Below are 115,000 nucleotides of genomic sequence, written 5' to 3' on the forward strand. Positions count from 1 at the left end.
TGGGAGCTTCTACAAAAGTTTCCAAATTCATCTGGACACTTACAGAGGACATTAGCCGATTATTGCACAAGCAAAACCATGTACATACAGCAGACAGTGTAGGACAAACACTTGCTGCAGTGCATCAGTTATTTCTTGTTTGTGATTATCATTAATAACATAAAAGAGGATACACCACAATCAAAAAGTAACACATGTCCAACAATATGAGTAATTATTTGTCCATAATGGTAATTTCTGCACTATATCTAATGTACTTACTGGATAGAAAGAGCAGCACTAAGCAGCCAGCAGCAGCAATGAACTACATAAACTACTGTCTTGATTTTCAGATGATTCATAAACATCCCTAAATTCTTAGCAGCTATCATAGCATCATTATCAAGCGTCATTATTTAGCTTTACTTGATTTTAACTGAGACAGTTCGTACAAATGAAATGTCTTCACACAAAACTGCCTTTTTAAGATATAAAAGAAGATTTACCTCTGTATTTGGATATATATTATATTTTATTATTATATTATATTTATTATTATTTATTATTCTTATTGTTATAAGTATACTCTATTTTAATTGTAATTATGAATTTTGGCCCGAAATACCAGAAGCCATCTTCATGTAGTGGATTATGTACTATGGACTATTGTTCATCTTATTGTAAAGGTGTCATATTATCCCACAGGAGACGGGCTACTATGGTGACATGGCACTAAAATAAAAGAAATCATTCATTCATATATTTATTTGGTTATTTATTTTAAGCTAGGGAAACATTCCAGGCAAAATATATATTTAGATATCATTATTACATATTAAAAGTATGTTAAAATTATTTTACTTTTTAAGCACTTTTTCTTTGTTTTTCTTTGCACAGATTTTCAGGTGATTTCCTCACGTTTTTTTTAACTCATTCATTGCTAATTTTTGGGCCATTGCCCCTTTTTTTGTTGCTCATAGCCTTTTTCCAGTGCTTTTGAAAGAATTCAAGCCAATTTGTTCAGGTTTTAAAGGGTTAAAGGTGTCAAACAATAATAAAAAATAAATAAATAAATGCCATCTCCTCAAAGCAAATAGAAATGCTCTTTATTGATACTCATGTTAATCATTTACATCACCATTCATCTGTTACTTCACCTGCATCCAGATATGAAAACAACAACAACAGTAGTTATATTGTCATTCAGTGGTTCGGTATGTACAGCTACAGGGCGCCTTCGGGCAGGCCGGTCACCGCCAACAACCTCTGACCTCAAACAAACGTCAGTTCAAATCCAGATTAAAACTGCCCGTGTTCTCATATAAATCTATTTGATTAAAGGTTAAATACAAATGTGACATCGTGCATGCAGCAGTGAAACTAGCCAACATTGTGGCGGTGACCTACGTCCACAAAGTCGCCGTGCATGTTAAAATAAGTCAAATAAAATAAAATTAAAAAACACTTTAAAATGTACAAAAAGAAAAAAACACATGGGACAATCTTTGTGTCATCATGGTGTTAGTCACAGCAACCCAACAACTTCCTGTTTCTAACTACGCACAACCAATCAGAGCAAAGCGTTAAATCCTGTCAGTCTCATCAAACAGCGTCAGAATCATTCCTCAGAAATAAAAAGAAATAAGAAAGGAAATCATCAACGTAAAGTGACCAATGCTCGCTAACTCCAAATCACTAATCTTCTTCTTTTTTTTCTTTTTTTTTTCCACAGATACAGGAAGCGTGAGGTGGCGAGGCAGACATGGCAGCGTGATGTGTGACGCAGGATGTGGCGGCGTGATTTTGGCGTGTGTGCAGTGAGAGCGAATTAATTCGGACTCTGCAGAATTTAAAACCTCAAACTGAATCTGATTAAAAAGGCACTGCAACTCATTTTACCTTCAATAAATCACATTAATACAAAGTGAAAAACTGTAAACACCTGAGAGCAGACTGAACTCTTTTCTGGCCATATTTGCTTTTTTCCACCTGATGATGACACTTTTTCTATATTTGGCATACGGAGAAAATACATGCTATTACAGCTAGGCGAAGGGGATAGTTCCTTTATTAGCAAAAATACAATTAAATAAATAAATAAACAAATAAATAAAATAAAATAAAATAAAATAAATAACATTTAAAAACAGAATTAATTTATTGTATGTATTTAATGTATTTTTTTGTCATCTAAAAACATAGGGGCATCATGACAAAACCCTTGCATTTAAATGATAAAAATTCTGAAAATCAATGAATATTTGATAGTTATGATAAGGACTGACTGAAAATAAACTCAATGAAAGTAAAAAAGTTAAAAAAAAATCAAACTAATGTACAATATTTTTTTAGCCTGATTTTGAAAATTGCATTTCGTGTACAGAGTGGTATGAGTGTGAGTATCTAACACTGCACAAAAAATAATAATGTATAAAAATCAATGTTGCTGCAAATCAATGACATATCCCAAAGTGTCATCAGCAAAAAAATAAAAATCTTCTTGTGCCATCTCCGGGTGATGGACAGTCTTATCTTGTGTTTACAGTCATCATTTAAAGATCAAATCCAACGCGCTGCACCTTTAAATCCAGATCAGAATTCAGTTTTGAACTTTTAATTGAAGGTATTAAAGATGTTAACTGATCCGTGTGCGTGTGTGTGTGTGTGTGTGTGTCTGTGTGTGTGTGTGTGTATTAATCACTCTAAATATATAACTGTGTGGATTTAAAGTGCGTTATGATGATGTTCAGTTCACACTGAAGGTGAAAAATGTTCTCCAGTTTTTTTCCCATCATGCCTCTGTCCTCCTTTGGTATAGAAACCTCAGAAAAATGTGTCCTTTGTGTCTCTGTCTGTCCATCTGTCCATCTGTCCGTCTGTCCGTCATCTCATCTCATCTCATCTCTTCTCATCTCACCATTTATGTTCTGGTTTTACATATTTATCGTAATAACAAACATGCCACTTCTCTATGAATTATTAAAAAAATAGCTGCACATCATTTGGTCACTAAGCAACACTAAATGTCCACAACTTGCTTGTTGGACAAGCCAGAGCCGTGCGAAGGCAGAGAAAAGCAACTCCGCTGACGGTCTCTGGTTTTAAAGTTATTATTGTTCTGAACACACACTGCAAAAAATTGGCGTTTTCTAAATCTGTGTGTTCTGAGAAAAAAAGAGGGCAGTGGCTTCTGCTGAAGACAAAACTAACAGGAGACAGTTTCATCGCAGCCAATCAGAGACAAGAAAGTTTGATCTGCTTCACACTGATATGAATGAAGTCCAATTTTATGTTGATTTGTGTGAGAAAATTTGTCTGGGACACTTTTTAAAATCTCTTATAGACTCTTAACCCTTTGAAACCTCAGCATTAGTTTGTATTTTAAAAACTTTAGGAGGAAACAATAAGAAACTTAATAGTACATGGCCGAAAAATTATTAAAGAAAAAAAAGTTACCAGAAAATACCTGAAAATATGAAAAAGCAAGAGTGAAAAACAAAAAGAAATAGGAAATAATAACCTAAAAAAGATAAAACAAAAAAAAAATTTAAATGACTTTTATTAGATTTTTTCTGTAACATAACTGTAAATATAAAATTATTACATTATAAATAGAGTTTTGGGAGGGTAATTTTGTTATTGTTCTCCTTCATTTTTCAAATTCTTTTTAGATAATTTTCTTGTCACTTTTACTAATTTCTAGCAACGTGTGGGACATTTCTTGTAAAGTTGGTCATTGAAAAGTTTGCCTGCGTTATCGAAAGAAATTATCAAATATTTTAAAAACATGGCTAAAAAGGCAATAAGCAACTTGGCAAGATACACCCTGCAAATTGCAAGAAATCAGTAAAAGGTGACATGAAAAATGACCTGAAACAGAAGTAAGGAGCTGTCACAGTAAGTGACAGAAAATAATTAGAAAATTGAAAAAGACAAAAAAATGTACTGGAAATATAAATATGATATTTATAGTTATGATAATGTGTTTAAAATTATTTTAGAGATTTTTAAAAAATCCATTTTAAGTCCTTTAGGGGTCAGTAAGTTCCTTATTTGATTGGGTTTTTTTTTGTTTGTTTGGGTCCCTTTTTTCAAATTTTCAGGTAATTTTGAGGTAATTTATTGCCAACATAATATGCGGTCATTTCTTTTAAAATTATTCATTGCCCTCCTCTTATGAATCAGGTCAGTTTTCTTGAGTTTCAAAGGGTTAATAACCAAAATATTATGGATGTCTAAAAACAAAATGTGGACACCAGGACATCTCACCAGATGCTAAACAATAAACCTGCCAAACATAAACGTCCAGATTTGAATTTCTTGTTGCAACGGGTTGTTAAAATCTTTAAAACTTAGAACTGGGTTTACAATCTGAAAATGAATATTAAATCAAACTTTTTGAGCTTTAACCCTCTAAAAACCTGAGCAAATTTATTGTATTTCTAAAAAAAAAAAAAAAAAAAAGTAAGCAACTTCACCACTTCTTGCAAAAAAAAAAAAAAGTATAGGAAAAGGTTGTGAGAAAATTACCTTAAAATAAGCACAAAAAAGTAAAAACCCAAACAAAAAAAAAGCTCAGAAAATTACAAATTATAAGTTAAAAACAAATTCTATAACATAATTTTACACATATAATTACTGGACATTTTCCAAAGTCAATTGAATTTTTTTTAAATAATTGTCAACTCTCTTTTTAAAACTAATTTTCATTTAATTTTTCAGGTAATTTTCTTCGTCACCTTTGAAAAAAAAAATTCACGTTTTTTTAAATTCCTTGCCAAGTTGGTCATTACATTTTTCCCAGTGTTTTTGAAGAAATCAAATCAATTTACTCCAGTTTCAAAGGGTTAAATGGCTTTTGAAAGACATCTAAAGGCACAACAAGAAAACCGATGTCCAACCAGGTTTTCAAAGATTTGATGTCTGAATTAAACTCATGTTTAACTGTCACACATCAGCCAAGTCACTGGAGGGAAATGTTGGTATTGTTTATTTCTGCAAACTGCAGATGCGTTAGATTATATGTGACAGCACGACGAGACGACTGATCCAGACCAGTTTTTACCAGCACATCACTGTTTCCTGCCACCTCACAGGTTGTTTTTGCTGTGACATCTTCCAGATTTTTAGAGATTTTTTTTCCAAATCAACTCTGAATTAAAGCAGAAGAAAAATTAAACAACTTTCCATCACAGGTCTGGACTCTGATGAGGAAAGTAATTCATAATAAGACAAATATTTTTAGGATAAATCCAAGGCCCAGCAGCTGTTTGATTGTTTTACACATTTTTAAAAAAATGTTGATCTTGAACATCGGACTGTGATCAAACTGTCTCAGAGTTTTTTCTTTTTTACGTGCTGCGAGAGAAACCCTGTCGTCGTGACATCATAGCTGGCTGAGCCAATAGGAACGATCCTTTCTAAAGATGGCCGACAGCTCGGTTCCTACAGTCAGATCTGCATCGAATTCGGACTCCAAGTCAGCAGGAATGTTTGTCTTTTAGAGCTCCGCAATTTCATATTTACTGCAGTCTGATGGAAATTAGGGATGATGACAATTAATCGATGGTTGATTAATCGGTCCTTAAGAATTTACTCGAATATGTGAAATTTAATCGATGAATCGACAGGCTACAGACTCCTGTCAAAACATATGCAATATGTTTCTGTGAGCTTTGACTGAGGACAAAACAAATTTGGTTTTGTTTGAAATAAGCAAAGTTTTTGTGTTTTTTTTTTCAAATGACGATTGATCGATTGTTACCTTTATCGATTTATCAGTTGAGAAAAGTCCTTAAAATTCGCAACCCTAAAGGAATACATCTCTCAAGAGGCATACTGCAGCTTCAGATACAAACTAAAGCTTCAGCATGCAGCTTTGGTTTGTAGCTTAAGACTGCAGCTTCAGATACAAACTGAAGCTTCGGGCTGCAGCTTCTGATAAAAAATTAAGTGTCAGACCGCAGCTTTCAGTACAAACTAAAGCTTAGGACTGTAGCTTCAGATACAAACTGAAGCTTCATTTTGTAGCTTCAGATACAAACTGAAGCTTCAGTTTGTAGCTTCAGACTGCAGCTTCAGTATGCAGCTCCAGACTGCAGCTTCACATTGTGGGCTGACTCTTTGTGCTTGCACTGCGGTTTGGTTTTAATACAGACGCTGAAACTGAAGCTCTGCAGCAGGAAACTCACTCAAAGTTCACCGGGGATTAAACCTGGGGGCTCGCTGTCGCTGTGATGGCGGTGGCGGTGGCGGTGGCGGTGGCGGTGGCGGTGGCGATAATAATGAGTCCGTGTGGTTTCAGGGTCCTGCGATGATCTGGGAAGAGCAGGAGGTTGTGGGAGATGCTGTCCCGGTGGCATCAGAAGAGACAGACTTTTTTCTTCAGGTCGTTCCTCTTCCAAAGAGAGAGGCTGTCGAACTCCTCGATGGACATCCCGAAAACACTGAAGAACTCCTCCTGAGAGAGGTGTCTCTGCAGGACGAAGGACAGACAGTGAGAGAGACAGACACAGAGACAGAGACACATAGAGTACCACATACCATCCAGTTAGCATCAACATTTCTAAGATTGAGGATGTTTCTATGATTGTGGGACAGTTCTAGGATTTTAGGACTTTATTACAATTTTTGGACATTTCCAGAATTTTAGGACATTTCCAGGATTTAAGAATGTTTCTAGAATTTTGGGAAAATGTTAAGATTTTAATACATTTATAGGATTTTAGGACATTTCTCAGATTTTAGGACATTTTTAAGATTTTAAGAAATTTCCAGGATATAAATCATATCAGATTATAGAGTTTCTAGAATTTTGGGACATTTTCCCAGATTTTAGGACATTTCTAGGATTAAAGAACATTTCCAGAATAATTTCAGGACATTTCTGCAATTGTAGAACATTTCCAGGATTTTGGGACATTTGGTTGGGGGGGCACCCAGTATGCTGTCAGGGGCCAGATTTGGCCTGCAGGCCATACATTGAGTATCACTGGATTTAGGTTTTACCTCCAGCCTGGTTCGGTCTACGCCGGGGGGCAGTTTGCTCCGTCCTCTGTGAGTCACCACCAACACATCATAGGGACAGATCTACAGAGATCAACCAATCAATCAAACAATGAATCAATAGATTATCATTACAAAAATAATCTGAAAAAAAAATAATAATTGAGAACTGAAGCTGCAGTGTGTAGGGTTTAGGGGGTTAATATAATCATCATTGAGAATTATGAGACATAATGTTCAATATCGTGCACATCTTTACAAACATTTCAAACGAACCACTGATCCGTTCTTCAGGTTTGCTCATCCATGTCTAATCCTTAAAGTCATATTTTATATTCATAATGTAATATTTCCAACTGTACTGCATCTGCAGCTCAACAGTCTCATGTTAAACCAAAAATAAATACATAAATAAATGAATTGAATATTTTAAAAAATACTAAAAGAATGTATTTTATTTTTATTTCTATTTTCATTATTTCCAACTGTGTATTGTGTCTGCAGCTCAACAGTCTCATGTAACATCAAATAAATAAATAAATAAAATTATTAAAAGATTAAAAAATAACAAGATTATGTATATTTTATTTCTATTCATAATTTCATTATTTCCAACTTTGTATTGTCTTTAGCTCAACAGTTCATCCATCTATCCATCAATCCATCCGTTTTCATCCGTTTATCCGAGGCCGGATCTCGTGGGCAACAAGCTAAGCTAAGCTAGGCGTCCCTCTCCCCACCAACGCTCTCTGGTTCCTTCTGAGGGGAATCTAAGGTGTTCCCAGGCCAGATCTGTAATCCCTCCAGGGTGTTCTGGGTCTGCTCCAGGGCCTCCTACCAGTAGGATGTGCCCAGACGCCTCCAGCAGGAGGAGCCCAGGAGGCTTCCTGATCAGATGCCCGAACCACCTCGACTGGCCCCTTTCGATGCGAAGGAGCAGCGGCTCTACTCCGAGCTCCTCCCCCCATCTCTGAGGCTGAGCCCAGCCGCCCTGCGGAGGAAACTCATCTCGGACGCTTGTATCCAGGATCTCATTCTTTCGGTCACTACCCGGAGCTCGTGACCGTAGGTGAGGGTCGGAACATAGATGGACTCATAAATCGAAGAGCTTCGCCCTCCAGCTCAGCTCCTTCTTCACCCTGACAGTCTGATGCAACTCCTGCATCACTGCAGACGCCGCACCAAACCGTCTCACACTCCGTTCTACCCTCACTCCTGAACAAGATCCCGAGATACCTGAACTCCTTCGCTTAGGGCAGCGACTCCCTCCAGAGGGGACAGTCCACCACTTTCCGGCAGAGAACCGCAGCCTCAGATTTGGAGGTGCTGACTCTCATCCTGACCGCTTCACACTCAGCTACAAACCGCCCCAGTGCATGCTGGGAGGTCACAGTGTGATGGAGCCAACAGATCCATGTCATCCACAAAAAGCAGAGACGCAATTCTGATGTCCATAAACCAGACCCCTTCCTCCTCCTGGCTGCACCTTGAGATCCTTGTCCATGAAAATCACGAGCAGGATCAGAGACAAGGGACAACCCTGGCAGAGACGAACACCACCTGGGAACGTGTGTGACTTTACGCCGAGTGTGCGGACACAGCTCTCTCTTTGGTTATACAGGGACCAGATGGCTCATTGCAGCGACCCCGGCAACCCGTACTTCCACAGGACTCCCCGAGGGACTCCAAGTCCACAAAGCACATGTAGACCAGGTGAGCAAACTCCCACAACAAATCCAGCAGCCTCGCTAAGGTAAAGAGCTGATCCACTGTTACACAGCCTAACCCCAAACCCCTAACCGTAACCCCTAAACCTTAACCCTAACCCTAACCCTAACCCAGCCCACATGGAACTGGAGTAGACTTTGTCTGAGAGGCTGAGTCTTGCGATACCCCGATAATTGGAGCATAGACTCCAGTCCCTTTTTTGAAAATGGGAACCACCACCCTGGTCTGCCACTCCACAGGCACCGTACTTGACCTCCACGCGACACTGAACAGGCGTGCCAGTTATGTTAGCCTGCCACCGAGCAGCTCTTTGACTACCTCAGCGACCTCTGCCAGGGATCTGGATGAAGGTTCCTCCGAGTCTTCAGACTCTGCCTCCTCCACGGAGAACATGAAGGAAGGGTTCAGGAGTTCCTCAAAGTGCTCCTTCCACCATTCGACAATAAACCCAGTCGTGGTCAGTAGTCTTGTGTTAAATCATTTTTCAAAATTAATAAATGATAGATAAAAAAATAAAAAAATATGTATTTTATTTTATTTATATTGTCATTATTTCACACTTTGCATTGTGTCTACAGCTCAGCGGCGTCATGTTAAACCAAACAGAGTTTTGTCACCTTATGTTCCAACATGCTGGGAAGAGAGTTTCCTCTGTCCATCCTCGAGTCTCCGTTCTGACACAGAGATCATCATAAACACTATCAGCATCACCAACACTTATTAATGACTGAAAAAAGACCAAAGACAATCAGACCGTACCTGAAGATCTGCAGAGAGAAGAAGAAGAGAATATTACTTACATCCTCACAGCAGACGAGCACCAGATAATAATAAATTATAATAATAAATTATAATAATAATATATAATCTAAATAATAATAAATAATAATATTGTGAGCTGACATGTCAACAAAAGAGGCTACAATAAGTGTATAAATATTACAGATGTGATGAATATTGATCATGTGACTCGACCTGCAGGAGTTTTCTCTGAGGAGCTGAACTCTGCCGACTGCAGCTGAAATAAACAAACACAAACACGTTCACCAGCATCCTCAGTAAACTCGGCTCTGATTGGACGATTCTGTGGAGCTGGACTCACCCTGGACAGGCCGCTCCGAGAGGACGCTGGGAAATAGACCAACTTGGAGGCGTTGGACCCTGAAGGAGAAAATACATCAGTTAAATAACGAAAAATTAATTTCAGTTCTATAAAAAAATGTTGACGTTTCACTGTTGAAGCTAATTAATAAACTATAAGTCCTACAGATCCACTATGAAGCTTTTATTTTTCTTAATGAAGAAACTGTTAAGTGAATCATACAAAACTTTAACCTGAAAAGAATAATAATTTTGTTCAGACACATTAAACAAAGTAAAAATGTCAATTTCAGTCACTTTGTGTAACCTGTTTTCTTACTGACCACCAGATGGCACTAAAGTGCCTTCAGTTCAAGTATCTGTGTCGAAATTAAATTAAAGTAAATTAAATTAAATGTAACTTAACAAAAATTATATTGCATTATATTGCATTGCATTTTATTATATTATATTTTGAATATTATATTTCAAAATTATTCAGAGTTATTAGTGTATTCATTATTATTATTTATTTTCAATATTTCTTTAATTTATTTGATAATATTTTATTTGCCATGAATAAAATAATCTGTTGTTGATGAAAGTTGCATATTGAGTATTGAATATTGAGTATTGAATATTGAGAATTGAATATTGAGTATTGAATATTGACTGTGTACCGGTGTGTTGGCTGCGGTCGGGCAGTGATCGAGTTTTCCTCCTCAGAGGAGCAGCAGATTTCTCCAGCTCCTCCTTCAGGATGATTTTTCCCAAATTAGATTGAATCTGCAGAGAGATGTTATAAATATGTCATAAATAAATGTGTATAAACGCTGTAATAATGTGCAGAGATGTTACAAATATATCATAAATAAACGTGTATAAATGCTGTAATAATGTGCAGAGAGATGTTATAAATATATCATAAATAAACGCTGTAATGATGTGCAGAGAGACAGGCAGACAGATGGTGGGACATGTTCTAATAATCAAACTGTGTGACCTTGTTGAGCTCTTGTCTCTGCAGCGCTCGGAGGCCCCACAGCTCGTCATCTAGCTCGCCGTCCTCCTCATCATCTTCATCCCTCTGATCCTTCCTCTTCCACTCCTTCTCTACAGGGACCAGAGGACGAGGAGACAAATACAGTGGGGACGAGGAGAGAGGAGACAAGGAGAAGAGGCAGGGAGAGGAGACAAGGACACATGAGACAAGGAGAAAGGGGAGAGGGGACAAGAGAGAGAGGGTACATGGAGAGGAGGCAAGGAGAGATGACACAAGGAGAGGGGGCAGACAAGGAGACAGGAGACAGGAAACAAGGAGAGAGTACATGTACATAAATATTTATATATATATACTTCATTTTATAATCAAAACATGACAGTCCTAGGCGGGGCGTCATACCAATGACAGCCAGTGAGGGGGGGCAGGGCCAGTAGTCGGTCTCGATCTTGGAGGGCAGGTTCGGGTCTGGAGGCTGAGCTGCTGGAAACTTTGAGGACTCGATGATCAGATCCTCGATGTGTTTCCCCTGAGGGAGCTGAGAGGACATGCACACGTCTGCGCTCGCACACACACACACACACACACACACACACACACACACACAAACAGACACACACACACACACACACAAACAAACACGCACACAGACACAGACACAGACACACACACACACACACACACACACACACACACACACACACACACACACACATATATGCATGTTAAAACCTTACACGTGTGTGGTTTACAGCTGACCGACATTCAGATCTGCTCTGTATGTGTGTGTGTGTGTGTGTGTGTGAGTGTGTGTGTGTGTGTGTGTGTGTGTGTGTGAATGCAGGACTTAAATTTGTAGAGGAATATTTTCAGTGTTTTTTTTTAGTTTATATATTACGACAATAAAGCTGTAATATCATGTGTAGGACACAGCCTCTGTACATGGGACACCCGCCCATCAGCTGAACCACGGGGCGCCCCAGAAAGGGGACTTTATTTTACAGAAAAGCACATATTGCCGGCAAACTATAAAACAGGTGAGCGCACAAGCAGCCTTCACACAGTGGTGATATTATGACTTTATTCTCATAAAATTCAAAGTCTCAAAACTACGACTTTTTTTCTCACAATATTACAACTTAATTCTTGTAATATTACTAGTTTATTGTCATAAAATTAAGACTTTTTTCTTGGAAAAATAAGACTTATTCTCATAATAATTCATATTTTTCTCTTAATATTACAATTTTTATCAAAGTGTCAAAAAAAACCCTAATGTGGCTCTAAAACTGTGCTGTAGTTCACTGATGGCTCTGAGACACAGAAAGACCGCTGAGACATCAGGTCGCTGCACCTTGTTTGTAGATGGGGGGCTTCTTATAGATGTTGGAGCCGTTTTCTGAAAAACAGAGAAGAAAGAGTTAAAGGGGAATTGTTATATTTTTCGACCTGAACAGTATTTTCTTTGTTTTTTGTGTCTTAATGACTGATGGAAACAGCAACAGTAAAAAGTGGTCCAGTTTGAGAGACACACTCGTTCACACCATGTTTTTACAAATTTGTAAATTCATGAGAATTCTTTTTTTTAATATAATCTCTCAGATTTAATTATATATAGATAGATATTAGATATTAGATTATAGATGTATGCACAAAAAATCTCAGGCATTAAGATGTAAACTCACATGAAAAAAAAACTTTGATAGTCACTATTTTTAAAATTGTAAATTTACGAGGAAATATCTCTAAGATTTAATTTGTAAATTTACGACAAAAAAAGAAATTCTCTGGCATTTAACAATAAAGTAGTAAATTCACAAGTCTAAAATTTTCACACTTTCTGAGATTGAATTTGTAAATTTCAGAGAAAAAAAAGGTATAATCTGAAATTAAAGACATTAATTATGAGAAGTCGCAAATTGACAAGAAAAAGTATTTTATTCTGTGGGATTAAATTAATAAATTCATGATTTAAAAAAAACCTATATTATCTGGGATTAAAGACCAAAATTTGCAATAAAAAAAAGGTATTCTCAAAAAAATCATTCAACATTATGGAAAGGATCCCTACAGAGAGAGACCTTGTTTTTGAAATGAATAAGTACAAATCAATGAAAATATAAATTCATAAAAAATGAAAAACGAGCAGAAGAAGCTGAAAGTGAAACTATGGTCCTCACCTGGCCGGTGGAAGTGCTGGACGGTGCTCTTGGTACTGGCTGTGTGTGTGTGTGGTGTGTGTGGTGTGTGTGGTGTGTGTGGTGTGTGTGGTGTGGGCGGTGTGTGTGTGCTGTGTGTTCTGCTAGTCTGGATGGTGGAGCCAGGGGAGGAACCTCCAGGAGAACGGTTCTCCAGCCACTCCCGGGTCTCCTTCTGCAAACACAAAAAACACAACAGTCAGCTGGACGGACGGATCAAAGGCGGAGACATCGCTTAATGTTTTGTTTTGTTTCTTGTTCTAATATAGAAATGTTAATTTTTTGATTTAACATTAACAAGACACTTTGCAGCTGTACTTGTACAACAACAAATACACCATCTGTGGAAACTGTAACAAGTGTAAATTCAAATATTCCTAAAATTATTTAACAGAAATAGTATCGTATAGTGTGTGTGTGTATATATATAACATACATATATAGATATACCTATATATCTACATATACAGATATATATATATATATATGTGATTTTTATTTTTTGTATCAGTAATTTTTCTTACATTGTTTTATCTGTGTTGTTATTATTATTATAACAATGATAATAATAATATGATAATTTCAAAGCATAAATATTCAATGAATTTTAAGTTTTAAAATCAGATGGAACAGATTTACTTCCATGAAGTCTTTGTGAACACGAACCTGTTCAGGGCAAAAAGTCTTACCTCAGGGGAGGGAGGAGGAGAGATGGATCGAGGAGACAAGGACCTCTGAGGAGGAAACAAAACAAAGATACATTAGAAACACCCAAAATTAAGGTGCAGAGAACTACTGAGGGGAAAATAATTTGCCAATATAACAGACTGTATGTTGAATTTATGGATACATAACCAAACACACACACACACACACACACACACACACACACACACACACACACACACACACACACACACACACACACACACACACACACACAGTCTCAGCTGTGGTAACGAGCTGTCTGGTCTCTAAGCAGTAGACTGATGATTTTGTGTCCCAGCCAGACGAAGAACTAACCAACCAACAAACTAACCGACTGTCAGAGCAGCAGAGAGTCAGAGCAGCAGAGAGTCATAGCAGCAGAGCAGCAGAGAGTCAGAGCAGCAGAGCAGCAGAGAGTCAGAGCAGCAGAGAGTCAGAGCAGCAGAGAGCCAGAGCAGTAGAGCAGCAGAGAGTCAGAGCAGCAGAGTCAGAGCAGCAGAGCAGCAGAGACTCAGAGCAGCAGAGTCAGAGCAGCAGAGAGTCAGAGCAGCAGAGCAGCAGAGAGTCAGAGCAGCAGAGAGTCAGAGCAGCAGAGCAGCAGAGAGTCAGAGCAGCAGAGAGTCAGAGCAGCAGAGAGTCAGAGCAGCAGAGAGTCAGAGCAGTAGAGCAGCAGAGAGTCATAGCAGCAGAGCAGCAGAGTCAGAGCAGCAGAGAGTCAGAGCAGCAGAGAGTCAGAGCAGCAGAGCAGCAGAGAGTCAGAGCAGCAGAGAGTCAGAGCAGCAGAGTCAGAGCAGCAGAGAGTCAGAGCAGCAGAGAGTCAGAGCAGCAGAGAGACAGAGCAGCAGAGCAGCAGAGAGTCAGAGCAGCAGAGAGACAGAGCAGCAGAGAGTCAGAGCAGCAGAGCAGCAGAGAGTCAGAGCAGCAGAGAGACAGAGCAGCAGAGAGTCAGAGCAGCAGAGTCAGAGCAGCAGAGCAGCAGAGAGTCAGAGCAGCAGAGAGTCAAAGCAGCAGAGAGACAGAGCAGCAGAGCAGCAGAGAGTCAGAGCAGCAGAGCAGCAGAGAGTCAGAGCTTCATGTTTTCTCCTCATCTCTAAATCTCACGTTCGCACCAACATGTGAGGACAGACTTCCTGTCTGCGTCTCCGAGCCAACTGCTTCTTGGTGAAGACGTAAATTCTTCTCTTTAGTAGTTTCATGTCTCACTCTGGATTTTATCAAACAAACAGCAGAAAAGTGTGACAGCCTTCGTACGAAACATTGTATTAACGAGTTACGAGCACACGAACGGCTCTCTAAAGTCATAATTACGAGTGGGAAATGTCATTGATGTTTTGAGTTGCTAAGTTGTGACGTTTCAGGGCCAAGAAATATCTGTAAGTCCCAGAAACATCCTATTGTCATAAAAATGTCCTACAATCCTAGAAACATCCTAAAATCTCAGAAATTTCAAAATATCGTAGAAATGTCCAAAAATCATAGCAATATCCTAAAGCACATGAAATTTCGTAAAATCCTGAAAATGTCCTAAAATCCTAAAAATGTGCTAAAATCCAAGAAACATCCTATCATCCAAATGTCCTAAAACACAGAAATGTCCTAAAATCCTAGATACACTGTAAAATCCTAGAAACGTCCTTAAGTCCAAGAAACACCTTAAAATCCGAGGAGCTTCCTAAATCCCACAAGCGTCCAAAAAGTCCTGAAAACGTCCTAAAAACCGAGAAACACCCTAAAACCTATAAATATCCTAAAATCCTTGAAATCTCCTAAAGTCTTACAAACCTCCTAAAATCTTGAAAATGTCCCCAAATCACAGAAATCTGCTAAAAACCTGGAAATGTCCCGAAATATGAGAGGAAACTTGTAAGGGCAGGTTTCATATCTTTGCTTCAGCAACAATTAATTGCTCTAAGTGAGAATTTTTGGGGGCCAAAGCTGTCGATGTTTGGCGTTAGAGGGACAGGTGGACCATCTTTTGTCCATCCCTTGGACCGTCGTCAGTTTGAGTCCTGATCATCAGCAGAGTGTGAAGTGTGTGGATCACCTCCAGCGGGCTGTAGCTGTAGTGCGGCTGGTAGATCATCAGATCTGGTCTCTCGATGTCCAGGATGGCTTTGTCTCTCGGCAACGCCGCCAAGTCTCTGTAGCCGATGACCCCGTCCTCCACTCTGGCCTGCAGAGGGACAGACAGAGACGCAGAGGGGGGGAGGGACACGCAGATTACAGATTACTGCTCAAAATTAATCTGAAGGATAATATCCCTTCATCTGTGAGCGTGTTTCTCACCACGATGGAGGCCGCAGGAGACCCGGGGATGCTGGAGCCTCGGAGGGACAACACGCTCCCCGGAGACGTCTGAGCCAGCTGCTGCACACACACACACACACACACACACACACACACACACACACACACACACACACACACACACACACACACACACACACACACACACACACACACACACACACACACACACACACACACACACACACGATCAAAAAATGATTTTCAGCCAAATGAAAGGCGACTTTGGCTACTGAGGGAACTGATAAGGATCGTTTTTGGTTTCTGCTCAGTGAAATTTCTCTTAAAGGGTTAACCCCAAAATTAAAATATTTAATTATAGTAGAGCTGGATCCATTCCCAGTTTTTTTTTGTTTGTTTGTTTTTTTATCATAGAAAAATTTGGGATTTTTTTTTAAAGTTTGGGGGATTTTTTTGTAACTCTTGCCCCTTTTTTCTCTGTTCACTTTTGCATTTTCTTTCTTTAACATTTTTCTTTTATTTATTTTTTCAACTTCTTTTTTCATACATTTTTATTAAATATGGTCAATTAAATCAGGAAAAATGTCCAGAAACTGTATTTCTACTTCTCTTGTTTAGATATCTGAAATTATGTTCCAGAAAAGAAAAACTTTGTTATTTTTAAGCACTTTGTTGAGGTCATTTTCTTGTTTGTTTTTTACTTTTCTTTCTTTTTGTGCTTATTTTCAGGATATTTTCTTGTAACTTTTTTAAATTTCTTGTTAATTTTTCGGCCATTTCTTGGTTAATTGCTCATCACTCTCCTATCATGATTTGAAAAGAAATCAAACCAATGTGTTCAGGTTTCAAAGGTTTAACTGTGTTTTTTAATTGTCTTTTATGATATTTTTTTAAACTTTGTCTTTTCTTCAGTTGTTTTATACGACACGTACTTTGAACTGCACTGTTGCTGAAATGTGCTTTATAAATAAACTCACCTTTATTAAAAGATATGACATATATGTGTGACCTCGTCATATCTGTATGACATCACCTTTAAAATGAGATGAGCACAGCGTAATAACAGCGTAATAACAGCGTAATAACAAAATCACAATGAACGTCCCAGGACGAATGCAAAAATCTGATCGAAGCTTCACTTTTAATATCTGCCCGGCTGCTCTCAGTCCGTCTGTTAGAGGCTGAAAATAGAGACCTGACAGATATTGAGACTCTTCTTTTTGCACAGTTGATTGTAAGAACAACTTTAAACAGTTCAGGCTGATCGTTTAAAACATCACGGAGACGAGAAAAGAGAGTTTACCTTCGGCATCATCCTGATTGTTGATCGGTCGATCCTGAGAGACACACAGACGCAACACAGAGTCATTTCACAGAAAAATGTCCCACAACAGAGATAATGTCCCACAAGATAACGCAAGCAAAATGGACAAACAGGTACCCGTGTGTGTGTGTGTGAGTGTGTGTGTGAGAGTGTCAGTGTGTGTGTGTGTGTGTGTGTGTGTGTGTGTGTGTGTGTGTGAGTGTCAGTGTGTGTGTGTGTGTGTGTGTGTGTGTGTGTGTGTGTGTGTGTGTGAGAGAGTGTCAGTGTGTGTGTGTGTGTGTGTGTTTTGATGTGTTTTGATGTGTTTTTTGTTTGTATGAATAGTGCTGTATGCAGAAAGTGTGACTGATTGATTCATCCACTGACTGACTGACTGACTGACTGACTGACTGGTCTCCATAAGATGCCAGAGAGCAAAAAACAGCATCAAAACAGAGCCCTGTGTTGTTTGTGTTTGTTGTGTTTATTGTGTTTATTCATGTTGTTTGTGTTTGTTGTGTTTATTGTTTATTTGTGTTGTTTGTGTTTGTTGTGTTTATTGTGTTTATTCATGTTGTTTGTGTTTGTTGTGTTTATTGTGTTTATTCGTGTTTGTTGTGTTTATTGTGTTTATTCGTGTTTGTTGTGTTTATTGTGTTTATTCGTGTTGTTTGTGTTTGGTGTGTTTATTGTGTTTATCGTGTTGTTTGTGTTTGTTGTGTTTAGTCGTGTTGTTTGTGTTTGCTGTGTTTATTCGTGTTGTTTGTGTTTGCTGTGTTAATTGTGTTTATTCGTGTTGTTTGTGTTTGTTGTGTGACTGTTGCTATAAATCTCCGAGCGTTGACTCGACTCTCGGTACAGACGGCTCTGCTGCAGCTGCTGGACTCACAGCTCTGCATTGTGTGAAGTGACGGACGAACACAAAGAGATGATTCCAGAGTCCACAGCTTTGTCCAACACACACACACACGGACACGCACACACACACACACACACACACACACACACACACGGACACGGACACGGACACGCACGCACACACGCGCACACACACACACACACACACATATATATATAAACATACAGGTGGGAGTCTGGGTAACATGTTAACACACTCACAATGAAATACAGAGTGTGTGTGTGACTCAATATGTGTCTGAGTGTGTGTATGTGTGTGTGTGTATGTGTCTGTGTGTGTGTGTGTGTGTGTGTGTGTGTGTGTGTGTGTGTATGTGTCTGTCTGTGTGTGTGAGTGTATCTGAGAGTGTGTGTGTGTGTGTGTGTGTGTGTGTGTGTGTGTGTGTGTCCGTGTATGTGTGTGTCCGTGTGTGTGTGTGTGTCCGTGTGTGTCCATGTGTGTGTGTCCGTGTGTGTCCGTGTGTGTACACCTCAGGGAGAATAAGGGATCATGTCTGTCTCTTTCCGTCCTCAGGGCTCTGCAGCCCGATCAGTACCTGAAACACACAGCAACACAGTTATTAATATTATTTTTGTTTCAATAATTTCATAGTGATGAATAAATAATACATAAATTGACAAAAAATACCCAAACTTAAACTAAGAGGTAAACAAGAGGATAACAGCAAAAGTAAAATAATAAATAAATGACTTAAAAATAAAAAATCATATGGGAAGTTACAAAACCCTGAAGCAGACTAAAATGTATAAATAAATAAATAATAATAATAATTTGAAGAAAAACATGTGGACTTAAAAGGGTCCTCAGGCACAAAAATGTCGTAACAAAACATAAAACCAATAAAAGGAAACATGAAAACCATCTGCTGTGTCGTCTGCACGGAATAAAAGAAAATTAAAATCAACAACAGTCAGACAAAATAACGTCCTGTGAAAACAGTCAAGTCAGTTTTATGTATAGTTTTCTTTATTATCACAGATCAGAGTTCGCCTCAGACGTCTTTACAGCAGATGACATCCGTCTACCCCGAGACCCTCACATCGACCCCCCGCCCCCCAAAAAACCTGACTGTACATATAAACACCAAAGTAAATTTCTGTAACATATAACGCCGTAGAAAATAAATAGAGAGCTTCAGATAATTGTATTTATTTGATGTTTTTGGTTTATTTATGCTGCTTTCTTTATGTTTGATGACGTTTGTGTTTGTTTATCGTCCTTATTGAGTTTAGATTCCTAATTATAAACCACAACAGAGGTTTTCTTAATCTCACCTGCATAACTTTGTTTCTTCCATTGTTGTATTTCTGTTGTTTTGTGCAAATTAACATTAACCCTTTATGGACTGTTTGTTATTAACCCTTTAGTGACAGTTTGTCTCATTTTAGTCTCTTTCCTTCTTCCTGTTGTGATAATTGTGTGTGTGTTGATGCATGTGTCCTAAATGTAGTCCAGATTGTGTATTTGAGTGTAATCAGTGAATTTGCAGCTCAGCTCCTACAATAAGTCTAAAATACACTGTGGAAACTAAATAGTTACATTCAGACTGTTCAGGTGAAAAAATACTCCACTGAAACCCATTCAAACTGACATTTTTGATCCCACAGCCATCAGAGCAGAAAAACAGGACTGTTCATTTATTTAAAGTGAACCAATCAATCACTTTTTGTCTTTTCTCAATAATCAATACCTGATAACATATTCAGAAATGCCAGAACTGTAAAGTATGGAAGCCCTAAGCGGACGTGTTTTTTTTTTTTTTACAAGCCGTTTTCTCGAGATAACGAGATAATATCTTGTTATAACGAGATAATATCTCGTTATATCGAGAAAACGGAGTTTGTTTTCCTGAGATATTATCTCGTTATCTCGAGAAAACTGAGTTTGTTTTCCTGAGATATTAAGTCGTTATCTCGAGAAAACGAACTTTGTTTTTTGGTTTGTTTTTTTAAACTTTATTGAATGAACGTCAGAAGAAGAAGTGGCGGGTGGATGATGTGACAGCAGGTGCCGTGCGATGTTCAGCGCGGACAAATGCGTGCAGGTTCTCGCCCCTGCACGTACCAAAAAGCACCGGAGCAACAGTATAATAATCTAGTTATGATTACTGATGAATTTGGGTGATGTGTTCCTGTAATAATCATCTTACCTTGCGCATTTGTCCGCGCTGAACACCGCACGGCACCTGCTGTCACATCATCCACCCGCCACTTCTTCTTCTGACGTTCATTCAATAAAGTAAAAAAAAAAACAAAGTTCGTTTTCTCGAGATAACGACTTAATATCTCGGGAAAACAAAGTTCGTTTTCCGTTTTCTCGAGATAACGAGATAATATCTTGTTATAATGAGATAATATCTCGTTATATCGAGAAAACGGCTTGTAAAAAAAAAAAAAAAAAAAACGTCCGCTTAGGGCTTCCTTAGTAAAGTGAACTGATGTCAGATTTTTTTTATATTTCTGACATTTCTGTGAACAGTTTCAGATTTGCTGCAGATCTGTCAGATTTCGGTCTCTTGACGATGATGTATTGATCTCTGCTGGTGTCTGATGTCACTGAATAATTAAAACATTGATTTGTGGTTTACTGGCTGACGGTCTCACTCTGACTGGGATCTGTGGTCACTTTGTCTACCAGTAAAAACAGAATGACACTGAGGTCTCCATAAATGCTGCATGTGCTTTTTCTTTTAATTCCTTCTTTGGACATTTCCCTGAATATATTATTTCTGGGGGGTTTCAAATCTAAAATTTTATTGGAATCAAAATTGGTGTATATTACACAGCCAACAGACTTTCATTATTTCCCAATGGCTTAAAAAAAACACAAGAGGGTAAAAAGGCAGCAAAAGAAGAAATGACCCAGAGTATAAGAAAATTACCTGTAAATTTGACAGAAAAATGAATTAATAAATAAAAAACAAGAAAGTTAAACAAAAACATACAAAGTGCAAAATGACCTGAAAAAAAGCTTATGATTCTAATAATTCTCTAAAATAATTTTAAATATATAATTATGAATATAGTTCAATGAACATTTTTCTTTGTTGTTGCAGCTCATTTTAATGACTTTATTTAGTGTTGGGTAGCTTAAGCAAGTAAATCCGTTAGATAAATGTAGTAAAAACAACAATTCTTCCCTCTGAGATGTAGAGAAAGAAAAGTATAAAGTAGCATAAAATGGACAAACTCAACTACTTTCTACTCAAATAAAAGTACTTAGTTACTTTCTCCCACTGACGGGTGTAAGTGTGGACAAACTGTCCTGCTCTGCTGTTGAGAGGATAAACCGATACCTGATTCCTCAGGTTTATTGATCAGATTATTGATCAGCAGAAGCCATTAGGTAGTAACTGATCTGTCTCCAGACACACTGAGGTCTGTTTGTCCTCTGGAATTTGTTGCTGCTGTCCAAAACATGCTGAGGGAGGCTGACATGCTTTAACAGTAACCAGGTCATAATGTTGGCATTTTTTACAAACCACAAACACATTTTCATACATATCATACCAACTGGGTACGCACCATATTGGAGTTTTTTTGCCAGTATCCGATATGCTGATATACAACAACTCATTTGGCCGATAACTGATAGCGATCCATTTTTTTTCCACCTATACTCGTGATCATCAGGTCTGTAGTGGCATCTAAGGGACAGTTCACCAAAAAAGTTTATTGTCGGAGGTTTATGGGGAAAAGACATCAAACTCTTCTCCCAAACAACTGAAGCAAACGGTGACCAGGATTCAAACGTTGAAAGAATATATAACAGTACAAAATGTCTTTATACTGCTTATCTGAAGTAATCCAAGTGTCCTGAAGCCCAAACGTGCCAAGTTGTTTTGAAAAACGTCACTGACATCATGTTTTTAGTCACATTGTAGTCTGTAACTCCGGTTGTGGGAGCCATGTTCACGTATCGAGACAAATTCAAGCTCACGGTTTCAAAGGGTCAACTCATATTTCTCCAGCAGCGTATGAAACTGTTGATGCAAAAAGTAACACAATAAATACACACAAAACTGAAACTTTTTATAAATTAACCCTTAGGGCCTGCTTTGATATCACACATACTCATATCACTCACAAAATGTGATTTTCAAAATCAAGCTAGAAAATATTATACATTAATATGATTTTCTACCTTTATTGAGTTTATTCTTTAACCAACATCTGTCCAAATCATAAATATCAAATATTCATTAATTTCCAGAAAGTTTTTGTCATGACGCCACCTTGTTTTTTGATTAAAAAACAAACACAAAGCTGAATTATTTTGAAAATACTACATACTAAGTAGATTGTAATTTTTTTGTTGTTGTTGTTGACAGCCTGGGATATGTCAATGATTAGCAGCAGCACTGATATTTATACATTATTATTTTTTGTGCAATGTCAAACATTCACACTTACACATACATTAAATGCTGACTTTTTGGGCTGTTCTTTAGAAATTCTACAACAAAAACTTCTTATAATATTTATCTCAATATATTACATGCTAAGTAATTTTTTTGGGATATGTCAGTGATCAGCAGCTACATTGACTGTGACAGGTCACCTAGTGGAAATAGCATGTATTTCCTCCATATGCCAAATATGGTCAAAATGACCTCATCAGGTGGAAAATAGTCAAAATGACAAATTCAGAGTCAAAAGCCCAGAATGACACCCAGAAATAATACAAGTCCTGTTTTTCTGCTCTGATGGCTGTGGGATCAAAAATGTCAGTTTGAATGGGTTTCAATGGAGCATTTTTGGACCTGAACAGTCTGAATGTAACTATTTAGTTTCCACAGTGTATTTTAGACTTATTGTAGGAGCTGAGCTGCAAATTCACTGATTACACTCAAATACACAATCTGGACTACATTTAGGACACATGCATCAACACACACACAATTATCACAACCGGAAGAAGAAAGGAGACTAAGATGAGACAAACAGTCACTAAAGGGTTAAAGAAACTAACTTTGGTCTTCAGGATAAAATTCAAATTGGGCTTTAAAGGTGATAAAGTTCGACTCACGTGTACACGGTTTCTCTCTGCAGCTCAGAATCTTCTGATCAGCTGCCTGCAGAAAGAAAAGAGTAAAGATGTGATCTGTGTTCATGACAGAGGACAGGAAGCAGCCTGGACCTTCAGAATAAAGCATCAGGTCTGTGCAGACAGACAGGTGAGCTCAAATAAAAAGTCTATTCAGATTTCTGCTGAAAGAGTCCTGTTGTTTGCTCTGTGTATATTTTCAGATTTATTTAAATTTTCATTTTTGGCAGGTCGATGCTGTTGCTAGGTGACGCTGGCGTCTGAACTGAAAATTAAATCTAACAAAAAAGCCCAACATGAATCTGAGTGATGTCACACTGACACGTTTGACCATCAGCCGACCAGATGGACCAATCCAATAAAAAACCATCTGTGACGGCTGTGCAGCTATCGTGCATTTTACATAAAGCTTTTAAATAAGCTGCCTTTACGCGCTCCTTGGAAATATCGTATTCACAAGTTACGAGCGCATGAACAGCCAAAGTTGTAACTACGAGCGGGAAATTATTTAACCTTTATTTAATAAGGTTGGTCCCATTAAGATTAAGGATCTCATTTTCAGGGGAGACCTGGCCAATCGGGAAATTTCAATGATACCCGAGTCGTGACTTTTCAGGGCAGCAGAACTGGTGGAAAACACGGAAACGGTGTCAACAACTAAGGATCCGCCACATCCCAGAAACGTCCTGAAATCAGAGAAATGTCCTGAAATCATAAAAAAATCTCTTAAAAATCGAGAAATGTAGTATACCAAAATCCTGGAAACACCCAAAATCCTACAAAGGTCCTACAATCAACAAAATGTCCTAAATTCCAAAAAATATCCTAAAAATCCTCAGTTGTCCTAAAAGCCCAGAAAAATCTCAAAATCCTAAAAATGTCCTAAAATTTGAGAAATGTCCTAAAATCAGAGAAATGTCAAAAAAAATCCGAGATATGTCCTAAAATCATAGAAACATCCTAAAAATCCTAAATCCTAAAGTGAGAATTTTTTGGGGGTTAAAGTCGCTGATGCTTGATGTTGAGGGGACAGGTGGAGCATTTTAGGGGTCTCTGATTGTCTCCCCGGTGTCCATGCCTGAGACCGGCCGTGTTAACTGATCTGCGGTGAGTTCTGCTCCCTGATTGGCTGTTAGGAGGAGGACTTCTCATTTCTTCTTCGTGTTATTTTATGTGTGATAATAAACTAATGAAGAGTCCTCCTCCTCCTCCATTACTCACAGATGTGATGGATACCTTTAAATCTGTTCAACACTCTGTGTGTGTGTGTGTGTGTGTGTGTGTGTGTGTGTGTGTGTGTGTGTGTGTGCGTGTGCGTGTGTGTGTGTGTGTGTGTGTGTCTGCAGGGACAGCAGATAACTCAGTGGAATGCTGGGAGAGGGTTGCTAGGCTACCAGACCCAGCCGTCCAATCAGCTGGCAGAAATGTGGGAGATGCTGCATTAAAATAGACATCCCACTGTCAGACAGACCACCCCGACGCCTCAACACACACGCACAAACACACACAAACACACACAAACACACACACACACGCACGCACGCACGCACGCACGCACAGGTAAGCTCCACAAAGCTGCCATGTCTGGGAGGATAAATCACAGTTAAGTCCGTCCTGCCTCCACAGACCTGATGACAGTTTCTGCATGAGTCCTACATTTCCCAGAGTTCCTTGCAGCAGCAGCAGCAGCAGCACAGAGTGACAGCTGGTTGTGCTGCTGCTGGTGTGTGTGTGTGTGTGTGTGTGTGTGTGTGTGTGTGTGTGTGTGTGTGCGCGTGTGTGTGTGCGCGGGCGCGCGCGCGTGCGTGCGTGCGAGGACAGAGTGATAGTGAAAGTGTGAGTCACTCACTGATAACACAAACTGTTCACTGTGGAGGGAAAAGAAATGGAGACAAAACTGAGAAAAAACAAACAAAAAAAGAAGAAAAACCAACAACAACAAACAAACAAAAACTGCAGGATGTGCAGAAACTTCCAAACTTATCTTATATTTTTATTAGTTTATCTGTTTAAAATGCGCTGATCTTATCAAAATTTGCAGATAGTGTAGAATTTCAGAAAAAAATACTACCAGAAAATATTCAAAAATTGTTCAGTGATGGAGGGGGGCTTATAATTTAAACCTAAAATTTAATATTAAAAAACTTGGAAAAAAACTTTGTATTTTCAGAACAACAGATGGAGGAGGAGGAAGTATTCAGATCCCTCTCTACAGTAAAAGAGCTAATACCACACCGCGGAAATATTTCAAGTAAAAGTTTGTTTTTTGAAAAAAATAAAAATACAAATTAGAAGGTACTTGAAGCAGCTTAAGTAAAACCGAAAGAAAAGCACTAACACTATGCATTGAAAATACCCTATTACAAGTAAAAGTCCTGCATTAAAAACCAAACAGGTATTATTGGCTAAAATTACATGAAGTAGTGAAGGTAAAACTGCAGCATAAGTACTAATAACACACTGTGAAATTACTCTACTACAAGTAAAAACATGGGTTTATAACCTGGAGTAAAAGTGTGTACGTATTGTCAGCAAACAGTATTTTAAAAAGTACTTGAATTAGTTAAAGTAAAACTGCAGTAAAAGTACTAACAAATGACACAAAAACATTAACATATGCTATGAAAATACTCCACTACACGTAAAAGTCCTGCATTCAAAACCTCACTGAAGTAAAAGTATTATAAGCCAAAAGTAAGTAAAACTGCAGTAAAAGTACTAATATCACACTCCACTAAAAGGAAAGTTTTTTATAACCTGATGTAAATGTGTGTGAGTATCGTCACAAAAAAATTTAATTCAAAAGTACTTGAAGCAGTTAAAGTAAAACTGAAACATGAGTACCAATGCCATGCTTTGAAAATACTACACTACAAGTGAAAGTCCTGCATTCAGAACTTCACTGAAGTAAAAGTATTATAAGCCAGTATTATAAGCAGTAAAGTAAAACTGCAGTAAAGTACTAACACTGCAAATGATACAAAAACATTAATACATGCTTGCAAACCTCACTGAAGTAAAAGTATTTTGGATTAAAATGTTTTGTCCTCTATGATTCATGTTTTTCTGTCATTTGCCATAAAAAGTACATTTACCTCAGAGCCGGAGGAGAAACAAGAAACACTGCAGTAAAGTTCCTGAATTTGTCCCTAAGGAGGCGACGTTACTGAGTACTTGTACTCAGAGTCCTCCAGCAGAGAGACGTTAACGAGACATCTGTCTCCGTCTGTCTTTGTGTCCCAGACATAAATTCTGTGTTAAATCACCGAGGACGTCGTTAGTACCGGTCACTGCGTCTCCACACAGAGGACACACACACACACACACGGAGACACACACACACACACACACACACACACACACACACACACACACACACACACACACACACACACACGCACACACACACACACACACACACTCACACGCACACACACACACACAGAGTTTTGTTCTCATCACAGCTTCTCAAATATCGACGTTTCATCGGTGGACGAACACGTCAAAATACGACGCTGCTGTGCCTCCTGCATCAGTTTTGGAAACTCGCTGTGACACACACACTCGCGGTGTCGTGTTATTTATGTTATATGTTATTTATTTATGTTGTGTCAAATTACTCAGATGACACGTGTTATCAGAATAAACATGAGTTTTCACAGATTCATTCATGCTGTCTTTTTAAAAACAAACTTTGGCCGCAGGCTTAAAAACCTGCTTTACAAAAGTCACAGCACAAATACAAAAGAAAAAGAAAATAGTATTTTATTTTACTTTATTTTATTTATTTGGTTTTAACTTAGGTGTGTTTTGACTTTTATTAATTTATCTATTAATTGATCTTTTTTTGTTTGTTTTTCTTTTGTGGTATCATCTTTTATTGGTCTATTTGCCTTATTTAATCTTGTTTTTTATTTAAACTCATATATATTATTATCTTTTAATTTTCTACCTTAGAATTATTATTTTATTTAACCTGACTCACGTGTCTAAGTATCTTTTAATGGTATACTTTTCATCTTGATTATTATTTTATGAGTTTTTATTTTTAATAGATTTGATTGCTTTTATGTTTTTTGTAACATGTACCTTATATATCACCATGTGACGTACATCACAGACACAGTACGCAGCACACGATGGCACATCGTTTATTTATTTTTATTCCTGCAGCTCCGGATGTGAAGCTCTGGTCTCCATCAGGAGGTTTGAATCTGCAGAAGCTGCTCTGATCGTCGTTGCAGCCGCTTTCAGGCTGTTTGTGTCATCTGAGAGTTTCTGCCGAGTCGTGGTGCAGCAAAATGTAAAACATGTTGACGCCTGAAGCTGAAAGTGGGTCAGAAAACTGCTGAGTCACAGCTCGACGGCCACGGCTCCCTCTGATTCCTGACTGTCGGTGGAAACGTTTTCTGCAGCACTTTCACACCGACACGAGTTTTACTTTCGCTGTTTCACACGTCAGCCGGAAGACGACAGCAGTTCGGTGAAGCCGGACGGTTTACGGAAGATAAAGCGACCGTTAATGCTGCTGTCAACAGCAGCATGCCGCCCAGGCAGCAACAATGACCCGGCCCAGCGTCGGTCTGGCATCGGCCCCGCGTCGGCCCAAACTCAGCACGCCAGAAAAACATGAGTTGGACTGCGTCTGGCGCCCCGTCTCAGCCGAGACTCAGGATGAAGTCTCAGCGACGACCCAGAATCAGGCAAAATAAACGAATACGGACTGCCGACTGCCATCGCCGGGCCGGTATCACAGTTACAGTAAAGTTTTTTTACACGATCGGGCCCACCGTCGATCTAAAAAAACTAATTCTAACAAAGAGCTGAGGAAACACTAAAATAAGAGAGCAAACACCCGAGGCGGGAAAAGGCCGAGAGAAAAAGATAAAAACGAAGAAAAACTGTAAACTGTGAAATAGACATGAATGACAAGGAAGGCGATGGAAGCAGCACAACAGCCTAACAGGAAGAACTAACTAACAAATAAATAAACAAAATTTTAAAAAAAGGCAACAGTCATAATTAAAAAGTGATAAAAATACTCAAACTGAAAATAACAGCTGAATGAACGGATCACGACACAAAGTAAAACCAGAAATAAATATGTTACAAATAATAATTTAACTACACAGAAACTAGTGAAACGGACTAAAATGTCAAAGAAAATAGTCAGTATAATTTCCTTCGTTCCCACCAAGAATCTGCCGAAAAAAAACCGTCCTGACTCCAGATGCCGAAGCTGCCGTCGCCGGGACGCTTTAAAAAAAACGACCCGGCACGAAGCTGCAAGAAATTACACCAAACTCAGACCAACTTCACGTACTTTTAATAACTCTTCAAAAATGACTTCATGGAAGTACCGAAACTCCGTGAAGTGACTCAGCTGAGGAAGTTAAAGGGAATCAATCAATGAGTCTGATCGGTGAAGTATTGATCGGTGAAGTATTGATCGGTGAAGTACTGATCTGTGAAGTATTGATCGGTGAAGAATTGATCACTGAAGTATTGATCATCAAAGAAATGATCAGTAAAGTATTGATCATCGAAGAATTGATCAGTAAAGTACTGATCGGTGAAGTATTGATCGGTGAAGTATTGATCAGTGAAGTATTGATCGGTGAAGTATTGATCAGAGCTCAAACGTGTGCCGTCTGTCACCTTCAGCTGCTGTTTGGTTTCCTTTTGACTAAAAAATCACAAGACACGACAGTTACAGCCGCCTGTGTGTGTGTGTGTGTGTGTGTGTGTGTGTGTGTGTGTGTGTGTGTGTGTTATCTCGCCTCACAGACGTGACCACACCCAGTCTGTCGTCGTTACGGTAATGGCTGCTGTCACTGGCAGATGACATCACAGCGTCGTTTAGGTGAAGTCCTGATTGACAGACGCTGACACCGCGTCTCCTCTCACACGCCCTCGTTTCTTTCCCTAACTCCTTCTTTCCTTCCCTAACTCCTTCTTTCGCTCCCTAGCTCTGTCTTTCCTTCCCTAACTCCCTGTTTCCTTCCTTGTCTACTTCTTTCCTTCCCTAACTCCTTCTCTCCCTCCCTAACTCCTTCTTTCCTTCCCTAACTCCATCTGTCCTTCCCTAACTCCTTCTTTCCTTCCATAACATCTTGTTTCCTTCCTTGTCTACTACTTTTCTTCCCTGACTCCTTCTTTCCTAGCCATACTCCCTCTTTCCTTCCTTGTTTCCTTATTTCCTTGACATACTTCCTCTTTTCTTTCCTAAATCCTTTGTTCCTTTCCGAACTTCTTCTCTTTCTCTTATAAACTCCGTCCAGCTGTGAGCTTTGACTACACCTGTGGTCCTGTGACCAGCTGTGATTGGTTCTGCAGGTCAGAAGGTCAAAGGTCAGACCTCTGACTCGGCAGCTCAGCGAGTCGTTAAAACGAGGACTTGTCAGAGCACCGTGTCTCCTGCTCTGATATCAGAGGTCGTGAACACGTAGTTCTGTCGTATCAGCAAACACTCAACTTAACATTCCTGCAGCAGAGAGTCACCTGACACACACACACACACACACACACACACACACACACACACACACACACACACACACACACACACACACACACACACACACACACACACACACACACACACACACACACACACACACAGGCCCCCTGCTGCTCTCACAGATAAGAGCTGAGGCCTCCGTCTGCTGCAGGAACACACTAAATCCCACTAACACCAGTTATCAACATGAGACCCAAACTGGTCTCAAAACAGCTGTTGTTTAACCCTTTTACGGCCGCTCTAACATCACACACACTCGTACCGCTCTGTGCACAACATGTGCTTTTTAAAATCTCTAAAAAATATTCTAGATTAGTATGATTTTCTACAATCGTTATGTTTATTTTCAACCAACATCAGCCCTCATCATAAATATCAAATATTCATTAATTTTCTGAATTTTAACCTTTAAATGCCAGGTTTTTGTCATGATGCCGCTGTGTATTTAGATGAGAAAAAAACTACGCAAAAAATAAAATATTTTTCTTTTTTTTAGCTGCTGACAGTCTGGGATATGTCAGTGATCAGCAGCTACATTGACTGTGACAGGTCACCTAGTGGAAATAGCATGTATTTCCTCCATATGCCAAATATGGTCAAAATGACCTCATCAGGTGGAAAATAGTCAAAATGACAAATTCAGAGTCAAAAGCCCAGAATGACACCCAGAAATAATACAAGTCATGTTTTTCTGTATTATATTACTTGTGCATGTTTAAAAATTATTCTTGCCACATTTGCCAAAACAACAGATTTTTTTTTTACAGTATTATGGGTTTTTAAAATCCTAATCTGTAAAATCACCACAGCAGACGAGAAAGACTTAAATGACGTGCAGTAAAAAATACAAGATTTACCTCAAAGTATAAGCATGACATTTAATTATTCGAGTTAAGTAAAAGTACCACAGAATTGCACTTGAGTAGCCTTCAGTTCTTGTGTAAATTTATTTAAGTAAGAAAGTCATCCCCTCTCCGTCCCCCTTCACAATATATCTGTCCTGTCAAATAACAGCAAAAAGCCACAAAAAAAATCATTTTTACTAAAAGCATCCTGAGCGAGCTCCTCTCCTGCTTTCTATTTGTGCTGCAGTAGAGTCTCAGAGGAGAAAGTTTCTATTGTGTAACACCAATGAGGATGACTCATGAGTCCAGAAATAGAGAGAGCGCCCACGCAGAGCTGAGGCGTTCAGGAAGCGCAGGATGCTACGGACCAAGGCCCGGGCCACGGCACGGAGCACGGCATGGACCATTATTATTATTATTATTATTCACCAAAAAAATAACCCTAATGATAATGTGGGTGAGAAGGTGGTCTCTGCTTTAAACTACAACTACATGACTCTGAAGCCTCCTCACCTGTTCAGGTAAACCACCGATCGGGGATGAAGATCTGACGAAACAACGACAACCACATCAGACACAGAAGGCTGATTTTTTTTTCACATTACGACATCACGCCGTGACATCACGCCGACGCGTCACCAGACAAACCATCGTGTCCCGACGGTACAGCGCGCCTGTCGGGCGCTCCTCCCCTGCTGCTGAACAGCACGTTTTTGGGGCGTGCATAAAAGTCAGTCACGTTGCGTTTTTGGACGATCGCACCGGCCGTGATGCATCTTGCTGGGATCGGCCCCTAACTTTTGTGCGCGCCCAAAAACCGCCAGAAAAACGTAACATGCAGCAGTGGCAAAAGGAAACGGGCGTTTTGCTGGTGACGCTTCGCTGACGCATTTCGGTGCGATCGGCCCGACTGACGGAGGAGGCAGCAGACCAGCAGCTCCTGTGTTGACGGAGCTGAAATTACTGTTTTTCTCAGAGGAGTCTAGTTTGAAAAGAGCAATACAACGGCCTCAGTCCCACATCCGAACGGGCGTCTGACAGAAAAGTAAAGCAGTAAAATGCTTGTACAGACGGCGTACACTACAGTGTCCCAGGGACGATGTTTTTCTGTGCTGGTTCCCTCGTCAAAAAGACAGTTTTGGATTACTGTGGAAAATAAGCTCTGTGGGAAACTAAGGGCTATTTCATTTTGCGATCACATGGTTGGTTTATTATTGGTTCTGTTTTCTTCACGTCGCACAAATCACATCAATTTAGCCTCTTGTTAGCAGACGCCTTTTTCACGACACATACAAGCTTCAAAGTTCGTCACCATAAAATGTAACCGAGGGAACCTAATTAAACATATGGATGCAGAGTTTAAAAACTCTGATTTATTGACTTGAGATAAACCTTTTAAGTTGCAAACATTATCTGATGAGTTGAACTGACGTCATAATGTTGATGATTCCATAAACTTAATACACTGTGCAATTTTAACTCAGATTTTTGCATTAATTAATTTAAAACAAAATTCAAGTTGTTGTAACTTAAAGAAATTGGCTTGATTCAAATTTTCAGGTACCTTAACATGCCCGAAAAATTCAGACAGTTCAGACTGTTTGTTTGGGACATGAAGGCCAAAAAACCACAAAACACAGAAATGTCAATAAAAGGAGGGAGCTCATTTTTCAACCACGAAAAGTCCTAAAAGTGATTCAGATTTTGCTCATCGGTGTAACTGTCAGATATGTTGAGAAACCTAAATTCAGTCACATTTCTAAAAACTAAAATCCTCAAAGATTTAACTGCAGCACAGTCTGTGACACACAGACACACACACACACACACACAGACAGAAACACAGACAGACACACTCACACACAGACTCACACACAGACACACACACAGCCACACACACACACACACACAGACAGAAACACAGACAGACACACTCACACACAGACACACACACAGCCACACACACACACACACACACACACACACACACACACACAGGTTCTTTCTAGCTCCCACAGGACGGCGGCTCCATTATTCGCGGCTGCAGCAGCTTTAAAAGGACACAGAGTCATCAGTTCGTTTGCCTGTCGCACTTTACATTATGTTCACATGCACGCTGACCTTTGACCTCTATCAAACAGCCACGGGGACCTGACGGGTAAAACTCGGCTGACGCCACTTCTGTTTTTAAAACTCAACCTCTCCCATCAGCGCTGATCTGTTGTTCAGTGTTTCCATGGAGACGCCTCATGTTTTCAGTCCGAACCTCGTCGTGTCACAGAAACACATAAACAACATCAACAACAACAACAACAACAGCAACAACATCAACAACAACAACATCAACAGCAACTGTAACAGCAACAGCAACAACATCAACAGCAACAACATTATCAACAACAACAACATCAACAACAACAACAACATCAAGAACAACAACAACATCATCAACAACAACAACAACAACAACAACAACAACATCAACAGCAACAGCAACAGCAACAACAACATTATCAACAACATCAACAACAACAACAACAGCAACAGCAACAGCAACAACAACATTATCAACAACATCAACAACAACAACAACAACAGCAACAACATCAACAACATCAACAACAACATTAACATCAACAACAACATCAACATCAACATCTACAACAGCAACAACATCATCAACAACAACAACAACATCAACAACATCAACAGCAACAACAACATTATCAACAACAACAACAACATCAACAGCAACAACATCAACAACATCAACAACAACATTAACATCAACAACAACAACAACATCAACATCTACAACAGCAACAACATCATCAACAACAACAACAACAACAACAACATCAACAGCAACAGCAACAGCAACAACAACATTATCAACAACATCAACAACAACAACAACAGCAACAACATCAACAACAACATTAACATCAACAACAACATCAACATCAACAACATCAACAGCAACAGCAACAGCAGCAGCAGCAGCAGCAGCAGCTGCGGCGTTCACCGTCTGAGATCGATGTGTTAGCACGCGGCGAATCATCAGTAAACACTGACCGTCGCCAGGACACGGGGGGACAGCGACCCCCGAAATGCTCCACCTGCCCCACTAACTCCAAATATGGACGTCTTCAGCCCCGAAAAATTCTCTCTTTGACCATTTATTGTCACTAAAGCCAGAATAGTCAATTCGTCCATGCGCGTTTCCTCTCGGATTTTAGGATGTTTCGAGGACTTTTGTAAGACTTTCAGAAATTCCTCAAATTTTAGGACTAACAGGATTTTAGGACATTTCCAAGATTTTAGGACACTTCTCTGATTTTGGGATGTTTCTTGGAATTTAGGACATTTGTAGCGTTTCAAGATGTTTCTAGAATTTAACGACATTTCTAATATTCAAGATGTCTTTAGGACGTTTCACAGATTTAGGGCATTTGTAGAATTTTAGGACATTTCTAGGATTTTAGGAAATTTCAAGGATTTTAGGACATTTCTCTGATTTTGGGACATTTATGGGATTTTAGGACATTTCTCAGATAATGTCATGCTTGCTTCTCTAAATAATGCTCAAAGTCAGGCAACATTTTGGCAATGGAAAAACAGCGTGGCCATTTCACAGGAGCCCCTTGACCTCTGACCTCCAGACAGCTGAATGAAAATGTGTTTTCTGCGTGTCCTCACGAGTCTCCTCTTCGGACGACGTGCCCGCTTTATGCTCGTCCCATGCAGTTTTTTTTACGGTCATTTGCTTCCTAATCAGGACAATCTGGTAAGAATTAGCCCACTTTGTCAATGTGGACTTTAAAACCGATTTAACCCTTTAAGGTTCAGCTCAACCCTTCGGCAGAGCACGTTTTGCTGAGATATAAATGAACTTCAGATCATTCATTGTTGTCAAATGATACATTTGCGCGCCTGAAACCTGAAAAAATTAGTTTGATTTCTTCCAAAAACACATGAAAAAAACATAATTAGCAACTCAGCAAGAAATGTTGTGCAAACTGCAAAAAATGAGTAAAGGTGACAAGGTCATGATCTGTGGGGTTATTAGATATTAATAGGAAATCATCGAAAATGCCCAGAAAATATTTGTAATTCTCCTAATTATACATTTTATTATTCTTAATTTAAAAAAAATAATTATTATTTTTAATTTTAATTTGTTGGCCATTTTTTTAAGTTGATGTCACATTCTTCCCATGATCCCAATAAAACCCCCCAAAATGTCCTAAAATCCTTAAAACACACTAAAATCAAAGATATGTCCTAAAATCAACGACATGTGGTAACTCCTAGAAATGTTCTAAAATCCAAGATATGTCCTAACTCCTAGAAATATCCTAAAATCTAAGATGTCCTAAAATCCTAGAAACATCTTAATATCCAAAATATGTCCTACAATCCTTGACATGTCCTAAAATCCTAGAAATTTCTGAAAATCGTAGAAATGTCCTAAAAATCAAAGTTATGTCCTAGCTCACAGAATCTGAAATCTTTGATGTGTCCTAAAATCCTAGAAGCGTCCTAAAATCTTTGGACATGTCTTGAAAATCAGAGAAATGTCCTGAAATCCTGAAACATGTATGGGTAAGTTGAATTGCTTTAGGGACAATAGTAACTCAAAGTGAGTGTTTTCCGGGGGGTGGGGGGTGCGCTGTGTCCATGTCTAGGACCGGCCTTGGACAGTGTTGTCATTCCCACAGACATGGTCCTGAAATTACAGGGACATTTTAGAGACATTATGGGACCATGCTGGGAGGATTTGAGAGGAGGTCGGCAGATGTTGTGAATCTGGATGGGGGGGGGGGTTACATAAAAGCATACTCCTTCTTAATCCATCCTCCTCCTCCTCCTCCTCCTCCTCCTCTGCTCACTACCCGGCAGCCTCTTACATAACTTCAGACACTATCACACCTGATTACATCCCATAATCTCATAATTAAACGCTTTATTATTGTGAGGAGAGAGAGCAGCCTGCAGGAGGGAGGAAGAAAGCGAGGGGAGCTCAGAGCTTCTGTGGCCGGCTGTGGTGCACCGCAGCCCGGCGTGTCACCGTGCCGGCTCCCCGGACAAGGTCGACCTCAGCCGGGGAGAGCTGAGCCGAAGCCCCGCTACAAAAACAGCATTTTAGCTAAAAATATTCACCGCTCATATGTATTTTCTCCACTGTGAGTGCAGAAAACACCGCATTTTAATCCAAACTTCGCTTTGCAGTTTTGATATGCAAATCGAACAAATATCTCAATAATAATAATTATAATAATAATTATAATAATAATAAAAAGCCACACGATGCGGAGGCTGTTATATCAACACACACACACACACACACACACACACACACACACACACACGTGTAAACAGGCTGGTGCGGATAAACACGCGGTCAGTCATGACATTTTTTCGTAAATATTCTACGTATAAATTGTGTTTCTGTGTGTTGATAAAAGCAGGTGAGAGTCGCGGGTTTATCGCCTGAGCGCGAGGCGGATTTTACCTGTGTGCGGTCACCGGTGTTTGTCAGGAACATCCAGCAGCTCCGTCATCAACTGTTTCTCTCCACGAGCTCTCCCAAATATAGTCCGAGCGTGTGCGCGCGAGCGTGTGCGCGCCTGTTTCTGCCTCTCTTTGGACGAGTCCATTCTCCGCAGCGGGGGGTTAAACATGACGGTGCAGCATGAACCTGCTGTCATGCCACCTACGTGTTTAAAGCAGATTAACAACATTTGAAGTCAAGCTAAAAAAATATGACACATTAATATGATTTTCTGCTTTTATTGAGTTTACTTTCACCAACATTAGTCCTCATCATACATATGAAATATTCATTCATTCTTCAGAATTTCAACCCTTTAAATGCCAGGTTTTATCACAATGCAACTGTTTTTAGATTTAAAAATATATATAGTTAGCTATTTTTTGCCAATGACATATTTTTTCTTAATTTCTTTTCCTTTTTTTCTTTTTTTTTTTTAACCAAAATTACACTATTATCACAGCCAGAAACTGTAAAAACAGATATTTTTGTTGGATTTTCACATATCAGGGAAGACCAAAGGAAAAATATTTGTAGCTTTGGGGTTAGTCAAAAAACAAACAATCAAACGCATTTACATGATTAGAACCTTTTCTAAAAATGAGCTGATTTTATCAGTTGTTTTTGCTTTTTACTTTTCTTTTTTTTGTCACTTGCATTTAGGTAATTTTCTTGTAACTTTTTGTAAATTTCCCTCTAATGTTTTGGCCATTTTTGTTAAGCTGCTCATTGCCTTCTTCCTCTCATTCCTTTGAAAGAAATCAGGCAGTTTGCTCATTCAACAACTTTTTCTGTAGACTGAAAAAAAAGAAAATGATGTTTCTGTTTGGTAAACATGTGTCTGACATTAAAATACATGAATCTGCGTGCCGTGCTGATGAAGATGTCATTGTCCTCCTCCTCCTCGTGTCAGCGCCTGCAGCTTCAGCAGGAGTCGCGCTCTCAGCGAGCTGCAGATAAAGGAGCTGCATTCATCCTCCTCCGGAGCCGATGGCCTTAATTTGACTGAAGAGCGGCCGCTTTCAGAGCAGCAGGTCAGACAGGAAACTGTATTCAGGGCCGCCGCACTGCTGCAGGTGATGCTGCTCACAGGGGCCTCACACTGCGGCCTGTGGCCCCTGCAGGGGTCACCTGGATGCCCCCGCAGGCCCTCAGTGTCAGTGTCTTTGTGTTGAGTCCAAATTTATCACGCTAACAGTTTTAAGCCATTTCGCTCTCAGTACAATGGAAAAAAAAGATGATCAAAAATAATGATTTCAGAAATAAATACATAATTTAAAATGGTAATAATAATTTGTGTTATTTATTTTTTCTTATGTATTTATTTTCTGATCCAAATTAAAAAAATAAATAATAATAAAGACAGTACTGTATTGCATATGGAAATATGTGAACAGGAAATAATATTAATCTTCCAAAATGTTGCATTAATTGTTAAAATCGCGATTACAACTCAGAGAAAAATAAATTACAAAAACAGCTGCAGATTTATAATCTGTTTAAAAACTAACTGATTTATGGCCTAATCATTTTGGTTCTAGTTTCAGGTCTTTTCTGCCCCTCCTGTGGTGTAAATATTACTCCTGCAATAATTAATATCAAGTATAAGCTAAATTTCAGTTTAGATTAAAAACTAGTTATTCAGAGAAAATGGGAATCATGAATATCTGCATTGTGTAGGCTAAAATGTAATGACATGTTAGTAAATAATATACATCAAATTAATGATAAAAGATAAAGTAATAACTACATCATTTATTGTGTGATCAGCTGAATGGGACCCTGGAGGTCTCAGGGAGTCCAGGTGACGACCCTGACAGCAGTCTGAGCGGCCCGTCGGACGTCCGGGTCCTCCTCTGTAGCCTCGCTCCTCCTCACCAGCAGGGGGAGCTGCTCCAGGAGGAGGCAGCATCCGTCCGGAGCTTCAGCGAGCGCGGTCAGAGCCCGCAGGGAGTACATGACGAGGGCCTTCCTCCTCCTCCTCCTCTCCTCATCCTCCTCCTCTTTGTTCTGGGACACCAAGTCCAGGAGGATGGGGACAACGTTCAGGTCCAGACATCGCCGCTTCCCTGCAACCAAACTCTGCACCGTCACTCCTCCGATAGGTCAGGAGGGGTCATATGACGCGTGTAAGGCTCACAGAGTAGACCAGTGATACTAAACTTAAATCTGGCTCCCGACAGGGTGCAGGGTGGCCCCTGATAGGGTGCAGGGTGGCCCCCGACCATTTTCTATTTGACAATAAAAATAAAGTGATTGACACTGAATTGTTTTTGTCCTTTTAGTCTCCGTAAGGTGTCACAGAGACATAAAACAGCATCAAAATAGAGCTTGTTGATCAAAAACGAGGCAGAGGAGGATCCCCCACACCCCCAACAGAGGACACAGCTGAGACACTGATGTCCTCAAATCCAAATGTCATAACATCCAAGAAACTTCGTAAAATCCTATAAATGTATTAAAAATCTATAAATGTCCTAAAATACGAGAAATGCCCGAAAATCATAGAGACATCATAAAATCCTATAAACATCCTAATGTCTGAGAAACATCCTAAAGTCCAAGATATGTCCTAAATCCCAGCTAAGACCCTAATGTCCTAAAATCCAAGAAACTTTGTAAAATCCTGGAAATGTTTTAAAATCCTAGAGACACCCTAAAGTCCTGGAAACATCCTACAGATGTAGAAATGTCAAAAATTACTAGAAATATTCTAAAATCCTAGAAATATCCAAAACTCCTAGAAATGTCCGAAAATCCTACAATCATCCTTAAGGAACATCCTTAAATCCCAGACACATTTATGAGGCCCCTGGCCTCCTGTCTTTTTGCCAAAGTGGCCCCTAAAGTGAAGCGGGCCGAGTCTCCCTGCTGTAGACAAACTCGTCTGGATGAATTACCAAATTAAAAGAATTTAAGGAAGAAATGTAACTTTTGCTGAAGACTTAAAGCTACAAGAGTCCGTGAACACACAAACGAAAGGAGACAAATCAACTACAACTCCCAGGGTGCAACAGTCTACAGTGCACGCTAACAGTGAGCTGAGGCTAAAGATTTTAAAACCTCAACAAAAACCTTCAGCTGTTTGAAGCAGCTCACCCTCTGACTCTGGAGACAGCAGCTGAGGCTCATGGGTAATGTAGTATTTAGAAGAAAGTCTGAATAATTCAAACTGACAATCAGAGCAGAAACCTGTATGACGGTTTCATAATAAAAGCCTTTAAACTCTGGCGGTGTGTTTGCACCTGCTGTGATGATGACCGTGTACATGATGACTCCTGCAGCGTTGGCCTGAACCTCCACGTCTGCGTCCTGCAGCAGGTCGACCACGACAGGAAGTACCGCCCCCTCGCACACCTGCAGCTTACCGTCCTCGCAAACACTGAAACCAGCAGAGTATCAAGTATTTAACCTTACGTGTTGAAAGGAGCTGAAGTGTGAGTTTTTGTGAAGGTTTAAGAACTGAAAGGAGCTGAAGTGTGAGTTTTTGTGAAGGTTTATGATCTGAAAGAAGCTGAAGTGTGAGTTTTTGTGAAGGTTTATGATCTGAAAGGAGCTGAAGTGTGGGTTACGGTGACTGTGCTGCAGCCTGGTGTTCAACCTGAGCGCCATCATGGCTGCGGCCGCCTCCCTTCGGACGCTTGGGGAGCGGTGGGAGAGTTTGTGGCCCAGAAGAGAGACGCCGTCAGAGGCCAGAGCCGGCAGGGGGTCCAGCCTGGAGCAGGAGCTGAGGGTGGAGAGGAGCAGCACCTGCACCTCCTCCTCTTCCTCCTCCTCTCTGAGCTTCAGCATCAGTTTCGGGACCAGATTCAGGAGAGCTTCTGCACCTGCAGGACGACACAGTGATATCATCTCTCTGTCAAAAAAAATTAAAAATAAGAAGAAGGGTCTCAGAAGTTATCACAGAATAACAAATAAAATAAAAATATACAAATAACAACACTAAAAATACTAATAATACCAAACAAATAATAATAATAATAATAATAATAAGAAGAAGAAGAAGAAGAAGAAGAAGAAGAATTGTTATCAGTAGTTTTTTCCCCTTAATCATTTAACTCCAGAAATCAGAGGTATTCAGTCTCCACATCTGTGTAGTGTGAAAACATATTTTAATTTAAAAAAAAAGTGTTTCATGTTGTATTGATTTATATAGTGAAATAAAAGTAACAATACATCTGACAGTTACCAAACTGAATTCAATTTCCCAAATACAAACAGAACAGAGGTGCATCTAGACAGACAGAGCTGCACGATCTGCAAAAACTAAAAATAAATATTGTAATAAAATGGTATTTAATAATAATAATAATAATAATAATAATAATAATCATCATCATCATCATCATCATCATTTTCTTTTCTTTTACTTAAAAAAATATTTACAGGTAATTTCCTTGTATTTTTTTACTAATTCCTTGACAACTTCTGTGTCACTTCTTTTTCCATGCTCACTGCCTTCTTCCCATGTTTTTGAAATAAAGCCAGTTTGTTCGAGTGTTGAAGGGTTAACATTTGGGTGATTTGTGCAGCTGAAGTCCTGAAGCGAGTTTACCTGCAGGCAGCAGAGTGACGCAGTTCAGGACTCGGTGGACATTCAGCCTGCAGGAGGACGAGGAGTCGTCCAACAGCTGAGACAGAGGAGGGAGGAGCGAGGAGGACAGCAGGGCCTGTCTGCAGGGGGACACAACACAGGGACACAACAGGGGACACAACAGGGGGACACAACAGGGGACACAACAGGGGACACAAAACTAAATACACTTTACACCACATTAGCTCCTGAAATGTTTCAGTTCAGGATTTTGGGAACGTTAGTGTGAAAGAGAACCAGCACCAACCAGATCACATGCAAACTTTTGGTCTGTTTCTAAAGATGTTTGTTTTTACCCCAAAAAACCCAAACATGGACAAACTTTTATTTTTTTTATTTTGTTTTTTTACTTTTTATGTATTCAGCTTACAGACAACACACACAACACACAACACACACAACACACAACACACACAACAACTTTTCATGTCCATCTTTAACATTACTAAGCACATATTCAACGGTAATGGTAATAACATTAACTCCAATACTTTACTTATTAACCCTTTGTTGGGTCGACTTCTTAAAAAAAAGAAAGAAAAAAACATGGAAAGAAGTTACAGATTATAAGAAAATTACCTGAAATTTTGCAAAAGACAGTTTAAAAAATGACCTAAAAAAGTAAAATAAATGGATAGATTAAACAGTTAATAAATTAAGTTAAGTAATTAAGTTAATTAAGTAATAAATTAAGCTAGACTCAAATGTATAACTAACTAAGTAAATAAATAAAATCATTTTATTAATAATAAAGTAAATAAATCAATGAGTAAAATACCAAAACTTTAAATAGGAGGTTTTTGATAGAATAACAGCACAAAGTAAAATAATAAATATAGAAATATTTTTTTAAATCCCAATTATTCTCTCAGGTCTCAGGAGAATATATCATAGAATAACAAATTAATATTGTATAATAATAGTCATAATTATATTGTTGTTGTTGTTGCTGTTATAACTTTGAGTTGGTGGTAAAGGGATATAATTAATCAAACAGTGACGTAAAGCTCCACATGTCAGATTTAGGAAGCTTTGGTGGCGTCTCTCTACGGTAATTGCAGATTTTAGAAGGTTTTTACCGGGAGCTGAATTTTCCACAGAAGTCTCTTCTTCTTCAAAACGAACACATCAGCCGATTTAACCCTGGGAAAACTTTCATTAAAGACCATTTATGTTAAAAAATCGGGGACTTTGTGGACTTTGTTTGAAGCCGTGAGTTTGACACTTAGGGTTAGGGTCCATCTCGTCTGTCGTGTATTTTTTCAGAGGTCGAGATTCGCCATGACTCAACACTTCGCCTCAGTTTGACAGGCATGTCAAATCGTTTTTAAGCACTCAGGGGGACTTATGTTTTTATTTTGTTTTTAGGTAAAGGACAACTTTAAAGGGAAGTACTTTGTATTTGTTTTACCGTCGATTTCTAAATATCCGGGTTTGGAAAGTACAACGGAGGATTAGAGCCACGTTAAAGAAAAGGAATTTTAGATTGTATGAATAAAGTCATAATATTATGAGGATAAAGTCGTCATTTTGAGAATAAACTTGTGATATTATGAGAATGAAGTCATAATTTACAGAGAAATGGGATATAATATTATTAAAATAAACATATTTCAAGCAAACTATAAAAGAGGTGAGAGCACAGGCGGCCTCCTTATCGACCGGTGTTTTCAAAAACAGAAATTATCCTCAGATGTTCGTACCATACATTTACTTTTCTTTTCCTTTTGAAATTTTTGTCAATAATTTCTCTCTTTAAAAACTTTTTGTTAAATTGTTTTTGTTAAGATTTTTGGTAATATTTTTTTCTTTAAAAGTTTTTGGCGATGTTTACAGAAAAAGTTGACACCATTTGTCAGAGCCGGAAACTGTAGAATCAGAAATTCTCAACGTTTTCAAACTTTGAACACGTCATGTGAGATAAATGCCTCAGGAAAAGAAAAACAAAACAACAACTGAGCTTCAAACAGTGACATTTCATCGATATCACTTTATTCTATGTCTCATTTAAAACTAAATAAAGCATTTTCTCAAACGAACCAACAGAATGACAAGAGTGAAAAACCACGGAGGCTTTTTTCGGCTGCAGGATTTCAGCTAAATACAGAACAGTCCCTCACCTGCCGATGCTGTGGCCGGTCAGCAGGTGAAGCAGCTCGCAGGTTTTGCTTCTGACTGATGGATCTTCATCCTCAAACAAAACTGTCAACTGATCCAGAAAACCTGCAGCAGCAGACAACAGTCTTTCATGAACACTGAAATAAAAAAATATTTTATATGATTTTCTACAAACACACCAATCATCACAACCACAGAGGAAACATTAAATCAACTCAAAATCTGTTTGTTTTTTTTTTTCCAAAATTAGGTGGTGAAAGAAGTAAAATCAGTAAAAGTACCAAGTCTAATATAAAGTAAAAATACTTTATTACAAGTAAAAGTTCTGCCTTCAACGTCCTACTTTGGTACAATTTTTGTTAACCCTTTAAAACATGAGCAAATTGGCTTTAAAAACAGGGGAAGGAGGCAACAATTAGCTGATAATAAGCAAAAATAAACAAATAATTAAAAAAAAATATTTAAATCTTAATTCATTGAAAATATCATTATCATTTTCCAATAAGACTCCCCTCTTTTTTTAAAATTAAAAAATAATATTTTTTAGGTCATTTTCTTGTCACCTTTTACTGATTTATTGCAATTTGAGGGATAAATTTTACCAAGTTGGTGCATGACTTTGTCCTCGTGTTTTCCCAATCAATCAATCAATCAATCAATCAATCAAATAGTTGCTCAGGTTTCAAGGGGTCAAACAGCTTGTCGGGCCGTCTGAACGGTCTGAACGCAGAAGACTGGTGTCTCTCCGGGTTTCAGAGGGTTAAAGTGTCCCCGGTAAATGTGCCCTGTGCGCTGCACGCTGTGTGCCGGTGCCGCTGTGTTTCGTACCCCCGGTCACGGTCTGGTACAGCGGTTCCGGGTCGTGCGTCAGGTCGCAGAGTGAAGCCAGAGCCCGCCGCCTCCTCGCCGCCTCCGGCCGCCGCAGCTCGGCGAACAGCAGCGGCACGGCCCGCCGGCCGAAGGCCACCGGAGCCCGGCCCGGGTGTGTCAGAGCGCCGGTCATCACCTCCGGTCTAAACCCGGGTCAGAGATATACAGGTAACCAGGCCGGATGTTAGCCAACATACAAAAATACGGTTGCCTAGTAACCGCACAAACGCATTTGAAGAGACGACGTCACGGCCGGAAGAGGATGTTTTTTTTTTTCAAGATAAACAATACGTTGCACAAGACTAAAATTTAGTTTTCGGTCTTAAATCTGAAACAAATTCATGTACACATAAAAGAAAAAACAGAAAACACAATTTATAATAATAACAATAACAATCCACATTGTAGAGGAAAAAAATCTTTGTGTAGCTTGAAGGAAACCATAAACAATATCCATTATTTTTTTATATTTTATGTTTATTTACTTGGTCAGCCCCATTGAAACCAAAAAATATATTTTCTTATTTATTCATTTATTTATAATATTTGTTATTTTACATTTATAGCTTCCTTGTGTAGTTTTAAGGAAATAAGGAATAAAAGATATTTATTATATTTAATATTTTACCTTTATCATTTCCTTGGTCAGTCTCATTGAAACTATAAAATAAACTTATTTATTCATTTATAAATACTATTCATTATTATTTCAATTTTATAGCTTTCTTGGATAACCTCAAGGAAGCTATAAAGGTGAATTCTTTATTATTCCTATTTATTATTTTACTTATGTAGTTTCCTTGGGTAGCCACAAGAAAACAATTCTTTTTTTAATTCTTTTTTTAAAATTATATTTTACTTTTATAGTTTTTCTTGTTAAGCATTCAAGAAAAACATAAAATAAATGTATTTTATTTATTTTTACTTTTACAGTGTCCATGGGTAGTCTTGAAGGAAACTATAAAATATATTTATTTGTTCTTTATTATTATTTTACTTTTTCTTGGGTAACCTCAAGAATACTTAAAAAGTTAGTCAGTATTATTATTTCACATGTAGACTTTGTTTTTATTAATCCATTTTTTAATTGATATTTTACTATTATAGTTTCATTGGTTAGCTTTCAATAAAACGATGAAATATATTTATCGTCATTTTCACTTTTATAGTTTTCCTTGGGAATTCTTCAAGGAAACGATATTTACTTTTAGTTTTATTGTGTATCTTTAAAACACTTTAAAAGTTTGTTATTTTCTATTCATATCTACAAATTTACTTTTATAGTTTCCTTGGGTAGCCTACAACAAAACTATAAAAGATATTTATTTAACTTTTTTTAAAATTTAATTTCCCTTCCTGTCTTCTCGAAGTGAACAGAAGTCAGACGGTGACGGAGCAGCAGCCGCGACGAGTCTGAACGAGGCTAAATTATAATATTATTATATATATTATTTATATATTATATATTATAGTTTACAGTCATTTATCAAAACACGCTGCTGGTGAAGCCTGTCTTCGATTTCTTCTGCGAGGACCGTTCATTAAATTACACTCAAATTAAACCAGCAAAAAGTTGAGAAAATGAACTCTTTATTCATGTCGTCGTCACAGAGACTCGGCGACGCTGAGAAAACGAGGAGTCAATGAGACGTTACACAGAAACAAAAGAAGCACAGCGTGCACTCTGACAGCAGAAATAATACAGAAAAAGGACCTTTTTTATCTGCATTTTCAGAAACGACATGATGAGCTGCAAGCAGGTTACACAGATTTAACACAAAAAAATCATCTGGGAGCGAATCTAAAGAATTAAAGGGAATTACGTTTTCATTTGAATGCCGACAGCTGAACGAGTTTCTGAGTCACAACGACGAAAACAAACCCTTAAAAAGAAAACTCACATAACTGGCTTCATTGTAGATTTTAGGGTTTGATTGAGCCCGACTGACCTCATCTTAAAATCAGTTTAAAAAAGGAAAATCAGGTGATTTCGACGAGTTTACTTCTTCTTCTTCTTGCTCTTCTTTCCTCCCTCTCCCTGCTGAGAGCTGGAGTCTCCTCCTCCGCTCTTCTGGGTCCGAGTCTTGAGTTTAGGGATCATCTCCGCCACGTAGAACATCACGTCTCTCCCTGCAGCAGTAAAAAATGAAGACAAATAAAACTCTGAATAAAAGCACAGTGCATATACAGTCCGTATGTTTAAACACATGTAGCGAGCTTCAGAAGACTCTACGTTCGGTCAGTCGTTCGTTTCAATGACGCCACGAGCGGCAAAGACGACGGTTTTATGAACAGAGAGAGAGCCAGAAAAAAAAGATTAACAGATTTAGAAAATTCTTCTGTTTTTAAAATACAAAAAGAAGGAAAAATGTCCAGTGAAATATATATTTACAATGATCACAGTTACATTTATTCGGATTTTCAAGATTTTTTTTCCAGATAATTTTTCTGTCTGGTTTTTATTATTTTTTAGAAAACAATTTCTTTCTTGCCTTTTTCCCCCTTTTTTGGCAAATTTTCAGGTTATAAAGGCAATGAAGCTAATTTGCTCAGGTTTCAAAGGGTTAAATACATCTTTGATCGTATTTCCCGTCTTTGCTGAGCATCGAAATGGTTGCTGCTGCAAAGAAGCGACTAATTTTTTCAGGCACGGCAGATTTCTACAAGCAGCTCAGTTTTCAGTTTAGTTTCTCCAGTTCAGCATCTGACCGAACGTCCCCGACGACGCCCCGTAACCGTAACAACTAAAAACACCATCGCGTCGCTGTGACGTTGACCTTTGAACTTTGGGATATAAATGTCTTCATTTAATCATTTTATCAAATTCTGATCAGTTCATCCACGAATCAGGAGCACGTTTGTGCCAAATATGCAATACAAATTCCCCCCGCGTGTTCTTCTGATACCACGCTCAAAACAACGGCACGGACGCACGCTCACGCCGACCTGGAGTCTGGAGTGTGTACTGTGTACTGTGTACTGTGGAGTGTGTACTGTGTACTGTGTACTGTGTACTGTGTACTGTGGAGTGTGTACTGTGTACTGTGTACTGTGGAGTGTGTACTGTGTACTGTGGAGTGTGGAGTGTGTACTGTGTACTGTGTACTGTGTACTGTGTACTGTGTACTGTGGAGTGTGTACTGTGTACTGTGTACTGTGTACTGTGGAGTGTGTACTGTGTACTGTGTACTGTGTACTGTGGAGTGTGTACTGTGTACTGTGTACTGTGTACTGTGGAGTGTGTACTGTGTACTGTGTACTGTGGAGTGTGTACTGTGTACTGTGGAGTGTGGAGTTGTAGCGTGTAGTTGTAGTTGTAGCATGTAGTTGTAGCGTGTAGCGTGTAGCTGGACTCACGGCAGGTGAATTTGTCCTGACAGAGGCTGCCGTCCGCCTGCTTCACCTGGACTCGGACTCGTCCTCTGAACTGGACGTCCCTGTTCCACTCTCTCGGGTGCATTTTGTTCTGAAAAAAAAAACGTGCATAGATAAACACATTTACATGACATCACTTACATTTCTACGTTTCCGATTGTGATTTTCGGTTTCTCCTGCAGGAGCAATAAAGTTTCAGTTTTACCTCCACGTAGACGTTCATTCCAGCCGCCGTCAGCACGTCTCGGATCTCAGCGCAGGACGGGTTCTCCACCGCCTGCGGACACAACAGCAGCCGTTTGCCTCCTCGCTATTTGCTTACGACCTGTTTGTGTATTTGCCCTCCACCACTTCCCTCTAACGGCGCACGCCCACTTTACGCGATCGACACGCCTCGATTCGCGTCCGCCCCGCCCTCTGGTGGCTTGTATCCGTCCACGATCCACCCACGCCCCCCTTTCCCACCAGAGAAAGCTCATATGACTTGAAACGGAGGGTTGCAGTAATGCGACTTTATGGACGCCGACCGCCACGAAAACCAAAGAAGAAGAAAAAGTGCAACAAGGTCACATGACGTGAAAACACGACTCTGTGCGTGAGGACGGAGGAAGAGCCCGAGATCTTCTTCACTCTCAGAAGAGACAGAGACGATGTTAGATTGGCTTTACTGAACGGCCACGACAGATATAAACCTGCCAATGTTTTGAACATCCGTCGCCATGGTTACTGGATGGAGGCCAGAGGAACATCAGCGAGGAACATCAGCGAGAGAAGTTGCATGAAAAACCTGAAACATCAAAATCGTTCGACCCTCGTTGAAACCGATTCAAAGTCGACGATGACAGTCTGTTTATTTCACAACCAAATTATGACCACGATGAGAACAAACCACGAAATGTCACGAAAACGAAATGAACAGAAAATCTGTTTGTGGGCGGAGCGCTCTGCCGCGAACACCTGCACGTCCATCCGTCGATGTTTCTCACATTTCATCTTTTTCATGTCAGCATTAAAACTTCCGGCGGTACAAACCTTCTCTGTGGGGATCCGCCGTCCTTCAGCCAGCGTCTTCTTACTGTTGAGGTAGATCGGGTAGATGCAGATGAACCTGAAGAGCATAAATTTAGGTAAGTTTTCGAGAAAATAATGAACAATTACCTGGTTCTTGTTTTATAAATGTAAATATATGCAGATTTTATAATCCTTTACGTTAACATAAAATCCTAAACACTTAAAATTTGGCTGTAGGGAAAATCTTTCTGGTATTTTTTTTTAGCATATGCTGACATTTTATTCACCAAACAAATCATTTAACAAAACTGCATTTAAATTATGTGAAAACATTTGTTGGAACAACTTTATTTTTATGGGTTAATTAATTTAAAAAGTGTTCATAAACATAGTTAATAAATACTTTAGATTTTCTTTTTTATATTGTGGAAAACTTTACTTGACGTACGGGTTATCAACTTAAAAACTGGTGCTCATAAAAATGGTAATTAAGTATTTGATTACCATAGTTATGTTTATAAAAATGGTAATTAAGTATTTTATTACCATAGTTATGAACACATTTTTAAGTTGGTTCCTCATAAAAAATCAAGTTTTCACATTATTTAAAATTAATTTAAATGATGTACTTTTACCACAATTATTAACAAACGTTTTTGAGCTGATTATTTAAAAAGTTAAACTGGTCCAAAAATGTCTTATTTAAAAGGAATTTCAATACCTAATTACTATAATTATGAACACATTCGGTTCCTCATAAAATGATATTGTTGCAACATTTTTATTCACATTATTTTAAAGTAATTTTAACTGAAACATAATTGCAGATTATTCCATTATGGAAATCATATTTTGTCTTCGTCTGAATCCGACTTCTTTACAGTTAATTCGCTTTTCTGTTGTGATAAACACTTTCAAGAAGCTCTTAGCTGAAAAGTGAAAGTAAACTTCATATAATGTAATTTCTATGATGACAAGTCACACATAGTTTCGTTCTCAGCCGTAATAATCAATACATCGTCGGTGGGATCGATATTTGACCACCAAATACGAAAATTAAAGGACCTTAAATACACGTCATGCTAGCGAGAGACCAAACTCCATGTAAAGCATGCACAATTTTAATTTGTGGTATAACACTGACCTCAAATCAAAATCATTAGAAACAAAAAATATTAATTTTATGAGATGATGATTAGAGCGCCCAATCGGCTAAACATTTTAATTCGGTTTACCCAGTTATCTTGCCCCATTTCTCTTTACTGTCGAGGGTACAAGTGTCACGTAAACCGGAGAAAAACTCGTTTTTTGTTGGTTTAAAAGTGAAAACCCAAAATTAATGAATGCCGAATTATAGAATAAACCTTCAGGATTGACACTTGTACTCCAGTTAGGATTAATTATCAAGTTATGTTTGTAGACACAACAGATTTCCTTAATAGATGAATCTTCTACGGGAGTTTCGCACAACGTGAGCAGGAGCTCAGCGCTGCTAGCTATAGCTTAGCCGTGCTAACAGGCTGTGAATAACTCGCCTCTCTTTGTCCGCGGGGCTCTGCGTCAGGTGAGCCATCGTCGGGCCGCCCGCTGCTTCCTGCGACTGCAGACGGGCGAGTCTCGGCTGAAAACGGCGACTAGAAACACGGTTTGATGACCGTAAAACACGCAGCCATACGGCGGCTCCACGGCCACAGTGAGCGACTGTTGACGACCGGGAGGAGCGCTTCATTCACTGCACCGAGCGCGCCGCCGGGGTCGCTCTTTAAGCACCGCCCGTCAACAAGCTGCTCAGAGGAGCGCTTGTTTTTTCGCTGTTAAAAAAAGGACTATATTAGAATATACATAAGAATATATTTGTTTCCTAGTTTTTTTCCAGACATTTTACCCTGGTTAAAAAATAAAAATAAAAATTCTAAATAAAATAGAAAAATGTTCTTTTTCCATTATGCATTTATTTTTGGCAATTTTACGTTTCTTTAAAGATTTTTTTAAAGAACAAATTGTGGTATTTTTTAAAATCTTTTATAGTCCTTGGCGAAATAAGGTTTGGAAAGCATGTTTTCTTTATATATATATATACATATATAATCTTAAAAAAAAAAATTTCTCTTTATTTTCTTTCTTTTATTTGTAACTTTTAAAGAGAAACTCAGGCTTTTTCCCCTTTTTGGGGCAATTTTATGTTTCTTTTTAAAATGTTGATGGTTTCTAAATTTTTTTTTCTTATAAAATTTGGGTAATTCTACATTTCTATCAATATTTTGAATTTTTTTCCCTTAAGAAACCACAAAAGTGTGTTGCTCCACATTTAAAAGGGTAAGAGTAAAATTATGTTTCAGGGACAAAAATTATATGGAATAAATAATTGTTTTTATTTTAAGTTTTACTTTTTCTCTGCTTATGTTCAGGTAAAAATTGTCAAAAGGATAGGGAAACGTTTCCAGAAAACTACACTTGTAAATATATTAATTTTCATCGCTTTTGAGTGTGTGTGTGTGTGTGTGTGTGTGTGTGTCTGTGTGTGTTGGGGGAGGGGGGGGGGATTTTGCATTTTAGGATCACATACTATACTATGACTTCTTTTCAAGATTTTTGACTTACTATACTATGACAGGGCGGGTTTCGCAATTTGGGAGGATAATGATGTTTTCATGACTTTTGAGAACTTACTATACAATATATACAATAACCTTTTCATGAACATACCATACTATGGCGTTTTTTCTTATTTTGGTCATCATAGTTTACTATGATGTTTTGTCATGATTTTGGAGGACGTACTTTACTATAATGTAATGTATAATGTATATAATGTAACACTTTAGGCCGTGGTCCCCGGTGTCCGGTCCACCGGACGCCCCGGTCTCTCGGCTGCCCGCCCGCCTGCTCAGTGTCAGCCGCGGGGGTGCGTTCGTCTCTCTGCGGGACCAGAGTCTGTGGTCCCGCAGAGAGACGAACGTAAATAAGCTGCTGATTGACACGCTAACCTTCTATCTGACTGTAGGAGCTGATCTGATAAGCAGTTTGATGCAGAGCTCTTTAGTTATTGATTATTTAAAAACGTGCAGATTTGAAAGTAGAAGAAGAGCAGCGAGTCCTCAGCGTATTTACAGTATATATACTTTATTTACAAATAAGTGAGTCCGGCGGTCGGACAGTGAAAAGGTACAGCTGAAGAAAATCATCACAGATTTAGAATAAAAACAGTCGAAGAATCGGAGGAAGCAGGTTTGTTACTTTTGCAGACAGAAAATCAACAGACGGGAAATAAAAATGGACCGAGCTTGTTACAGCGAGCGAGCGGGGACAAAACGGGACAAAACCAAACGTGTCTCTAATTCTGATCAAATTAGAAATTTGACCAAAGAAAATCTTTCAACTCAATTTTTGATGTTTTTAGACGTTGCCGTAACGCTGCCACCTCCAGACCACCGCTACTGCTATCTCCATCAGTTCTTATTTTTTTAAACCATTGAATGCTTGAGTTTGTCTTTGAGTTTGTCTTTGAGTTTGTCTTTGAGTTTGACTTAGAGTTTGACTTAGAGTTTGACTTTGGTGAGGGGAGCTGAAGGCGGCGGTCGCGACAGAACTTTATACTCTTTGTTTTGTGACCCTTTGGTTTATGGAAACCTTTAAAAATTTGTCAGAGTAAAACAAACTGTTTCCTGTCGTTAAAAAAAATAAAGTCCCCGGCGGATGTGGCGTGCAGTTTGTTGCACGATGAAAAGCAACACAATGTCTGAAAACAGAGTCTGATGCGTTTTTACAGTGAGGGAGGGGCTTCATTCATAAATCAAGCATCACAGCTGTCGACCAATCAGAGGACAGCAAGAGTCAAATCAGTCCCCACTCAGACAGATGTGGACAAAGTTTAAGACGAGTGTCCACCCACAGCTCCGGCTTCAGTTATCCTTCAGTTGAGGCTGGACACGTACACGAGATCTGAGCGAGACCGCCGCGGCCTGAACTCGGGTCAAAGAGCGCCGGGCGGGAAAACCTCAGACTTTTCAATTTAAACCAAAAGTTCAAAAACCAACAAATCTCACCAGCAGGTAGACGGCTGATAGCACCTGACACACCTCAGCACTGATTCTATTGTTGACATTTTTAGTTTTTATTCACTTTTAAAAAATATAAACTCAGAAATGATTCAAACATCGGCATTAGAAACAAGTCCAGAAAGTTATTTGGGGAAAAAAAGGGAGAAAGTAAAAAATGGAAAAGACCTTGAAAAAGTGCTTCATTTGATAAATAAATAAATCTGTAACATAATTTTAAAAATGTAATAATGATAATTGTAAATAAAGTTTTCCATAGTTTTTTTTCTCTAGATATTTTCCTTAGCTTGTTTAAACAGTAATTTTCAAATTGTACTAATTTCTTGCAATTTTTGAAACCTTTTTGTTTTGGTTTTTTTTTTGCCAAGTTGCTCATTGCCTTTTTCCCCGTGTTTTTGACGGAAACGGCATCAGTTTGGTCAGAGTTCAAAGAGTTAAATACGTGTAAAAGTCTGAAAGTGGCACAAGGAATGCAATGGCGCTACAGGTTTTAAAGGGTTAAGTAAGTAAATGAAAAGAAAAAGAGCAGATTCAAGATTCAAGAGGGAGTAAAACACATTTTTTATGTATCAGCTGAGGGAAGTTTAATTGTTTCGGTTTTGTCGCTCTGTCTCATCAGAGAGCCTGTTGGTGAAATTTGTTGCTTTTGGGACACGTTCCCACGCCTTGAGGGAAATTATTTTCTGGCTTTTCAAGAATCTCTCTGCATGTAAGCAGTAAAATGAATATTGTTTTGGTGTTTTTTTCCTGCTGGAGAGACTCTGGACACAAACTGGAGCTGATCCATATTTAGTGCAAACGCGATGATCGTCCATTGACGAGAGCAGAATCACATCGGCTCACAGCTGCTTTCGACCACGTCTTTCTCAAATCAGACGACTGAGACGTCATGTTACACCAGGTGCACGTCCATCGGCTTGTTCTGGTTTTTCTCTAGTGACCACAAAATTAAAAAAGCTTTGAAATATTTAAAAGTGTAAGATAAAGTTAAGCAAAGCTGCTTTGTTGGTGTTTCGGTTTTGGAGCTCGTTAGCACTGGAATGCTTCTTCAAGGACATATTTTACTGGCCGATGCAGTTAGACTGGGAGAACTGGTTCATGTGCCAGGATCTCACTCCGTGAACACCACGACTTTATCTTGTATTTACTTTTTTAGTGGAATAAACTTTGAAGCACTTCATGGCATCAAGGCTCGAACATTTTGAGCTGAATCGGATCACACGTACAGCTCAAGTCTGACGCTCGTTGGAAGGAAGAAACTTTGCATAAATGTCAGAATATCTAAAACTTTGTTTTGTTGCCAAACTGACACAAGATTCATTTAATTTGTCGTTTAGCAGAGCTGCATAAAACACGTGACGCCTTCATTTCAACAAAACAACTCAGCTGTAACGATCCAGAGTCAGTGAAGTGTAATCCCTGCCGAATGTTAAGAAACAAATCCACAAAACAAAAAATAGGCAGCAATAAATTAAAGAATCGGCGTCACTTCCCTCGATTCGCACTGAGCCAGAACAGACACAAAAAATGGCCACTAGGGGGGACCTTGACACCAAAGATATACCGTATATATAGATAAATATTTGGAAACAGGAAACAGTTAGAAAAAAAAAATCAACATTAACAGGAACATTTTATAAAAATCTATCCTGAACTTGTGATCCACAGCAGGACCAACAGTGACATTCTGGTTCAGGGAAGTCATTTAACTCTTCATCATCATCTTCGTTAATCAGTCACAGAACAATCGATATTCAACAGAGCCCCGTAAGTCCCGAAAGGTGATTTTTTAAAAACTGTTTTACCTTGTGTGCACAAGATAGGAATTTCACTACTCGGGACTTTAGGGCCACTGTTATATTCAAAGCTAAAAGGTTTTAGATTTTAAAAAGGCAAAGTGTGGAGAAGCAGAGACGGTAAGTTCGATGGTCTTTACAGATCCACAGAGTTCCTAACATCAGAGTCCGGACCCTCATCAGGTGAGGTCCAGTTAATATTCGGTCTTACTTGGTCGGGGAGTTTTAGTGTCTTCAGGATATTTTTTTCGGATTGTGTCTTTTGTGAAAATGAATTTTAATGTATTTTGGGTTGAAGTGGTGTTTCAGATTTCAGGGTCTATGCGTACCGAGATATCAGCTTGTTTCCCGACCATTTCTGGTCCCCACTGTCTGGGATTAAAGGGGTACAATGCTTTAGATGTGATTTCATGAGCTCATCTGAAGCATGCTGAAGTTTTTAGTATCGCTCTTTTATAAAGTTTTGGAAATTGTAAGGCCGGTGATAAATGAAGCAGCAAGCGCCGAGATATCCTGACATTTAGTGCATTTTAAACTCCAAAACCTGAATCCTAAAAGTTTTTCATAAAGCAGCTTGGTACCGACTCTCATTAGACCTACGACTTTCAACACTTTCTTTCATTAGAGATGGTCTTCAAACCAATGCAAAATTACATTATAGTTTTTCAGGAAGCTCCTCCAGAAGACTTTACACAAATATTTTCAGAAGCTGAGTGCTACGAAATATGGAGTAAACCCTTACATCACCAGCTCCAGGTATGGATACCACTGCAACGCCTCCAAAAACACAAATTACCACAAGCAAACAGATCTGAAAGTCTCCAATCAACATTTACAGCGTAAACGTCATCTTCTGATCCACATTATCGGCACGGTGTAAATCAGGCATGTCAAACCGGTCCACAGGGGGGCCGGTGTGGCTGCAGGTTTTGTTTCCAACCAAGTAGCAGCACACCAGACTTGACTCATTTAATCAACTGATCTCCGTCTTCAGACAGTTGATTGGTCAAACTGTGTGCTCTTGGTTGGTTGGCACAAAAACCTGCAGCCACACCGGCCCCCCTGTGGACCAGTTTGACATGCCTGGTGTAAATGCAACAGGTCGGAGCTGATTTCTTGTTTGACTTTTGTTTGGAAACAAGAGGAATAAGTATGACGAGGGGTTTTGAACTCAAGCAGAGGAAAGAAAAAGAATCCCAGAGGCGAGTCCAGACGTCCAGGCACTCTGTGTTAGAATTAATGGGTCTGAAGCATGAATTTTTAAGACTTTTCCAAATTATGGGAGGACAGATACGAGTAAGACCCACCTGTAAGTGCAGAGATCGTATCAAAGAGTAAACGGCAGAGCAAAACGATTCGGACAATTGACAGATTAGATAAAAGCGAAATTAAGGTTTAGATTTGAAGACTTGGGCTGAAGGTGGTCTTTGATTCGGACCAGTGAGCTGTCCAGCTTGAGCCGAAGCTCTTGATCTGTCCATAGGAATGTCCAGAGTTGGAATTGTCCAAATTCAGGCATTGGGTCTATATGTGTCTCATCTGCCATCTCCCCTTACTTCAGTCAGGTCCAGTGTTGGCAAAATGTTTTTTTGGTAATGAGGTGTCTTATTCTTGGCTTAGAGTAGTCTGGCTTGACCTGCCGTCGGGCTGTGAGTGTAAAGTGGTCTCGAGGGCAGTCCTGTTTGAGCCAAGGCTCTGGTTGTGACCATAGCTGAGACAAACTGGAACTAAGGTGATCAGCATCTTTGTAGAACATCAGATTTAGGTTGTAGGTTGAAATATGAGTCTTGTATCTTTATTTGTCTCTTGGGACATGGGTGCTTAGCATTTTGGACATGTGAAGCCAAAATTAGAGGGACTACCCACGATGAGTCCGGACAAAAGGCTCCAGACTCCAGAGTAATCCATGAAAAGGATGAATGGTGATGGGCTTGAAGCTTTCCCATTCTGGATTTCGAACAGTCCTGCTTTGCCTACCTTTGTGTCAAGCATGTCTGGATGTGAGCTGAAGGCAGTCTCCACTTGGAACCAAAAGCCCGTTACGCCAAAATTCTGGATTTGTCCACTGAATGCAATGTCCAGATTTAGAACGACGGCAACCTCTATTAGAGAGACATAGTCCAGTTTGGGGCTGGAGGTTGATATGAATTTAAAACTTGTGTTTTTGTCTCTTGGGACATTAGTATTAAGCTTTTGGGACAAGGCCATTCCAAATTTGAGGAGCTACTCCTGATTGCTTCCAAACAACAGGCTCCAGATTTGGAGGAGACTGGGTCTAGAGGTTGTTCAGGGAAAAGGTTGGCTGGTGATGGTCTTAGAGCTGTCCTATTGGGGTTTAGAACAGTCCTGCTTGGTCTACCTTTGGGTCAAGCATGCCTGGATGTGAGCTGAAGGCAGTCCCAACGTGAACCAGGAGCTCATCTCAAACCTGTCCATTATAACTTCCAGATTTAGAACTAAGGCAACCCCTTTTGGTGAAATGTAGTCCAGTTCTGGACTATAGGTCAATTAAAATGTTTGCCTTGTATCTTTTTTTGTCTCTTGGATTATCAGTCATTCACAAGTGCGACCAGGGTAAATTTGGACAAACATCACTCGAGTTGGGCAAACAGTGCACCAGACTTGGATGGTCCGGGGGGTAGTCCAGTTTGGGTTTAAGGGTCGTCTGGTGTTGGGCAGAGTGACCAAGCTGAAATGAGAGTTAGAGTGGTTGGAATTAATGCTTCATTTTGTGCAGGAAGTGATCCAGGTAAGGTCTAGGGGTGGTCCAGATCTGGGAGTTGTACAACACTAATCCAAATTTGATCCAGAAGTGGCACACAGACTAGAGGATAGTCTCTGGATTTGGTTTAGGGAGTCCTGATTTAACAAAACCTGATAAATTGAATGGGCGAAGGATGTTTGGATCTTGTTTTGGGTACTGGACTGAGGACTGATTCAGCAACAGGTGTTTGGATGTGTAATCCAGTTAAATCCTGTTTGTCGCTCTCTGGATAGAAGGCGCATGATCGTGCCTGGTGGATCTCTATGTACGTATCTGTCTGCCTCTGTCCGTCCGTCCAACCGTCTGTTTGTCGGGTCTGTAGTTTCTGTCTGTGGTTAGCAGCTGCAGCCTTCTTTGGCCGGCTGACTGTCGGCGTTGAGGCGGCCTCCCTGCGGCGCAGAGGGTTTGTGCTGGACTCCCGACTCGGCAGCGTTTAGATCCAGACTGCCATCTTGGATGTTCTGGTAAATCCTCTTCGCAGCTTCCAGGAAGGCCTCTTCCACATTCTCGCCTCTGAGGAGAAGGTGTGATGGCCAGATTAAGATACAAATAAAAATAAAAACGTCTCATAGATAAGATTAAAAAATGTATTTTCATGTGCACATGGAAGAAGTTCCAGTTTAGGTTTATCTGACAGGGTCTGACAGCACGATTATAGCCACACTGATGCTGATCATTTTGATCATTACTGAGATAACCATTAAAAGGGGACGCTGGCTGGTGGAAAACTCGGCTGCAGTGAGTGAGTTGGATTACGCAATTCAAATGTCAATATCCAGTCGATCATGTTCATTAAATGGTGGAAAACCAAAAAGCTGATCGTAATTAAAATCTGATTAATTTTGCAGCCCAAGTCTGGCTAAAGTGGTCAAAGAAGTACTCATATCTTTTACATCAGCAGAAGTTGTAAAACTACACAAAAAACTATAAAGAGTAAAAGTCCTACATTTCGAAATCTTAAAAATAAACAAGTATTAGCAGCAATAGTAATAAAAGTATCATATGTAAAAGTACTCATTGCACAAAATACCTCAGTGTTTCATTAATTATGTTTATCTGAGGATTTTTATTCTGAATTAATTGCTCTCTGAGTAGCATCAAAATGTTGTCAAGGTTGAGCTAAATCTAACAACTGTTCAAATGTATAAAGTGTTTGGGAAGTTTAATCTAAAACGGTAACAAATGTAGTGCAGTAAAAAGACACAACATTTCCTCCTGAGATGTAGTACAATAAAAGTGTTGCAGAAGTAGCAGAAAATGGGAATACTCTAGTGAAACAACTATTTTAAATATGTACACTACTTATATACAGCCCTTTAACAACAACCAGCTTATTGTGTGAGATGGATATTTGATTAAATTTATCAGAAGGGAGGCGGATACAAAAAGTTAAACACTTATTTCTTTAAAAGTTAATGCCAATTCTTATATAAAAAAGCTTTTATCTTTTCCTTAAATTTTTTTCTGTCATTTTTTTCTTTACAGATTCATAGTCAGAAACATAAAAGCAGAAATTATAGTTGGATTTTCAAATTTCCAATGATCCTTGGACACATCATGTGTTATCATACAGGTTTGTGAAACAAAATTCCATAACTTTTCCAGGTTTTTCATGACTATACAAACCCTGCATGAGGTCAGAGGTTGTTTTCCTCACTGTAAATTCTCATTTTGAAATGAATATTTTAATAATCTCTGTGTTTAATGAGTTTAATGACACAACCATCAAACATATTTGAAGAAATTAGTGTGTGTACTTACGTTTTGGCGCTCGCCTCTAGAAACAGCAAACCTGACCAGCAACAAGAGGCAGAAATCATTCAATCTGGTCATCTGTTTTCATCCTTATTTTTTATTTGAATATTTTCCTGCTCACACACAAACTCACATATTTTTCCAGAACGACATGCACGCACACGCACACGCACAAAACTCACCATTCTCTTCTGCAAACTGTTTGGCCTCCTCATACGTCACGTCCCTCTGAGCCTCCAGGTCGGCCTTATTACCAATCAGAATGATCACCTGGACAAACACAAACACGCACACACACACACAGGTGGAAAAAAAACCTACAAATCACGAGACTACAAACCATGAGATGCCACATGAGATTTATTAAAGTTCCAGTTTTAAACCCCTGAGGCCGAGCTCACTGCATGCGCTGACTAACAATGTGCAAAGTTTATAGATAATTTGAATCATAAATCGTAGCATCTTACTTTTTTTCTGCTGAAGCTCGCGACTGTGCCGTTCTAATGCACTCAGTGCGATCGCAGCCCTGCTGAAAGCTGCTTTATCCAGCCAGGATTTATTATACAAAGTCTTTTCAGGGACTTTGTATAATAAATCCATACCCATAGATCAAATATTGATCGTCTTTTTGTCCATATTTATCCATAATCAATCATTTATCATTGCTCGCTTTGAAGCTGATGGCCATATTGGTTTTTACCATAATGCTCTGCAAGAATCTTTTGACGAGAGGCTCCTGTGTGCCTGCAGGAAAGCTTACTCTAGGTCAGTCATTGATGTGCAGATTTTGAGATGTGGCCCTCTGTCTCAGTGCAGAGTGGCAGAAGTAAAGCCACACGCAAAAATTGCAGGGAAGAAAAAATGTGTTTTTTTTCTGCAGAAATAAATCAATATTCGTACAGCCCAGGTTGTCCTGGAAACAGTGATGTTTACAGACTGACTGCAGTACAGGGTTACTGTTAAACAAACTTTATTAGACAACAAATCCAGGTGCATCCCAAACGTCATAAATGACTTAGGCCCCTGAGATATTGCGTCCACTTTGGCTGCACCTGTGGCGATAACCCGTGTGTGTGTGTGTGTGTGTGTCTCACTGTGTTTGGGTTGGTGAGGTTCCTGGCATCTGTCAACCAGCTGCTCAGGTGATTATAGGTACTTCTCCTAAACACAAACAGATAAAAATGAAGTCACTCATCACGCATACAAGACGCTGCGCAAGACGCTGCACGCCCACACACACCCACACACACACACACCCCCACACCCCCCCACCCCCACCCACCCCCACACCCACACACACACACACACACACACACACACACACACACGACATCACCTCCGGCCTCTCCGTCGTTACCTGGTGATGTCGTACACCATGAGGGCCCCGGCGGCCCCTCTGTAATAGGACCTGGTGACGGCCCTGAAGCGCTCTTGACCGGCCGTGTCCCAAATCTGTAGCTTCACCTTTTGACCGTGGACCTCCATGATCCTCGTCCCGAACTCCACGCCAATGGTGTGAGGACAGTCCGCCATGACTGCACACACACATGCGAAATACATACGTCATTCTGATCAACGCCGACCCACAGACACAGCAGCCACGGAGGTTACATACAGGTTTTGGTGAAATTTTGTGATTCTGCATCTATTTTTTACAGTAAACAAAATACAGTAAAAGCAAAAAACAGTTTTATTTTCAGAGTAAAAGCCTTTGCAACCTGGATCTGAGGCTAAATTATGATGCAAATTTGTGAAAATGTGTGTGTGTGTATATTTCCCACAGAAACAATAACAGCACGTCAAACCGAAACTTCTTCTTCATGTTCGTTTTTTATCTGGAGGCCCAGCTCTACAGTGAAACATGATACGAGCTGCATGGTAGCAGCAGAGAAGAAGGAAAGACTCACATTTTTTCTCTGTGAACTGGTGCAACAGACAAGACTTCCCGACTCCCATGTCACCTGCAGAGAGAGAAACGGAAACGACCTGAGCAGCGTCCATCCGCAGTTTTACCGCGAAACTTCAGGACTTTTCCAGGACTCTGGAATCTTAATATAGGTTCTTTTACATAACTATAATAGTGTTTTAAATATATGTCACTTAAAAAATCATGAATTCAGAGCAGGAAGTGAATATTTAAATATAACTTAGGGACCGTTTGTTATTTATTAAAGGGGAGGTGTGATGCAAAAAGGGGGAGGTATGTCATTATTTCTAAGCACTGGGGAGGAACTGGCGTTTTTTTATTTTGGTTTAGGGAAGGAGTTTTAAATGGCTGTATTTTCTGTCTATTTTACTGTCTATTTTTCTAGAAGAAATTTGAACATATTTTATTCTTTAAGAATGTGGGGGGATTTTAAAGGGGGAAATGTGTTTGTTTTTTTTGTTTTTTTTTAAATTTATTGCCAGCCATCAATAACAAGCAATTAACAGACAACAAGTCAAAAACAAAAACAACAGCAGCCTTGAGGCTACCCATATTGAAATATGTATACATATATATATACACACATATATACCATATACAAAATCGAATAGTGATGAGACAAACGACTAGTTGAAAATAAAATAATAAAAATAATAAATAGAAACATTTCCCTTACTAATACAAAATTCCTAACTCAGATAGTCAGTGACTGGTCTCCACCTCCTTTTAAAAATCCTTACTTTTAGTTGTAACTGAGCGGTCATATGTTCCATTATGTATACGTGTTTGACTTTTTGTAACCATTGAGTAATGGTAGGAGGGTTAGGGTTCAGCCAATTAATAGTAATCATTTTTCTTGCAATCATCAACAAAACATGCAATAAATAACATTGGTCTGCAGTATATAAGTGGTCAGGTAGTACATCCAGCAAAAAAAACACAGGTTCCAGGGGTAACTCCACTTCCAAAATTTTCTCCAGCTCTTCTTTGATGTTTTTCCAAAATGTCTGTATTTTTGGGCAGTCCCAGAATGTGTGTGTATGGTCGCCAACCATGCCACAGTTCCTCCAACATTTGTTGCCAGAGTTGTTTTTTTTTTTTTGTCATTTACTTTTTATTGGTTTTTAATTTTACATGTAAACAGACAAACAGTCAAACAATCAACATGAAGACCTATAAATGAGTATAGAAGTATCAGGGAAAAAGTATATGCATATAGGGGACTGGTAACAATTTCCAGTTGAGAAATCAAGAAAAAAGAAATAAAAATAAAGTAATGAGTACTTATAAGTATTCTGATAGTACAGATTGAAATTACTTGAAATCTGGTCTTATGGTAGAGACAAATGCACACCATTTTTGCCAATTATCAATAAATGCCTCTTTTTGTGTTCTTAAATTAAAAGTGATTCTTTCCATTACAAAGATGCTGTACACTGTATCAATCCATTCATCTACACTAGGTGCCTCCCTCTTCAGCCATTTCTTCGTTATTGATTTCTTACAAGCCACCAGTAATATTCTCAATAGATATTTATCTTTGTTCCTCCAATCCAGATCCTGTAGATCCACCAAATACAACAAACTGAAACAGAAAGTTATTTTTGTTGAAAACACAGTCTCTAGAGTTTGATGTACCCAGAATCAAATGGGGTCACAGCAGGGCAACACCAGAATATATGATAGTGATTCGCCTCTTCGCTTCCACAACATCTCCAACATTCTGTCTGATTGGAAAAAGTTCTCTTTTGATATGGAGTATAGAAATAGCGAATGACATTTTTCCATGCATATTCTTCCAGAGCGGAGAATTTGTTGTTTTCCATTGTTGTTTAAAAATTTCTTCCAAAGTTCTCCTGGGCACTATGGTAGGTTGCCTCTCAGTTTCCCATCTTGATTTTACATTAGATGTATTTTCTTTGTTAAGAGATTGAAGACTTATGTATAGTTTTTGAAATTATCTTCTTATTAGGTTCATCTTTATAAGCTTTTACTAATACCTGTAGGATATCATTTTCAGGTTCATAATTTTTATAATTTTTTTCCTGATATAATCTCTTATTTGTATATACCTGAATAGGTCCTGGTTTTGTAAAACCAAATTTGTCCTTGAGATCTTGGAAACTTCTAACCTGCATTCTTTATTTATTAATGAATAGTATGTTGTAAGCCCTAAGGAGGTCCCATTCTTTGAATCTATGGTCGTGTTGATTAGTGTGAATTGTGGGTCATAAGCAAAACCATTTCAGGCCTTCGAGCTCTTTTTTTAAATTGAACTGTTTTGATACATCACTCAGAAGCTTTAATGAATTAGTGATCCATGGATTATCTTGATCGAAGTGTTGTTTGTGTAGTGATGGGTCCCAATTAACGCACTGACTGGGGAAGCCTTTTTCCCATTGTTTGTTCAATATTTTTCCATCTGGCCTTGTAACTAGGTGTACACCAGCAAATTAAAGGCCCAAGTTGGGCTGCCTTGTAATAATCTTTTAGAATAGGGAGAGCTTAGTCCTCCTTTTCTTTTGAAAGTTGGAGTATCTTATAACGATCCTGGGTTTTTTCCCAGCCCATATATATCTAGAAAAATAATCTGTCCCATTCTTGAAATTGTTTTTCTGGTGCTTCTAAGGGCAATGACTGAAAAAGGTATAAAACCCTTGGTAGGATGTTCATCTTGATGGATTCGACACGTGAGCTGAGGCTTAGATATGGTATCAGGCTCCATCTATGAATATCTTCCTTGATTTCTTTAATAAGAGGTTTATAATTGATTTTCGCTAATCTTGACTGATCTTTAGGGATATGAATTCCTAGGTATTTTATAGATTTTTCATCCCAGTTTAGCTGATATTTCTGACGAGATCAGCAGGAGGTTTGTAATTAAAACTAAGGATCTGTGTTTTTTGAACATTTAATTTATAACCTGAGAAAGAGCCGTATTCATTTAAACATGTCATTAATGCTGGTAAGGATTGTGTCGGATTACTCAGATATATTAATACATCGTCAGCAAATAACGCCAGTTTCTGGTCATCTACCATTTTTATCCCCTCAATTGCTTCATTTTGTCTTATTCCCTTGAGCTAGAGGCCTCGACAAAATAGCAAAGAGAAGAGGACTCCAGTGGACACCTTGTCTCAAGATCGCTCAAGTATAAATGATTCTGAGAGTTCTCCATTAATCTTCAGTCAGCCGTTGATGGGTTTTTGTATAGTATTTCTATTGTTTGTATTATTGTCTTATTAAAGCCAAATTTTTCCATTGCCTTGAATAGGAAGGTCCATCTACAGAATCGAAGGTTTTTTCAAGGCCCAAGCTCACCTATCATAGCTCTGGAGATTTTTTTTGATTAGTATGTCTAATAATCTGTAGTGTACGCCTTTATATTGTCTTGGGTTTGTCTACTTTGAATGAACCCTGTTTGATCCAAATGTATGATCTGTGGTAGAATCTTTGTCAAATCTTTTAGCAAGGATAGAAGTGAACATCTTGTAGTTCAGGGTTTAGTACACTAATTGGCCTGTAATTAGTGCATTCTGATTTATCCTTTCCTGGTTTTGGAATAACCGATATTGTTGCTTCCCTCCAGGAAGTTGGAGTCTCTTTTGTCTGCAAAACCCAATTAAATGTTTTCACCAAGATAGGCGCCAATACATCTCTTAGAGTTTTGTACCATTGTGCTGTATCCATCAGGACCTGGGGATTTATTTGTTTTCAGTCTTGCTATGGCATTTTGACTTCTTCTGTTGTTATCGCTGACGTTAATGTATTATTTTGAGTTTCAGAAAGGGCTGGTAGATTCAATGATTTCAGAAAATCTTCCATTTTGTGTCATTATCTACCTGTGGTTGTGTGTAAAAGTTTTTCATAAAAATTTTAAAACAATTTTTAATATTATCAATGTCATGATAAGTTTGTTTAGTCACTGGGTCTTTTATGAGTAAAACAGTATTGTCCGCTTTGTTGTTTTTTAATTTAAAGGCAAGGAGTCGAGCGTATGTTTACTGCCTCCTTCATAGTGTTTTTGTTTGGTGTACATTAATTTTTTTCTGATTTCTTGTGTATATATCTGTCTATTTCATTTTTTTAATTTTCATCTCTATTTATATTTGAGTTTAATGAATTTTTATGTCGTTGTTCTAATATTTCTAGTTCGTTACAGTTTATCCAGATTTTCCTTCCCATGCTTTCTTAAGCCAGGATGTCACAGCAATTAATTTGCCTCTCATTACTACCTTGCATATGGCCCCAGTTAAGCACAGTCGGTGACACTCTCCTTGCTATCATTAAATTTTAGGTATTCCTTTATCTCGCTTGTTAAATGTTCTACCGTGTCTTTATTTAAGATACCGGAGTTCAGTTTCCAGAGTGTTTCTTTATGTCTAGTTCTATGTTTATTGACAAACAACTGGGCAGTGGTCTGATACATCCATACATCCTATTTGACATTTTTCCACCCACTGTTTATCCTTCTTAAGCATCAGGAAATAGTCGATTCTTGAGTATGTCGAATGTGGGGAGGAGTAGTAAGTGTAATCCTTAGTTAACAAATTGTTTTCTCTCCATATATCAACTATATCTAACTCCGTCATTAAAGTGCAGATTTTTTTAGCAGCATTATTGGGTTGTGCATTCTTGTACCAGAGGAGTCCATGTTTGGGTTTAAAGTTGTTGAAGTCTCTCCACAAATTGTTATTCTCTGATTCCACTCATTATTTTGTCAAATATTTGTTGATAGAGTTCTCACCCGTGACCCTGGTGGTGCATATACATTATACAGAGTTATTAAAACACCATTAATCTTGCCTAATCAGAATAAAAGTGCTCTTCCTTGTTTGTTATTTGTGTTAAGTGTTCATAAGCAATATTCCTGAAATCAAAATGGCAACACCTCTGTTGTGTTTTTGATCTATTCGAGATGAGAACACATGCTTAAAACCTTTCCTTTTAAGTTTTGTGTTCTATTTCTGTGAGATGCTGCTTGCAGAAAAGCTATATCTATTTTTTCTCTGTAATTTAGTTAAAATTTTGGTCCTCTTAGTCGGTTTAAGAACCTGCTAACATTCAGAGTAACTATTTTCACCATTTGTCCAGAGAAGTAAAGTAACTTAAAACCTCCCCATGTACTGTACTACCTTCAGTTATTATTGCAGATGTATGTATGTCTTCAAAACAGAAACAAAAGGGACAGAACAATGTCCCAACAGAAATACGAACCAGAACAGACTCTTCCGTGAGTAGGGAAAGCGTTATTCCTTTGAGTCCCTACAGTTGGTGGGTGGGGGGATATTCCTTCCACAAAGGACGGGGCCCTCCCTAGGGGTGGAGTGATATCTTCCATTCCTCCTAGACATGTCCAACATTATTCCAAATGTAATCCAGACAGTCGGTTGCATTTTCCTGTACTTTTAGTAGTGACCAAGCAGTTTTGTAAGGTTAGAGAGGGCTATATTTTAGAGGGGGTCTATAAGAAGGAGGCAGAGAATAAATAAAGAGGAAAATGCAACCTTGCATCTTAAGACTAAATGCATTATATATTCTAATAATAATAAAAAATAAAAATAAAAAATAAAAAGGTTTATTACTTTGCCTTTATGTCAATCAAAACTGAAAATGTATTTTTCCTGCACATTGACCTTGTGTGTCTTTCACCCCAGTCACCCATCACCTCTACCCTATTACTAGTTCTTTTTGATTCAGTCCTGCATGGTCACTTATCTGTCTCTGGCTAGCGCTGTGTTTCTCCTGAACTCCTGCAGCCTCCTCCTCGCTGTGATGCCGCTGGTTTCCGCTATCTCTGGAAGCCACGCTGCCACGGAAACGCTTCCGGATGCATTCTCCATGTTCATGTCCGATGTGTCCTCGGAGTCTCCACTTCTATTCCGGTGCCCTTTCAGGGCGAAAGCCGCCTCCCGGCACTCTCAGAGGTCCGGTCTCACTGCTCCAGTGGATGCGGATTTTTGCGAGGGGGGTCTGGAAACGTATTCCTTTTTCCTTTAAAGCCTTCTTGATTTCTTTATAGGCTCGGCGCTTTATCATTACTTCATTCGAGTAGTCGTGGTCAAAGAAAATCTGTTTTTCACCCACACACACCTTCTTTTTCCATGCTGTCTTTAGCACCATCTCTTTGATTTCGAATCGTACAAAGTTCACAATAATGGACCTGGGTGGTGAGTTTCTGGTTTTGCGACTAGTGCTCTGTGTGCCTTCTGGATCTCTAATTTGACTCCTTCTGGCAGGGTAAGTTCGTGGTGAGCAAATTGTTGACAAAATCCAACACTGAAGTGCCTTCTGAATTCTTTCTGGTACCCTTTAGAGCCGTATGTTATTTCTTCTTCTGGATCTATTCTAAGTCTGTCAGTTTTTCTTGCATCTTACTGTGTTGATTAAGAAGCAACAGGAGGGCTGCTTTTCACACTCGGGCCGCTGGCTTCCAGGTCTGATATGCGTGTTTCAGCTGCGCTTAATAGCCTCACCTTGAGCTTGTAGTGTAGTGGCAGTTTCAAGTTAGCTTCTGGCTAATATCCTCTTTGAATGTAGTTAGCCTCTTCTTACGCCTTCTGAGGTCGGCTTGAAAGTCTTTAAGAGTATTTTGCATTTCGCGTTTGAAATCCCGCAGGTTTTTGGTAACAGACGTTAATTCTTGAAGTATATCGCCAGCTTGAGTTTTCTCAGTTAGCTTTGTCGTGTCGCCATTTTCTTCCTCCTCGGAGTCTTCTGAGTCGGGTGAGGGTTGTAACGACGGTTGCGTTGTATTCCCTGCTCTCTGTGCACTTTTTTGTCCTCTGTTTGCCTTCGCTCCTTTCATTGTAACGGAACACAGCCTCTGAAGTATTAATATCTCGAGTATTATTTAGTTTTGCAACCGACTGGTATGGAGCTACCGTCTACCGCTGCATTCCACTATGCCGTCTTCAGATCGCCAGAGTTGTTTTTAAATATCGAGGTTACTAGTGGCCTAAAGAACCTAATTTTAACCTTCCAAGCAAACTCTTTCCAAAGCTGACTTCCAATCCCTCTGTGACATGCTGTACACATATTTTCCCACGTTTCATCCTCCACTACTGTATTTAGCTCCAGTTCCCATTGCTGTTTAATGTGTAGTGTGTTTTCAGATAAATCTATCATTAATTTTTTATATATATGGGATATTTGTTTTTTGGGCAAAGCAGGTTGCTCAAACAGATGTATAAAATGCATTTCTATATTTGTGGGTTCTTTTTTAATATTTTCCCAGTTTGTATTTTTTGTAACATAGTGTCGGATTTGTAAGTATCTGTATAAATCACTGGGTGGTAGTGAAAACTCCTCTTGTAGTTGTGAAAAGGATTTGAACAAATGTCTGTCGATTAGTTGGTTTATTGTGATTAAGCCTCTTTCCGCCCATCTTTTATAGGCTTTATCATATATAGATGGTAGAAATTCTATATTCCCCACTATGGGCATTGCTCGAGATATAACCAGGGTCCCTTTTAATCGATTCTGTACCAAATTCCAAACCTTTAGTGTGTGTTTGATCCATATATTATTGATTTTAATTTTTTTTTGAGACTGCTGACTAAGAAATGGGAGATTCGATAGTGGTACCCCCGGTAAGGAGTTTTGTTCAATAGCGACCCATCCTGACTTTGAGTCCTTGACAACCCATGCAGCCACAGCCCGTAGCTGGGCTGCCCAGTAGTAAAGTTTTAGATTGGGTAATCCCAAACCTCCCTTCTCTTTGGTCGACATCAGTATTTTCAACCGTATTCTTGGTCTTTTGTTTTGCCAGATGAATTTCGATATCATTTTATTTAGTAACTTAAATGTGGATTGAGGTACTAGGACAGGTATGGACTGAAACAAAAATAATAGCCTAGGTAGAATATTCATTCTGACCGTCTCTATTCTGCCAAACAGTGACAGGGGGAGCACATCCCATCTCTCCAGGTCATTTTTGATTTCTTTAAGTAGTTTATCATAATTAGAAGAAAACAACTGTGTGATATTAGGGGTAAGTACAATACCGAGGTATTTGAAGCCCTGTTTAGGCCTTTTAAAGGTGACCCGATCATTTAACTGGGGAGGCCAACTCCCGGATATCATCATAGCTTCTGATTTGTTTGTGTTAATCTTGTAACCTGACACTATACTATATTCACTAAGACTGTGTAGGAGAGCAGGGACGGAGGTAGCAGGGTTTTCTAAAAATATTAATATATCATCTGCGAAGAGAGCCAATTTATGCTGCTCGTTTCCTTCATCTGGTATTCCTTGTATGAGTTGGTTGGATCTAATTAGTTCAGCCAGTGGTTCAATGCTAAGCGCAAACAAGGACGGTGACAAAGCATCTCCCTGGCGGGTACCACGTCCCAGAGGGAAAAATTTGGAACAATACCCATTTACCCTAACTCTGGACCTGGGTTTTTTATAAAAAGTTTTTATCCAGTTAACAAACAAATCATTAAAGCCCATATATCTGAGAGTTTGTTCTAAAAAGGTCCAATCGACCCTATCGAACGCCTTCTCAGCATCAAGGCTGAGAAGCATTGATGGGGTATTCCTTTTAGCTGCTATTAATTGAAGGTTCAGGGCTCTTCTCACGTTGTCTGTTCCCTGTTGATTATGAATAAACCCAGTCTGATCTGATTTTACAAGTTTTTCGATATACTTTTGTATTCTTTTTGCTATTATGGCAGTCAAGATTTTAAAATCCACACAGAGGAGGCTGATTGGGCGGTAAGACGAGCATAGGGTCGGATCTTTGTTTTCTTTATAAATGACACTAATAATTGCATCTGACCATGACCCTGGGGCATCCCTCTCCATTAAGGCGTGATTGTACACTCTACATAAAACTGGGGTAAGTTCGTTTATTAAAGTTTTATAATATTCTCCAGGGAAACCATCCGCCCCTGGAGATTTGTTGTTTTTAAGTTTGAGAATAGTTTCTCTAATTTCCTCTTCTTTAATGGGGCATGTTATCGCGTCTGCTTCATCTACTGTTAATTTAGTCAGATTGACTGAATTAAAAAAGGAGTCGATTTTTTCCTTTTTATCAGGCAGATCCTCCTTTTCATATAGCTTTTGGTAATATGAAGCAAATGCTTCGGAGATATCTTTTGGTTGCGTTAACATCTGATTAGTGGTTGGACATTTTATCTTACGTACTGCTCTATTGGACTGAGCCTTGCGCAGCTGAAAGGCCAGAAGTCGGCTTGCTCTATTGCCTAGTTCGTAGTACTTTCTATTTGTAAATCGCAGTGCCCCCTCAGCTTTATAAGTTAACAGGTCATCTAATTTCTGTCTAGTCTCTTTTAATGAAGCCAATGTTTCCTGTTTTTTTGTTTGTTGGTGTTCTGTTTCTAGTCTCTTTACTTCCTTCTCCAATTCCCTCTGTTGAGCTAGCCTTTGCTTTTTAACCCTAGAAGAGATAGCAATAATTTTACCCCTCATCACAGCTTTTGCTCCCTCCCAAAGTATAGAGGGGGAAACCATATCATTATCGTTAAATGCAAAATAATCTGCCAGCTCTTTACACATTTCTTGTCGAATAACTTCATCGTTTAACAGTGATACATTGAGTCTCCAGTATTTAAAATGTTTACTCGTTCCAATCTCAATCCTTAATGTAACAGGTGCATAGTCAGATATTGTTATTGGTTCTATATTACATTCACGAGTCCTGTACATGTCTACTCCTGATATTAAAAACATGTCCAGTCTGGAGTAACTGCCATGCACCTGAGACATGAAGGTGAAGTCTTTCTCCCTAGGGTGCAGGTTGCGCCAGACATCCACCAGGCCTAGAGCATCCATCATTGCAAGGAGAGCAGCCGATTTCTTTGATATAGAGTGCGTTCCTTGTGGGAGTCTATCTAGATTGTGTTTCAGAATGCAGTTGAAATCTCCCCCTATCAGTAAAATTCCCTCTGCTTTATCTGCCGAAAGGGATGCCACTGTCTTAAAAAACTTTGGACAATCTTCATTTGGGGCGTAAAGATTAAGCATTGTAATTTTCGTACCTCCAGCTGTCCCTGTAACCATCACATATCTGCCTTCCCTGTCAACTATTGTTTTTTCATGGTTAAAGTAGACTGATTTATTTATAAGGATGACAACCCCTCTTTTCTTCCCATTTTTAAATGAGGAGCTATAGACTTGGTCCACCCATTCCCTTTTCAGTTTTAAATGTTCTTTTTCTGACAAATGGCTCTCCTGGATCATTGCTATTGAACAGTGCATTTTTTTAAGTTGGCTGAATATTTTTTTCCTCTTAATTGGACTATTTATACCTTTAACATTGTAACTGACAAAGTTTAGACTATCCATAAAGAAGTGTTTTGTATTTGTTGATGTGCTCCCATCTCGTTGTTATCCACATATACATAAAGTCAGATAAAAACAGGTATGCAGTGAAATGACAATGGCCCAAAACTAGTCTCAAGGTCAGCTTAACAATATAGAAAACATAGAACAAATACAGAACAGTAAACTCCCATGTTCCCAACTGGGATTTTCGATTTTTCCCTGTTACCTTTTCAAGCCTGAAAAAGAACCAGTCCCTGATGTAGTCTGGGCAGAGGGTGGTGACTACTCCTCTGTGGGATTCACACACAGTGTCGGGGCTGCTATCGTCTGGTTCGTGGGACGATCGCTGCAGCTCCATATGCAGGCAGTGCTTGCAACTTTTAAGTTTAGTCTAAGTTCCGTCCATCAACACAAAACTTGTTTTTTTTTTCTTCCTAACTTTAATCGTTTTGCACTCTATAAAAAGAAAAAAACTTGGCGTACTCTATTGTCACTCCGCTCCACCGAGGAGGGCTTTGACATCTGACCTGGATAGCACCGCTGGCTCTCTCCTCCCTCCCGCGGCGCTCCATCTGTAGCTCGCCAGCTCTCTTTCCACCTGTTCTCGCTCATCCACCCTGACCTGGATGCCGAGCTCCTGTAGCATCGGGAAGGCTTCTGTAAGCGTCGGGTAGGTCTTCTCACCAGTCTCTGTGACCGTCTTTAGCCGTGCCGGGTAGATACACTTGGCTCTGATGTTTTTCTGCTTTAGTTGTTTGATTACATCCCGTACTAGCGCTCTCTTTTTTTGAAGCTCCGGGGAGTAATCATGATCGAAGTAAATTTGACCTGCCTTATAGAAAGTCTGCCTTTGGCCCCATGCTTGTCTCAGAATAGCTTCCTTCACTGAGTAATCCACAAATTTAACAATTATGGACCTTGGACTGGCAGAGGGGTTCTTCGGTTTGGCTGCCAAGGACCGGTGGGCTCTCTCTATTTGTATATTCCCCTCGGGCGTCGGTTGAAGAGCCGACTGAATCAGTTCCTTCACGAAGGTTTTAACATCTCCTCCTTCACTTCCTTCAGGTACTCCGTAAATTCTCAGGTTATTCCTTCTTGATCTGTTCTGCAGATCTTCACACCTAGCCGTTAAATCCATTTCCCTGAGCAACAAGTACCGGAGCGCTCTCTCATGTCTCCTCGCTGCGTCTTCCGCATTGCTAATACGGCCCTCCGTCTCCGTGGTTCGTTTCTCAAGTTTTGTCATTTCACCTTTCAGTTCTTGCATGGAGTTTTCCAGCTTTGTCAGCGACAACCTGGTTTGGGAATGACCTTCCAGATTTTCTTTCCTTAGCTTCTCTAGCTCAGCTAATATTTTGGATTCTTAGCTTCAAGTGCACCACTGGAAGCTTGAATTGTTAGCTGCTTCAAATTATCACTTTTATCCTTCTGCAGCTCCTGCTTACTTGTACCTTTGTGTCTAGTAGACGATGTCATCCTGAGTTCCACGATTCTGCCAAGTTTTTAGTTCTTTTGTTAGGGTTAAATTATTTGTACGGACGGAGCTCAACTGTTATGCTGCGACTTCGAACATGGCGTCACCGGAAGTGAAAGGTGTTTTTTTTCCTTTACTCTTTTTGTTGATTAAAAAAAATAAGTTAGGAGATTTTTTCCTTAAAATGCCTTGATTTTTTTTTATAGTTTCACAGTTGGAATTGTAAAAATAGAAGTTCTCTTTTTTGTCAAATTTCAAACAATCCTTGAACACATCATGTGTTATTACACAGGTTTGTGAAACAAAATCCAAGACTTTTCCAGGTTTTTCACAACTGTACAAATCCTGCACAAGGTCAAAGGTCAGTCAATTCTCATTTTATATCTCTCATTTTTAAATTATAATATTTTAAATTATTTAAATTTTGTCTCACAGAGATAAGGTTATGTCTGTCAGTTTGGTGGGTTGTTTGAAACACTTCGACACCCATGAGCCTCTGCCGATGGAACTGACCCAGAACGACAAAAAAATGAGCTGATTTAAACCTCCTAATGTTGGCGTGCAATCTTTATTCTCAGCTCACAGCAGAATGTGAAGCTCTGTATTCACATATTTGTAGGTGAAATGCACCCTGGGAGACGCAGTTTATTTTTCTTCTTCAGGCTTCTTGTATGTTTTTGAGTTTTTAACAAAGAACCTAATATTTTTCTATAACAGTCTTTTGTTCTGATTAGGGCTGGGTGATATGGAATAAACTCTAATCACAATCATTTTTTTTTTATATCAGTCGATATCGATATATATCACGATATCCATCAAATCAGTGTTTCTGTGGAGCTTAAAGGTCCCTTTGACTCCTAAGTGAGATATGAAGATATCATCAGGTTCATTTAGGTTTAAATATTTATTTTCTGTCAGACATTGAACATGACAAATATACTGTAGAACAGCATCACCAGCTGGAGGACCTATTCTACTAAAACTCACAGAGGTCCAGGTACTAAAATGTCCTCCCAGCAAAGGTCCGAGCCTCACACCTAAAATCAATATCACCATTAACTGAACATTTTACTTTGATTACAATTAAAGAATGATTATTTTGCTCTTTTTTGTGGTTTGTTTTTTGCCCTCATAGTTCACTGACGCAGTGTCATGTGACCATGGTGTGTTGGAGTGTAATAAACATGTGATTTATTATTATTTATTAAACTTTCCAGCATTATATAAAAATGAAAAGCTCCATCTGAAACAAACATCAGGTAAATTAAAGCACATTGTGCTGATAATAGGCCAACCTCTCCTGACTGCAGGACTCTGACTTCAGCTTCTGTCAAACTTCTGTGCTGTTAATCATTTTACTCAGGAATTAAAAACTTTTGAGTCGGCCTACTTCTCCTATAGCTGCCAACAGCCTGCCGACATTCACAGTTAGAGAAAGGCTGAAAATAAGCTCATGTGCTTGTGGCCCCGGGCCCCCAAAACATTACATCTGCCCCTGGTAATAATAATGAGAGCTCAGCGCGAGCGACCGGATGAGACACGGAGCGATGCGTCCTGCTGTTTCTAAATAATTCATCCAAAGTCTGATTAAAGCTGAAACTAACACAAAGTCGTCTGTAGAGTCTAAAGAAGTCACTTTCACCTCTGCAGATGTGTCTGTTTCAGACACTTTGGTGCTGTGAGGAGAAGCTGCGCTCTGTCTGTCTGTCTCACTGCGCTGCTGTCGGACCATCGGCTGTTTGATCCGCCATGATGAAATGCTGTGGCTGTCAAACACTCAGCTGTTCGACAGTCAAAGTCCTTCACTGCGTTTGGTTCTCCGCGGCTCTATTCTTATGATCATTGGCTGTTCGTGTTGTCTGTCAAAACATGGCTGGGATGTGTTTTCTCGACATTCTATCGACTACGTCTCATATTTCAATCGAGGAAAAGTTATTTTGCAATTTACATCATTATCGATTTATCACCCAGCCCTAGTTCTGATGATTTAAACAGGAGAGTTTCATGTCCAACTGTCACCAACTTTATCTCTGTGGAAAACAAACTCTGGATGTAACTCCTGACTCTTCGCAGCCCTGTGAGGGTTAACAGAAAAGCGAACACAAGCAGCCAGTCTGTCACGGACCGGTCATATGTGGAAAGTCTGCAGGAACCAATTTTCACAGACATAAACTCCACTAAACATCCGTCTGAAAGTTAGAAAATCATTTTAAAAGTGATGGTATGAATTAGAAAATGATGCCTGTGAAGTTCAGTTGCAGTTTGTAGTTAAACTGTCAAAATATGCAAAACTAGAACTACCGTTCTGTTAAAACACACTATTCTCATTCGCCGTGTGTTTGACTGTCCTGGTTTAATATGTAACACGCTTCATATTTTATGGATTAATCAAGTTTTGTTTGTAAAATCTAAATATCTGTAAAGTAACTAAATCTGTCTTAAATACATGTAGTGAGGATTACAAGTAAATGAAAATGGAAATATTTAAAACTTGTGCTAAGGGCCCGCTGTAATATCACACACACACTCGTATCGCTCTGCACAAATAATGCACTTTTCAAAATCAAGCTTTAAAAAATATTATACATTTATATGATTTTCTTCTTTCATTCAGTTTATATATTATTTACCAGCATCACTCCTAATCACAAATATCAAATATTCTTTAATTTCCAGAATTTTATCCCTTTAACTGCCAGGTTTTTGTCATGATGCCACCATGTTTTTAGATGAAATAATGAATGATGCTGAGTGTCCTCCTCAGTGTGTGAGTGTAGCTGCTGACAGTCTGGGATATGTCAGTGTGTGAGTGTAGCTGCTGACAGTCTGGGATCTGTCAGTGTGTGAGTGTAGCTGCTGACAGTCTGGGATCTGTCAGTGTGTGAGTGTAGCTGCTGACAGTCTGGGATATGTCAGTGATCAGCAGCTACATTGACTGTGACAGGTCACCTAGTGGAAATAGCATGTATTTCCTCCATATGCCAAATATGGTCAAAATGACCTCATCAGGTGGAAAATAGTCAAAATGACAAATTCAGAGTCAAAAGCCCAGAATGACACCCAGAAATAATACAAGTCCTGTTTTTCTGCTCTGATGGCTGTGGGATCAAAAATGTCAGTTTGAATGGGTTTCAATGGAGCATTTTTGGACCTGAACAGTCTGAATGTAACTATTTAGTTTCCACAGTGTATTTTAGACTTATTGTAGGAGCTGAGCTGCAAATTCACTGATTACACTCAAATACACAATCTGGACTACATTTAGGACACATGCATCAACACACACACAATTATCCAAAAAAAGAAAGAAATTAAAAAATATGCCGAATGAAAAGCACGTAAAATTAATCAAACAGTCTCTAAAGGGTTAAATACAGAAATTGAGTATTGTTTTACTGATGTATTTATTTTAAACAAACTACAAACACTGAGTGTGTGTGTGTGTGTGTGTGTCTGTGTGTGTCTCTGTCTGTCTGTGTGTGCGTGTGTGTGTGTGTGTGTGTGTGTCTCTGTGTGTGTCTGTGTGTCTCTGTCTGTCTGTGTGTGTGTGTGTGTGTGTGTGTGTGTGTGTGTCTCTGTGTGTGTCTGTGTGTCTCTGTCTGTCTGTGTGTGTGTGTGTGTGCGTCTCTGTGTGTCTCAGTCTGTGTGTGTGTGTGTGTGTGTGTGTGTCTGTGTGTGCTCATTAATCAGACTCACCGATGATGATGTATTTGAAGATGTAGGAGTAGTTGTAAGGTGCGGCTGTCATCTTGATCCTATCAGGAAAAAACAGGAAAACACAAAAAATCTGAGCCTAGACACACAGTCCACATCAGTGCACATCAGTCCACGACAGTGCACATCAGTGCACATCAGTCCACACCCTGTCCCGGTTTAATCACCTGATCGTGAACAGAAACTAACAAAAGGAAGCAGCCCGGCTCAGCTCGGCTAACAGACCGAGCTCAGCGGCGGGAGGAGCGGATAAACACCGTGACAGCCCCGCGGAGTGAACACGCTCATCTTTATCAGCAGTGTTACAATCAGCTGACTGCCCCCCCCCCGGCTCCTCCGTTAGCTTAGCTCCGGAGCTAACCGGCTAACAGTTGCAGCGCTGTCAACGCCTTGCTAACATGCTAACAGGCTAACACACCGCAGGATATTTTTATCAAAACAAAACGACTGAAGCCAAACAGACAGAGTGACTTATGTCCCCCGGTGTTTCACCTTCGCTCCGGGTCAGGGTCTAACCGGTGAGCCTGATTAAAGTGCTGGTTAACGGGTCGTTTCCTTCGTTAGCTGTTAGCCCGAAGAGCCGTCAGGAAGCTTTCCTCCTCTTCCGCGATTCTTCTTCTGCAGCGAAAACACGCGAGACACCGCGAGACTTACAGGTGTCTACCGCCACCCAGCGGCAGACAGTGGGACGGTCACACAGGTGTTCTGTGAGGGACTTTGGGTTCACCTGTCCCATATTTAAAGGTAAAATGCGCACGTCCCGTATCGAATCAATACAAGACGCAGTTTGCAGCGGAGAAGTATAAGAATAACAGGCCTGTCACCCAGCGGCCTCGTTGCCATGGTTACGGAGACTCTGACGCCCGGTTTTTAAACCGTTTGCATGTCTACATCCGGCCGCCCTGTCGTGAATTTTTGAAAAAAAAAAACCCGTCATAGTACAGAATGTCGTCCAAAATCACCCAAAATGTCACAGTATAGCATGCCTTAAAAACCTGGAAAAAAGTAAGGGAACCGTAGATCGTCCATACTCTGGAGTCAAACGCTGAGGTATAATATGTCCACTGCGAGTTTTGACAACATACTGTACTGACGTTTTTTCACAATCTTTGACCACATCCGGTTTTTTGTGATTTTGCAGGACTTACTACACCGTGTAGTATGTGTGTAGTATGTTGCCAGCAATCATGAAAACACATCACGGTATGGTAGTTTGTCAAAAATCGCCCCAAAAAAAGTCATAGTATCATACGTCGTCCAAAGTTACATCAGAGAGTCAGTGTCGACTTTAACTTTTGGTCACTATCGATCGGAGGTTTCTCTGACAGCATCATAACTATACACATATTTCCTGATACTGAATGTAACAAAAATGCTCAAAAATACTTTTTTTTAATTCTCAGACCTTCGAGGTTTAACAGTAAACTTAAAAAAACACAGAAAACAGCAGCTTCATGATAACAAAACGAATTAGTTTCTGTCTTGATTTTGGACGTTAAAATATTTAAAAATGCTTTCCTGGAAATGTCTGTGTTTCACAGTAAGTAAAGCAGGTGTGTGGTGTTGTTTTTAAAACTGATTTATTGACGTTTGTTTTCAAACAACATTAAACGATTAATATTTAACAAAAAAGTATTTTTTAAGCACATAAAAAAGAAAAGAAGAAAGAGTTAAAGTCACTTTGTGTGTTTTAATCTGATCCCGGGTCAGATCCGTTCTGTGCGTCCGTCAGCACACTTTCATTTACAGGAGTGGGCGTGTCCTCAGCAGAGTCACAGTTCCATTGGCTGCAGAGGCAGTGACATCACGACGTGGCTCTGCTCTTGGTGGCGGGCTCCGTCTCGTACTCGATCTCCACGTACGCTCGCTTCTTCCTCACCGCCGAGCCGTTGGCCGGAGCTTTGCCTTTAGACCCGGATGTCTTCGTCTTCATCTTCATCTTCGTCTTCACCTCCATCTCCATCTCCTCCTCCTCCTCCTCCTCCTCTTCGCTGGACTCCTCGTCCTCGTCTGTGTCCTCGTCGTCGCTGCTCGTCTTCAGTCTGTTCATGTCCTGAGAGAAGAAACAATCGTTCAGACACGTCTTTTTTCAAATAAAGTCAGAAAGACGAGTTGACACCAAAACGTCCGTCCGCCGACAGTCCGACTGTTATGTTAACGATCCCGACACAGATTTAAACCCTCACACCATTTTTTAACACCGGTAAACACAATTCATTCAAAGTCGACTGAACCAAAACTCAGAAACCGACTGAGTTCATCTTTAATGTTGTAAAAAAAAAAAAAAAAAAATACAAGAAAAAAAGATATTATCTGGGATTTAAGTCATAAATTTATTAAATTCTCTGACAATCTCTAAGATTAAATTCATAAATGTCTGAGAAAATAACAATATTCTCTGGGATTTAAGATGTTAATTCACGAGAGAAAAACTTTTATAGTCATATACACACACACATATATATATATACACACACACACATATATGTGTATGTGTGTATATATATACATACACACACACACACATATATATATATACACACACAGACAATTCCACAGCCATATTTAAACATTAAATTAAATTGATCATTTGTTTTGTTTTGTCCAAACTCAAAGATATATTTAACTTATTATTCAAGAACAAAAAAAGCGTTAAATTCAAACACCTGAAAAGCTGAAACTTTGAAAGATTTTTTATTTTTTCTATAAAAGAATCTGATTTAAATGAAAGAACGTATTAAAATAGTTGTTGATTAATTTCCGTGGACTGACCGATCAATTATCTGATCTTTGCTGCTCAGAAGAGTTTTCCGTCGTGTCCTCCAGGCGTTATTTTGAATATTTTGATGTGGTCACCTGACGGACGTTTGAGGATTTTAACCCTTTAATCTGCACACAGATGTGAGCTGGAACCGTCTCCATTATGTTTTTATTATGCTTTTATTACTTTCTATTGTCTGTGAGCGTGAGCGGCTGACCGTTTTTCTCTGCAGATAAATCGACTATAAAAAAATAAAAAAGATTCACCTCGAAGTCGCTCAGGTCGCTCTCCTCCACTTCCTCTTCTGCCACAAACTCTCTCTTCCCGACATCCTGCAGACACAAACAGCGAGTCCTTAAAATGATGTTTTCTAAAGAAACTCACACGATGAAACGCCATCAGAGACTCATTCATCACCTCCTCCTCCTCCTCCTCCTCCTCCTCCTCCTCCTCCTCCGACTCGCTCTCGGCGTCCTGCTGCTCCAGCGCTCTGTCGAAGGCATGGATCGGGAAGTTGTAGATGTCTCCGTACTGAAAATGCACACGCACAATATATAAGAATATTTTTAACCCTTTGAAACCTGACGTCACACACTCCTGTGCTTTTTTAAAGAAAAACAAATTACAAAAATATTGAAAGAAATATTCATATAGAAAGAAAAGAACATTTCTTTATAACTACCAAAATAAAAAACAACAAAAAAACAAACGAACATTAAATTGCCAAAAATATTCTAAAGAAAAAAACAGCCAAACGTTCTCTTCAAAAAGAAAAAGAAAAAAGAAAAAAGAAAGAGAAAAAAAAGCCATTTTCTTTTCTCTAAAAATCCCCAAAATCTTTTAAAGAAAACTATATGGTGATTCTTTTTTTTAAGAATAAAACATGCTTTCCAAACCCTAAATCACCAACTTTTTAGGATAAAAAATTACCCAAATGAAAACGTATCTGTTAACTTCAGCCTCTAACTGGCTCCGACTTCACTGCTTTATTTGCGTCACACGTCCACACCGCTGCACCGCTTCCAGTGTTGGATTTTCTTTCATTTTATACACTATTTTTTGGCTTCATTTTTATTAATATTATCTCGATGGATTTTATTTTTTGTCTTATGTTAAGGATTCTGTGCTTTCACTTTTTTATCCTTATTTTAACTGACTGACTGGTATCATCAGGTGGGTTTTATCCATGTGAAGATGCAGTTTATGTTTTCTACTCTGATCTTTTTACGTTTCTACATGCGGGTTTTATTATGTCTTTTTGTCTTCTGTGTCTTGATGTGAAGCGCTCGGTGCAAGATCTTTCTTTCTTGTAAAGCACGTTTGGCCACATTTTTGTATGAAAGGTACTATACAAATAAAGTTTATTATAATAATAATACTTATCATTATTATTGTTGAAACTATACTATATGCATAAAAAACAGAAAATAAGATTTTTCCTCTTGATTTTCACATCAACATTTTTTTCTCCCCCAAATTTGAACCCAAGTCGATGCGAGTGAGTGTTAATCAGAGCGTCGTACCGTTCCCTGTTTGAGTCTCTCCAGAAGCTCCTTCTCGATGGCGTTATCCAGCTGAGCGGCGATCAGAGCTTTCTCCTGCACGCACACGTACGCACACACACATTAATACAACAGGTTAACGCCTCTTTCATGTTTGACTGTGATAGCGTTGACGACGCGCTCGTCCTCGTGTCGACGTCTCACCTCTTTCCTCTTCTCTCTCTGCTCCACCTTCCTGCTCAGAGGAACCAACTTCCTCCTGAAAGAAAAAATAAATTCAACTTTAACCCCAATGAGCCTCATGCAAGAAAACAAACACCCACGTTTCTCTTATTTTGTTAGAACCCACTGATATTTGGGATTTATTAACGTTTTCTTAAATCAGGGGAACTGAAGGTTGGGGTAAAAAAAATAAAAAAAAAATAAAATAAATTAATAATAATAATAATAATAATTTAATTCACCAATCAACCAATTTAAATTCAATTAAATAATTTTCTTAACCATCCCACTCAAAAATCAACATAAATCAACCAACTGAGAAATAATTGGTGAACAAATCAAATACATAATAACCAAGATCCAAACACCGTCCCAAAAAAAATCATCCAGCTAAACTGGACAAAAAACAACCACAACACACACCTGCAAACTCAGCAAAAAACATACACACAAAAACTGTAAAACTGCATGGAGTGTGTTGCAGTATTTAGCAGTATGAGTACAGTATTTAGTGCGAGTGTGTTGTAGCTGTGCAGTACTTACTGTCTCTTGAGGACCAGTTTGCGCATGCGGATCAGGTACTGGGTGATTTTGGTGAAGCGTTGTTTACATTTGTGTCTCATGAATCGCGGCCAGTAGATCAAATTCTCATCGATCTGTTCCAGAGCTTTTTCATAGTTCTTACTGAGCTTCACCTGTGCACACACACGCACGCACGCACGCACGCACACACACACAGTACATATAAAGATTAAACATGCCAAACACACACAGACTGTTCCAAACTAACATGCACAATGTCACTTTTTTTCAGTTTTTTTCCTCTTCGAAGATATGCAATGAGCAATTATGTAATTAAGCAATGGCCCACAAAGTAGCAAAACATTTGTAAAATAAATACATTTTTTAAAAAATCTCTGAAAATATGCAGAAAGGAAAAGTAAAAAAAACAAAATTGACCCCAAAAATGCTGAATACTGAGTTAAAAAAAATGTAAATATTAACTTTCTGAAACATATTTTAAAAATATCATTGTAATAATAATAAATATAGTTTTCAAGAGATTTTGCCAAATTCTTTTTTAAATTTTGGGCTTTTTAAAAAACTAAAATTCTCAAGTTATTTTCTTTTTTTATATTTTTTATTTTCATTTTACTAAATATTTTTGCAATTTGTTTCTCATTGCCTTTTCACCCGTTTACAAGAAAAATCAAACCAAAAAGGTTTATGACTTCTCCAGGCCTGGAAAATGTGATTTTGAAGTCTAAGACTTTTCCAGGTTTTCCATGACCGTGCGCGTAAAGCCGGGCAGCGAGCCGCAGTCGTCCCGCAGGCCGTAGTTTGAACACTCAGCTCACCTTCTCCCACATCTTGGCGGGAAACGCCGCTCTCTCGATCACCTTCATGTAGAGGAAACACTGACCTGCAACGACAAACACGACTTTATTTGTTTCCCTCGTTCACCGCGACCGTTGTCACTTGTCCAGATATATGATACGTATCTGAATCAAACTTTTTGCTTCTGTCTTTTACGTCACTTCTTCTTTGTTCCTGAATATTTGAGTTTTCTTTCTGTCGTCATTTCACCTGTCTGACTTTTTTATGTTTAATTATTTCTCCACAGAGTCAAATCAAGAACAGCCTCGGGGATTTTTTCTGTCTCTCTTTGTTTTTAATCAACCCGAGGAGGACTTTAACATCCAAATAAAAAATGTTGTTGTAACAATTTTATTGTTATTATTTTATATTAATTACTATTAAATCATCTGAAACGTTACATTCTGCCTGTCAGCCTACTGGGGTGTGTGTGTGTGTGTGTGTGTGTGTGTGTGTGTGTGTGTGTGTGTGTGTGTGTGTGTGTGTGTGTGTGTGTGTGTGTGTGTGTGTGTGTGTGTGTGTAATGATCATAAATATATTTTTTTCCATAACTTTAAAAAAATAAATAAATTCTTAATTTGAAAAATTAATTGCATTGTCTTTTTTTTCCTTTATGCATTCTTTTGAAATGTTATGTTGTTTTTTTAAGAACAAATTTTGGTAATTAAAAAAAAAAATATTTATTTTTCTTTAAAAAATTGGGCCATTTTTAAAGAGAAAGTTTGGCTTTTTTAGTTTTTTTGTTCCAATTTCATGTTTTTTTATTTTGGTGATTTCTAAAGATTTTTCTACAAAAATGTTGGGTGATTATATTATTATATATTATTATTTCTTTCAATATTTTTGCATTTTTCTTCCTTGAAAAAAAGCCCCAGTGTGTGTTGCGTCAGGTTTCAAAGGGTTAAAACATTAAACACTGTGTGTGCGTGTGTGCGTGTGTGCGTGTGTACCTTTCTCCTCTCGGACCGTGGCGTACTGGCTGTTGGCCAGCGGGCAGGACGAGCGGTTGCACAGCCCCGTCACGTTGTATTCATTACGACAGAAGTTCTGCGCCTTCGTCCTGAAACGCAAACATCACGCCGTGTTCCCGTGTCCAAAACAATCACCGTTTACACGTCACACACGATATTTGATACGATGTACGAGTACGATGCTTGAATTTATCCGGATCAACTTTAAAGTTATTAAAATCGAGCCTGTGTACAAAACTGACAGTTTAAGAGCTCTGAAACGCAACACAAGAAAAAACGTCTCACCTACGTTTATTACATATATTAATGATTTAAAATAATAAAACGTGATCATGTGCGTAACAATAAAACTATACAGTTCAGTACAGTGGGGTTATTTATTTAACTTTTACAAAAAAATACAAATATTTTTACACGGTTCTTTTCTTGTTTTTTTCCCACAAAATAACAAAGTCAAACGTGTCTTCGGATATTGCTCGTAACTCCACTTAGTGCTGAAACAAACACGGAAATAATAAACTACAGAAGATACGAATCAACCGTCTCAGAGTTACAGCTGAACTCAAACAGGCACAACAAACAAAAATCACCACAGTTGGGCTGACAATGTCCCTTTTTTACGTCGCCTACTCCACCCACGAATGACAGCATACTTTTCCTAAAACTCACTTTAAATAATTGTTTTATCTTTCCACCTCTTGTCTGCACATTTGCTATTTTTTTTGTGATCAATTTTTTATTGATTTTTCCATTTAGTTTAAAACAAAACAAACAAACAGATGTGGCAAGCAACAATTAGACTATAGTAGCAACAGTAACAAAGGAAATATAATAGTAGTGTAGCCCATCCAACAGAAAATGAATAACTAAATAAATACCAAACAATGGCAATACTACCAACCAACCATATCTACAGTATTGAGTGTATGAGAAGGTAAATATAAAGAATGCCACATCTCCCCTCCCACCCTCCCACAGGACCCAAAGTAAGAGCAAAAGATGGCTACAGTGGGATTTTAGAGTGGAGATTGCGTCATCTCAACACGAAACGTTTTCGGGTTTCGCTAAGTGCAAATTAGCTGCCCAGCGTTCCATAATGGCTATATCAATAAAATCTAACAGCCATTTATTTATGGATAACACATGAGGGGGTTTCCATCGACAAGCTATCATCCTTTTAGCAGCAGTGAGACCAGCCAGAAAAAGGCGCTTAAGTTTAGCGGATAGGTTCAAACCAGAAAGGTCATTGAGTAATAAGATGGTGGGTGAGTAAGGAATTTGCTTAGGCAATATTGTAGACAGCACACTACAAACTCCTGGGCACTCCCAAACCATATGGAAAAAGGTGCCTAAGCTTTTTTGCGAACATAAAGTGCAGTTAGGAGAGGGCAAAGCTTTAAATTTGAACAAGCTGCGTGAAGTGAGATATGACCTGTGGATGAAATTATAATGAATAATTCGGTGGTTGGGGTTTCTGGAAGAAAAGGACAGGTTTTGCCAGATCAAGTGCCAGTCCATATTATTATCGACAGATGGGAGGTCCTGCTTCCAAACTCCGTCAAGAGAGAGTGGTTTGTTTGGTGCCTGCATCAAAATGGCATAAACAGTAGAGACCAAAGCCTTACTCCGAGTCAGAGCCTTATGAAACGGGTGCAAACCTAGTGAGCCATCCCAAGGCACCCCATAAGTGCGCATTGCCGTACGCAACTGAAGATAAAAGAAAAAGGAGGAACCAGGTAAATTAAAGAGTTTCTGAATGTCTAAGAATGAGCGGAGACCTTCAGCCCCAAAAATATCAGATAATGTAAATACACCATTATTTGCCCAACTAGAAAAATATATAGGGCGCCCTCCCAGCTGGAGACGGGAGTTAAAAAATATGGGTGATTGGAGATACCAATTGGAAGATACTTAACAAAATTTTTCAGCAGCACTCCAGGTGGAAATTAGCTCAGCGATGATAGACCCAAACTTCAGCTTAGATTGTTTAATAGAAATATTGGAATAAATAAGATCTTGTAAACGGTGGGGCTGGACAATATTTTCCTCAATGGGGCGTCAAGATACGCAACAACACATACACAACAATAGCAACACATTTGCTATTTTAATGGCATTTTTTTATTATTATTTTTGTTTTCACCATTTATTAATTTTTACCTTTTTTATCTTATCGCTTTGTAACTCTATCTTTTATAATGTTTTTTTATAATTTTTATATTATTGTTGTGTGAAATGTGCTGTACAAATTTCTGATTTGCTTTGCCAATTTCAGCATTTTAGTAAAGCTACTTCACTGCAGAACAGCAATAACAACTTCAGCTCCTCTGAGAGCTGCAGCAGCTTCATTTAACACGAAAACAAAATCACTTTCTACTGTTTAAATTAGCAGCAATAAAACCTGAATATATAATAAATCCTGCTCTCTGTCTGTGCCGCCTGATCGGAGCGAGGCGTGTGCCCAAAAAAAGCCATCCCCATCAGTTTCACAGACTTACTCTTCCGGTTTCATACATGTGTGAACGCAAACAGCAGCTTCTGTGACTGTCGACGTTAAACTGAGCGAAGGACGAGCAGCTCGACGTTCAGACTTACTTGACTTTGAAGGAGCAGAACTGTCTGTTACCGATCACGTCCCAGATCACCTGCAGGAGGCAGATTCAGCATTATCCAACGATGTAGAGACGCACGGAGCAGTGTGAGTGTGAGTGTGTGTGTGTGTGTGTGTGTGTGTGTGTGAGAGAGACATAAAAACAGATATCAAATATTTGGGTGTCCTCTGACAGTCACAGCACGGTGCCAGAGTTTCAGGACACCTTAAACTTTGTTATTTGATCAAGGTGATAATGCTCATACTCGGGAGGACAACAATCAGTCAGCATCATTTGGAGTTATTTCTTTCAGGCTTCAATGAAAAAGGCCAATGAGCAACTTACCAAGAAATTATTAACAAATCAAAAGAAACTGGTAGATTTATAAATCTGTTTTTGTGAAACCTAGAGAAAAAGAAACAAAAACTAAGAGGAAAATATCTTTACAATATAATATTTTAATAATATATGATAAATAGATATTGAAAAAAAATGTCAGAATGATTTTATTTTTAAGTACATTTTAAAAACTCGTTTGCCTTTTTTGTTTTTGTGAATTTCTGTTAGTTTTTCTTTCTTTTTTTTGTTGCTAATTTTCAGGTAATTTTCTTGTTCTTTTCACAAATTTCCTGCACATTTTTGGACCATTTCTTCTCTCTTTGCTCGTTGCCTTTAACCCATGTATTTTTAACAAGAAGTCAAACCAATTTTCTCAGGTTTCAAAGGGTTAAATAACAGCCGTTTTGGGAACAGAATTTGAGGTCTGGAGGACTGTTACCTGACCTAATGTCACATACTCCTCAAACACACAAGAAACTATGTTACCGAAATGATGCTCCCGCGTGACTCTACGCACGTGTCTGTTGACTCGCGCTCTAAAATCTGTCAGTTCACAGAAAAGCCAGAAAAAAACTTAAAATGACGTTTTTTTAAACGGAGTTCAGTGTCACATTGAACATGAGCAAGCTAGCTTAGTGTCAGCGTCTTTCGGTGTTAAAACATCACATTTCCCTGAAGATAAATGCTGCTCGCGTGTCTGTAGCTACTAAACAACAGACGTAATTTACACTAAAATATAATTTAATCCACTTTAAACCGCTGAGCTAACGTTAGCTCGAGGAGCTAGCAGATTAGCATTAGCATACTCACGTCGTCGTGTTGCATCTTTCGTCTCTCTCGGAGCTGCTCGCGACTTCACGCCGACAGATTCTGCGTGTTTGAAAGATATTTAAGGATTTAATGTGACGTTTGAAGAAACGTTTCTGTCTCCGGAGCCACATGGACGCTCAGGGAGCCGCCATGTCTGTTTGCATGGGCGACGTCTCTGCGCTATGACGTCATCGGAATGAAATATCGCGAGAAACTACATAAATGTATTATAATAATAATAATAATAATAATAATAATAATAATAATAATAATAATAATAATAATAATAATAAGACACGCCACGTCTAAATTTTTTTTTATTAACAATACATTTTAAGTTATCTTCTTTATTCGATATAATTTTATTTATATTATTTGTATAATTTTCGATGTAAAGGAGTTGCGCTATAAAATTATTTATTTTCCATTTTTATAGTTTTATTACTTGCGATAACAATATTTATTATAAATATACATAATGCATTTTAATGATTAATACAAAAAATTCTTATGAAATTCTTTAAATGTTTCATATTGTGGATTTGAACCTAAGTAGCATTAAAAGTCTAAATAATTTTACACATATATATATATATATATATATATATACACATACATATACTTCATAAATGTACTAAAAATATTGTTATGAATTATGAACGATATAAAAATACTAATTGTGGAAATGAATAAAACCAAATCTAGATTAATATTAATATTAATATTAATAACTAAATTGAATAAAAATTCAATTGGATTATTTTTATATTTGATCTTAATCTTTTTTTTTTTTCCTCTTTTCTATGTGTAAAAGTGCATGAGATTAATTTTCATTTATGTATAATTTTATTACTCCGCTCCTGATCAAGTATTATTTTTTAAAAATCTTTAATATATGTAATGAACATAGATCTCTCTCTCTTCTCTTCTGTTGTTCCCAAATGGTGGAACAAACTTCCAAACTCTGTGCGATCTGCTGAGTCCCTTTCTACTTTAAAGAGACAATTGAAAACTCATTTGTTCCGAGAACACCTCGGCACTTAACCCGACTCTTCTCCTCTTTGCCCTTTGGGGTAAATTAAGTCAGAAGGTCCAAAACCCAGCACCTAATGATTATCTAGCACTGACAAAGTTGTGTGATGTTGTATGTTGATTGTCATCGTAAGTAGTGACACTGAGATTGTTGAATCTCAGATGCTGAGATCACTACTGGTTATTACTTTGGGGGGGGCTGTGCGGCACTTCTTCTGCCACTAGACGACAATACCTGTGACCAATCACACCTGAAGCACTTTTTGCACTTACTAAGGGTTTTTTCCTTAAGTCTAAATTCTTGCTTGTGTTGTACGTCGCTTTGGATAAAAGCGTCTGCTAAATGAAATTGTAGAATTGTAGAATTGTAGATGATCAATACTTAAAGTATGTATGAAAAGATTATCCGCTGGTACCAGGCGGCTGGTTCAAAATTATAATTTTTATAACAATAATAATAATAATAATCATTATTAGTAGTAGTAGTTGTGTATTTGTTGGCTGTATTTTTACCCTCCTCTGCGGCCCTGTGTGGGAGCGGAGGAAACAGATGTGACTGTTTTTTTAACAAATGTAACTTTATTTCATTTTTCTCGCCGTCTGCGTTAAAACTTCACGTGGACATTATTTTCTGTTCCGGTAATTTGGTGACTTTACGAAATTATTTCGGACAAAGTTAACGTAAGCAAAGGAGTTTTGTAATTCTTCGCTCGGTGTTGCTGCGGTGATTGACGCAGAAATCACGGAAAACGCGACGTTTTATGAGCAACCGTGTTTCCGGTGTGCTGAGCGGCGAATGTTGGGTTTACCGGATTAATGAGTCGGTGCCGGGCGGCCGCGTGCACTGGGCTTATCAGACGGTACCGGGCGGCTGGTTCAGGGTCAGACGGGCTGAGGCGCGAAACGTAACAAGGTGAAAGGCCGCACCTGTCATGAATGCGTCATGACGTCACCGATCATCATGCTCATGAACCAGAAAGATCATGATCCAACATGGCGCTGACGCGCTTTGTGTCCGCTGCGCTGCTTCTGACTGACGGTGTCGCGACCGGAACTACGCAGTTCTTCTTCTCTTCTTCTGACATTTAAAACAACACAAATTCATCAGCGTCCAATCAAACTTTGTGTTTGTTTTCACGTTTAAGAGCCGCGAAAACAGAGTTTTGTCCTCTCTCTGAAGAGGTGCATTGTGGGAGTGACCGTGATAAAGTGACGCAACAGCGTCACGTGACGGTCTGGAGGAGAACTGCACTAATAATAATCACACAACCTTTATGTTTATATATCTGTATACTTATATTATATTTTACATTGTATGTATAAGATGTAGGCGTGTGTTTGTGTGTATAAAATATAAATATGTCAAAAAACACAAATACGCTATGTGGTAATAACTTTAGTAATAACATAAATGTGTGTGTGTGTGTGTGTGTGTGTGTGAGTCTACTGTATATAGTCATATATATATATGACTATATAAATGAACATGCTTTTTAGAAGTTGGATTTGTCTGTATTAGAAATCACTTTCTGAATGATCTTAGGAAATACTCTAAAAATGTGAGATATTGGATGTCTGATTTTCATGAGCTATAAGCCCAAATTGTCAACATTAAAACAAAAAAAAGCATGAGACATTTCAGTTTTCATGCAATGAATATACAACATATGACAGTTTCTATTTTTAGTTAAATTACAAAGAAAAATGAACTTTTTCATGACAGTCTTATTTTTTAGATGCACCTGTAAACAGACATACAGCACACTGTGTGTGTGTGTGTGCATCCATATATGCATATAACAAGCTTTTCACTTTATTCTGCGTGTTTGTTGGATCTAACTGAACTTTTTGATTGTTTATACTTCTTATATTATCTTATACTTGCATTTTTCTCATGGTAATTTTTGATTATTGCCAACATGACTCAACTAGAAGCTTATTTACCTCAAAACCTTCAGAAAACACAAAACAGTTTATGTAAATGTAAGATTTTAATGTTCACATTGTACTATATTTATTTGTATTTACAGTAAATAAACTGTTGTATTCTTCATTTATATTTTCTAACAATATTGTTGTGAAAATGCATAAAGTTCCTACATGATGTGATGGATTTTTTTTGTACTTTCATTCTACAATTCTACAATTTCATTTAGCAGACACTTTTATCCAAAGCGACGTACAACACAAGCAAGAATTTAGACTTAAGGAAAAAACCCTTAGTAAGTGCAAAAAGTGGCAGTCTAGTGGCAGAAGAAGTGCCGCACAGCCCCCCCCCCACCTTTTTAAAAAAATGTTTTTTTATTTATTGATTGATTTTTTTTTTCATTTTTCATTTTTTTCATGATCCCTGAACTTTCCACTGTATGTTTGACTTAATCTTTAATTTTAAAGTTATTAGATATGTAAATATGTACATTTATGTCCATTTCTGATCACGATATTCCTGTTGAAGGATCATAAAATTGAATATAAACTCCGTGGACATATTTGTTTATATGAATTGACTTTCATGCTCAACTATAAATAATCTACTTGAAACCAGATTATGATTTTATTTTTTTTAACCCTTTTACACCTGGATCCGCATCAGTTTTCTTGTTCTGCATTCTACATTTACAGTCAATGCAAAAAATTGGTTTTATTTCTCTCAAAAACATGAGAAAAAATGTAAGATATCAAAATACAGGGGAGATGACTACAAAGCTATATTAATAATTCTCTTAAAAATAATGTTTAATATTATGTTAGAGAAGTTTTTTTGCACTTTCTTGAGGTCATTTGCTTATTGATGTTTTTTGAAATTACTTTCTTTTAAAAAACAAAAAAGAAGCTTCTTTTCAGGTGATTTTCAAAATGATTTCTTGTCATTGCATAATATCGGAGGGTTAACCGAATCTATTCGTACATTTTACCTGCTGGTTTATTTATTTTACTTTCTGCTTCGGTAACGTCTCCTCTGAGCCGACGATCCACCTGCTGCGACGTCAGAAAGAAACGAGAGAGTCAGGTGTGAAAAAAAACAGAGAAACAGTTTATTTTAGTAAATAGAGGGAGTTTTTCGCTGCTGTACAACACTGGCATCTGTAGTTGGCACTCTTTAAAGGGACAGTCCGCCCAAAAACAGAATTCACACTCAGTCAGTCGTTGCCTCGAGATAAAAACTGCTGCCAGCTCTGTTTCCAGGAGGATTTTCTTTGTTTTCTTTTTTTTTTTCTTAAGTTGCTTAATAACCCCCAAAAATCAGCAGCAGTGGCCTCTGGGACACAAAATGAAACCAGGAGAGAAAAGAAAAAAGAAAAAAAATCAAACAAAAGTCACCCAAAAGCCACAACAGACAGACGTCAGCTGAACAACCGAAACTACACTGACATGCAACTCACATCGATTTACACTGAGCTATATAGGCATGCAAAAACAACACTGCAGGGGCTGATCCACAGCACACACACACACACACACACACACACACACACACACACACACACACACACACTCTCTCTCTCTCTCTCACACACACACACACACACACACACACACACACACACCAAAGATCAATGCTTTTCTGTGAAATACGAACGGTGTGTCGGCTCCTGAACAGACGACTACTGAAGTCCCAATATCAGAGGCTGAAGGTCCACCCAGACCCCGGTCTCTGCCCCCCGCCCCCGTCCCCCGTCCCCCATCCCCACCGCCCTCGACCACCCAGGAGTCTGAACGTCACGCGGTTCATGGAGCCCGAAGCTCCAGGCGAACGGTTCCAGGTGGAGAGAAAACGGAAAGAAAAGCGTCTGATTTTACCCTCCTGAAGATCAGGATCTCCTGGATATTTCCTTTGTGACCAAAATAAGATTAAAGAAACAGCAGAGAGCAGCAGGGACGCCCAGGTGAGCGGATCAAACACACATTTCTACCTGAAACCAAATCATCATCGGCACGTTTCCCCCGACTATTTAAACAGGAAATACTTCTTTTGTTCGCTGTTGTCAAGAACGTTCTCGTCTCCTGTAGCGGTACATCTCAGCGATATCTAAACAATAAATCAGCTGATCCCCAACTGAGCGTGTTCTAGAACCAGAACAAGAGGGGTTCCAGAATTCAAAACCACAACCTGGGTTCACATACTCCCGGGCCCGTTCTACAGTCAGAACCTTCTAGAATCTGGAGCTTTCAATTAAAATAACAAACGTGTGCACGTTGTGACTGGACGAGTCCCACAGAACTATACGGCCGGTTCTGGAACAGATGCTAACAAATGACAGAGGGGGAGCTTTCCGAAATGTTCTAGAAAACCTCGGCCTGAGAGTGAAGGCTGAGAGGGAACTTTCACGTTACGAACTTTCCATGTTCTCGAGTCACAACGTGCAGGCTGACTGTTTACGGTCTACTGTGTCAAACAACAGACTCTAGAACCGATGCCAACAGTCGACAGTTTCCAGATTTAGTTTTAAGAATTGGGACAAAATGTTCGTGAACACGGGGCGTCCGGTGGCTGAGTGGGTGAAGCATGCGCCCCGTGAATGGAGGCAGCGTCCCTGCTGCAGATCTTCCCTGGGCTGTCCCCCTTTCACGCTGGTGATCTGTCCTAAAAAATGCCAAAACAAATACTAACACTAAATTCCTGAACACTACATCCTTGCTCTAGAACCAGAACACACCGGTTGATGGGACGCTTTCCCAAACATCAAACAGAATCTAGAACAGTAACGCAGGTTCTTCCAACTCTAAAATCAGAAGGAAACGCTGTGAAACAGACACCGTGGACTCGAACTTTAAGTGAGATTTGGGAACCATAACGAAAACGTATATATAATGTTTACGTTCTTTAAAACATGCAGCTTCAGGCGTTCGAGTCCCTTCAGGCACATGAGACGCGGTTCAGGCAACATGGCTGTTCGTGCTGATGTCACTGTGGTGGGTGGAGCTGCATCAGCTGAGAGCACGGCATTGTGGGAGATGGAGTTTCTTCCATCACCCCCTGACTGAGGACTGATGGTTGTAAGGGAGGAGCACCGCACACAGAGTCCATTACGGAGAGGAGCCATTTGTCGATATACAGCTGAAGTAAAAATTCTCATAAAAGAAAATCCTGCACATCAGCTGGATTCAGCGGTGTGAAGTTGGGAAGAAATATTCAGTCGTTTTGGTTGAAACGAGAATTTCAGCTGTGAGCTTCCTACAACTAACAGTGTAATAATGTACAGTAAAGACAGAACAGAAGAGACGCGACATAAAAGCAGAAAACAGATAATATACAACGAAAACAAGGCGATCTGCAGCTCATATAAACATAGAAAAGCAGAAGATATAAGAAGGGGACAGATTCTATAAAAACATATAAATCAACTTCCAACAGACAATCACAACCGCCTCTGTGCTCGAGTCCAGCCAATCAGGAAAGAGCGCCTCAGGCAGGGGGCGGGGCGTGATGACTGCTACAGTTTCACCTTCGCTCAGGCTGTACATGATGTGGCGACTTTTTGGTTTTAATTGAACTCAGGACTGATCGGAACTGCTCAATACTGCATCGGCTGTCCGAAGGAAACCGTTAAGGGGACATCAGACATTTTGGGGAAATGCTTCAGTCGCTGATCCAGGATAAACATCTTATTTAACATTTGTTAGCAGCATATAAAGATGTGATAAATGGTTAACAACACACTGTGATGTCACTGCGAGCTGATTTACTTAAAGGGAAACTTTGAGGATTTTCAAACAGCTCTGTGTCATCGCGGTGTGGGCGGAGTTTGTCTTCCCTCCGTGACACCAGCGCTCTGAACTCTCCGCTCAATTTTACGTCACGCCGTAGAGAGACGGGGAGCTGGTGTCACGGGAGGAAGCCGAACTCCGCCCACTGTGATGACACAGAGCTGCAATTAGTAACTGATTAGTTGCTGACTTTTGAACTTCAAATGGCCGAACTTTATATTTATTTCACTGCCGACTATCAAAGAAAACATGCCAGCAGGTGTGGAAGGCATGTTTTCTTTCAGATATTTGAAACGTTTTCTTTAAAACTTTTTGGCATATTTTAAAGAAACATGTTGTTTATTTTTTTTCTTAGAAAACACTGGTGATTTTTTTCAAGAAAACAATTTAAACCTTTTTTTTTTTTGCGATTTTAAGTTTAAAAAAACAAGGCAATTTTTTTCCTTCACAAATTTTTGGTGATTTACAAAAACAAAAAAAAAACCTTGCCTGTATTTGTATTTGTAAGTTTTTTCTTTAAAATCTCCAAAAATGAATCCGTTCATCAGAGCCAGAGACTGTAAAAACAGAAATTCTCATTAGATTTTCAAATTTCCAATGAGCACATCATGTGTTATTCAACAGTTTAGTGGGAAAAATTCCATGACTTTTCCAAAATCTTCGGGGTTATTAGTTTTCCAAACCAGGCCTGGAAATTAGTATATGCACATTCCATGAATTTTTCTAGGTTTTTCATGACTGTACGAACCCTTAAATTTGAAAATCAAGACTAAAAAATTCAAAATTCTTTGATTTCAGCCTCTGAAATGTGAAAACTTTTTGGTTTCTTTTCTTCTTTATGACACTAAACTGAACATATTTGAGTTGTGTACATCTTCTTTGGGAAACACTGATCCAACATTTTTCCCCATTTTATGACATTTTATACACCAAAGAACTGATCGATTAAGAGAAAAGTAAGGAACAGATTAATCATAAATAAAAGTTATTGTTAATTGCAACCCTAGATGGCACAAAAAAGGTTTAAAATCAGCAACGTTTCCCTTTAAAAATTTTAATTCCTCCGGCACAATTCTTGTCTTCAAAGCATAAGTTATATATCTAAAATAATGTAAAACAAATATCTATTTGCAGCTACACTGTCATGTGTTATTAACCATTTATCAAATGGATATATATGTATTATAAATGTTGAGGAGCCAAAACATCCCAAATGTAGAGTTAGAAAAACTGATACCGATTGTCTCATCTGACAAACCTTTCCCAAAAACACTGCTGTGTTCCTCTGAATCTGGGCCAATTACAAAGTTCGTGTGAACGTATTTCATCATCATCCTGGTTACCGTCAGCATCGTTAGCATTCCTGTGAATCGGGGCGGCGACCGCGAGGAGGACGGCTAACGACGCCGCTTTGGACCAACTGATGCAGCTGAACGAACACGCCCGAGCGTCTGCGGTGTCGAACTCAAAGTCGTGAAATCAGGAGGAAAAAAAAAAAAGCTAAAAGAATTTAAATGGGAAAGTGTCTGTCGTCCTCTCAACGCCCATCAGACGTTTGTTTGTTCGTGGTCCTGCAGCGAGGCAGGGTTCGTAAGACGCTCTGGGATCGGAGTTCCTCCCGTGTGACCAGAAAAGTTCACCTTCGACGACGGATCAGCTCTCAGTCCCTCCCTTCATTAACCCTCAGTCCTGCCCGCCCCCCATCCTCTGGCGGCGGAGGTCTCAGGCGGTCTGATGGGGTTTCAGGAGAGGGGCGAGGAGGTCTTTCTGCTCACTCAAACAGTTTCAGACCTTTTTGGGATTTCTTTTTCATCTGGAGGATCTCGAGGTACTTTAAAACCAGGTGTCTCTGAGGACACATCCAAACACCGATGACGGATGATGGACTCGCCTGAAGACCTGGAACTGGTTGTAGTTTCCTGTCCTGGCGAGGGGGCGGTGCAGTTTTTTTCCCGTGTTTAAGGCAGAAAAAAAGGAGTAAAGAAGGATTTGATCCGTCTCAGGCGTCTCCGCAGATGGTGGCTGTTTCGAATCCTAGCTCTAGTTTTTCTTCACTTGGGGGGGCTTTTTTTCTCAGCGGGTCTAGGCAGGTCTCCGTAAGTCTTTTCGGGGTCCTGGACCGGGTTTTCTGGTCTTAGGAGGTCTTGACCAGGTCGTAGACGTAGATGTGGAAGTCGTCGTCGAACTTGATGAAGTAGACGGAGGGCTTGGCCTCCACCTGGTGGATGACCATCCCCGACCGCTTCCCGCCGTCTTCTTTGGCGTACTCCACCTGTTTGCCCACCAGGCTGTCCACCACCTCGCCGGGCTCCCGCTCCGCCGTCACGGAGTCGTCTGCAGAGAGGACGGAGACAGAAAGGTTGATTTGTCTGGTTGGACACAAAGTCAGCAAAGACAGAATCACTGTGACGTCGTGCAAATAACAACAATCGGTTCAGGAGAGACAACCGGAGATTCACGAAGTCGGCTTGTTGTTTAGTTCTGTTGTTATTTTCAGCCGTAACCTTTGACCTCAATAAAAACAGTTCCCCAGCGCCTACACTGAGATTTCTGCTGTGATGTCTTTTCTTGAGGGACCTTTGAATGCTTCATATCCCCAAATCTGAACAATCGGAGCTAAAGGATGCTCAGGTAAGGTAAGGCTCAGAGTCAGGTTACTTTTATTTGTGCCGCAGGCAGATTTGGTGGGAGGAAGCCTAACTATGCTCACTGTGATGACACAGAGCGACAACAAATAATCAGTAGGATGTTGAAGTAACTGAAAAAAAAACCGAAAAAAAACCCACATGCCTGCAGGTTTAGAGGGCATGTTTAGTTTTTTATTTGTTTTTTTTTAAAAAGGCATTTTTTAATTTAGATTTTTGGGCTGTTGTTAAAGGAAAAAAATCTGGTGATTTTTTTTTTTTAAAAATATGCCTGTGGTTTTAAAAGGCATGTTTTCTCAACAATAAATAATTAAATAAATAAATATATATAAAAAAAATAAAATTTGGTGTTTATTCCTTAAAACTTTTTAGGCAATTAAAAAAATAAGAAAATGTAACCTTTTTTAATTAAAATTCTTTAGGCAAGTCTGAAGAAAGTTGATTTCTTTTTCTTTACAACTTTTTGGTGATTTTTTAATAGTTCTTCAAAAATTCTAATGTTTTTAAAGACTTGTTTTCTTAAAAAAATAAATAAATAAAAATAAAGTTTTTAAGGCAATTTTTAAAGAAAGAAAAATCCCTGAAAAAACAATCCTGGTGATTTTAAAAGAAAACATGGCTGTGGGTTTGGAAGACATGTTTCCTCTTCTCTTTCTCGTTTTCTTCGGGTCTCGACTCCCCTCTCTCTCTCCCCCCTTTCACACTTAAACTGTCCTGTCCATTAAAGGCAATAAAAGCCCAACAAATAATCTTTAAAAAGTAAAATAAAATTCTTGCGTGAATTCGATGAAAAAAAAAACTTTTTTCTTTACAAATTTTTGGTGATTTTTTTTATCCTACATGTTGTCAGACACCACAGACAACATGCATATTTTCTCTCACCAGAAAATTAGGAGAAAATGTAAGAGAAATTTGAGCGAATGTTGTTGCATTAGGTGCAGTGACTCTAAACGAGCAGTAAAGTTTCGGGGCTCACTGGAGTCGGGCATGATGCGCAGGTCGCCCTCCTTGTAGTCGTCCAGCAGCTGGTACATGTAGAGCACCGGGTCTTTCTCGTAGGTGATGTAGAACCAGGAGGTCATGATGGGAGCTCGAGCCAGCACCATCCCCCTCCACTCCTCCTTCGGCCCGTCCTCCGTCTCAAACATGTGCTCCACCGCCTTCCCGATCATTGTCTCCGCCAGCAGCGAGTCGCTCACACGGGCCGGAGCTGGGCCGATCACAGAGAGCCACACAGGGGGTTAAAGGGACAGTTGGCCCAAAAAAACCCAAAAAAGCAAATACAGTCATTATCTCCTCCCCCTCATGCTGATGGAAAGCCGGGTTAAGTTTTATAGTCCACAAAACGCTGCCGGAGGTTCACGGGGAAAAGGTGACACACTCACCTCCCAAAAAACTGAAGCAAAAGGAGACCAGGATTCAAAAGTTAAATTTTTTTTTAAAAATACATAATAAAACCACAAAATGTCTCCATACTGCTCATCCCAAGTAACCCAAGTGTCATGAAGCCTGAAGATATATATATATATATATATAAATATATATACATATAATCCAACAATGATTTCTATTTTTACACTTGCTAGCTGTAGTAAATTATGTAATTTTGGATTTTTTTTAGGCAGGCCTGTGGGTTTGCAAGAGTTTGATTTCTTCAAAAATTGCCAAAAAATGTTAAAGAAAAAAAAACTGCAAAAATCTTTATAGGAAACCAGGGCAAAGGTTTTTAATGAAAACCATCAAAACTTATAAAAATTACCACATTTTTTAAATTAAAAAAAAAGAAAAAAAAAGCAGAACTCCTAAGGAAAACATTTTGCCAGTAAAATTAAAAATACTAACAAAAAAAAGACAACAAGGCTAAAAACATGAAGCCAGTGATGTTTTTCAAAACAACTTGGCACGTTGGGGCTTCAGGACACTTGGATTACTTTAGACGAGCAGTATGGAGACATTTTGCGGTTTTATCATGTTTTTTTTTTAACTTTTGAATCCTGGTCACCGTTTGCTTTAATTGTTTGGGAATTGAGTGGGTCACCTTTTCCCCGTGAACCTCCGCCTTCGTCTTGTGGACTATAAAACCTCAAATGAATTTCCGTCAGTATGAGGGGGAGGAGATAATGACTGGATTCTCGGTTTTGGGTGAGGTGTCCCTTTAAGGGGACATCAGCGATGTCCACCAGGTGCTGCTGGGATCAAACTGTGCTGAAGCCGTGAACAGACGGTTCCTCACCCACTCTGTCGGGCAGCACCTCCAGCCCCACCACCCGCTCGTCCCCGTACAGCTCCAGGCCGTAGATGCAGTCGAAGCCGTCGTATTTGATCAGGTAGAGGGACGGGTTGACGGGGACTTGATCCAGGACCGTCCCTTTCCACTGGGACGACTTACCTGAGAGGAAACACACACGTTATGAGCTACACACTCGCCTCCTACCGAGAACTGATGGAGAAGTTTCTGTTTGACGTGAAGCTTCAGAGGAAAATCTTTTCCTCACTATGACTCCTAAAAAGCTGCGCTGCACATTGCCTCTCTACAGCTGGTGTCCCCCAAACATCTGTTTAATCCCCCAAACATCTGTTTAATCCCACTTACTGCCCTCCTTCCAAATGTGCTGGATCCTGCAGCCCACGATGTTCCTTCTGGGCTGAGCCAGAGTCTTACTGGGACCAACACTGGTCCTCTGTTTCCTGCAGGGGGACGGACAAAGATCAGACAAACCGAGGACAACGAAAAGAAAAACGAAAAAGAGAGGATGAGGAGAAGGGAAGATTAGTGAGGAGAGGAGGGAGGGGAGAAAAGATGAGGGAATTAAATGAGAGTAAAATAAAAGTGAGAAGTTGAGAAAGGACACAATGAAGAGAAGTGAAGCAGGCACGCCGATCCAAAGGAAACGACGAGAGCTGCGTGTGCGCCGCGTCCTCAGCAGGGACAACATCATCAGACAGTAACACTCAGCTGACGGCGGCCAAGTCGAGGCGAATCGGTGAAAACGTGTTTACAGGAACAAACCGGCATCAACTGGCTGCGTTCAGAACCTGACTGAATCTTAAAATCCAGAGTAAAGTGGATGCAAAAACTTGGGGGCAACTCAGCAAAAATGTCCCGCAAATCGCAAGACAAAATGATGGCGAGAAAATTACAAAAAATGAGCTTTAAAAAAGAGGTGAGGATTATTAGAAAATTATTTTTAAAAAACAACAGAGAAATGTCCAGAAAATTATATTTATAATTGTAATAATTTTATATTTAAAATTATGTTACAGAAAAAACATATCTCTATAAAGTAAATATATGCATAAATAATAATAATAATAATAATAATAATAATAATAATAATAATAATAATATAATACACATACACATACACATACACACACACGTATATACACTTTTTTCCAGAAGTTTTTAGGTCATTTTCTTGTTTGTTTTGACTTTATTAAGCATGTTTTTGTGGGGTTTTTTTTTTAATTTCTTCTTCTTGTTTTACTAATTTTTTGCTCATTTTTAGGCCATGTCTCGTCAGGTTGCTCATTGCCTCCTTTCTGAAAGAAATCAAACCAATCTGCTCAGGTTTTAAAGGGTTAAATATCAGCAGGTCACTGTTTGATGAAAATGGTGCTGAAATATCTTATTGTAGATCTTATTTCTCTTCGGATCCGTCTGGTATCTCCGTACGGCCGACAGGCTTCATCACAGCCGCGCTCACCAAAACAGTATTTTAATAAATAACGTACGAATGAAAAGGACAACCCCTACACGTGATCGCTCCCTTCACACTTACTTGTGCGAGTTCTTCTTCTTCATCATGTTTGCAGAAACACCTGAATGTCCTGAAACACAAACAAACACATTCAGCACGCGTCCATCTGTCGGCGGCGAGGACATCAGCAGCAAAACCAGACGCGTTTTCACGTGAAAAATTACCGCCTCGCAGTTTCATGCCTTTTACGCTCGTGTCCGTCCATGAACTGATGTTGTCATGACGCTGAGTCATGACCAGAGAGGTGTTTTAACACAACATGATGATGTCACAGTGAAGCTGACCTCTGACCTTTTGAATATAAAACGTCCTCACCTTATCATTTTATCCTGTGAGACATTTCTGTGAAAGCTGATGTTTGCGAATTAATTCTTGAGTTATGTCCAAAAACATGTTTTGTGAGGTCACGGTGACCTTTGACCTCCGATCGCCAAATTCCTGTCTGTCAATCCTTCAGTCAGAGTGGATGTTTGAGCCAAATTTAAAGGGATTGAATTCAATTCAATCAAGTAATTTAAACTTTGACCTTTGATCCAAGAGTCAAAGTGGACGTTTGTGCCAAATTTCAAGGATTGAGATATCACCTTCATAAGCACGGGGCAGTCTCAGGGTCATAGTGTCCTTGACCTTTGGGCTGTGACCACCAAAATCTAGCCAGTTCATATATTGAGTTAAAGAGGACTTTTGTGCCATATTTGAAAGATTAAGATATGGCATTAATGAGACAGACTTAAGGTCATAGTGACCTTGACCTTTGACCAAAATCTAATCAGTTTGTCCTTGACTCCAAGTGGACAATTGCGCCAGACTTGAGGAAATTCCCTCAAGGTGTTCTTGAGATACCGTGTTCACAAGAATGAGACAGACAAAGTCACAGTGACCTTGACCTTTTACAATTGAAATCTAATCAATTTATCCTTGAGTCAAAGTGGAGTTTTGAGACAAGTTTAAGGACATTCCCTCAAGGCGTTCTTGAGGTATCGCATTTACGAGAATGAGATGAACTTAAGGTCATTTAGACCCTGACCTATGACCAAAATCAGATTAGTTCATCCTTCAGTCAAAGTGGATGTTTGTGCCAAAGTTCATTTCAGTTCCTTGACCTTTTGGCTTTGACCACCCAAATCTAGTCAGTTCATATGTTGAGACCAAGTGGATATTTGTGCCAAATTGGAAGAATTGAGATATCACATTCATGAGTAAGGGACAGCCTCAAAGTCATAGTCACCTTGACTTTTAGGCTTTGACCACCCAAATCTAGTTATTTCATATGAGTTCAAGTTGACGTTTGTGCCAAATTTGAGGAAACTCACTCAAAGTGTTCATAAAGTGTTTATAAATATGAAAGAGATGCAAGGCCACAGTGACCTTGACCTTTGACCAAAATCTAATTAGTTCAAGGTGTTCTTCAGATATTGTATTCACAGGAATGAGACAGAAGAGGACACAGTGACCTTTGACCAAAATGTAATCAGTCCATTAACTGAGTCAAAGTGGATGTTTGTGCCAAATTTAAAGGGATTCCTTTTTGAGAAACTGTGCTCAGGAGAACGGGACGGACGGACGACCCCGAACACTGTGCCTCTGTCTATCACCTGCACGAGTAACAAAAATGTCAGAATGTGTTTGTCAGACATGAGAGCTGGTTTATAAAAACCGTCTGTGGTCCTCAGACCGACAGCGTCGGTGTTTTTTGTGTTTGTGTGTCCTGTCACTCACCCCCGTCCGCTCGGGGGGGCCGCGGGGCCGCTGGGCTCTTGAATGGGGTCTTCATTCATCCACCTGTGGGGGGGGCAGCCAGCTGGGCTGCCGGTGCGGGTTAAACGCTGGGACACCACGCCGTGGGGGAAGACAGAGGGAGGGGGCAAAGTTGGGGAGGAGGGTGGGGAAAGGAGGGAGGAGGTGGTGGGAGAGAAGGAGGACCAGGAGTTAGGCCGGGCCCCGGTCAGGCCGCATACAGGCCGGGTACAGACTAACACCTGGAGACCGAGGCGACGTCACGGCTGCTGGACGCGATGAGGAGACGCAGAGTTCAGCCTGAGGGGCAAAAACAGAATATTTACACTCTCATTAATATTTTCAGTCCAGTTTTAACGTTTATTTCATTTTTTTTTTATTGATAAACAGACGAGTTTATTTTAACCCCTTGAAACCTGGATCAGGATCAGTTTTCTTTCACAAGTTTTTAAATCTTTGATTTCTTTCAAAAACATTTACAAAAAAACAGTAAGCAAATTCCAAGAAATATGTAGATTTAGAAGATTGTTTTTAAAGAGCGAGAGAAAATATTTTGACTTTATAATCATTATATTCTATATTTTCAATCAGGTTACAGAATTACTTTTTTAGCACTTTGTCCAGGAAAGTAAACATCAAACGTGGAAAACAAAGTGCTTAAAAATTCGAATAATTCTAAATACATATGATTATGACAGTTATAAATATAGTTTTTTTCAACATTTTTCCCTTGCTCAACTTCTTGAAGTTTGCAAGACATTTCATATTAAATTCATTATTATTATTATTATTAGGTAATGTCCCTGTTTTATTTTATATTTACTTTCCGTGTGCTAATATTTTGTCATTTTCTTGTACTTTTTTTTTTTTTTTTTACAATTGATGTTAATTAATTAATTAATGCTATTTTGGGGAAAATTTCTTCTGATAAGTTGCCCATGTCTAGACAAGCTGTTTTGGGGAAAGAAATTGAACCAGTTTGCTCTGGTTTCAGAGTTTTACACACTTTGAATCCGGTGCACAAGAAAAGTGACGTCGCGCCAGGATTCACAGGGTTAACCGGCTAACGAGCAGCCAGCGTTTTCGGTTAAAATCCTCCTCCGTCTCTCAGGAGTGAATCTTTCACTCGGACACAGTTTGAGCTCTGCAACGAAACCCGATTACTGTTTCACAAAAGAGGTTTAACCCCCGACACAGCCACAGTTCGCAGGGTCAGAAGTCAGAGGTGAGAGGTCAGAGATTCCTCCATGTTACACTCTTCAGAGCTAAAATTTTGATCCTTACAGACACAAATTCCCCACTGAAAAAGGTAATTATTTTATTCAGTATCACCTACAAAAAGTCAGAAAATAGAGAAAAAAAAAATCACATTTTTCACAATTTAAATTTCCCAAAATTTAACGTGATACCTTCAAACATCTAAGGACAAAAAAATGTAACATCCCTTTATAATTAAATAAAACAAGAGATAAACTGGAGAGAATTTTTGAATAACTTATTTTTGTATGAAAAATTACATGAATGATTCCAAAAATGCTGTAAGAGACTGAAATCTAAATAGGTTAAATAATGTGATGCGATGTCTTCAAACATTGGAAAATTATTATTATTATTATTATTTTTAAATAAACAAGATTATTAATCTTTGCTAATAATATACTGGATTTATGTTGAAATTCATTTTGTAATTAATCAATAAAAAACTGAGTGATCACACAATCATTTTTCCCTGCAGAAACTGAGACCCTTCTGAAGACACTGAATTATAAAAAATAAAACAAAAATATAAAAAGATAAAATAAAATAATATAGAATTGAAAACATATGATTATAATAATAATAATAATAATGAAAATAGAAAAATAAAAAAAGGATGTTTTCTCATCACTGAACTTTACGTAAATTATTTCACAAACACAACTAACGACTTCATCTGCTTCTGAAACTCTGATGTTTGCAACGTTAAAAGTTCGAGAACTTCAGGACGTTTCTAGGGTTTCAGGGACATTTGTAGGATTTTAGGACATTTCTAAGATGTTTGGACATTTACAGGATTTTAGGACGTTTCTAGGATTTTTCCAGCAGGAGGATTTTTCATCACTAAACTTTATGAAAATTATTTCACAAACAAAACAAACAACTTCTGATGTCTGTGAAACTCTGAAAAGTAAATTCTGTAACAGCTGATGTTTTGCATCGTTAAGTCAAGTCACGTAAGTTTTATTTATAGAGCCCATTATCACAAAACTGGGTTTGCCTCAGAGGGCTTTACAGCAGGCACCATCCCTCTGCCCTCAGACCCTCACATCACCCGAGGAAAAACAACCCCTGTAAGAGAGGGGGAGAGAGGGGGAGAGAGGGGGGAGAGAGGAGGAAACCTCAGGAGGAGCAGCAGAGGATGATGAGGGATCCCTCTTCAGGACGGACAGACGAACGATAGATGTCGTAAATAACAAATGAAACACAATCAGGGGGAAAAGGAAAGGTCACCATGAGGAGTTCACACCGACATTTCAGCAAAACTCCAAACAAACAGGAATCAGACCGTCAGCAGAGAAAACTCCGGATAACGAGAGAAACACCAGTTACAAGGTCGCACAGAAACTCTGCTGATAAAGAGCTGCAAACTGCACGACAGCATCACAGCTGTGACAGACCACAGAGCTGCTGCACACACACTCACACACACACACACACACACACACACACTCACACACACTCACACACACACACACACACACACACACACACACACACACACACACACACACACACACACACACACACACACACACACACACTCACACACACACACACACACACACACACACACACACACACACACACACACACACACACACACACACACACACACACTCACACACACACACACACAAATGCACAAACACACATATGCAGCACTGCACGCCGACACACACAAACACACATATGCAGCACTGCACACCAATACACATAGACATGCAGCGCTGCATGCCAACACACACACACACAGTGCTGCACAATGACACACACACATGCAGGTCTGCATGCTGACACACACACGCAGCGCTGCACGCTGACACACACACACACATGCAGCGCTGCACACTGACACACACACACACACACACACACACATGCAGCGCTGCACGCTGACACACACACACACACATGCAGCGCTGCACGCTGACACACACACACACACACAAATACACACATGCAGCGCTGCACGCTGACACACACACACACATGCAGCGCTGCATGCTGATACACATACACGCAGCACTGCACGCCAACACACACACACGCAGCGCTGCACGCTGACACACACACACACACACACACACACACACATGCAGCGCTGCACAGCTGACTGTCAGCTCACACACACACACACACACACACACACACACACACACCTGAAGGACCTCCGTACGAAAGGTTTCAGACACTCTGTTTTTTGATTTAGACCTGCAGAAATAAACATCCAACCAACGAAATCACTCATTTCAAGGATTTGAGGACATCTCAGGTTTCAGGACAATTCTGGGATTTTAGGACATTTCAAGGGTTAAAGACGTTTTTAAGATTTTAGTACATTTCCAGGATTTCATGACATTTCAAGGATTTTAGGACACTTTTAGAATTTTAGGACATCTCTAGGATTTCAGGACAATTCTGGGATTTTAGGACATTTGGATTTCAAGACATTTCCAGAATTTCAGGACAATTCTCAGATTTTAGGACAATTCTAGAATTTTTGGACATTTTCAGGATTTAAGGACATTTCTCAAATTTTAAGATGTTTCTCGGATGTTAGGACAATTTTAGGATGCTTCTAGATTTGAGGACATTTCTAGGATTTAAGGACAAGTGTGTCCCTCTGTGTGTGTGTGTGTGTGTGTGTGTGTGTGTGTGTGTGCCCCCAACTGTCTCTGAGTGTGTCCCTCTATCTGTCTCTGTCTATCTGTGTGTCCCTCTGTCCTCTTGTCTGTCTGTCTGTGTGTCCCTCTGTCCTCTTGTCTGTCTGTCTGTGTGTCCCTCTATCTATCTGTAGCCTACCTATGTCCCTCTGTGTGTGTGTGTCTGTGTGTGTGTCCCTCTGTCCTCCTGTCTGTCTCCAGCACAGATGCAGACATGTCCATTACTATCATCAGGGAGTCTGTCTGTGTCTGTTTTGGTTTGATGATGAAGGTGTCCATCCAGAGGTCACAGTTTACCTCCTCCTCAGTGTCCCCCTCAGTGTCCCCCTCAGTGTCCCCCGCACTAACACACTGTCCCCCTCACTGTTTACAACACGTTAAATGTGCGCGGACCCTCCAGACGGCGGCCATGTTGCGCCAGTATTTACAAAACCCGCATCGGTGCGAAGAAAAAAGGCGCAAACGAACAAAGGGAGCGGGGCGGTCTGAGGCTCGCGCGCTAAGCTAGCTGGTTTGCGGTAAACCGTCGGACCGGACTAACGGCCCGTTAAACGGCTCAGTCGGTGGTGCCGGAGGCCGCAGTTTCTTACCGATACAGCGATCAGCGCCGCCGCATAATCCCGATCAACCGCCGCGGCTCCAAATTGATCCGCTCTGCCTCCGTTTGGGTCTCCGCTGCTGCGTCAAGCTCGCTGCGCTGAAGACGCAGGGGCGGCGGAAGTCGGGAGATGAGGCCTTCAAAATAAATGCGCGAGTTTTACTGCAGTGTGTAGCTCTTTTTTAACGAAATAAAAGTCTGCTAAGGGGCTGGTCGTTATTTATGAGAGGGGCAGTGGGTGGTGCAAAAACGGAGAGGCATGTCAAAAAATTGAGGCACTGGGTAGGGACTTGAATTTTTAATATTTTGGCTTTAGGAAGGGGCTTACAACTTTGTGTTTTTGTGTTTTGTATTTTTATTTTTTATTTTTTGAGAAAATATGCCTTTGAAGACTTTTTTTTTTTAAATGACGATTTCCTTTCTTTAAAGTTTTCTCTTTTTTTAAGGACTTTTGCATTTTTTCCCTTTAAGGCATTTTTGTTGACTTTTTATTTATCTTTTTATTTTATATGCTTTATGTTTTATATGTGTTATATTAAATATGAATAATTATAATTTAATTATACATTTACATTTAAACATACATTGTACATGTTTGACAGCACTCACTTCAGATTTTTATAGTAATTATTGTACTTGTAATTATAATTACTCGTATTATTGTATCATTCTGTGTGTGTGTGTGTGTGTGTGTGTGTGTGTGTGTGTGTGTGTGTGTGTGTCACTGGCCCATGTTTATGGGAGACATCTTCAAAAATGAAAACAAAACAAAAATGTAAATTGATTTTTTTTTCCCTTCTAAAAAAAATTTTTTTCTCTATCCCATTTTGACAATAATTTTTTCTTTAAAAACGTTTGGTATTTTTTTCTCAAATCTTTCTTTCTCTTACAAAATTTCCTTTTGAAGTTTCTTGGAATATTTTTGGCATTTTTTATTTCTTTTTTTTTTTAATGGCGTTTGTTTCCTGTAAATGTTTGGTTAATGTGTTTTCTTTAAACACAAAAACACTAAAACACAAAGGAGTGTGTGGATTAAAAACGTCATTGTCTCCGGACGTCTTTGTTTAATTAACACGTGAAACGCGGCGTTAAACGTTGGCGTTCGCCTCCGTGTTGGTGCGCAGGCTTTTATTTGTGCAGAGCCGTGACCGGAGCTCGGTTTGTTTTGCGCGTCGTCGTGTCGCCTTGACGCTGCTTGTTGTGCAGCTTCGCATTGAAGCCAAAAATTCTTCCACCGCCGAGTCCCGCCTTTCTCCCGCTTGCTAAATAGTGATCCAGCAGAAAGTCTGCGGCTCTGTTTGCTGTTGATCTTCCTGCCAAATACTGAGACTCTCTGTTGACCCGTTTTTCTCGCAGACGGAACCGAAAAGGCGGGACATTTCACCGAGGACGGTTTCCGATTTTGTTGTGATGTTAAATTTGACGGCAGCGCGCGCCTCACACGGCGCCAGGTCAATAAAACGGCCCTCTGCATTGTAGCGTGTACGGCGGCCGGCAGGGGGCGCTGCGCACCACGCCGTGAACGGGAGGCGTGACCGTAAGAACTGACCCGGAGTCAGATCTGAGAGCCGGTCAGCTGAGCGACAGAGAGCAGAGTCTGAATCTCAGCTGATCTGAGAACAGCCCGCATTTATCACGTGTTACAGCCCGAGCGAGAGTCGCTTCTTTTAGAGACAGAGGCGGCCCCGCAGGGCGGTGTTAAAAAAAACAAACAAACAAACAAACAAAAAACAACTCTTTAAAAAAGACAACAACATTGAATTTCTGGTTAAAAATTATGAACGTGGAATGCACTGAAACGATTTCTCTTAACTTAATAAATGTATGAAAATACAACAGCCAGGTAAGATGTGATGCTTACGTCAAATTACGATCTACTCTAACCCTCTGTTTACTTTCTTTGGATTCATTTGTTTATTTACTTATTATTTCTTGTGAACCAAAACGTAATAAATACTTTAAAATTAAATCTGTTCCCTGGTAGACACAACAAACGGGACATCTCACACAAATGTGATAAAAATTCAATTAGTTTTCTAAGAACTATGCATCTATCTTAAAACGAAAGAAGCACAGTTCAAAATTATGAACATTATTAATCCTTCTGAGGAATTACTTACTTACTTACTACATTTTAATTCTGATGATGATACATGCACATTTTGTGAAAATAATACTGAACCCACAGAACACATTTTTTTCTCATGTAATGTTATACATAGCTGAATTTTGGCTTGACGTTCACAAACAGATAAAACAAAATATCTCATAATTTCCAGGTTGTGTCTTGAGTGGCAATATTACATCTGGTATAATCTAGAATAAGGAAACTCTGTCGTAATGTGTTTTTCATACATAAGAACAGTTTTCCAAAATCATTCCTCAACTTTGTTTTTTGCTTACATGAATTAAAGCTGCTCATTAAGGTTTTAAACTAACAGATGAAATAAAAGCACAAAAGTTATATGATCTCCTAAAACAATTTACCACTGTATCAGATACTTTAGACACGTTCATATAATTGTCCTTGTATGTCACAATATTATTTTTATTATTGTTATTATTTTATTGCCTTGTCCATATATTATTACTGTTGTAGCTGCTGTTGTTGTTGTTTAATATTATGTCTCCATTCAAAACTTGGTCTTTGTAATGATTTTTCATCTTGTATTATAAGATGTTAACATTTGTTTTCCATGCTGTTGCTCGCTTTGGCAAATTATTTAAATTTCCCTGTACTAAATGTACGTTATTTTCGCCATACTTGAGCTTTACACTTTAAAATAAAATAAAATAAAAAACTAAACGAAACATAATTTAATTTAATTTAATTTAAATTGAATTAAAAATAATCGACGACAGCGCCGCCCGCCCGGGACACTCCGGCGGCTACAACACGCCGTCACACAGTTAAATTACAGTCCCAGGAATTTGGGAGCAAACCGCCCCCCTGCTCTCCCTGCTCCCCCTGCTCCTCCACACTTCACCGTCTCTCCGCGGACAGCGTCCCCGTCGGTCCATGCCAGCGCAGACCGGGAGCGTCCATCCACGCAGCGGGACACCCTGGAAGAAGCGGAGCCTCCTCGGCGGGATGCAGAGCAGCGAGCCGCGGCGGCACTGAGCGGCGACACGGCGACATGTGAGATGAACCGGGAGAAGAGCGCAGCGAGCGAGGCCAGCGACATCATGTTGGTCCGGGGCTCGGTAAGAAGCTAGCCCGGCGGTTAGCCACGCTCCGGCTAACGTTGGTGTTTCCGGTTAAAAAACGCTAAATTAAAATAATCGAGTTTACCGACTGAACCGGCGGAGGAGCGGACATGTCCGGGCGGTTAGCTGCGGGCTAACGCGGTGAGCTGCGGGCTAACGCGGTGAGCTGCGGGCTAACGCGGTGAGCTGCGGGCTAACGCGGTGAGCTGCGGGCTAACGCGGTGAGCTGCGGGCTAACGCGGTGAGCTGCGGGCTAACGCGGTGAGCTGCGGGCTAACGTTAATTCACGTTGTTTAGTAAAAAAAATCAGCAACAGATTGATAATAATAATGATTGATAATAATAAAGTTATATATATATATATATATATATATATATATATATATAACTTTATTTCTAGTCTGTGACTTCAGGTAGCTAACTAGCTCTCTCTCAGTTAGTTAGCGCCTGTTTACTTCAGGTAAACTTCTCTAACTAGCAGCGATGTTTTAGGGCTCCAGACATCACTTGTCAGCACTTCCTGACTGCAGAGTTAAAGCTCAGGTCTTACCCGGAGACACCTGGAGACACCTGGAGACATGTAGCTTAGCCGTTAGCTTCCCAGGGCTAAACGACAAACGTAAACATTCAAACCTTTATTTAAACTCAAATGAATCAGCGATGCAGAGCACGAAACAAAGACGCAAACATCAGACCCAGAACATGTCAAAATAAGGGACTGTTCTGTATTTATCACAGTAGTGAAGTGGCAGGGGCGCAGCTTTGTTTAATTGTTATTTTTCAAATATTATTGTTAAAATATCAGTTTTTGCTTTTCTTCAACCCTGAGGGACTTTGGGAAAATGCAGGGCCCTCCACCTCACCTTTACCACTAAGCAAACCCACAGCATGTTAAAATAAGGGACTGTTCTCTATTTATCAGAGAAGGGGACTGGCGGGGGTTGTTTTTTTTGTTTGTTTTTTTTCACTTTTCAATGCTCGGTTATGTGTGTTTTTTTGTTGTTTAGTTTTATTTCTGATTGAAGCGTTCCTCACACACGATGTGTTATAGGACCTTCAGAAATGTGAAAATCCATCAACTTCTGTTTTTACAGTTTCTGACGGTGATAAATGGTGAAATTTAGGGGGATTTTTAAAAATAATCAGGAGTAAAATCAATTAAAAATACAGCCATTTGAACTTGTATGCACCTTCTCTAAGCCTAAAAATCTTCCTCACTTTAAAAAAGAAAAAATGACAGTCCTCCCTCTATTTGCACTTCTCTCATAAATAATGAACAATCTCTTAAGAGATAACAAATATGCAAACCACTTAAAATAACAATAAAATAATACAAAACAACAATTACAGTATGTAATAGCTAAAAGTAAAACAAGTATAGTAATCATGTAATGGTTTAGATGTTCAGAAAAAAGCATTTATACGTAATTAAAAGGAGTTCTGAAATGAGTCATTTGTTTGGCAGAGTGCAAGTTTAAGCTCTTTTGCAGATTATTCCCTGTATAATGTATGTTTATATATATATTTATGTATAACGTGCACCGTAACAAAATAATACTTTACCAAAATTATGCGAGTTCAGAGTTAAAAAACAAGAAATATCGGAAAGAAGTGAAACTGATTCGGCTGCAGCTCCTTTACTGAACATTCACATCTCACAGCTTCAAACAGTCTTGAGTTTGCACATGAGCTCCTAAAGCTGAGTCACGTCCAGCCTCTCATCCGCAGCGTCCACGGCTGCAGCTCAATCTTATATTCAAAGTCTGTTTCATTATTTTCGCTCAAACTTTGTTGAAGACGTTCAACACGTAAAACACATTTCAGATTAGCATTTTAAAAGTTGTAGAAGCTCGGTTTGCCCCTAATGAAGTGTCACCGTAGTGGCTTACCTGCTGTGTGTCCAAATTATGTTTAAATTTTTATTTATGTATTTAAAAAAAAAATAATCAATTTTTATTTTTTTCACATTTTTTTCTTTTTATTCTTATTTCCAGGCACTACCTTTACTAATGTTCTATCAGGGATAATTATATTTTCTTCATTTCTCTTTTTATTTTATTTTTTGTACAGTACATGCAGCAGTTATAATTATTAAAATATTATTTATAATTAATATTATTAATAATAATAATAATAATAATAACAACAATATTGTTAATAGTGTCATTATTATTATGACTTTATTAAGGAAACAGAAAAAGGTTCATAGCGTACCACATAAAAACCGACTGTAGTCTTTATACAAAAATACAATAAAAATTAGTGCTTGAAAAAGTACTTAAAAGTCCTTGAATTTGTCTTGCCCTGCCTGTACAAAACCCTTAATTTCCCAAAGTAATAATCAATTTAATAATGTACTTTATCAGCTGAGAAATTAGGATTGTGAAAAATGAAATTTATATTTATATATATATATATATATATATATATATATATATATATATATATATATATATATATATATACACACACATTACATGGTGGATTTAATGAGGTTAAAATGCTGTTTTTATAATTAAAGTTTACGTTGCCTTGTTGTTTTGTTGTTGTTTTTTAAATAAAAAACTTCCTTTTCATACATCAGAAACAGCAAACCTGCTTCAGCACCCTGCTGCTTAGACTGTCTTTAGAACTACAAAATCACATTTTAACAATGAGAAAAACAAGGTAAAAGATAGATTTATGTCATTTTTTTCAAATCATAGTTTAAAAAAAATGCAATTAAAATTTGTCCCTAAATCTTGATACATTTTTTGGCGTGCAAACACATCTATAGCTGTGGTTTCACAGCTTTTTAAATCTCCTATTAAATGCATTTTAACTTTCTAACTCAAAACTTTCCATATGAGCAACGCGAGCAGAAAGCGTCAGGAGGCGATGGTTCCCGTCACGGAGCCGAGCAGTCTTCGTGTGGGAGGAAACTGCTGCTTCTGATGAGATTGCACAGGAAGCGAGCTTGATTCCCGCAGATGAATAGTTAATGTTTCCGCCTCCTCTCTCGCCGCAGCACGGCCGAGGCCGAGCCCGAGTGACTCACGCCGTGGTGGTGATCTTCCTGGAGTTCTTCGCCTGGGGGCTGCTGACGACGCCCATGCTGACCGTGAGTAAACACGCCGAACGTCAGCACGTCATCACGTAAAGGTCATTGCCCGCTCACGCGTCTCTGCGGACGGGTTTCTGGTGTTTACAGCCGTTTTGAGTTTTCCCAGAAACAACAGATTTTACCCCAAATTCAGCAGCTTTTCCAAGTCCTGCTTTATTGAACACAGCGTCTGCAGGTCTTTAAAACGCCTTTGACCCGAAATCTTGTTATGGTCTTTTTTAGAATCATTGGAAGAAGGCAACGAGCTACCTAAAAAGAAATAACTGGGAAATTGGTAATTAAAAAAAAACCTGAAAATTTGAAGAAAAAAACAGGGACATAAAATAAAATAACAAAATGGCCTGAAATAAAGTACTTAAAATGATCAGTATTATTTTTGTTATTATTATTATTATTATTATTGTTATTGTTATTGTTATTATTATTGTTATTATTATTGTTATTAGTGTGCATGTCTGGGTCTGTGTGTGATTGTGCTGTTTTAGGTTTTTTCCTCTCTGTTGTGATTTGGGTGTAGATTTTGTTTTCATAATTTGTCAATAAAAATACTTATAAAAAATATATATATCAGAATTATGTAAGTTCTCTGGACACTATTTTATCTCCTTTTCCTTTTTAAAAAATAAGAAAGATAAGAAAATAAAAGTCATTAAACATCTTAAGTTTGAATGTGTGAGGTCTTAACTGCCACAAAGATTTTATCAAATTTCAGGTACCCATCTTTTTATTTTATTTTATTTTATTTTTGTTGAGTTTCGTTTAGTTTAGTTTATTTTAGTCAAAACGAGTGGAGCTCTTTTGTGTGATAGTCCACGTTTCTTATGTTACAAATCGTGAAAGCTCTGCACCTCACACTGTCTGTTTTGTCTAAATAAGAAAAATATTCGTGCAAACATCTGTCTTAAAGTTTGGTACCAGATTGTCTGAAAATGTATCCCAGTTGTGTTGAAAGTCCTCGTCCTTAAAACATCCAGAAATCGTACAAACATATATGGGCTCTTGATCCCTGATCGTGGTCCTGGTTGCGCCTGGTCCCCCGGTTGCGCCTAGTTCCTCCTCTCTCCTCCTCTCTCCTCCCACAACCCCCCCGGTTGCGCCTAGTTCCTCCTCTCCTCTCCTCCCACAACCCCCTATCTTTCTCTTTCCTTTTTGTCCTGTTGCAGAGCAGGTTGCGTGTCCCTGATGTAAATGGTTAGTTCCCTGAGGGGGTCCGGCCGTGACGTGTTGTTTTGTGGTTTCAGGTCCTCCACAAGACGTTCCCTCAGCACACGTTCCTGATGAACGGGCTGGTTCACGGCGTGAAGGTGAGGCTTCCTCCCACATCAACACGTTCACGTAAAACTCAGACCTCGGCTAACGTGTGAAAGCATAAATGCAAAGTCTGTTTGTCATCACAAGAGACCGAGAAAAGCAGCAGCTTTGACAACTATTTTGTTTTTTGTTTCTTTGCTCAAAATGACTCAAACTGTTAATCGATTATGGAAGCGAGTCGTTTACATTACACAAATAGACATAAATGATGTGTTGCGTATTTGTGGTGTAAAGATTTTTTTAAAAATCCAAAAAAATTCATGTTTTGTCACTAAGGTTTTTTTTTCTCGCTTAGGGTTTCCTGTCGTTTCTGTCGGCTCCTCTGATTGGTGCGCTGTCAGACATCTGGGGCAGGAAGTCCTTCCTCCTCATGACGGTCTTCTTCACCTGCGCCCCCATCCCCTTCATGAGGATCAGCCCCTGGTGAGACGAGCTGTGTGTGTGTGTGTGTGTGTGTGTGTGTGTGTGTGTGTGTGTGTGTGTGCGTGCGTGTGCGTGTGTGCGTGTGTGTGTGTGTGTGAGAGAGAGGACAGGGGACATATAAACAGTATTTTGGCTCTAAACCTTTTGAAATTTAAAGAAGAGCACGACCAATATATCAGTTTTAAAGAAATTAAAAATGCCAAAATATTTTCTTCAAAAATCAGCTGTTGTTTTTTTTGTTTTGTTTTTTAAGAAAACATTGCTTCTTTTTTTTTTTTAATTTGCAGAACAATAAATATAAAATACAGCAATTTGAAATTTTATCCCCTGCCAAAATAAAAACATAAGTCCCTCCACAGTGCTTAAAATTTTTTTGACATGCCCCCCCTCTAAATTTTCCCTGAAAGTTTTGGAAAAGTCCTGGAACATTGTGTCATAAACCTGTAAGATAACACGATGTGTTCAAGGACTGTCAGAAATCGGGAAATCCAATGATAATTTCTGTTTTTACAGTTTCTCACTCTGATAAATGAATAAAGAAAGAAAGAAAAAAGAATCGCCAAAATATTTTCTTCAGAAATTGCCCAAAAAATCATCAAAATGTTGTCTTGAAAGATTTCCAAAAATTTTCTTTTTCCTTTGAAAACTGTCTTTTTTTTTCTTTCTGTTTGTGTCTTCTTCAAAAATCACCAACATATGAAACAAAAGTCCTTCCCCGATGCTGAAAACATGTTTTTGTTTGCACCCCCTCCACTCATAGATAACTGACAGTGCCTAAATTATACCGAGATATTCAGTTCTCATCCTACTGTGAGTTTTGGTCATTTTTAATATTTATTTATAAAAGCGATGGTACGGTAATGAAAAGAACTGACGAGGAGTATCTGCCGTCGTTTCAGCGAATGTTTGGTGGTTAATTTGTCTCAAAGTCATGAAAAAGTCCAAAAATGTGTATCAGCCCTGTAAAATGTCACTTTGCCGCCACTCGGCCGCTCGCTGACGTTGTTTTGGCCGCTGGATTTTCTCTCGTCCACCGTCTCTTTGGCCAGCGAGTGAAAAAGGGAGTTTGGCTGCAGTGC

General features: G+C 39.2%; 7 protein-coding genes and 1 non-coding gene across 10 annotated transcripts in view; 1 reads left to right on the forward strand and 7 right to left on the reverse strand.

Moving 5' to 3' along the window:
- Nucleotides 1-1,063: 1,063 nt before the first annotated feature.
- On the reverse strand, nt 1,064-23,262 carry LOC121937875 (dematin-like). Its single transcript, XM_088076060.1, has 16 exons — nt 23,217-23,262; nt 18,658-18,723; nt 17,270-17,303; nt 15,985-16,065; nt 15,743-15,871; nt 13,680-13,724; nt 12,973-13,165; nt 12,147-12,191; nt 11,195-11,350; nt 10,796-10,905; nt 10,473-10,578; nt 9,688-9,873; nt 9,472-9,479; nt 9,330-9,386; nt 6,988-7,068; nt 1,064-6,454 (listed from the first exon to the last, which is right to left on the reverse strand). The coding sequence occupies exons 3-16, from the start codon at nt 17,279-17,281 to the stop codon at nt 6,341-6,343; spliced, it is 1,323 nt and encodes a 440-aa protein (XP_087932186.1). The 5' UTR covers nt 17,282-17,303; nt 18,658-18,723; nt 23,217-23,262; the 3' UTR covers nt 1,064-6,340.
- Nucleotides 23,263-36,376: 13,114 nt separating this feature from the next.
- Nucleotides 36,377-44,061, reverse strand: rsph14 (radial spoke head 14 homolog). Of its 2 annotated transcripts, none has more exons than XM_088076061.1 (6): nt 43,694-44,061; nt 42,868-42,970; nt 40,709-40,827; nt 39,755-39,980; nt 39,399-39,535; nt 36,377-38,222 (listed from the first exon to the last, which is right to left on the reverse strand). In XM_088076061.1, exons 1-6 carry the CDS (start codon nt 43,866-43,868, stop codon nt 37,945-37,947), a joined length of 1,038 nt encoding a protein of 345 aa, XP_087932187.1. In that variant the 5' UTR covers nt 43,869-44,061; the 3' UTR covers nt 36,377-37,944. The 2 variants fall into 2 exon arrangements, with proteins under 2 accessions (XP_087932187.1, XP_087932188.1); XM_088076062.1 differs by lacking the exon at nt 43,694-44,061 and adding an exon at nt 43,468-43,687.
- A 1,247-nt stretch (nt 44,062-45,308) lies between these two features.
- On the reverse strand, nt 45,309-49,864 carry srp19 (signal recognition particle 19). Its single transcript, XM_042481509.2, has 5 exons — nt 49,657-49,864; nt 48,143-48,218; nt 47,316-47,387; nt 47,093-47,201; nt 45,309-45,865 (listed from the first exon to the last, which is right to left on the reverse strand). Exons 1-5 carry the CDS (start codon nt 49,848-49,850, stop codon nt 45,735-45,737), a joined length of 582 nt encoding a protein of 193 aa, XP_042337443.1. The 5' UTR covers nt 49,851-49,864; the 3' UTR covers nt 45,309-45,734.
- A 1,363-nt stretch (nt 49,865-51,227) lies between these two features.
- Nucleotides 51,228-76,538, reverse strand: LOC121960730 (ras-related protein Rab-14-like). The gene is made up of 8 exons (XM_042510576.2): nt 76,392-76,538; nt 75,882-75,940; nt 60,402-60,455; nt 59,852-60,029; nt 59,589-59,655; nt 58,677-58,764; nt 58,501-58,531; nt 51,228-57,252 (listed from the first exon to the last, which is right to left on the reverse strand). Exons 2-8 carry the CDS (start codon nt 75,931-75,933, stop codon nt 57,075-57,077), a joined length of 648 nt encoding a protein of 215 aa, XP_042366510.1. The 5' UTR covers nt 75,934-75,940; nt 76,392-76,538; the 3' UTR covers nt 51,228-57,074.
- A 924-nt stretch (nt 76,539-77,462) lies between these two features.
- mak16 (MAK16 homolog (S. cerevisiae)) lies at nt 77,463-86,664 on the reverse strand. Its single transcript, XM_088076063.1, has 10 exons — nt 86,473-86,664; nt 85,328-85,377; nt 82,712-82,821; nt 81,743-81,807; nt 80,928-81,079; nt 80,367-80,421; nt 80,184-80,258; nt 79,078-79,191; nt 78,927-78,992; nt 77,463-77,952 (listed from the first exon to the last, which is right to left on the reverse strand). The coding sequence occupies exons 1-10, from the start codon at nt 86,485-86,487 to the stop codon at nt 77,704-77,706; spliced, it is 951 nt and encodes a 316-aa protein (XP_087932189.1). The 5' UTR covers nt 86,488-86,664; the 3' UTR covers nt 77,463-77,703.
- Nucleotides 86,665-88,384: 1,720 nt separating this feature from the next.
- Nucleotides 88,385-88,486, reverse strand: LOC121937848 (small nucleolar RNA U13). The gene has a single exon (XR_006105211.1). It is a non-coding gene; the product is annotated as a small nucleolar RNA U13 (small nucleolar RNA).
- A 2,687-nt stretch (nt 88,487-91,173) lies between these two features.
- Nucleotides 91,174-105,996, reverse strand: spinb (spindlin b). Of its 2 annotated transcripts, XM_088076065.1 has the most exons (7): nt 105,870-105,996; nt 101,339-101,656; nt 99,641-99,689; nt 98,452-98,546; nt 98,092-98,247; nt 96,835-97,068; nt 91,174-95,547 (listed from the first exon to the last, which is right to left on the reverse strand). In XM_088076065.1, exons 2-7 carry the CDS (start codon nt 101,391-101,393, stop codon nt 95,348-95,350), a joined length of 789 nt encoding a protein of 262 aa, XP_087932191.1. In that variant the 5' UTR covers nt 101,394-101,656; nt 105,870-105,996; the 3' UTR covers nt 91,174-95,347. The 2 variants fall into 2 exon arrangements, with proteins under 2 accessions (XP_087932191.1, XP_087932190.1); XM_088076064.1 differs by lacking the exons at nt 99,641-99,689; nt 101,339-101,656; nt 105,870-105,996 and having other exon boundaries at nt 98,452-99,631.
- A 2,809-nt stretch (nt 105,997-108,805) lies between these two features.
- Nucleotides 108,806-115,000, forward strand: part of slc71a2b (solute carrier family 71 member 2b) — a 27,139-nt gene continuing 20,944 nt past the window's right edge. Inside the window, exons 1-4 of the mRNA XM_088076067.1 lie at nt 108,806-109,081; nt 112,092-112,184; nt 113,429-113,491; nt 113,794-113,921. Coding sequence (XP_087932193.1) covers nt 109,022-109,081; nt 112,092-112,184; nt 113,429-113,491; nt 113,794-113,921 — 344 coding nt within the window. The 5' untranslated portion in view covers nt 108,806-109,021. The remainder of the gene's footprint in view (nt 109,082-112,091; nt 112,185-113,428; nt 113,492-113,793; nt 113,922-115,000) is intronic.

This window comes from Plectropomus leopardus, chromosome 4, assembly GCF_026936395.1.
Source record: "Plectropomus leopardus strain MGB_pleo_1.0 chromosome 4, ASM2693639v1, whole genome shotgun sequence".
NCBI lineage: Eukaryota > Metazoa > Chordata > Actinopteri > Perciformes > Serranidae > Plectropomus > Plectropomus leopardus.

Bases quoted from the DNA above. Each gene is read 5' to 3' on its own strand.
- LOC121937875 (XM_088076060.1), bottom strand. The intron at 12,192-12,972 runs GTGAGGACCATA...TCTGTTTTTCAG, and splicing joins CCAGCACTTCCACCGGCCAG to AAAACGGCTCCAACATCTAT. The intron at 6,455-6,987 runs GTAAAACCTAAA...TTCGTCCTGCAG, and splicing joins TAGACCGAACCAGGCTGGAG to AGACACCTCTCTCAGGAGGA.
- LOC121960730 (XM_042510576.2), bottom strand. From the start codon at position 75,933: ATGACAGCCGCACCTTACAACTACTCCTACATCTTCAAATACATCATC. The intron at 60,456-75,881 runs GTGAGTCTGATT...CTCTCTCTGCAG, and splicing joins CTTCAAATACATCATCATCG to GTGACATGGGAGTCGGGAAG. The intron at 58,765-59,588 runs GTGAGACACACA...GTGTTTGTCCAG, and splicing joins ACCTCACCAACCCAAACACA to GTGATCATTCTGATTGGTAA.
- rsph14 (XM_088076061.1), bottom strand. From the start codon at position 43,868: ATGACCGGCGCTCTGACACACCCGGGCCGGGCTCCGGTGGCCTTCGGC. The intron at 40,828-42,867 runs GTGAGGGACTGT...GTCCCCCTGCAG, and splicing joins ACCGGCCACAGCATCGGCAG to ACAGGCCCTGCTGTCCTCCT. The intron at 39,536-39,754 runs GTTGAACACCAG...TGCTGGTTTCAG, and splicing joins GCAGCCATGATGGCGCTCAG to TGTTTGCGAGGACGGTAAGC.
- srp19 (XM_042481509.2), bottom strand. From the start codon at position 49,850: ATGAAGCGCTCCTCCCGGTCGTCAACAGTCGCTCACTGTGGCCGTGGA. The intron at 47,388-48,142 runs GTTTGTACCGCC...TTGTGTCCGCAG, and splicing joins GGCGGATCCCCACAGAGAAG to GCGGTGGAGAACCCGTCCTG. The intron at 45,866-47,092 runs GTGAGTCCAGCT...TTACTGCTGCAG, and splicing joins TCAGGACAAATTCACCTGCC to GGAGAGACGTGATGTTCTAC.
- mak16 (XM_088076063.1), bottom strand. The intron at 80,422-80,927 runs GTAAGTACTGCA...TTTTTCTTTCAG, and splicing joins AAACTGGTCCTCAAGAGACA to GAGGAAGTTGGTTCCTCTGA. The intron at 78,993-79,077 runs GTGATGAATGAG...TTGTGTCTGCAG, and splicing joins AGGAGGAGGAGGAGGAGGAG to GATGTCGGGAAGAGAGAGTT.
- spinb (XM_088076064.1), bottom strand. From the start codon at position 98,797: ATGATGTTGTCCCTGCTGAGGACGCGGCGCACACGCAGCTCTCGTCGT. The intron at 98,248-98,451 runs GTAAGTGGGATT...GTTTCCTCTCAG, and splicing joins GCACATTTGGAAGGAGGGCA to GTAAGTCGTCCCAGTGGAAA. The intron at 97,069-98,091 runs GTGAGGAACCGT...TGATCGGCCCAG, and splicing joins GGTGCTGCCCGACAGAGTGG to CTCCGGCCCGTGTGAGCGAC.